This window comes from Poecilia mexicana, unplaced genomic scaffold (genome assembly GCF_051168715.1).
Source record: "Poecilia mexicana isolate PSO_F unplaced genomic scaffold, ASM5116871v1 scaffold_16, whole genome shotgun sequence".
Lineage (NCBI taxonomy): Eukaryota > Metazoa > Chordata > Actinopteri > Cyprinodontiformes > Poeciliidae > Poecilia > Poecilia mexicana.
Window position 1 is genome coordinate 1,211,092 of NW_028263385.1, and position 139,288 is coordinate 1,350,379.

General features: G+C 39.6%; 15 protein-coding genes and 1 pseudogene across 15 annotated transcripts in view; 7 read left to right on the top strand and 9 right to left on the bottom strand.

Moving 5' to 3' along the window:
* Positions 1-15,860: 15,860 nt before the first annotated feature.
* LOC106904681 (uncharacterized) lies at positions 15,861-20,409 on the bottom strand. Its single transcript, XM_088014171.1, has 8 exons — positions 20,289-20,409; positions 19,707-19,766; positions 19,237-19,302; positions 18,282-18,362; positions 17,624-17,872; positions 17,235-17,380; positions 17,044-17,141; positions 15,861-16,900 (listed from the first exon to the last, which is right to left on the bottom strand). The coding sequence occupies exons 1-8, from the start codon at positions 20,341-20,343 to the stop codon at positions 16,750-16,752; spliced, it is 906 nt and encodes a 301-aa protein (XP_087870297.1). The 5' UTR covers positions 20,344-20,409; the 3' UTR covers positions 15,861-16,749.
* A 5,947-nt stretch (positions 20,410-26,356) lies between these two features.
* Positions 26,357-32,788, bottom strand: LOC148154897 (asialoglycoprotein receptor 1-like). Its single transcript, XM_088013942.1, has 6 exons — positions 32,734-32,788; positions 30,382-30,477; positions 27,902-28,075; positions 26,846-26,991; positions 26,657-26,754; positions 26,357-26,519 (listed from the first exon to the last, which is right to left on the bottom strand). The coding sequence occupies exons 1-6, from the start codon at positions 32,786-32,788 to the stop codon at positions 26,357-26,359; spliced, it is 732 nt and encodes a 243-aa protein (XP_087870068.1).
* A 2,489-nt stretch (positions 32,789-35,277) lies between these two features.
* Positions 35,278-39,843, bottom strand: LOC106912195 (uncharacterized). Its single transcript, XM_088014187.1, has 8 exons — positions 39,703-39,843; positions 39,300-39,359; positions 38,295-38,345; positions 37,782-37,874; positions 37,222-37,458; positions 36,594-36,742; positions 35,931-36,013; positions 35,278-35,671 (listed from the first exon to the last, which is right to left on the bottom strand). Exons 1-8 carry the CDS (start codon positions 39,758-39,760, stop codon positions 35,548-35,550), a joined length of 855 nt encoding a protein of 284 aa, XP_087870313.1. The 5' UTR covers positions 39,761-39,843; the 3' UTR covers positions 35,278-35,547.
* A 77-nt stretch (positions 39,844-39,920) lies between these two features.
* On the bottom strand, positions 39,921-44,052 carry LOC106912196 (uncharacterized). Its single transcript, XM_088014188.1, has 6 exons — positions 43,885-44,052; positions 43,408-43,500; positions 42,695-42,889; positions 41,407-41,561; positions 41,243-41,334; positions 39,921-40,572 (listed from the first exon to the last, which is right to left on the bottom strand). Exons 1-6 carry the CDS (start codon positions 43,940-43,942, stop codon positions 40,452-40,454), a joined length of 714 nt encoding a protein of 237 aa, XP_087870314.1. The 5' UTR covers positions 43,943-44,052; the 3' UTR covers positions 39,921-40,451.
* Positions 44,053-45,272: 1,220 nt separating this feature from the next.
* On the top strand, positions 45,273-46,695 carry LOC148154898 (uncharacterized). Its single transcript, XM_088013943.1, has 4 exons — positions 45,273-45,285; positions 46,048-46,143; positions 46,432-46,527; positions 46,688-46,695. The coding sequence occupies exons 1-4, from the start codon at positions 45,273-45,275 to the stop codon at positions 46,693-46,695; spliced, it is 213 nt and encodes a 70-aa protein (XP_087870069.1).
* Positions 46,696-53,121: 6,426 nt separating this feature from the next.
* On the bottom strand, positions 53,122-59,838 carry LOC148154899 (uncharacterized). The gene is made up of 6 exons (XM_088014173.1): positions 58,969-59,838; positions 58,011-58,094; positions 55,886-56,575; positions 55,034-55,179; positions 54,843-54,940; positions 53,122-54,696 (listed from the first exon to the last, which is right to left on the bottom strand). The coding sequence occupies exons 1-6, from the start codon at positions 58,985-58,987 to the stop codon at positions 54,525-54,527; spliced, it is 1,209 nt and encodes a 402-aa protein (XP_087870299.1). The 5' UTR covers positions 58,988-59,838; the 3' UTR covers positions 53,122-54,524.
* A 607-nt stretch (positions 59,839-60,445) lies between these two features.
* LOC106908975 (C-type lectin domain family 17, member A-like) lies at positions 60,446-62,850 on the bottom strand. The gene is made up of 4 exons (XM_014975262.2): positions 62,823-62,850; positions 62,316-62,464; positions 62,137-62,234; positions 60,446-62,071 (listed from the first exon to the last, which is right to left on the bottom strand). Exons 1-4 carry the CDS (start codon positions 62,848-62,850, stop codon positions 61,927-61,929), a joined length of 420 nt encoding a protein of 139 aa, XP_014830748.2. The 3' UTR covers positions 60,446-61,926.
* A 6,735-nt stretch (positions 62,851-69,585) lies between these two features.
* LOC106908974 (uncharacterized) lies at positions 69,586-74,504 on the bottom strand. Its single transcript, XM_014975261.2, has 6 exons — positions 73,566-74,504; positions 73,099-73,197; positions 71,726-72,025; positions 71,476-71,627; positions 71,272-71,387; positions 69,586-70,258 (listed from the first exon to the last, which is right to left on the bottom strand). The coding sequence occupies exons 1-6, from the start codon at positions 73,618-73,620 to the stop codon at positions 70,099-70,101; spliced, it is 882 nt and encodes a 293-aa protein (XP_014830747.2). The 5' UTR covers positions 73,621-74,504; the 3' UTR covers positions 69,586-70,098.
* A 753-nt stretch (positions 74,505-75,257) lies between these two features.
* On the bottom strand, positions 75,258-78,471 carry LOC106908976 (natural killer cells antigen CD94-like). Its single transcript, XM_088013824.1, has 6 exons — positions 78,346-78,471; positions 78,048-78,137; positions 76,884-77,057; positions 76,490-76,641; positions 76,290-76,405; positions 75,258-75,955 (listed from the first exon to the last, which is right to left on the bottom strand). Exons 1-6 carry the CDS (start codon positions 78,392-78,394, stop codon positions 75,811-75,813), a joined length of 726 nt encoding a protein of 241 aa, XP_087869950.1. The 5' UTR covers positions 78,395-78,471; the 3' UTR covers positions 75,258-75,810.
* A 1,985-nt stretch (positions 78,472-80,456) lies between these two features.
* Positions 80,457-88,319, top strand: LOC106908972 (C-type lectin domain family 4 member A-like). Its single transcript, XM_014975260.2, has 7 exons — positions 80,457-80,655; positions 83,086-83,166; positions 84,319-84,411; positions 84,486-84,671; positions 84,767-84,927; positions 86,149-86,267; positions 87,852-88,319. Exons 1-7 carry the CDS (start codon positions 80,586-80,588, stop codon positions 87,997-87,999), a joined length of 858 nt encoding a protein of 285 aa, XP_014830746.2. The 5' UTR covers positions 80,457-80,585; the 3' UTR covers positions 88,000-88,319.
* Positions 88,320-89,035: 716 nt separating this feature from the next.
* Positions 89,036-95,526, top strand: LOC106908977 (uncharacterized). Its single transcript, XM_014975264.2, has 7 exons — positions 89,036-89,306; positions 89,541-89,606; positions 90,386-90,493; positions 92,698-92,892; positions 93,306-93,460; positions 93,582-93,697; positions 94,469-95,526. The coding sequence occupies exons 1-7, from the start codon at positions 89,237-89,239 to the stop codon at positions 94,614-94,616; spliced, it is 858 nt and encodes a 285-aa protein (XP_014830750.2). The 5' UTR covers positions 89,036-89,236; the 3' UTR covers positions 94,617-95,526.
* A 2,098-nt stretch (positions 95,527-97,624) lies between these two features.
* LOC148154900 (uncharacterized) lies at positions 97,625-100,038 on the bottom strand (annotated as a pseudogene).
* Positions 100,039-105,304: 5,266 nt separating this feature from the next.
* Positions 105,305-110,760, top strand: LOC148154901 (natural killer cells antigen CD94-like). The gene is made up of 6 exons (XM_014975265.2): positions 105,305-105,671; positions 107,165-107,272; positions 107,656-107,829; positions 108,295-108,446; positions 108,576-108,691; positions 109,643-110,760. The coding sequence occupies exons 1-6, from the start codon at positions 105,602-105,604 to the stop codon at positions 109,788-109,790; spliced, it is 768 nt and encodes a 255-aa protein (XP_014830751.2). The 5' UTR covers positions 105,305-105,601; the 3' UTR covers positions 109,791-110,760.
* A 7,251-nt stretch (positions 110,761-118,011) lies between these two features.
* On the top strand, positions 118,012-131,674 carry LOC106913136 (uncharacterized). The gene is made up of 7 exons (XM_088013808.1): positions 118,012-118,060; positions 119,593-119,691; positions 125,093-125,463; positions 126,766-126,898; positions 127,311-127,465; positions 127,579-127,694; positions 130,611-131,674. The coding sequence occupies exons 1-7, from the start codon at positions 118,012-118,014 to the stop codon at positions 130,756-130,758; spliced, it is 1,071 nt and encodes a 356-aa protein (XP_087869934.1). The 3' UTR covers positions 130,759-131,674.
* LOC148154902 (uncharacterized) lies at positions 119,887-124,457 on the top strand. The gene is given in 8 exon segments (XM_088013569.1): positions 119,887-119,976; positions 120,357-121,384; positions 121,433-122,086; positions 122,282-123,220; positions 123,323-123,429; positions 123,516-123,652; positions 123,894-124,162; positions 124,265-124,457. Coding segments are annotated over 8 exon segments (3,417 nt in total).
* A 3,344-nt stretch (positions 131,675-135,018) lies between the features above and the next one.
* Positions 135,019-139,288, top strand: part of LOC148154903 (uncharacterized) — a 6,913-nt gene continuing 2,643 nt past the window's right edge. The window contains exons 1-5 of the mRNA XM_088013944.1: positions 135,019-135,080; positions 135,151-135,203; positions 137,034-137,132; positions 138,137-138,583; positions 139,049-139,203. Coding sequence (XP_087870070.1) covers positions 135,019-135,080; positions 135,151-135,203; positions 137,034-137,132; positions 138,137-138,583; positions 139,049-139,203 — 816 coding nt within the window. The remainder of the gene's footprint in view (positions 135,081-135,150; positions 135,204-137,033; positions 137,133-138,136; positions 138,584-139,048; positions 139,204-139,288) is intronic.

Below are 139,288 nucleotides of genomic sequence, written 5' to 3' on the forward strand. Positions count from 1 at the left end.
GAAATGGTGTAAAATGTGTAACTGTAACTAAAGGTCACTGATGTTGTGTTGGAGGTAGATGGTAGGTGAAAAGTCAGGGGAAAAGAGGAACCGAAAGGGGAGCAGAGGTAACCAAGACATTAGGTCATCAGAACAGACATCATGTCTCCAAGATGGTGATGGATATGAGATCATCTGTCCAAGCAGTCAGTACGGAGGAAACAGGTGCAGAATTCAGACAGGGAACTGAAAGTGCAGCTCAGGAGAAATAAAGTTCATCTGTAGTCTGAGGCTAACTAAAGAACAGTTGACGTCAAGTAAAAACGTCCATGAGGAAAGAAAGTGTGTGGCTGCTGATAAGAATAAAAAGACACCAGACAGGAGGATCGGGGTTCTTTGTTCCGCAACGTTCTAGTCGAGCACACATGGAGATGCAGAATCAACGGAGGGCTGCGTGATGACACCCCGGGACGACTGCTCGCTGCACCAGAAAGGGACAAGATCCGTTTACCCACAACCCGGGACTCTGATTCGACTGCGGCCCTGCACTCAACCCAAAGGATTACAACGATGCTGCAGTGGACATGGGGAATATACCAAGATCTTTTGTGGATAAAGAACTGAGGTTGTTGAGGATTCTCACCAGTTCAACTTTGGATTTATTCTAAAAGGATTCTGCTAAGACAAAGACAGGACTCCATCCATGGACGTTAAAGTTTCTGCTGCCAAGATCGTCTCTGCATCTGGGTTTGAGTAATACTGCCTCCCCCAAAGCCTCTATTTAGATCAGGGGTCTCAAACTCCAGTCCTCAAGGGCCGCTGTCCTGCAGCTTTTAGATGTGCCACAGGTACAAAACACTTGAATGAAATAGCTTAATTACCTCCTCCTTGTGTAGATCTGTTCTCCAGATCCTTGCTAATGACCTAATTATTTTATTCAGGTGTGGTGCAGCAGAGGCACATCTAAAAGTTGCAGGACAGTGGCCCTTGAGGACTGGAGTTTGAGACCCCTGATTTAGATTAAGACACAATGTAGGGTTAGAGGTAGGATTAATTTCTAGAAAATCTTTCAAGTTTTATTTTCTTAAATTTCAATTGAGATGCTGTATGTCTTTTCCCTTGCTTAAGCTTGCTAATAAAATTACTAAAGTCTAATTTGATGTTGTGGACAATTAAATTAATTGAGTCATCTAGATTTAATTTCTCTGATCATTGTAAAATCAATGCTTATGGTCCTAGTAACTTAGGGTGGCTTCCTACGTTCTTTAGTTCAGATAAATAATGTCCCTGGGACTTATTCCTAGTCGCTAAAATTATCTAAGCCGGTTACCAAGTGCACGTTAATTATAGGGGAAGAGCTACCGTTAACAGATGTGGTTCATGAGTTCGGACATCGGCGGAGCTACTCCTATGTCTGGGTCATGAACTGAAGCGGGGCATAACGTCTGGATGAAGGTAGTCAGAGCTTGGACGAATCTTTCCCGCGCCCAGCTTAAACAAAAGTTCTCTAAATTCTTATCTGCGGTAATACCCGGGAATTAGAGTCTTTTCGGACCCGTGAGACGGAGAGCTGGTCAGTAGTCAGTCTGCTAGAGTTGGGAGGAGTTAAGGGCGTGGATGAGTACTGAGAATTAACATGGTAAATGTTGAAAGCTGCCAGAAACTCGCCGATGGACAGATCTTTAGAAAGGCGAGGATCGTTGGATTTAAAAATAGCTGTGAAGCCGGCTGATGATGCAACACGCTGGTCGGCTTCAGGGGATGGGAGAATGAGGGAGACCATATTGACATATTGCCCCTGCAGAATCTTATAGCGAACCCGGGAACAGACGTGCGCGTGCATGGTGTCGAGAAAAGTCGAGCTCGAGCTCATCCCACTTCCCCATGCTGGAGATTTTAGTTTAATAATAATAAATAAAGTTATCTTTAAAAATAATTACACAGGTGACATCAAGACCCAACAGTAGACTCAGACGGTAATACAATTAATCTGGTTGTGTTTCTTGTTATTGTGTCCTGCAAACTTTTCTTTAATTCTACTTTTTGCTATTTAATCATAAGAAATCATAGTCAGGCAGAAAGAGAGTCATGGAACAGGAAGAGCAGGTTTCCTGAAGAAAGGGGAAGTTTCCAGCCTGCATGTGTATGAAAATAGTTCAGATTGCTCATTTCAAGGCATTAAAGGTTTATGGAATAAAATCTAAACATTTTGAGTAATTGGATAAAACCCAGAGTAAAATACTTAAATTAATAATAATGACTTATAATTAAGCTAATAATTAATATTGGTAACCAGTGGTTGATATTGGTTTGATTATAAGAATATTTAAAAATTACTCTTACACTTGTGGAAATACTTACATTTGAAACAAGTAACTGTAACTTTGATATCAAATAATTAGAATAATGGATTATTCTTGGTTTCTTTTCAGAAATGTCTGTAATAACTCACATTATGATTATAATAGGAGTAACTAATAAGTTATGGTTATTATAATATTATAAATGAATGCTAAATCAGAGAAACTAAAAGGTTATAAATGTGATTTTGACATTGATCTTGAAATGGAGTAAAATGTGTAACTGTAATTAAAGGTCACTGATGATGTGTTGTAGGTAGATGGTAGGTGAAAGGTCAGGGGAAAGAGGAACTGATGGGAGAGCGGAGGTGACCAAGGCCTTATTGCTAAACTTTAACTTTCCTAAGGTTGGGAAAGCAACAGACGTAGGTGGACTGTTGAGCAACCCTGGGACATGAGCACAGACATCAGGACATAATGTCTCCAAGATGGTGATGGATATGAGATCATCAGTCCAAGTAGTCAGCCAATGAGACAGGCACAGCAACAAAGCTAGCCAATGCAAACACACCAAAAGGGTGGATAAATCTTTCATAAGGTGGGTGCAAAAGAGGAATCTTTGGTTGGATCCTTCAGGCAGCTTCGAGCCAAGATCGAGATGGACAAAGAACTCTGCAGCTGAAGAAGAGCCGGGGCCACAGAGCTGAAGACTGTTCTGCACATGGGGACCAACCCGTTAGCCCCGCAACATGTGGCTTCAAACTGCACTTCTCTCATCAGCTGGGTTCGGACCCCAAAGGCAAAGATGAAGATAAAGAACAAAGGCAAAGAGGAAGAACTGGTGTGTTCCTTCCGTGAGACCAGCTCGTCTACATCTCCATGGACCAGAAAGATCATGGGACGAGGAGAAAGGAGCTACAGAGCTGCAAGACAAGAAACTGAGGGCCGCTACACGCATGAGGAAGTCACCCTGAGGTCTGAGACCTGCCGCTCTGACTCAGTACTCTTCCTGTACTGGGAGCCTGCTGCTGCTGCAACACCTTCTTCATCATCAGGCCAGTTCTGGGGTTCAAGATGCCAGACTCCGTCCATCTCTCTCAAAGTTTCCCTTTTTTCATTCACAGTGTCAGCATTAGGGAAAGATAGACCAGATTATTGATTTTACTTACTTGATTATTTCTGCTACTGATTTAAGCTGTACTGACCCTTGCAAAAATGCCTTGCTAATAAAATATTAAAGTCTAATTTGATGCTGTGGACAGTTAAATTAATTGAGTCACTTAAAAACTAATTCTTCAGATTAACATAAAACCAATGTTCATGATCCTAGTAAACAAGGGGCTTCAGACGTTTCTTTAGTTATGATAAATGACCCTGGGACTCATGCCGAGTCTCTAAAATTATCTAAGCTGTAACGAGTGCATGTTATTAATAGAGAAAGAGCTACCATTAACAGATGTGGTTCATGAGGTCGGGCACCGGCGGGCTACTCCGATGTCTGATTCATGAACTGTAGCGGGTCATAACGTCTGGATCTGAAGGTAGTTAAAGCTTTGACGCATTTTTCTCGCTCCCAGCTTAAACAAAAGTTCCTCTACATTTGTATCTGTGGTAATACTCAGGAATTAGAGGCTTTTCGGACCCGTTAGTTGGAGAGCTGGTCAGTAGTCAGTCCGCTGGAGTTTGGGAGGTGTTAGGGGCGTGGCTGATTACTGCGTAATAACAATGGGCACGTAGGACCCGCCTGAACAGAGAGGGGAAAACACAGCAAGTTTTCCAGCAAGCTGCCCCGAAAACAAAATGAAGCAGAGCGGAGAGAAAACGTCTTACCCGAAGCGCGCCCAGGGTGGGCATTTGAGAGCGAGAACACGGCTGGAGAAGGCTGGGCGTACGGATGCGCAGTGGGTAGAGCCAGTTGCGACATGGCGTACTCCTGCAGGCGAGCTGATAGCGATGACATAGAGCGCTGGAGGTAATCCATGGAAGAGGTGAGGCTTGAAGCTAAGTGTAGGACATCAGTGGAGGACAGAGTCAGAGCTATGTGATGGGACGTGGAGTCATCATTGACGGTGGAGGGTGCGGCTGCGGTGGTTGGGGGCCGTGATAGAGCGCAGATCGTGGAGAGAGAAGGGTCTGAATTGGTCATCTCAGGAGCGCGGGCGGAAGGTGGTCGGCCCCTGCGGCGTTTGGACTTTCGGCGAGGGAGAAGGTGAAGGGCATAGGGGGACGAGTCACCGTACGGTAGGAGGGCAGCAAGGGAAGCCAGTTGAGGGGTTCAAGGCCAAGGCCCGGAGAAATGCCTGGAGACTTCAGGATGGAGGAGGGGGCGGCAGGGCTACGACGAGAAGCCAAACGAACACTCCTGCGTGTTGGGCCGAGGGAGGAGGATCGGGATCAGCAGGGCGGCAGGTAGGAGAGGTAAGGAGCTCATCTGAATCAAAATCCGACATGATCACACGAGCAACAGAGGTCTTGCTTGAAGCATAACTGAAGCGGGTGGATCTGTGGTTCCTTAGTCTTTTGAAGGAGCTCTTACCAGGTGATTGGATCGAGGTAGAGAGGTGGTGCGTCCTGATTGGCTGGGGTGAAGGCGTGGTGATAGATGATGCGGAAAAGTCTTACAGGTTGAATTTCCACCTAGGGCTTAATTTCAGCCATATTGAAATGGATGCATTTAATAAAACTGCAATGGAAACACTTTGTCTGCATCACACACATCATGTGATCAACAGCCAAATGTTACTACTGATGGAAACAACAAAGAAGACGAATAAGATGCTGGTGTCTCCTCTGACAGAGCTGATGGATGATGAGAACTAGTGCCACCATGGTTGGATTAATGAAGCTAATAGCGAAAATTCAACCTGGAAGACTCCATCCCCTCCGTTCGTCTATCGGCGTCATGCTCATCTCCGACCTCAGCGCTGGACCTCACCTGGCGTGTCCAATCATCAATCAAGCTCAGCATAAAAGGATCCACACCCAAGTCGTCGGCCGCTTCCCAGCTGCGTTCAATCCGCTCATCTGCTCGCCACAGCTTCTCAGCCAGCACGTCTCAGCTTCTCCACAGCTTCGCAATTCTCCGTCCTTCTGCCTCTCATCCTGCGTTGGCCTTTTCTTTTCCCCTCAGACGCTCCTCTGTTGCAAGAGATGTTTCTCCCGACCTCAGCCTCGATTATTTCAAGCCGGCTCACCCACCTATCTCTCACCTGTCTGGGGTTTCCCGTACTCCTCAACCCACCTTCGAAAAACATCATAATAAGCCCTCCTGTCACCTCGTTACCTTTGACCTTTTGCCATGACGCACGACGCAATTGCCTCCCGCACAGTCAGTGAGGCCAGCTAAGTAACTGCGGAGCTCTACGTGGAGGAGACAGCCTGTTAAAATATGCCACGAAAAGAAAGACGACAGAAACAAGAGGATCCGATGGAAGCAGCAAAGGCCGTCTTCCTTCGCCCGCCAAGGTCTCGCTGCACCGATCCACGTCACCTTTTTCTCCCAGCTCACCATCCATTATCCCTCCATTTCTCCACCGCCGCTCTCGCATCGTCTTCACACCGTTGCCACGCGATGAGTCAGCCACGTCAACGGCTTCTCTCTTCCGCATGCCGCCATGGTCAGCACCTCTCCGGATTTCCCTCTCTACGCCCGTCTCGGGCTGTCGGGGTAAGACGTAGCATTCACATGTCTCATTCGCATTATTACGAACCGCATTTCAATTAGCCTATTCTTTCCCAAACTCGTAGGCCACTCAGGCTGCGCCCAATATGCTCGAGGGCTTTTAACAGCATGATGAAGAATCGATTTGTCGTGTTTGGGGAGGCGCTTTTAAACGCCATACGAGCTCTAAGATTCTCTCACCGGGTTTTACTCCCGTGCGACAGCTAGAGACCTGCTGCTGCTGTCTCAGCTCCGTGTGTGTTCGAATTATGGCAGCAACCAGCAATTTGCAGAGCTTCGCACAGTTTCCTCAATTAACCGACTGAGTTGAGCAAAGCGTTGGAGGCAGGCAATGTTAAATAATGAAGGTTTATACAATTATAGCACCTTCAGCTCGTCGACTAGTGGCCTGTAGCCCGCTGACATGTTCTAAAGAGTGTAGGACCCTCGTTATTGAACGTTTTTGGAAATGTCCTCATATGAGTAGTTTTACTGCAGTGTACCTTCTGCCCCCATAAGCTGATGCCCTCATGTTAAACTCGTCTGGAGTCGGGGCAGCCTAGAGGGATTACTCATTCATATAACAGCAGTCGTATGCGCACTCAGCTACTGAGAGCCGTGCAGCCCATTGTCTCGGGTGTCTCGGTTACCGCATTTTTATTTCAGCTCCATTATCAGCTAACTTGTCGTCAACCAGAAGACTATGTTGTCTTTGACTGTGTAGTAATACAAGTCATTTTACCAATTGACTCTGCGCACGAGAACGTATTAATCATCCAGTAATTAGGAGTTTTGCCTCAGTTGCGAGGCATCGAGGCAAAACTCCTCGATGCCTCGAGGCATCGAGGAGTTTTGCCTCACGGATCGTGAAGTTGACTTAAAATCGTGAAGTTGACTTAAAAATTCCTCCATGTCAAATCTCGGTACAATCGTTCCAGACCTTTATCAATTAAACAAGCCATGAATTCTCGCTTACATCATCCATTTCAGCAGTTCAAGTCCTCAGCAGTTTCTAACTCGTTTCACTGCCATAACCCGTTTCCCGAGAGTAATGTCTGCAAGTAATCCCAGATCATCGCTCAAGTTGTTGTGTTTCAACTATAAGCCAAACCTCCACCATCTGTCTCATGTCTTCTATCGCCATTATTTAATTTAGCATATCTGCTTGTTGTGACCTGGTCATTTTAACACTATTGCAGATCAGCTGTCTCCCTGCCTGTGCTGTGTCCAGTCCTGCTATTAGACAAGTTACCCATTTCAAGCTGAATCTCATCCTGCCTGTATAGTTCCTCAGTTTTTCATCCGCATTCTGAGTCTCGGCTTTCTTCATGCTCTAAGTAGTTCCAAGCCCTGCATGCACGCAACCTTGAGGGAAGGGGAAAAAAAAAAAAAAAAAAAAAAAAAAATCTGTTTTGACTATGTTTACCAGTCTCGAGGTGTTCTCTTGGCCTTACGCTAACATCCAGTGCCAGACGAGCACTGCGCAATTCTCTGGTGGTGGTTGGTCAACCTCATGCAAGTGAATGTTATCTTGTCAATGTTTCGCATATCTTTCCCCTTTGTCCTTTACACCCTTAATTTCAGGTTTCATTCCAGACTGTAACTCCTCAGCTGGCCTTCATCCTCCAGCCTAGCTCTGTGCCTTCACAGTAACCCTTCAGCCTTTCTCCAGGCTATTCTGCTGTCCCGTACCCCAAGGCTGGCTCCGCGCCGCCTCAGCTGGCCCATGTCCCAGCTGTTCCCTCTGTCTATCCAGCGAGGCGCCTCTCCAGCCCGCACCTATCGTTCAGCCTTTCTTCAGGCTATTCTGCATCCCCACAAGCTGACCCGTACCCTCCAGCCCAGCTCCGCGCCGCCCCGTATCCCCATGGCTGGCCCCCATTCACCTGCCCGGCTCCGCGCCATCCCAGTAGCCCCAAGCTGTTCATGCTCACCTGCCTGGCCCCGCCATCACATTAACCACCAAGCTGTCCTGCTTCCTCCTGCCTGGTCTCACTATCGCAGAGTATTCCTCCGCTGACTCTGTCTCCAGCCTGGCATCATGTTATGGTTTATCACTGCTGGCCTTCTTCCACCAAGTTTCCTTGTGTCATCTGTCACCTCAGATCGGTTCCTTCCATCAGTGCCTCACCTTTTCTCGTGATCAACATCCCTATTGGCTGACCACTTGTATGCTATGCCTTTTCTTCCTCTCAGCATTCTCCTCCTCCTGTCCCTCAAGTCAACTCACAGGTTCAGAGTCCCACTGTGGACTCTTTGCACCTCAGCTTCCGCGTTCACGGTGGAGCGGCTCGATTGTTTCCGATCCAATACAAATATCATTTACACTAGGTGCTTGCAGTGCTTGGCCAAGGTTTGTACATCGATCCGAAGCCCCAATAAGTCAGGTGGAGAAATGTTTAAGATGTACGCCTAGTTATACATTCTCTGACACGAAGGTAAGTTTTACTTAAACTTTGTGGTTAACATTAACCTTAGCTTATGCTAGTAGGCAATATTCTCGGTCATTGTTCTTGTAAAATGTGTTAAGTATCTAAACATTCTAACGGACATGTATTTATCCTATTTTCAAGTCGTTAGTGTCAGAGATTAACGGGGGGAGTTTACGGTTCAGGCTTTAGCTTCTGAAGCCTGACGAAGCTCAACAAGCCTCATAGCTTAACAGTAGCGCAGCTCTGGTGTCAGATCTGCTTCAGCTGACCGTTCAGGTTCAAAGTTGCTGCTTTAGAGAAATATAACAGTGTTGCTTCATGTCTCTGTGTTATTTCGTTTTATTACCTTTGCATGTTTCTTGTGAAGAGCTCAGATAGGACGGTGTTTACAGCAGTATGTTCAGGTGGATCAGTTGCCCTTTCCCCTCCTCTCACCTTAGGGCCTCGGCCCTGACCTCAGCCCCTTTTGGGGGGGAGAGCATCCCTAATCAGAGTGGGGGTGTTCCCCGAGATCACAGTTCAAATCTTCCGCTGGGGCTCGAGCGCCAAAGAACTGTCATTCATTTCCTAAGAACCGTTATTAATTTTGTCTTTAAATCTTCAATCATTCATTTCTACGTCTGAGTTTCTGGCATGTCCCAGCATGGCCTGCCCCTACGGCTGGCCCATGTCCTTGCCTTCCTCTCATTGTTGGCCCATGACTCAGTTGTTCTTCGCTCATATTTTCAGCAGGGTTCCCTTACAGCAGGCACCTATCCTCCAGCCTGTCTCCAGGCGATTGTGTCCCCCGAAACTGATCCCATCTCCTGCCTGGCTCCGCACCTTACTCTCTTGCCTGGTATTTTTCAGCCTTTTTCTTAGCATGCCTTCATTCTTCAAATGGGGTTCATGGTATTATGAAAACTCCTCTAGCAATCAAATTTGATTCCTCCTTCCAGCTTCTCACCTTCTAGACTTCTGCACTTGTTTGGCGACTACCAGTACTGTGATGTTTCTCTCCGCACCCTCAAGCCAGCTCACAAGTTTTAGGTCCCCCTTTTCTTTGGGCCTCGGCCCCGGCCTCAGCCCCTTTTTTGGGGGAGAGCATCCCTAATCGGTTATCGGGATGTTCATCGAGTTCACATCAAATCTCAGCTCAGATCAGCTGCCGGGGCCCGAGCGCCAAAGAACTGTTATTCATTGCTGTCATTAAACCTTTTAATTGTTCCTTTTTCTTTGTCTGAGTCTTTCCAGATTGAAATGAAGCTAATAGCGAAAATTCAACCTGGAAGACTACATCCCCTCCGTTCGTCTATCGGCGTCATGCTCATCTCCGACCTCAGCGCTGGACCTCACCTGGCGTGTCCAATCATCAATCAAGCTCAGCATAAAAGGATCCACACCCAAGTCGTCGGCCGCTTCCCAGCTGCGTTCAACCCACCACCTCCCCTTCTCCACCCACATCCTTCTGCTCTCCAGGATGGCACCCTTTCCAGACCTCCATCACCAGTGTCGGGCCCCCGGGGAGAGCATCCCTAATCGGTTATCGGGATGTTCATCGAGTTCACATCAAATCTCAGCTCAGATCAGCTGCTGGGGCCCGAGCGCCAAAGAACTGTTATTCATTGCTGTCATTAAACCTTTTAATTGTTCCTTTTTCTTCGTCTGAGTCTTTCCAGATTGAATTAACATATCTCACTGTTTACATCCGTCACTGAAAAAATTTTAATAACTTATCATGTGAACAAGCTTATTCATGCGTGATTTTAATTTAATTTCTTATTCGGTGATAACACCAAAATTGTGGAAAATTCTGTTCTTTCAACTTCAGTAGAGTACAGACAAAGATTTGAGCACATTTGTAATGAAATGCAGCTGGTGAAAGGCTGTGGGACCTCATGAAGATGGTGTGTGTCCAAATCCAGTCCAGTTCACGAGACCATCTACGGCTGGTTGACACCAATGAAGCAGGAGATGTGATCAGTGGAAACAGGATGAACCTGAGGTCAGACATAAACTCCATGCAAAAGGCTGGGAATTCATATTCTGATTATAATTTTTTTTTAGCTTAATACAGTTAAAAAAAATCTGAAAAAATAAATTAGAGGGCCCTGGAGTTTAAGGAACACATCTTAACTGAATATTTAATTAGGCTGTAATATCCACACAGCAAATTCAAAAGTGTTAAATGTTTTGGTGTTAGTAGACTTTGTGCAAAAGCAGAGTTAATTTTAATCTTACAGTCACATTCTGTTCATGCAACTCTGGGGTGTATATTTTTAGTAGTTAAAATCCAGTGATAAAACAAAGTGTTTCCGTATCAAATCTATGTTAGGTTCCGTGTTTCTGTGTGTTTATTTTTGAGTTTTTCTGTGTTCAGCCCTGTTTCCTGTGAGTCTCTGTCCTGTCCTCCCCGTTGATTGCTCCCCAGGTGTGTCTCATTCCCTTAATTACCCCGTGTGTATTTATACCCACCTGTTGTCTGTGTTCTTCGTCGGGTCCTTGTCGTTTGTTCTCACGTCTAGTGTTCTCGCCAGTAGAACTGTTAAGTCCTGGTTTGTGTTTGTTTCGTCTAGTCTGTTTTTGACAGTTGCTACCGGTATCTAGCTGCGTGCTTGTTCCTGCCGTGCTGCCTGCCTCGGACTGTTTGTGTGCTTTATCATCATTAAATCATCATCATCATCACCATAACCTGGGTCTCAGCGTCTCTCCTCACCACCGACAACCACACCTCACGACAGAAGGACCCGACCAGTACCGGTGAGGACCGCATCATCATGGACCCAGCAACCACTGCCACAGCTCCACCCGTTTACCCGTTCCTCAAATCTCCGGACATCTATAACATTGAGTTTGAGGAGGATTTCAGTCATCTCCGCAACATGTTTCATGCCGATCCGTTCGTTCTGGACCTAATTCAAGAACTCTACAAGGAATTTCTGCAAAGGAAAGTATTCACCACACCGTTCAAGCCTCCTCCGCCAGTTCCAGCCCCCGAGCCCGCTGCATGTGCGCAGTCCCCCGCTCCAGAGCTCCCCGAGCCCGCTGCTGGAGCGCAGCTTTCCCCCGCTCCAGAGCTCCCCGAGTCTGCTGCCGGAGCGCAGCCGCCCGAGCTCCCCGAGTCTGCTGCCGGAGCGCAGCCGCCCGAGCTCCCCGAGTCTGCTGCCGGAGCGCAGCCGCCCGAGCTCCCCGAGTCTGCTGCCGGAGCGCAGCCGCCCGAGCTCCCCGAGTCTGCTCCCCGAGCGCAGCCGCCCGAGCTCCCCGAGTCTGCAGAGTCTGCTGCCGGAGCGCAGCCGCCCGAGCTCCCCGAGTCTCCAGAGTCTGCTGCCGGAGCGCAGCCGCCCGAGTCTCCAGAGTCTGCTCCCCCCGAGTCTCCAGAGTCTGCTCCCCCCGAGTCTCCAGAGCCTGCTCCCCCCGAGTCTCCAGAGCCTGCTCCCCCCGAGTCTCCAGAGCCTGCTCCCCCCGAGTCTCCAGAGCCTGCTCCCCCCGAGTCTCCAGAGCCTGCTCCCCCCGAGTCTCCAGAGCCTGCTCCGCCCGAGTTTCCAGAGCCTGCTCCGCCCGAGTTTCCTGCCGGCTGGCCCCTCTGCCGGCCTTCTAGGGCCTCCAGCCGGCCCCACGGGCCCGAGGGCCTCCTGCTGCGGTGGCGGGAACGACCGCCGGACCCGCCTCCGGGACTCCGCTTCCTGCGCCGGCGACGCCCGCCGGACCCGCCTCCGGGACTCCGCTTCCTGCGCCGGCGACGCCCGCCGGATCCGCCCCTCCACCCACCAGTTGGGTTGTTTTTCTTTGTTGTTTTCTGGACACTTGCCCTCCGGCCATCGCCCCTCCGCCCACCCAGTTGGGTTGTTTTTTGTTGAACTGTTTTTTGTGGGCGTCTGGTATCCGCCCTTGAGGGGGGGGTACTGTTAGGTTCCGTGTTTCTGTGTGTTTATTTTTGAGTTTTTCTGTGTTCACCCTGTTTCCTGTGAGTCTCTGTCCTGTCCTCCCCGTTGATTGCTCCCCAGGTGTGTCTCATTCCCTTAATTACCCCGTGTGTATTTATACCCACCTGTTGTCTGTGTTCTTCGTCGGGTCCTTGTCGTTTGTTCTCACGTCTAGTGTTCTCGCCAGTAGAACTGTTAAGTCCTGGTTTGTGTATGCTTCCGTCTCACTCGCCAGTAGAACTGTAAAGTCCTGGTTTGTGTTTGTTTCGTCTAGTCTGTTTTTGACAGTTGCTACCGGTATCTAGCTGCGTGCTTGTTCCTGCCGTGCTGCCTGCCTCGGACTGTTTGTGTGCTTTATCATCATTAAATCATCATCACCATAACCTGGGTCTCAGCGTCTCTCCTCACCACCGACAACCACACCTCACGACAATCTAGAGGTGTTAAAATAGAATCAATAACTCTTGACTTAACTCTGAACTCCACCAGCGGCTGTAGAGCTTTGGAGCTGACGTCATACAGTGGACGCCATTTTTGGTGTCCACAGACCAAATCAAACTAGTCAGAACACCTGTGTTTTCATTGTGTTACCGACCGCAGTGAAGTTGTTTTCAAGTTGGTTACTGGATATTCGCGCTCCGCGGAGTAAGGGACGTTCAGCTCAAGGTTGATCCGATTTATTTAGCCTTCAGAACCAGAACCTTCAGAACCAGTTTAATGGTTTTTATCTCTGCTGGTAGAAAGTGAAGCTGCTTTTCTCTGCAGGTTTTCTTGTTTCCTGGATTTTTAACGAACCATCAGAATGAAATCTGGAGTTAAAATGAATGAAAACAGAATTTCACTGATGGAAACATCTAGAAAATGTTTAGATTTATGAAATAAATGTGAAACTTTCTGATGAAATTAATTTTATCCTCACTAAGCATCAATAATTTGCATGGACCTCATTTGTTTTAGCAGTGTTGTGTTCAAGACCACCTAACCCGAGACCAAGACAAGACCAAGACCAGAGTGTATCGAGACCGAGACAAGACCAAGACTTTTAGGGTCCGAGACCAAGTCAAGACCAAGACCGAGGAAAGTCGAGACCGAGTCAAGACCAAGACCAGCGGCCGTGCTACATGACACAATAAAATGTAAAATATGATCGAAATTGCTTCTCAGAATAATCTGAAAGATCCATATTCCCATAAAAACACCTAGATATTAAATACTTAATACATTTTACCAATATTAAATATTCCATTTCTGTGTTACAATGTGTGATGGTCTCGTGCCATCCCTAAAAACATAACACCCTGGGAATTTGCCCATATTGCTCATATAAGAAACCACCACTGTTGCACCATTAAACATAGCAATTGAGGCAATGCCCTGACGGTAAATAACGCTCAACCATGAACACTGACCAAGGAGCAACAAGCAAGAAGTAACCAAACAGAAGGCGCTCATCGTGACTGTTTTCACTCTCTATCCCAGTACATGAAGCCAGGTAGTCTGACACCATGGCAGACATTACAGCTGCCACTTTGAACAAAAACAAAGAGCAATGTGCATGCTCTGCGTGCTCTTTCGTTCTTGTGTTTTAGTTATTTGTTCATTTAAATATCAACGTACATAATTAAATAATGATGCAGTGTACACAGAGCATTACTAGAACAAAGAACGGGTGTTCTGTCAGGTCAGATCGTCATGCTTAGCACGAACTCACGGTGTTCTGTCAGATCAGCATACGTTGTCAGATAGTCATACGCTTAGCTCAGACATGCATACGCTGTCATTACCATATGATTTTATTTAATCAGCAACACAGAATTATGACGTAGATCATCATACACTTGGTTATTAACAGTTGTATGGCATCCAGCTGCAGCCAGACCTACTTTAAATACACTTTGAAACCACGACAAGGCATGTATATCTATCTAGTTATCATATTATGTCATATTATAAACAATTTAATGACTTATTTTCGTCATAACTTGTTGCATATGCTGAACTGACAACTCCACTGACGGTCGGACTTCTTAAGGCGCATGCGCTAGCACGGTACTCACTGCATGTATGCTAGGAACATAGAATCATGACGTAGATCTGTTATTAACAGTTGTATGGCATCCTGACTTAGCGGTTAAGTGAGTTTTACACGGGCGTGTGTTGTAGCTGACTCCAGCTGCAGCCAGACCTGCTTTAAATACACTTTGCAACCATGACAACACATGTATATCTATATAGTTATCATTGAAAACAATTTAATGACTTATTTTCGTCATAACTTGCTGCATATGGTGAACTGACAACTCCTCTGACGGTCGGACTTCTTAATGCGCATGCGCAGGCATGGTACTCTGCACGTATGCTATTCTGACAGCGTATGGTAATCTGATAGAACAACGGCTCTCAGTGAGTGACACTCCAGTCCTATCTAATAAATAAAGAGCCGTGGAGAAGAATCGACTGTTTCTGAATGTCACATCACTATATTGCAGACTTTTGGACATAGCTGTCCTATATATGCGACAAGTCAGTCAACATCTCCGCACAATAATTCAGGCAGTGAGTGACTTTTTTCATCACAAATTCTTATGTGTCTCTGTACAGCTAGCTTTGCTAACATCACGTTAACGGAGCTTACCTTCTTTGAGCTACTTTTCTAAGTGACGAAAATAGTTAGACGTTGTCCCCATCGTCTCTGAAAGCGAAGCGCTGCTGAGTTAGCTCTGGCCATCGGATTTCTTACTATTTATGCAGAGCTATTATATTACTGACGATTAGACAAACATTTTCTGCCGCTGAGAGAAAACCACTGCATGTCCTGGAGCGCCGCGTGCGAGTGAAAGGTGGGGAGGGAAGGGGGAGGGAGAGAAACACGTAGTTGCTTGGATTTTAATTGGTGCGTTTTGCATCCACTGAAAACAAAGATGTTAACAAATAAACTGGACAGTATGCTGCACGTTTAGTGATATTTTCACAGCTGCGGTCTCGACTGGTCTTGAAATAAAATGCCGAGTCCTCAGAGCCCGAGACCGAGACAAGACCGAGACCAAATGCGGTCGAGTCCGAGACGAGACCGAGACTATCAGAAAACGGTCTTAAGACCGGACTCGAGACCAAGACCGATCTCGAGTACCACAACACTGTGTTTTAGCAACATTTCCACCAAAAATTAATAAGATTGATTATAAAATATGATCAACTGGATTCATAAAAACTAGTTTTTTTTTGCTTATTCAGGTTTAGATGCAGTTTTTTTTATAACTGGAATGAGGGACTGGAATAAAACCCATTAATCAATAATCCACAATCGGCATCAGTGCTGGTTTAGTTTAAATGCCTTTTTGTGTCATGATTAAATATTGTATATAAATATTATAACACCTGTGCCAGGTGTTGATAACTTTCAGCATACTGATTCCTGTGGGCCGGCCTAGTCAAAGTCCAGGGCTGTTTGTAGTCTCAGTCTGTCTCTGCTGGAGCCTGTTGGTGTGTGAGGGGAACCGACCTGAACCGATCCAACCTCAGTCAGAGTCAAACATGCTTCAGTTTTCTGAGGCAGATCTGGACCCAGACAGGCTGAAACACGACATCAATAAATGAGTTTTATTATTTTATCTGCAGATAAAAATTATGAAGCTAAAACAAGCAAACAAATCATAAACTAGCTGATTACAATCATGTAGTGACAGAAATCAATCAGAGGCAAAAACATTTCAAACTAAAATAATAATGACAAACTTTATTAAATTCTGTTATTTCAGAAAATATAAAGATAAAAGACTTCATTATAGAAAAGCTTGGTTTAATTATCAAAAGCATTTTTCAGTTACAATCAAATTATTTATCTTAAGTCAAAGTTTGGTTACAATCCTGTCCATTTTTGTCGTGGAGATCAATAATAACTATTTATAATAAGGCAAATATTGAAACTTACAGCCTTACATGAAAACAATAAATGTTTCTGTCATCAGGATTATTACAAAACAAACTATAAAAATCTATTATAATTTGCATCACTTTAACTAAATGGGACAATAAAACAAATCAAACTGAATCAAAGTAAAGAACAATCATTGTTTAAGGATTTATGGAAACAGACTTTAATAGCTCTAAATAAACTTGATGTATTATTACTAAGAATGTCATTAATGAACAGTTTAAATATCAAGTATCAGCAAAGCAAATCCAGCAAAAATATCACACTGTAATTAACATTTACTCTATGAAAAAAAGTAGATCCAAATATACTGAGTTAAATTATTTTAGGTTTTGGATTTTTTTTTTTGTTGTTGTTTTTATTAAAGTCAGAAAAACAGAGTAGATGTGACAGAACACAATTATACTGAATGAATAGTGAAATGCCACAGAAATTAAAAATTAAATATATTAATGTTAAAGTTAATGGAAAATTCTGATTATTTATATAAAATTTGTTGATCTGGAAAAGCTGCAGCAGAAAAAGGAGGAAATAGAAACATTTAATTAAGAGACACTTTGAAGGCTTTCTGCTCACAGAGGGGTTGAGATGTGCCTGTATATGATACCGAGAACCAGCTCATTGTGGGATTCCCTGATCGATACATGACTGCATAGTAATGATCAGAGCGTGGGTAAGATGAGAGCCACAACCTTAAAATGAGAAACACAAACATCAGGAAGTATAAAATCAAATATAATCTATTTTGACAGAGATAATTTAACACAATGAAATGTAACAGATGTTTTTAATTTATTTTTCTTATTACTTTTTTTCTGTGTGTGAAATCTCTTACTTTAGTGTGTCGATACGACCATCAATCCAATACCAGTCGTTCCCACTTCTATAGAGCCCCAACCAGTGGTCTGACTTCATGTTGTCATAAATGAATTTCTGTTAATTACAACATTGAAAATTATCAAGTCCATAGAGTTTTATCCCATATTTAAAATCTGAATTTGTAACATAATTGGTGTCAGAGCTCACCAGTTCCTGCAGATTATTAATAATAATCAGATCAGCAGATTTATCCCAACAGTACCGACGACTTTCAGCCCAGGTCCACCGAACTTTACCGAAATAGTAGCATGAATCATTGAAGAAGGTCCAACTTGTCTGACACAGCAGACACTCTGGAGACAGAAAATAATTATAATGCTGTATTAATTTAAAGATAAGTTTCCCTTTGTATCATGGTTCTACTGTTACACTGAGATTTTATCAGTATTTATTGGTTTTAGTGACATTATTATGCTATAATTAGAAGTTAACTACATTTATTTTATGTTGTTTTTTTTGGTGAAATGTTCACTTTGCCCTTGATTTGTCCTTAAACTTGTAGGATGTTTAGAGAAATGACTCAGTTAGACACTCACCACTGCCGTTGCAGTGTTCATTTATCAGAAAGGTGTTGAATTTCTGGATCAACTGGATTTTCTGATTCATGTTCTCAGTTTCGTTCTGTGATTTTTCATTTAGGTTTTCCACGTGTCTGCTGAGTTTCTCAGTTTCGTTCTGTGATTTTTCATTCTCAGTCTTCAGATTTTCAGTCTGTTTCCCCAGATCAGCCGTCTCTTCTGAGTGTTTTTTTATGGCTTCATCATGTTGGTTCATTTTCCAACCGGCTGTAAATGAGAGGAAACGGATTATAAAGGAAAATGCAATACAATACGAGTTTTATTGTTGTAAAATATTTAAATTAAAGAACAGTAACAGATTTCATAGGAAATTATTAGTTCATACAGATTACAAGACGGACATGTTGGTGGCATCAACTCTTTGGTTGCTTAGCAACAACCTGCTGGATAACGACCAGTTTGAAGTCCAAAAGTAAAATTTCACCCAAAGCTTTAATGTAATTCTGCTTTTAAAAAGTTTATTTTTATTAAAATCTCCCTTCAATCAGACTACATTTATTTTTTAATCTGAAAGCGCTTATGCTTGTGCAGATTTGTTGAATTTTGTTAACATGGAAATAGTTTCAGCTGTTTTGTTGGAGAAAAATAACCTGATTGTGAGAACAGAGAGACTTACCCCAGGAGAAGAACCCGATGCTGACCAGCAGCAGGACGGAGACGATCCCCAACAAAACCAGAACCAGATGTACTTTAACGTCTGTGAAGAATCAACCAATAGAAGTACAGCAGTAATGAACAGTTAGAGACATTACACACGCAGAACGCTATTGGTCCAACCAGCCGTCTGAATGGTTCCCATGGAGACCGAATGATTTCTCCAACATGTATGAAAGAATCAAGGCAGCACTCCAAGAATGATTTATAACGACTGATTGTTGTTGGAAACAGGGACGGCCTGGAGCCTCAGTCTCTCATATAATTTGGTTATGTTGATTATTGGTGAGAAAATATTGAACAAATATTTTTCTATTGTTTCTTTTAGAGCAACAAGAGAAACGTAGCTGACTCTGTACTTCTTACATTTCACAAAACATTTTAGTTTTACATTTAGATGTAATTCTGTTACATTCAGTATTAAACTAAATCAGAATTTCAGAAAATAAAGAGTCACACAACCAGTAACTGTGTTAAAAACACAATTACTTTTTCACTTTAATCCAGGTTGAGTTGTTGACCACAAAGAGTAAAAAACAATTTGAATGTATTTTGTATTTCTTTGGATTAAGTTTGTCTGACATAAAAATTTGTGTGAAATATTTAAATGTGACAAAGAAGCAAAATAAATATTTAAAATTTACAACAACATAAAATCTAATAAAAATAACTGATAAAATTAAACAGTGGTTTAAATAGTTTAAATTTTATTTCCTAGAAAATCAGAAGATAGTAAAACCTAAACCAAGAAACTCCTCCAGATGTTTGGTTAATCTGTCCTAGAACCAGATTACAGGCCTAATCCTGATGGATTATACCAGTTTACTCATTAACAGGGTTAGTTAATCCGTCCTCTGAATGAAATGTTCTGGTATTTATACTAATTAGCAGATTATAATGAATTTATTAAAACTTACTCGGCATCATAGCAGCAGCTTCTTTAGGCGTCACGTCAGAGTTTGGTTTTGGTTTCTGCTGTCCATCTGAAGAAAATTAAAAGACAGACACTAAATAATTAAAAATAAATGTTGAGATTATTTCTCTCTTGACTTTAGCACAATAATCATATAATTATATCCTAAAAACTAAAAGACGATGAATATTTTTGAACTCCAGAGGATTTTCAGACAGATCAATACAGAATCAATTGGCTAAACCGACCGGTTTTTATTTTATCAATAAAAAAGAGAAATTATTATTTTCCTCTCTTTGTACATTCTTTGTGTTTTCCTGTTTTTAACCCAGATTATTTAACATTTTAGATTAATTATTTAGAAAGCAGCTATAAACTATTTATCAATCAATACCAAAGAATTAATTCCTTACATTAATTTCACAAAGTTTTTCAGTTTTATATGTCAGAATAAATTAGCAAAGAGTTTCTTACATTGTTCAGGTCTCTGAAAGTTTTCATAAATGTTGCCTGAAGAAACGTCCATATCTGTCCCTGAAATTAAAAAACAACAAAGACACAGCAATAAATGTTTTTCACAAAATGAACAAGGCAGGTAATACAGTCACTTCCTCTGTTCTAATATCATTAATTTAATTACTTTTTTCTGGTTGTATGAAGAAACTTTCGGTTTAAAAGTCAGTAACAACTTAGAATAAAAGGAAAAATGTAAAATAATAATCAGAGTTTAGGTCTATAGAGTCTACTTATCCTTTAATTTCAAACTCAGTTTAAAACAAGCTAATGACTTCTAAATGAAACGTTTATGCTCAACTACACCTGAATTTCCCCATGGGGAACAAAAACAGATATTTCTACAAGTAGGTAACTAATAATTAAACAGTAATAAATAGAATATTATCTGGTGCCTTATTTAAATTATTTCATTTATAGTTCTGTAATGTCATAACAGAATTAAAGTGGAATTAATGGTAAACTTTCAGGTTTATCAGAGATAAATTACATGTTTTCCTTCTCATAATAAACCTGCAGAAATATTCTGTAGCTGTTTCTCACCTTTTCGGGTTTTGAAGGTGGGATTATCATAACCAGAACCGAGCTCCACTGCCATGGCTGAAACCTGCAGAACCGGAGAAGCTGCAGATGCTTTTATAGCAACAATTCACCACAACGTTCCTCTTCCTCATGCAAACATGATGCTAAAACAGGAACCACAGAAAATGTCAATGTATTTTTAACTTTTTTAAATGTATAGATTTTGAGATAAATATATTTAATTAAATTGTCTTGTCTTGTTTTCCATTTGTCTTTTCTGTTCTGATGCAAAAAGCCAGCAGAGATGTTCCAGATTTATGATTCTCACTTTTTAACATTTCTTGACTAAGATATTATCATCACTTTTATTTGTTTATTTGCTTGTTTAGATAAACAAATAAATATACACAAACATACTTTTTACAAATATTGTATAAAAAACAGACATAATGAAATAATATACAAAATCAAAACATAGTGACAGATTAGAAACAAACAATCTCAATCTTCACTTTTTGGTGTATAAATTCCCCCATTCCATCAATTCAATATTATTCGTTATTGATTATAGATTTTTTAAGGTTCTTTTTCAAGTTACATGATCAGTAATTAATGTAATTATAGGAATCATCGTTCCAGTAACAAACCTCTACACACAGCTGTTTGTTTGGTGCATTAGTGATATAAAAGTAACAATAGAGATAAAAGTCTGTCTATTGTGTGAAAAAGCTAAACAGTTCATATGAAATACAAACTGAAAAGTTTTCAGTTTTCATTAAGTTAACTGATTGCGTAACATTAACTTATGCAATTTTAGTGAGAATAACTTCACTAAAATAACTTCACTTACCTTAACAAATCGTTTGTTGAACTTTCTTAAACACCCAAAACAATGTTTAGACCAGAAGCCACTTATATAAAATAAAACAAACAGTTCCTGCTTTCTGTTTGTTTCTCTGCTCAAACAGGAAACAAAGAGAGCAGTGATAGTTTGCTCAGATTTTTCCATTAAAACAAACACAATCATGTGCCAGACTCACCATTTAAAGGTTTGATAAACCAAAGTGAAGAGAAATGAAAGAAAAGAATCAGGAAGATTAAATGTTTCAAATGTACCTGATAGTTTATTATCAATTGGTTCAAAATAGCAAAAAGAGCCAAATAAGCCCTTCATTTCCTGTTTTGTTCCAGCTGAACATACAACAAAAACTTTGAGTGTATTTTTTAATAGTCAAATTTCAGTAAACTGAATCTCACTAACCTTGATGTGTATTTCCAATTCCTGAATAATTTAATGTTTTCTCTAAAGCCAGATTGATGTTCATGTAACTAAATGTGTGTGTATTGGTAAAAAACAGCAGAAACAGAAACAGCCATATCTATTGTTTTACTTGGAAAAATCATTCAGCCGTTGACATTTCTAGACAGAGAAGTCATACTTCAATACAGAACCAAAAACAGAAGAAATGGAAATTTGACAAAAAAAATCTGGGACAACAACATGAAGAAGAGGATCCTCATTTAAAGAGGAAGAACAATTATTATTTTTGAATAACATTAAAAACCAGGTTTGTAATTATTTTACTCTCTGTATCTTTCTTAGATCAAAGCTGTAAAATGATCCAAAGATGCCCAGATACATTATTATTTTCTTTTCACATCATTCGAGGCGCCATGCAGTCGGAAATGAGGGAAAGGAGGATTGAACAGAGACACTGAAGTTCCGCCGGTAGCAGAACTCTGTTAGCATTTAAAATATCTTCCAAAGCTATTCTGATGTTTCTTCTAGAGTTTTTTGCTGAAGCAGAAAGATTTAGGCACTTTGTGGATAAAAACTGTCTGTCTTATTAAGGTAACAATCACCTGTTAGAGCTTTTATCAGTTTTGCTCCTACAAATGTCTCAAAGTCTCCTGGAGAGAAATGTTGAGGGCATAAATGTAGGTCCTTCGGAAGTTGTTTGACTCCATCTCCCTCCCACTGTAGTCTTCTTTTTTTGTGTGGGAAACATCCAGACTCACCTCAGTGTTGTTTAATTACAGTCAGCAGTGACACCATGTGGTATTATCTAAATTTACACCAGTCAAACACAATATGATAAAACACAACTCAGGTAAAGTTAGGCTTCCCGTGTTACTCCGTAGATTCCAGTACAGAATGGGCCAAAATGCGTCATCAGCCCAACAGGCAAAAACATGGCGACCTCCATGGGTTAATAATATAACAAAATATGTATTTGAAGTAATTATGAGTTTTGGTGCATCAGAAACAGCAATTATTTAGTTAATAGGTAATTACAACATATTTAGGTCAACATATTTAACTCCACAGTTTGGACTGCAGGGTGAACAGAGTTGCTCTGTCCTGGGAAGAGCGTCCTGAGCCACTGGTGTGTCTGCAATATTAAAATAGTAAAGAAGTCGGTCCTCAGCTAGGTTTCTTCTGCCCCAGGCCGAGTCCGTCCCTTTCACCTCCAGATCCCAACTAATTAGTTCATTAGAGGATTTACTGAAGAGGCCAGGTTGAGAAAGGTTGAGATTTTAAATGGTCTGTCCAAATTCTTTTGAACAGCTGGAAACTAAGTTAATATCTGCTCCTGTTTTAGCCCATCCAGACCTTCATCCTGATGCCAGTGATGCAGGAATAGGTGCAGTAATGTCCCAGGAGAACAACTGGGTTGAGTGGGTCAGTGCTTCTGCCAGTAGAGCTTCAACAAACAGGAATGAAACCATGCTGAGTATGGAAACTTCAACCAAATATTTTAAGCATTATGTTTTAGGAAAAGAGTTTATACTGCAAACTGACTGATGGGTATTTTCCGAAAATTCTCTAACACTGACCACCATTCTCTTAGGTGGATACACAACTTTCAGGCTGGGTGGGTGGAGCAGCTGACCAGCTGTCAGCCCATAGACCAGGATGCAGGTGCCTTGTCAGGCCACCTGCTTTCCAGAGCCGTTTAACTGAGACCAGCTGGAAACAAGTTGTTTAATCTTCAGTCCACTGAGGGAAGTTTGTGGCTCCAGCAGCCCAAGAAAAGATTGGTGTCCTTTTTGTTGGTCTTGTTAACTGTATTGGTTGTATGTTTTATGGCAGACATATTTGTAAAAAACACAATAATAATAATAAAAAATGTATTGATGGAAAAAAAAAATTGTAAATATTGTAACACCTGTGCCAGGTGTCGATCATTTTCAGCGTACTGATTCCTGTGGGCCGGTCTAGTCAAAGTCCAGGGCTGTTTGTAGGATCAGTCTGTCTCTGTTTTTAGTCTGTTAGGAACCGACCCGACCCGATCCAACCTCAGTCAGAGTCAAACAGGCTTCAGTTTTCTGAGGCAGATCTGGACCCAGACAGGCTGAAACACGACATCAATAAATGAGTTTTATTATTTTATCTGCAGATAAAAATCATTATGAAGCTAAAACAAGCAAACAAATCATAAACTAGCTGATTACAATCATGTAGTGACGGAAATCAATCAGAGGCAAAAACATTTCAAACTAAAACACAATAAATAATGAAAAACTTCATCAGAAGTTAGTTCAGAAAACAATAAAGATAAAAGAGTTCAATATAGAAAAGTTTGGCTAAAGTGTTAAAAATATTTTTCAATTACAATCAAATTATTTGTCTTAAATCAAAGTTTGCTTTTGCAATCCTGTCCAGACTTTATAAGGTCAATAACTATTTTAAAATAAAGCAAATATTAAAACTTGTTAGAAAACCCACAACCAGCCTTACATGAAAACAATAAATGTTTCTGTCATAATGATTATTTAAAAAAAAAACTATAAAAGTCTATTTTAATTGGCATCACTTTAATTAAATGGGGCAGTAAAACAGAAATAAAATGTGTTTTAATTCGTAGATTATGGTTTGTTTGTTGACTCTTGTTAACCTGCTGGTTTGATGCGTTCAGTTTTATTTGGTTTCATGAATCCTGTGATTCTCAGAGTTTCAGTCAGGAAATAAAGTTGAATCAGTTCTACGAAGAAGCTTTTAAAACTCATAGAGGGAGCTGTGTGCCTACAATTTCATACATTTTTCACTAATAATAAAAACACAACAAAAACACATCATACATTCCACCTACAAGTTATCTCAGGTATACAAACAAAGCAATTTACTCTAAATATTTTTTAAAGCTGCAGATTAGTTTTAACCGTTTAAAGCTCTCGTTGAGCTCGTTCCATTAATCAATAATTTAAATATTCAGTATCAGTAAATCAAATCAAGCAAAAATATATCCATGTAATTAACACATTTACTATATATATTTAATATATTGAGAAAAATTATTTAATGCTTGGATGTTTTTTGTGAAAGATCCACTATTATGCTAAATTCACTTATTGCATGTTTTCATTCTGCCATTTGGTTATCATCTACTGATTCCTGATGAACAGTCCAAGACCAAAATCAAAAAAACACCCAGCTCTTTTTTGGGAATAAATGTTTTTGCTTGTATATCTTACGATCTGTTTCAAAAACCTCTAAATTGATGCATCACAATTTTATACCTAGCAACCCCAAGCCAAACCCAGTCCCTCACCTGGCAACCCTAGTGGAGCTCCCTCCACTTCATTCTAAGCAACCGCAGCACAATGGCTGCTGGAAAAGGAAAATGTTTTGCTGTCGGCTGCAGTACAGAGTGTGTCCAGGCATTTTCTCCCAGTCACAGGACAAAGCTGCAAAGCTTCATTTTATTTTTGCCATCAATGTCATTGTGATGTTGCCAAAGAAAGTTGTAGTTTGCACAAATCAGCTTAGGAAGGATTCCTCTAAACTACCAACAGGACAGGCAGGATTTACCACAATCCTATAACCTGACAAATAAATATTTTCAAAAAAGGTTCAGCAGAAAAATTGATTTAAACTCATAAATAGCCACAATTTAAACCTAAGTGGGCAGACTCTGCTTTTTGTAATCAGCATCGATCAGAAAAACATTATAATTGACTCTCATTTTATGGTAATTAACAGTTATTCTACATTCACTGTAAAGAAATCCCACAAATTCTTACCGCAATAATCAGAGGTAGATCAGCTACCACTAGATCTCAAACATAAATCAATGTTATTCGGGGTGCTGTGGTGGTGCAGGGGCAAAGCACGACCCACGTATTGAGGCCTTAGCCCTCGTTGTGGTGGTCGAAGGCTCGATTCCTGGCCTGGCGACATCTGTTGCATGTCCTCCCTCTCTCATTACCCTCTTTCCTGTCAAACTACTATCAAATAAAGGCCACTAGTACCAATAAAAAAAATGTTGTTCCTGTAGTGTGAACTACTTGTTAAGAACAGTGTATGTTTTTGTCTTAGATCTTGTTTCTGAATGTATTTTAGCAACGTTGTACTCTATTTGTATATTTTATTGAGGTCGGTGTCATCATATTTAATAAAATTTAAATCACATGCCTGATGGTGTTACTTGTGGTGGTTATGTGTCCAAAAAGAGAGGAATAATAAGTAATCTCAATAAGCTGTTCTGCAATACAATCTCATCTAAGTGACATGAAGTCAGCAGCCAGTGTTGTAATTGGTGGTGATATTCAAATGGACAAACAAGAATTATAATAATAAACATTCCTACATTACTGTCAGATACATCCAACAGGCAATGAGTCATATCTACAGTATTTCTCTGTGTTGTCTATAGGAAACAGTTTTCAGGCTGTTGATGAGGAGAAATAAATTAGAAAAACAGTTGAGTTGCATTAGAGCTAGATTATATAGTGACAGCCAAACGGGTTCCTCAACGCTAATACTTGTAAAAAAAATTAGGTGGTTGTGTCATTTCCTGATCGAAACACGACAAACTAAATAAACAGATTTGAAAATGTCTCTATTTTCTCTAAGATCTCTTCAAAACATATGAATTCTTTGAAAGAGAAGGAATATTCAAGAATATATTGACCGTGATTTAAAGGTCATCAAAATGCTTTGCCTCAAGTGGAGACTGTGCTAAACAGCAGAGTCCAGCCAGATTAACACATGATCCATCATTATCTGGTGTTAACTGTAACAGACTGGCAAACCTGTTAAACAATATAAACAGCAAATCCATAAAAAGGAGAAAATAGACATAGTGTCAATTAGAAGACACTCTGAAGGCTTTCCTCTCACAGATAGGTTTGCTTATGTGTACATTTGGGGATGGATCTGTTATTGTGATCCAGCTCGCTGTGGGATTCCCCGATCGATACGCCTTTGCATATGAATGAGAAGAGTTTGGGTAAGACCCAAACCAGAACCTTCAAATGAGAAACAAAAACATCAGTGAGTGTAAAATCAAATATAATATTTTTTGGCAGAGATAATTTAATACAATGAGAACAAACAGTTGTTTTTATTTTTTCTTTACTGTTTTTTTTCCTCTGAAATCTCTTACCTCAGCGTGTTAATACGACCATCAATCCAAACCCAGTCGCTCCCAACTTTGCGTAGCCCCAACCAGTAATTTGTGTTTATGTTGTCATAAATGAATCTCTGTTAATTACAACATGGCAAATGTTCAAGATTAGAGTTTTATCCCATATTGAAAGTTTGTGTTTGTTTCATGATTGGTGTCAGAGCTCACCTGTTCCTGCTCACTATCAATAACAACCAGATCTGCAGAGCTGTACTGGCAGAACACACGACTGTCATTCCAGGTCAACAAAATATTACTAAGAAAGTAGCATGATTCATTGAAGAAGAGCCAACCCTTTTGACACAGCAGACACTCTGAAAACAGAAAATAATAATAATTTAAATTAAAAAAAGTTTCACTGTGTAACATAGTTCTACAGTTGCATTAAGAATTTATCAGTATTTATTGGTTCTTCTTCTGAGATTATTTTATAATTATAATTATTGTTAAGCTACATTTATTATTATAAAACTCAACTTCACGTTTATTGTGATATCTATAAAGAAAGACTACGTAATTATCACTTAACACTTAAACATGCAAGAGAAGCTTTCTTTGCCGATGTCATAAACAAAAACAGTAACAATGCTCAAGCTTTATTTGCAACAGTTGACAGGCTCACCCAGGGACGCTGCCAGAAATCTTGGGCCCATAGCAAAAAATTAGATTGGACGCTCTTAGCGCTGTCAATTAGCCTCATTCACTCACTGCTAAATGTGCTAATGGGGGAGAAACAACTTATCATTACAAGAAACCGTTTATCTGCCGTTATTGGTAGCTATGCTAACTAAACCGAGCATTCACAACAGGCTATGCTAGCTGCGGCATAGGGATGAGCAGCCATATGAGATTGCGATTGACAGCATTAAAACTCTCATGCCATTGACTCATTGTCAATGGCATGAGTTGGAGTCAATGGTTGGAGAATAGCACTTCAATAAAAGTCCAACAAGGATATTCATTTAGAATTAAAAATAACTCACCCTGAATTACCATGATAGATATAATGTATGTAATAAAAGTCATTAATGAAGGGGAAAAAACTCAATCCAGACTTTAAGTAAGTTTAGGTTCTGGTTCACAGAGTATGAAGTAGGTTGATATTGTATTCTATATTTTCTGAAATATTGACTATGTCCTTTTTTTGTCCCTACACATCTGAAATGTTTAAAGACATGTCTCAACGTGTCAAAGAGACAAAAGGTCTAACAATTAGATACTCACTACCGCTGTCACAGTGTTCATCTATTGGAAAGGTGTTGAATTTCCGGATTAACTGGATTGTCTGGTTCAGGTTCTCAGTTTCGTTCTGTAATTTTTCGTTTTCACTCTTCAGACGTTCAGTCTGTTTCCCCAAGTCAGCCGCAGCTTCTTCCTGTTGGTTCATTTTCCAACCAGCTGTAAATGAAAAGAATCAGATTATTCAGAAAAAAATCGGTTGAAGGAGCTTTACTGTTTATAACTTGGGATTTTTCTGATTTTCTAACATTCATTACCCAACATGTTAGAACGTATTGATCTCTGACACAGTGTCAAATCTTTGGTGTGACGAAAAAGTGTGGACTAGAGTCGTTACTTGAATTGAGTCACAAACTAATGACTCATCTTTATAAATTCACAAATGACTTTAGTGGTAAGAATATTTTCAAATATTTCTAATAACTAATATGTGACGCTGTCAGTCGGGAACTGATTGCTGTAAAAATGCATTTTGGAGGGAAACCTGTAGACCTTTGACAGATCCATTTCCACAAAGCATGAAATGTAACTATAAAATGTAGTTTTGCAAATATACATTTCTTCTTGCTGTAAAACCTGTGTTTGAGCAAAAACAATCTATCTTAAAGCTGTGAGCAGCCTCATACAGCTCAGGGCCACGGCAACCGCTGGAGCTCCAGGACCACCATCCCATTGGCGTCATGATGCTCTCAACCCATTCACACGTTTGTCCACTAGGTGGCACATTTGGTGAATCTTTCAAATGGTCTTTAGTCAAGTTCAGTGAAAGTCCAGCAGCAAGTCTGTAAAGTTTGTCCAAAAACCGATCTTCCACAAAGAAGTTATGTTCACTACCTGTTTTATGGTGAGTAATTGGTGAGGACTTCCTTTATGCTTTTAAACATTACATGTGGTTATAAAGAGATAGTGGACATGGTTTCAATCTTGTATCACACGCAGGGAGAAGTTGGAGGAGTCACCCAATTATCTTCATTTTCTTCTCTGAGTGGGCGTGGCTTAAATGATGTCATCTAACTTCCACACCAGTGTGTGTAGCAGTGCACAAAATACACAAAAAAATCTGGTTGAGATCACATGACGTATCAAGGAGATATAACTGTTACAATAACCTAGGGGGCGCACTGGAGTCACATCCCAAGATAATCCTATTGGCACCTTTAGAGGTTAACAAAGGTCATTCATATCCAGTTTGGTGCAAATCAGATTATCTATGTGTGATTTAGATCCAGCCGTATTCTAAAGGCGAGGGATTGAAATTCGCTATTCGGCCACGCCCACATGGTTCAGCCACCAGCCGATGTTCAGAGAACAATTTAGTCTCAATTTAATGTTTAAACATTAAACACCTAATGTTTAATGTTGTCATTAAACACATGTTCGAATCTTCATGAACTGTAGAGTAAAAGGAAGAGAAACAGCAGGAAAACAGGTGACTTCTTGTTTGAAAGAGAAAGTCACATTATCACATGATCACATTAACATTGATCATGTCTGTGTGATCAGTGCTGGCCAGTTGTGACTGACATAAGGTTTCAGGCAGCTGGGAGTTTATCTGTGGAAGTTATTGAAACTTGATGTTTCATGGTCAGAGTTGAGGCCTGGCCACGCCCACATGCTTTGATGCAGCCAAAAGCTTTTGATAACTTTTGACCCTGAGTGCCTCAAGACTGTGCTGAGTGATTCTGAAGTCTGTACGTCAAAAGCTGTAGGAGAATTTTGTTCAGGTACAACATGTGTAAGAAACAAAATGGCACCTTTGATCCAAAATGGCCGACATCCTGTTGGGTTTGGACCATGGCTCCATGACGTGTTTTTGTAGGTCCTATGAAGATACACGTGTACCAAACTACATAATTCTCAGCCAAAGTATGGCGCTGATTTTTTTTAAGGATTTCTAGGGGGCGCTGTGGAGAAATTAAGCCACGACCACCAAATATTGGACTGGATTCCTGTTGGGGGTTGGACAAGGATCAATCACAGGGAGGTTGGTGCAGCTCAGCGGTGCAAATATGTGGAATTTAGAGCTAAACATATGAAACTGGCGTGACCTTTGACTTTGCCACTGCCACGCCGCCATGCTGCCACGCCGCCATGCTGCCACGCCGCCACGTTGCCACGCCGCCACGTTGCCACGCCGCCACGCTGCCACGCCGCCACGCTGCCACGCCGCCACGCTGCCACGCTGCCACGCCGCCACGCCGCCACGCTGCCATGGCCTCCAATGAAAACTGTTTGTGTTTAATACCAAATGAGGCCAACTTCCAAAAAGTTATTTAAAGTGGTTTTCACTGCAAAGGCCTAATTACATTAGGAGTCGCTGCTGTACTTCTGCACATGAGATCATTGGGTGCTGGAGGCCAAAATTGTGCATCAGAGAGAGCAGATGCTCTGAATCTAAATCTTTTGATTGGATGGACTAAAGTCACCTGATGAAAGTTCAGTGAAAGGAAAAAAGACAGACTAACCCCAGCAGATGATCCCGATGCTGGTCAGCAGCAGGACAGAAAGTATCCCCACGGAAACCAGCAGAAGGCAGAAAGAAGAACATCGTCTATTACGGCCTGTTACAGAATAAACACAGATGTCTTCAATAGAATATCAATGGGTGTTTATAACATTTAACATAAAAAACTAAAAATCTTAAATGGTTGACTGTGCATTCTCATAGTTTCTAACAATGATAAATATCCATCCATTTTCTGTATGTCCCTGGTGGGGTCAGCAGGGTTGCTGGTGCCTCTCTAGCTTACATTCTGGGTGAGAGGTGGGATCATTTGGACAGGTCGCCAGTCTGTCGCAGAGCAACACAGAGACAGACAAGACACACAATCATTCACACCTAGGGAGAATTTGGAGAGGCTAATTAAACTGACAGTCATGTTTTGTGGACTGTTGGAGGAAGCCAGAGTATCCAGAGAGAACCCTCCATGCACAGGGAGAACATGAAAACTCCATGCAGAAAGACCCTGGGCCGGGAATCGAACCCAGAACCTTCTTGCTGCAAGGCAACAGCTCTACCAACTGTGCAGCCCACCAAACAACATAGTAAAAAATAAACTGTCTGTGTTTTTGTGTGTTGCAGGATTTCCTTTAGAGTGGTTTAAAAAGGCCACAGATATTTTCCTGTAATTTTATGGAAAGCCAATTGTAAAAAACTTTGATGCAGGTTTTTTCTTGTAACACAGGAAAAGCTTAGAATAAAACTCTGCACTTTTATATTAAACTCTGCACTTTTATATTAAAATGATCTTTTAAAATGTACTAAATGTAACTATTTCAGCATTTTAATGAAAAAAAAAAGTTTCTATTGGGATAAAAACAGGAAATAAACTCACTTTGGATGATTTTAGTTGTTTCTTCAGAGCTTAATTTTCCGATCTGCTTTTCTCCTGAATAAACAGTGGAAATAAATTTGCTTAATTTATATATTTGTTTACAATAAAGGAATGAAAGTGACAATCAGGATAAAATCCTTAAGACTTTTATTTTTATTTAAAGTTTTTAATATATTCTAAAATAACCATCAGTGATCATCTCTTTTCAGTCCACTTTTGTTTTAGAAACAGAAACTGTTTCAAGTTTATTGCTGCAAAACTTTAAAATTGTTTTTCCCCAAAAGTAACATGAGAACTTTTAGCATGTTTGGTTCTGGTTCTGCTCTGCATCCCCAGAACTAGAACCAAGCATGGAGAAGCAGCATTCAGCTTCTATGCACCACAGATCTGGAACAAACTGCAAAACAGCTGAAACACTGAGATCCTTTGAATCCAGACTTAAAACTGACCGTTTTATTTTTACTTTGGAACATCATGAGTTAAACATTGACAAACATTCTGATGTGTAACGACGGCACCAGACAAAATGTCATGTTTCAATTGTTTGATTGTGCATTTTTATGATGTAAAGCACTTTGAACTGCCTTGTTGCTGAAATGTGTTATACAAATAAACTTGATTGATTGATAACTCAGAGCATCACTCTCACTAAACCTTTTTTTCTATATTTGAAAAAAAAATCCCCATGAAATCAGATGTGAAACCTGTTGGATTATTTTCATATTTATTGATTCTTCAGATATTCACATATTTAACCTGTTAGTGGCTTTATTGCAATAAGCAGTTAGACTTTGTAACCTTGAACTTGTTGTCAAACATAAAACTGGTTTTACTGGAATCAATATTCATAATGTTCTTTCTATTATTCCACAATTTGAATTTGCACTTTCTGTAAATTTGATTTTTTTTAAAGGAATTTTTAAGAAACTATCTTGATGTTTGTTTCATTTTTTAACATTTGTTTAATCTAAATGGAGATATTTTATTTTAATTCATCCACTCACTGCTTTCCTTAATATTTTCGTCAAACTTTTCTTTTGCACTGCTGTCAGTATTTAAAAAGCAGTTAGAAATTAATAATTACCTAAAAGTCAAAAAGATTTTATTTCTTACTCATCCTTTACAAACTTTTTTCTGTTTTCATGTGTAGTTTCTCTCACCTCTTTTAATTATGCTGGAGTTTTGATAAATATCGTCCATGTTTTCCCCTGAAAGTGGAGGCAAAAAATAAACAGAAAAATTAATTACTGGTTTCCAAATTTAATAATGAAAATCTTTAAAACACATTGTTCATATATCTAACTTTAATAACAGTTTCATGTTTATCCTCAATTATGACTCAATAAAATACATGTTAATGTTATAATACTATAATTTAATAAGTTTCTGTTTGTATTAGATTACCGAGCTGCATTATAATAATTACATTTTCCCTTTTTGCAACAAATAAACCTGGATAAATGTTTTTCAACAGTTTCTTACCTTTTGCAGAGTTGAAGACGGGATTATCATAACTTGATAGTTCCACTGCCGTCATTAACATCTGGGAAACAAAAGCTGCTGCAGACGCTTTTAAAGCAGAAAATTATCAATTCATCACTTTTCTGTTTCCAGGCGAACAAACAGAAAGTTCCTCTTCCTCATAGCACACGATGCTACTGGGAACAATAGAAAATCACAGCTGTATTCTTACTTTCTTTCTGTTTTTTTATGTAAAAACTGAATGATTAATGTGTTCAAATAAATTTGGTGTGTTGGTCACCAGTATTTTTTATTAGTATTTTCTGTTCTAAAAATACTATACTTTCTGACTAAAAATATATTATTATCACCACTTTTTCCTCTTTATTACACCAAAAACTCCAGTGGTGAAAATTTATCATAACTCTAACAATCACAATACCAATATATTAAAAATAAAAGTATGTAAAGCACATTAAAGAGGCAGTATGTAACTTTTACAAATATATGTTTTTTTTACGTATTTGTTAAAACCAAAACCAAATCGTGATCTTCTAGAAAAACCAGAAGTTTTTTCTTCCTCTTCACGTCTCCAAAGCCTCCCGGAGGAGGTAGTTCACAGATTTAATGCCATTGTCACAAATGCAAAGAGCAAACTAAAGTTCTCTGTAAAAAGGTTGATTTGTTTATAAAATATGACTTTTATTGTCTTATATTTGAGGAAAATAAAACAAAATTCCCCTCAAAATGTAGGAGGATGGAAAATATAAAAGTTTAAAGAGATAATTTGGGACAGTAAGCAATCATGTTAAATAAAAATCTATTACACTTCACAGTATCTTGTGATATTATAGAAAGCATGATAAATCACTGAAGCTTTGTTGTAAAACCAGTTAAAGTTCAGTCAGGAACCAAAACTCCAGCAAACTATTGGAAAAACTCAATGAAGAAAACACAAAAAGTTCAACCAAGTCATGGTGTTGATCTAACTTTATATCTGACTTTATACTTTTGGTCAGTGTGTTTATTTAGTATACTGACCAAATGAGTGTAAACTATTAAAAGTAAAAATAATAACAATTCTCTTTATGTTTTCTAGCAAATAGAAATTATTTTTGTAATTCTAACTTAACTGAAACAATAAAAGTTTGTTCTGATTTTTGTTCAGACAGTGAAAAAAAACATTTATTTGTGCTTTTTTTTTCTGTGTATGTAAATATCTGGTTTTGAGTGGTAACTTGTCATCATTTTTCCAATTATTGTTATTTTAGTTCAGGGGTCACCAACTCCAGTCCTCCAGGGCCATCCTGTAACTTTTAGATTCACCTCTGCTCCAAAATGTCTGAATCCCTCACCAGCATTCATTCCTCTCTGCAACAGGCTGGAAACGAGCAGTTTATTTGATCCAGGTGTGTTTGAGCAGAGACGCATCTAAAACTTACAGGATGGTATACCATCCTCTCCACCCGCCTCGAGGACTGGAGTTGGTGACCCTTGTTTTAGTTAATAATCTTCCACTTTCACACTATTATAATAACATCACATGAGGAAACTGGACAGGTTTATTTTCAGAACTTCTTAATGTTTTTCTCTTTTTATTCACATGAAAAACACAGAAAAGGTTCATTTAATGTTTGGAGGGAGAATAAAATGATTTGATTATCAAACATTTTTGACCAGAACCTGCTGGAGACCCGTAGAGAGGATCCTGACCCGCTGTTTGATGCTCTAGTTGTTTATTAATCCCCTGAAAATGATCACCAGACAGAATAAATCACACCCTCATTGGGTCCAGCACCAAATTATTCACTAATATCAGTTGATTAAAGGTTCAATGTCAGTAGCATTTTTTCAGCTTTCCATCGTGTTATAATTTTATTTGAGTTTTGCTTTGATTCTTTCATTCATGTTTGATAAACCATTTAGTCTCCATGGCAACCATTCAGCTGTGAAAACGCCTGGGTGGACCTAGCCCCGCCTTTGTGACGCAGCTCCTCCCCCACTCAGCTCCTTCAGACTAGCCAGCAGCAATTAGTAAACACCTGGTGGAGCTGCTGACCTCATTATAGGAGCTACTTATCAGAGCAACGCTGGTAAAAACATGGATAAAAGGCTAACAGAGGGGCCATGTTGGGATGACTTCCTGTAGGCGGAGCTTCAGAAAGAGTAGGAGGTTTTAAAGAGACAGAGGCCCAATTTCAAGGAAGTAAAAAAAAAATTTAACACATATTTCATGTATATGACATTTTTAAAATTACACCATGTGCCTGGAAAACACACAACACTACTCCTTTAACCATCAGTACCTCTTATGATGTCATCGATCATAATGCAAATGATAGACTTTTCCATGCTGCAAAACTTTTGAGATCTAGTTTTTCGTACTCTGCTGAGTGATTCAGGTTATATTTATCTTTAATGAATAAAAACATCCAAATGTTCTTGGTATTTATTGAACTCTGCAAAAGAAATCCTCCAGGTTCCACAAACACAGTAATCTGAGACTTAAAGTAAATGAATTAAAGGGTATATTGCCAAGCAGTAAAAGTATTCTCAACACTTCAGTCCTAATATATTCTTCATTTATTGATCAGTTCAAGATAACATTACACTGTTTTCTGCTTTCTGGCCTGGAAACTGCACATCCAATAATGAAATAAAGACAATTTGAGCAAGAATTTTTGTCTTAGAATCAGATATTTTCACTGGATTTAAAGTTTTCCTTCATTTTGTTTCTGTCTGGTAAAATAACCAGATTTACTTCCATCTACATCTCCAAGCAAACATTTCTGAATTACAAGCTGTTTGAACGTAAAGAGGAAGAATCAGTGGTGATTATTTCGGCCACACCATGACTTCCCCCTCACATATAAATTTGTTTCTGTCAGAATATCCTGCTGTGCTCCAGCTGTGGATCAGATTCCCCTGAAACGTCATCAGTCCCCGATCTGTCCAGTAGCTGCAAACACAAACACACAATTTTCAACAGAAACACACACATGAAACTCACAGACAAAATAAAACACCATCAGAGTCTCACATGAAACATAATTTATGTATACTTTGTATAGGGTAATGTTACCCACAAAAATGAGGAACTGGTGAAAAACAATGTGTGATTTGTGGTCATTTTGTAAAAACACTAAGTATTAACCTGTTCTCAGCTGTTTCTAACAATTAAAAAGCAAATAAAACACCAAAGTAAAAAGATTTCTTACCCGAAAGGTTTTGAACCTGCGCTGTAGAACTGGCAGGACGACCAGCAGCTGCTGTAAGACGTCAGGTGATTTTTGAGGAACTCCTGAAAGTTCATAAAGAATCAGATAATAAAAAGTTATTTCACTCATTTTTTTCCTCATGCTAAAGTGCTAAAGCTGCAGCATGAAACTTTTATAAAAATATTTTTACATATTTGTTGAAACTGCCATGTTGTGACAGTTTGCTATGAGACAGATTGAGCTCCTCTCTCTTCTCCCAGCGCTAACCAACCAATCAGAGCCAGGAGGCGGGTCTTAACACTGCCAATCACTCTTGCGTACTCTTCTTCCTGGTAGCAGAGAATGCCCTGCATGCTAAGGCTAGCTGGCATAGCCACCAATGACAGCAGATAAACTGTTTTCCTGTAAAGGTAAGTTGTTTCTCCAAAATTAGCACATTTAGCAGCACATTCATGAAGTGATTGACAGCACTAAGACCCGCCAGCTGGTTCTGATTGGTTGTTTTTGGTCGGGAGACGTTCTTTTCTTAAAATGGCAATAGCAACTCAGGTAAGAGATGGTGGAGATCATCTTTTCACAGATTAAACTGTTTTAATAAACTTATAAAAAATCTTTTTTTTTTAATAAAAGCTATATGCTGCAGCTTTAAGGTGTGGAGCTCACCTGTTCCTGGAGATTATCAACAAGAACCAGATCAGCAGCTTTACTGCGGCAGAACTCCTGGGCTTTGCTCCACGTCTCACAATAAGCCTCATAAAACAGGTAGCACTTCCCCTGGAACTGGACCCAGTTGGTCTGGCACGGCTGGCACTCTGGAGTCATGGAGAAAAACACACAACTCTGCTTTAAAAAGGAGAAAATTTCTACCAAGAAAAACTCTGACATTTTGAGTTTAATCTCAGGAATTTTCTAGAAAAATGGTGACAATTTCTGAGATTCAAAAATAGACAATTTGCTGGAAAGAAACTCCAAAATTTTAAGATGAATTTCAGGAATTTTCTACAAAGAACTTGGAAATTCCTGAGTTTGAAGATCGAAAATGTCCTAGAAAAAAATCTGAAATTTTGTGTTTAATCCCAGGAATTTGCCAGAGAAAATATTTAAATTTTTCAGTTTCAAAAGTTTTTTTTTTTTTTTTTAACGAAATGTGTCTTTTTTTCTATTTTAGACCCTGAAGCACCGTTTAGGAACAAAACATCAGAGGTTCTAAATGTTTAACTTAGAGGAACCATTGATGTTATTTGTGATAATGAAGTAATATTAGATATAAAGATCTATAATAGATACTGACGTTTATCAGGGCAGAAATCTTTTACTGGGAAGTTTTCTGAAGCCAAGATGGCTTCCTTCAGTCTGCTGAGCTGCTGCACTTTGTCCTGCAGCAGGATTTTCTCCAGGCTCAGCTGCTTCGTCTGGTTCTCAAAGTTTCCTCTTTCCTCCTTTAGTTCTTCTGTTTGGTTTTCCAGGCGTCTCACCTTCTCCACCTGTTCTCTGAGCTCTTCCTGCCGTTTCACTAGCTCTACACCGACTACAAAAGAAAGACAGTCAGTCTGGTACAGGTTGCATCTACTTTAACTAAAAAAAGATTTATTTTTCATGCAATCAATGTTCTGTGAAAAGAAGCTGTTAAAATTAGCAAAATAGGAGAAAAACATTAAAAAAACTCAAAATGTGAATTTTTGCATAATATGTCCTTTTCAAGAAGACAGGATAGGTAGATTGAAATTAATGATTGGATGTTAAAGGCGGGATGGATTTACTTTAACTAGACCCGATCCACGGCTGAGGTCTCTGAATCATCAGAATCAACAAATAATCTGAAATAATCTGAATTAAGTGAGCAAAATTTACTCCAGATGATGATACCGATGCTGGCCACCAGGAGGAGGCAGAGAGTCAGCGACCACAGCAGAAAACAACCAGAGGATTTAGCAGCTTTTCCGTCTGCAGAGAGAGAGACGGTCAGTTACTGGAAATATTTTGGCTGTAAAAAGAAAAATAAATGAAACTATTAGCATTATTTATACACATTTCATGATGTATTTGATTTATCCATTCTTGCTCTCTTTTATCAAAAAAAATTAATATTTAGAGCGAAAAAAAACCCCATGAACAATAGAAATATTTGCAAAAATAGCAGCTATTAGTCTATAAACTTTCAATCAATGTCCTAAAAACAACTAAAATGAGACGTTTTTGTTGGAGGTTGATGCTTAATAATAACAGTAAATGTGGTAAAGTTGTACAAAATACTTAAAATAATAAAATGCAGCAGGTATTTATAAGTATTAATTATTCTTTCTCTAAAATATTTGAATGATTTACTGATCAGGATGTAAAGTTTGTCAGGATTTTATGACTTACATGAAACATTAGTGGCAGGTTCTGGAGGTCCAACAGCGTTTAGTTTCTCCTCTTAATGAATAAAAGAATTACATCATGAAAAACATATAATCACATTTTTGAGCAATTGAAACAGTAAACATGTTTAAATGAAATAAATACCTCTGACTGTCCCGTATGGCATAAAATAAATTTAATAAACATGGAAGCATCTGGTAGCGTTAGCATATAAATATAGTTTTAAAAAAATCAGTGAAAATTAAACTGAAGCTTTATTTTCTGTTTATTTGAAAAACAGAATTCATTTTAAGTAATCTAAGACTTTATACTGGAATTCCTGGTCTTTGTTTACTGTTCTTTCCAGACGTCTTTCCATTGACAATAAAATTGTACAAATTGGAATCACGAAAATAATTCAACTTATTGGAAACACATCAATTTCAAACGCACAACTATGTTGTTCTATAAAAAGTTTTTGTGTTAGGATGATGTGGATTTTCAGCTTTATCTAAATTTGTGTTTTTGCAAAACTACAATGGAGTCTCGAGTCGTGACTAACAGCAGGAAGTTACTACTGATGGAAATGATGAAGAAGACAACAGGAAATGGTTGGAGGATAATGGTGCTGCATGTTTTTTTTAATGATTTTTCATGTGAACAAACTTATTTATGAGTGATTTTAATCACATTTCCTTTTTAATGAATATCAATAAATTTCATCTATCTGTCATGAAATAATGAAACAGTGAAACAGAAACAGTAAAATTAAACTACTGCTCTTGAACAGAATACTTAAATACAATAGTTTTATACATTATTTATATATTATTTCATTATCTTTTACAACAATCCCTGATTTAACAGAATTAATTAACTGAAGGTGTTTTTATCCTTTAACTAAATGCTAACATATTCCAGGTCATTTGGAAACTATAGCAAGTAAAGAAACCATCAAGTAAACAAATTTAAGTTCATTTCTTAAAAAAATATAATAAAATATTCTTTATTTTTCAAATAACTTCTTACCTTTTTGGGGTTTCTGGTAATTTTCATAAATCAGATCAGAAGAATTGTCCACAACTTTCACTGGAAGTTGAGGGCAGAAAAACTTTCAGAAATGAAAGAAATTAAGGAACAAAATTCCTTTAAGATTTTATACACAATGTAATACTTAAAAGCTATGTGTTAATGCAAATGCAAAAATGAAAAAAGCTGAATATTCTAGGAGCTGAGATAGTTTAATCTTTTTCCAGAACATCTTGAATTTAGATTGATTTAAAAATAATTCATATTTACAAATAAAACATCTTCAAACTGAACTAAACAAAAAATAAAGAATTATCTGAATAATAATGTAACATTCCTCGTCCTTAACTAAAGCAGGTCATGAACTTTAGTTTCACGTCTTTTTGAACCAGGAGTTTCTTACCTTTTCTGAGTTTCGTCACATTTGCATAAATATCAGCTGAAGACATTTCTACAGACATGATTAAAACAAACAGACTCTGGACGGGATGATTTGAAGCTGCAGCAAAAGTTTGTGTTTATTGTTTGTGAAGAGCAGCTCAGAGCTTCCTGTTCCTCTTGTTTCTGAAATGTCATCATGATAAACAGGAAGCAGAACAGAAGAAACTTTATTGTTTGGCGTTCAAGGGAAAACGGACTTTATTATTATCAAAAGAAATTAACCATGAAAAATCACCATGGCAACACATAAAACACAAATCATCAATGTTTATTACAGAATATGCAGATAGAGAGATTAGTTTTATTTCTTATTAACTAATGTCTTAAGCAGGATCAAAACATTTGTCTGAAACTCTATTTATAATCAATTACCTGGTTGATGGAAAATAAAAGCAATAAATAATGAGTTAGAGACAGAAGTCACACTAAATAAAGAGTGAAAAGAAAAACTAATGGCAGAACTTTCAAAATGAAAATAATGTCAAACATCATATATGTTAATGTGTACAGAAAAGAAGATGTGATTTATCTCTGATTATTTTAGATTATTATTAACATCAGAATATATGATTCTAGAGATACTTTTTTAAAATATTGAAACATGAATCAAGATGAAAACTAACTCAGACATGAGGTAAAGTACTTCTGTAATTAAAATAAAGTTATATTTCTGCATGCAGGCATCATGTGAAGCTTCTGCTGAGTTTCAGTCTAACAGCTGAAGCCGTTTCCAAACAGAGACGTTGGAGTGAATAACGTCGCTGAGGATGTCCACCATGTTATCACCGTGGCGTACGGACCAGAAAACCAAACCACTCCGGTCATCCAGAACCTTACAGACAGAAACCAAAGGCCGTTATCACAAAGAAGCTCATTTATTTTTAACTGGTTCTGTGATCATTCATATTTAAATCTGAACTCAGACATTGAATAAACAGAGACAGAAACTTTTTGTTTTCATTAAATCAGATTAAACATTTCCTGTTTCAGATCAACATTATTCCACCATTTCTTTCATTAGACCGACATCAGAACCTTAAAGCTGCAGGATGTAACGTTTATTTAAAAAAACAGTTTTTTTACAGACTTGTTAAAACTGTCCCAGTGTAATATGAGACAGATAATCAATGAAAAGTTTGATCTCCTCAACCTTCCCTCTGTGCTGCTCTTTCTGTTGGATGAAATGCATTGCTCCTGATCAAAAACAACCAATCAGAGCAAGAAGGACGGTCTTAGCGCTGTCAATCAATCTTATGCACCTGCTGCTAAATGTGCTAATGGTAAATAAACAACTTACCTTCACAGGAAAACTGTTTATCTACCATCATTGGAGGCCATGCTGACTAGCTTTAGCATTCACAACAGGCTATGCTAGCTGCAGTGTCTTTTTTTTCTTTCTGTCAGCAGTGGCCATGTACAAAATCCAGACTATAATCTGGCTAAAGAACAAAACCTCTAATATTTGTCTATATATTTGTTTATGTTTTAGAAACATTTCTCACCCAATACTCTCATTTCGCCCATCGATCCAGAGCCAGTTGTTGTCCGTTTGGCCCATCGAGCAGAAATTCATCTCATGATTACTGGCAGGACTCTGGAAAATAAAAACATCCCATAAGTTTTCATTTTCAATGCCAGCCTGAAAAGCTGAGTCCTGGAAGCTCACCTGTTCTTTGACGTCATCAACGACCACCAGGTCTGCGGACGTGTTTTGACAGTACAGTCGGGCTCCTTTCCCAGGATTCTGGCCTGAATTTTGGTCATAAAACTGGTCAAACTTTTCCAGTAAACTCTCCCAACTCTTCTGGCACGGCAGACACTCTGCAGCCACAAGACAAAACATTCACTGTTAAAACAATATGTTGTTTTTTGACACATTTTCTTTTCCATCAACACATCTTGTGTCATTTTCTATATGTTTTAAAACAACATTTAATTTCCCTTTGGGATCAATGAAGTATTTCTGAATTTTAATTTTAACAAGAACGTGGTAAACGATTGACCAATCCTGTCACTTCTCTGGAGTTCTGTAACTTCCCACAGGGTAGGTTGCCAGATTGGACAGTTTTCCGCCCAGTTGCTGTTGAGCAGGTGTGACTGGAAACAAGTAGCTTTTTGGGCAGGTTGTTAAAATTTGGGCTGCTTTTTTCACACAACAAACTCCAGCAGCTGCCATTTCAGGACGTCGAGCGAGAAGGAAAAAAAAGGTAAAATAATGTTTTATTTGATAAACTGATAATAAAACATAAACAGAAATCCTTAATCAGGATATTGATATGTGGTGTTTAGTTACTAAGACTCATACAAACTGCCTGTGACAGTTAGCTTAGCATACACCAAGATTTTTTTGGCTAGAAATTTAGTGAAATACTTGATTGTCACCTACAAACGCCTTAATTAGTTGTGATTTTATTAAATAAAACCACCTGAAACTATTTTATGGTAAAACATCTTTAGAACAATTATTTTCAAAAACTAAATTTTAGCATTCGCCACAACTGCATCTTATCTGGTCAGCAGCTATAACGCTGTTAATGTCTTATTTAGAAAAATATTACTGATTATAAATCTAGACACATTCATCCAGATAGTCAAATAAATCAATAATCAGCCAATAAATTCTGATCAGAAAATGTTAAAAGCTGTTAGGTTATGAGACATCTAAGTCCTTAAAAGTTCATGAATGTTTTGTTTTGTCTCTCTTACAGAACATGAACAATTATTTTATGTTTCAATATTTAATATTGATGCTAAACTTTTTATCTGAATTTTACATGAGCATCTCAGTAAATTACAATATTTTAATGTATTAAACGAATTCAAGTCAAAAAGTGAAACTTGCATTTAAATGATTCCTCTGCTTATTTTCATTGTTTCCAATCCCACATGCAGATCCTAAATGATTGAATTTGTCATTTATTTTAGCTAAATTTCCATTCTGGTGGAAAACTCACTTTTGTCTGGGCAGAACTGGTTCACTGGGAAGTTGTCGTGCATCAGGATGACCTGCAGCGCCCTCTTCAGGTCGTCCCGCTCCCCGATCAGCTGCTCCGTCACGTTTTCCAGAAGACTCTTTTTAATATTCAGACGCTTGTTCTCTCTCTTCAGGTCGTCCAGCTTTTCCTTACGGCTCATCATGTCGATGCTGACTTTAACGAAAGGAAACAACATGAGACACCAGGGCCAGTCTCAAGATGTCAGGGGCCCCAGGCAGAATTTGACTCAGGGCCCCCTTTTCCTGTTGAGGATGTCACCACCGCCAGAGGCAGGTAGAGCAGCCAAAAAAAAAAAAAAAAAAGAGCAACACTGCTGCAACATTACTTAACTCAAATAAAAGTAAAAAGTAGTCATCCAAGAAATTACTCAAAAAAAAAAAAATTACGAGAATAAAATCATAATATTACAACTTTATTCTGGCAATATTACAGTTTTATGGTAATACTTTATTCTGGTATTTTTTTTCTTTCCAATGTAATTATCCTACATTTAAAAACAAGTCAGTTTGATAAAAAATGATTTGTAATAATATTCGTTCTAACTATTGTTAATGAAAATGAGAAGAGGGAAGCAAAGTTAAAAATCACAGATATTTAATGGATTCTCACAAAATGCTTAATTGGTTTGAAAGTGTTTAATTAAAATTCATAATGAAGAGAAACCGACTCACTCCAGGCGATGACGGCGATGCTCGCCAGCAGCAGGACGGAAAGAATCCCCAACGACAGCAGCTGGAAGGAGCAGCTCGCTTTTTCTTTCTTCCCTGATTAAAAGGAGAAAATTATTATTAATGTGTTTTTGGTTCCACTTAAACTTTAAACTCTTTGTCCTACTAAAATCTCACGTTATGTCTTCACTGAGCTCAGACAGTTCACTGAGTTGGAGTTTTATTTTTATTTTTCTTCAGGTCCTGATCACAGGACACCAGATTTTTATGGAGATACATTTGGTACAAAAATATTTGTTTTCTTTTGCATCAAATTATTTATTAAACTCCACAGGATGAGCAGGATTTACCCAAGACGATCATGTTTGGCCACAAACTCTAAAGAAAGTCCAGAGTATGGATGATGAAGAGTTTTGTGCTAAATAATTTATTCATCTTTCTTCAGTGAAGTTCAGATGAAGTGCTGTCCTGGAGTCTTACCTTCTTCCAGCTCCTGTGCGTTTTCATAAATGGCTTCGGTGCTCTTGTTTGCATCCATGGCTGGAAAAACGCAGAGAAAATGAGAAACTACTAATTTAAAGAAGATTAAAAGATCCTGCAGAAACTCGGTGCAGATCGTCTCCTCTCTTCTGCAGCCTGAACTCACAGCTGGTCTGTTTGCTGCCTGACTAGTTTAAATTTGAATTTGTTTATTAAAATACATCTGATGATTTGCATTAACCCCAAATAAATCAGTTAAATGGAAAAACATTAATATCATCTTCAGTTCTTATTTGTTTAGATGGAAGACTAGATTATATTTATTTTGTATTTATACATTTTTCACCTTCATGTCCTGATATTCTTCAGCTTTATCTGCATTATCTGTGCTCAGTAGGTGAATAAGGCAGAACAGGAAGGTAATAATCTTTGTAATCCAGAGCAACACTTTACAGCTTCATGATCTCTAATTTATCAGTTTTTCTCCACTCAGAGAGACCAAACACACTGATACACACGAGTTATCCATGCAGATTCTGCCTGCAGGCTGTAAAAAAACAAGATTTGTTTTGTTTTAAGTTGGATTTGTTTGTTAAATAGAGTATTTTGCATGAGTCCAAATATAAATAGGTTTGATATTAGATGTTTGTGAGCCAGTCAAATTAGTAGTGATGTTGCTGTAAGCCCTGGCGACCTGTCCAGGGTGACCCCGCCTCTCGCCCAGAACGTTAGAGGCACCAGCAGCCCTCCTGACCCCACAGAGGGACAATGGTGTAGAAAATAGATGGATGTTACTCTAAGACTTCCCTTTCTCCATACCATTAAAAACTTTAAGTGTTTTTAGCTTCATCAGTGGATCATCATTAGTTTTATAAGGATTTTTGTCCTCTGGTTCTGCTTTAATGCTCCTAAATAACAGTAGAGACACACATTGGCTGCGTTTCCAGTACAAATGTGTGCAAACGTTTGTCAATAATGTCAGAAAAACACAATTGCATTGTTTCCATTCAATAAGAAACAGTTAAAATCACATGTGAATAAGTTTGTTCACATGATGAATTATTAAAAACCATTCAGTGTCATCATCCTCCAACCACTTCCTGTTGTTTTCTTTGTGGTTTGCTTCAGCAGCATCTGGTGCAAAAATGTGTTTCCATAAATTAATTTCAATATGGCCAAAAAATAATCACCAAATTTGTAGTCAAACAACTTTTTTTTTAATTGGTGTGTTTTCTTTAAGTTAATTTATTTTAGAAATTGTGCAAATGTGGCCAATGGAAAGGCAGCTAATGCTCCTTTTGCAAATGTACTTATCATAAAATAAATTCTAATGTTCGGCTTTTAATAATAATACAAATTCTTACATGTTTATCCAGTTTAATTGCATAATGACGGACGCTTGTATTTGTTCAAGCTGATGAGGACATGAGCAGAGAAGCAGGAGCTGCTGCTTTAATAACGTGACATATGTAAACACCTGGTTGGTGCTTCATAGGAAAAAAGTTTCCTCTTCCACTTAAATCCAAACAGACGACTTTCTGTTTGGAAACCAGGAACAAGAAAAACAGAAACTGAATCAGAAGTTGTTCACAGAGGATTTACATGGACTGGAAAACAAATTAAATACTAAAGTATCTGAGTTTATCAAATGGATCATTTCCATCTATAAACATTATAATTTAGTTTAATACACAAACAACAAGTTCTTGTTTTTCTCCAGTATTTCAGTGAGAAATAAAAGTTTCACTGCAGCTTTACTGTGAAAAGCCCTCATTGTGTCTTAAATCTTCATTTATTCATTAAATACTGCATACAAACACAGCAGGAACAAAATATTTACTGACACTGTTGGTGTGAATAAGCCATAATTTAACCCACTACAATCACAGAATATAAATAGAAAAAGTTTGACTAAGAAAAAACAGAATCTGACTAAATAGACCAAATATATGAAAACTGAAACAAACATCTGAATGACGATATGTTGTGGAGAAGCTGTTCCAGCATGAAGGGATGGAAAACAGGAACGTTCTGGATTAAAAGGCAGTTTAAGTTGTGGATTAAAAGACAATTTAAGTTGTGGATTAAAAGACAGTTTAAATTGTGGATTAAAAGGCAGTTTAAATTGTGGATTAAAAGGCAGTTTAAGTTGTGGATTAAAAGACAGTTTAAATTGTGGATTAAAAGACAGTTTAAGTTGTGGATTAAAAGGCAGTTTAAGTTGTGGATTAAAAGGCAGTTTAAGTTGTGGATTAAAAGGCAGTTTAAGTTGTGGATTAAAAGGCAGTTTAAGTTGTGGATTAAAAGGCAATTTAAGTTGTGGATTAAAAGGCAGTTTAAGTTGTGGATTAAAAGGCAGTTTAAGTTGTGGATTAAAAGACAATTTAAGTTGTGGATTAAAAGACAGTTTAAGTTGTGGATTAAAAGACAATTTAAGTTGTGGATTAAAAGGCAGTTTAAGTTGTGGATTAAAAGGCAATTTAAGTTGTGGATTAAAAGGCAGTTTAAGTTGTGGATTAAAAGGCAGTTTAAGTTGTGGATTAAAAGACAATTTAAGTTGTGGATTAAAAGGCAGTTTAAGTTGTGGATTAAAAGGCAGTTTAAGTTGTGGATTAAAAGGCAGTTTAAGTTGTGGATTAAAAGGCAGTTTAAGTTGTGGATTAAAAGGCAGTTTAAGTTGTGGATTAAAAGGCAGTTTAAGTTGTGGATTAAAAGACAATTTAAGTTGTGGATTAAAAGGCAGTTTAAGTTGTGGATTAAAAGGCTGTTTGGATGAAAACTTACAGGAGTTTCTTTTTTCCAGCTCTGTGATGCAAAAACACGATTCTGTCTCTGCATATAAACCAACTAAATTAAATATTGAGTTTATCTGTCCTCCAAATGAGAAACACAAACATCATTAAGAAATAAAATAAAACTTCATGACATGTTTCATAAACCAAGTAACCAAACAAACAAGGCAACAAGCATTACTTTTATTAACACTAAAATTAATATCTTCTTTCCAGTTTTACTGATTTGATAACTTGATCTATTATTCCTAGACCTGCAAAAATGTGGTTTTATATTATTCTCATCTTATTTATTTTAATTACAATATTTAAAAATAAAACAGCATTCCTCGCCCTAACACTGAAAATGCAGTTTGGTGGACATAAAGCTCCATCAGACTCCATCCAGGCTGAGCTTCTCCCAAAAGTAAACATTTCATTCAGCCAGGAGCGTTTTGGTAAAAACTTTAAACCTAAATATGCCTGGACTTTTAGGTGGTTTTCCCACCTGATAGTCGGGTTCACTCGGTTTGACTGAAGAACTTTATTGCAACATTTGACAAATTTTCAGCTGCTGCTGTTTCCCTCCTCTTTGCCACAGAACCACTGAAGAAAACATGAAAACCTCTGAAGAAATACTTAACGCACCTTCCTTCTTCAGAAATGAAAACAAAAACGGGAGTAGCGTCAGATTTAGAGGATTTCTCTTAATCTTTTGTAAAAGACATCAATCATTTCTCCAGGTGGCGCTAGACTCACACAATTGCTTTGGTTGTATTTGACCAGAAGGAAAAAAGTTTCCTCTTCCACATTTAAGTCTACTTCCTGCTTTTGGAGCGGATCGCCAGTCCGCTTGGCGTTCACATATTGATTCAAACACGTGACAGTTCGCTGTGACTGGAGTTGGATATAAAACAGACGAGTTGGGTTAAAACAGACTGAACAGGCTCGTGTGAAAGCCTCCATATTTATGTTGTGTAAATGTGGAAACTGATGAGGCTCAGAAACCTCATCAGTTTCCACAGGAGCTAAAATTTAACTGATACGTCATACAGCTGATTGTCACCTGGGTTCTAATAATGCTACATTTTTAAAATAAAAGTTTTGTTGAATAGAAACTAATCAAGTAAATGAAGCATTTTTTTCTGTTGTGACTTATATCACCAATAGATGGCGCCTTTGCCCAACACATCCATCCTTGGACCCACTTACCTTTTTGCTTGGTCAGGATCCAAAGGCTGTGCACCACACCGACAAACATTTAATGTTACAACAATAATTTATTTCTCAAATAAACCACATGGAAAACGACATTTATAAAATGTTGCATTGTTACCTACAGAACTATGGAGATTTAATTTTGGCTGAAATGGCTCTCCATACAGAACAACAGCTTGTCCATGAAACTATGAAGAAACAAAAACAAATAAACAGAACAGGCTTACCACCTGAAATGTGATTAAATTATCTGCACCTGATGCCAGAGAAGCCGTAGAGCCTTTAAGTTAAAATAAATCTCCTCTAACCTGTTGATGCCACGTCACTCATGATTCACTCCCTTCATACGAGAACCACTTACATTGTAGTACCTGCTTCAGCCACCAGAGGGAGACAACACCACTTTCTATCCAATGTGCTTTAATAATCATTTTAACACTAGGATGTATTTCATTTCCTTTAAATTAAAGAATTGAGCTCCAACTTACAAAATGAGTTAATTTATCACATGTAATCGAGTTAAGTTTGTCCATCTTAATTTATTTACATTTGTTCAACGTGACAACTTAATAAACTTCATATATTTACTTGGATAAACTTAACTTGAACACTTGTAACGTATAATGTGTTTTTAAAAGTTGGATTACATTTTTCAGTGTTACAATATATGAGAATCTTTACAAAAAACTACATTAAAAGGGTAAATTATTTTGAGAGTCTAGAGCAGAGGTTCCCAAACTGTGGGGCGCGCCCCCTAGGGGGGGCGCCGTGTCATTGCAGGGGGGGCGCGGGAAGCCTTCTGGATGAAAAAAAAAAAACAAAAAAAACATGAACACTGTATGCGCTGGGTTTTTACCTTAGAATGGCCAACTCTCTGTTATTCCTATGTCAATTTGATACAGTAGAGGCTTCCACACTTCCCATATTTGTGTCCTCTGTCACTTTTATCAGCAGTTAAAACTGTTTAATCCGTCGTTAACATGTTGTAACCTGTTTTTCAGAGCCGCCTTTAAACGCAACATGAGCGCTACGACGCTTGCGCTGGGTTTCCACCTGTGAAGGAGACCTGCTGCTGCTGTGCGGAGCTACGTAGGTTTGTGTTAGAATCACGGCAGCAAACCAGCAAAACGCAAAGAACTTTTCACAGTTTTTCCCTCCAAACTAACCGACTGAGTTGAGTAAAGCTGTTGGATGCAGGTAATGTTAGCTAAAAGATGACTAGCTAATGTTAGCTAAAAGATGACTAGCTAATATCAATACAGAACCTTAAGCTTAACAAGTACCTTGTAGGCTACCGATGTTGGTGTCTGTTTTCAGCTACGTATATTCATTTTGCCCCCCAAAAAGTCGATGCTCCCCCCACCTCACACGCGTCGTTTCAACCAGACAGCCATTCGTAATCCATAGGGGGGGGTGCAGAAAATGTTTGGAAACCACTGGGAGGGGCGCAGAAGAAAAAGTTTGGGAACCACTGGTCTAGAGTAAGAGAGAGCCAATAATATTCTTCCTGTTGTCAATTTGTGAGCAGGAAATAGTTTTACTCTGCAGTTGATTAAACAGTCAGGTCAATGGGATTATTAGCATAAACACAGAAATGATATAATGCATAATAAAGCCACTCAGGTCTGTAGAGACTCTTCTCACTTGGATGAATAATATTATTTATTTACTGATGTTTTTTTTATTATTTATTTTTGGCCAATGAAACTGAGGAAAACCAGACCTGTGACTAAAATAACTGGACATAGTTTTGTAACAGACGACAGTAATTCAGGAACCCGAACACCAACAGAATGCAGAGTGATTTCTGTTTACATCATAGCTTAATTATTCCTTAGCAGATATCCAGACTTGCTTGGTACATTAGGATCCAATACTTCAAGTTATAAATCAGAGCCGGTTCTATTCTGTCTCATTTTCATGTTTAGTTCATTTATTTTTGTTCCTGACTAAAAATAATAAATTATTTGAGCGGGTTAGTTAGATTAAAACCTAAAAAATAAATATATGGTGAAACATCTGTTGAAATATTAATATTTATCTTTAATTCTTACAGTTATTAAAGTAAAAAATTACCATAATAATTCTGGCTGCATCAGGATATAATTACCCACATATACAATGTTTTCCTCGGGACTTTAATAAAAACAATTTGGAAATAATCTATCAATGTCTCATCATGAACTAATCCAGTTAATACTAATCCTTTGTTTATCTAATACCTTTTTGTTAAATTGTGTTTGTGACATTTTTACTAAATTTCTCCCTCATTTTAAAACTTTTTCCTTGTTGGTTCTTCATCATTAAAATATCTCCCAGTTTGTTTCTGTTTTCAGGTCCAGAAACTTTTCTGTAAATCCTTCAACTTCAGATCAGAAGCAACAGAACAAAAAGACAAAAAGGTTTAAAGATGTTACAGAATCTGGTTGATGCTTTCTTTGGAAAAATGTTCCTAATAATATTTCTAAGGACAGCAGCAAACAGGCCTGTTTCTGTTTCCGGTTGTCATAGAAACCACCAACAGGGAAATGACAGACTGACCCAAAACTTATTCACAAACAGTTTTTATGGACTGGTAAACAAGGTAAATACTGCAGTTTGTCCACTGGTTATTTTTCATCCAGTCTCTTGACAAAATTCAGTTTAATAAAAGTAACCAGCAGATATTTCATTATCCTGGAATCTGTGAGTGAAAATGAGGAAATAAAGTAACAGCTGGCAGCCATGTCTGTTATCAAACCTGCATCTCTGAACCTGGGACGTTTTGTCACGACATCCTTTGTACTGCTCTGGGGAAAGTTTCATGAAAGGACGACCACAGGATAATATCTCTTATCCAGGATTCATTAATGGCTGCAGCTGGAGCTGATGTGCTTATCAGGAGAGGACGGCAACATTTACTGCCTATCAGGATCAAAAGCAGATCAGATATGAGAACAGAAACTGTCTCTCCAAACAAACCTTGTGGAACATCTGATCATCAGGGTTTTCCCCAGAAAACCGGCTGAGCCCAGAGGTTTGGGGCACGGAGGCGGGGCACTGGGGTTTTGTTTTAAAGATTTTTTTTTATTTTAAAGATGTTAAGCTGACAGGAAACATGGAATATTACTGGGTAATTATGTAAGTGGAAGATACTGATGACACTTAAACCAACAACTATAAAGTCTTAAAAACAACAAATAAAAAGAATACAACTAAAATAAATATCAATTATTTGCACAATCCAAATTAATTCATCAGTTTGTTAGTGGATCTAAAAACACAATAAAATCCTGATCACATTTAGAACCAGTCCAAGGCAAAAATGAACTATCAATGAAGTTACATTTGATTTGATGGTTCAGTCATGGATAAATTAAAATATTTTAAATCAACATTTAAATTTAATATTTTAAGGAGCTGGAAAGTTCAGGAAACAATCCTTATAGTTAGATTTTTATCATAGATTTTTGCTATAGCAACAATCTGATGCTGTGAGTTTAATCTTTGAGTTTTAGCTGTTTGTTCATAAATTCATCTTATTAAAGTACAGTTACATTTAACTGCTCAGCCAACTAAACCAGGCCCCAGATCTGTCCCAGATTTAACTACATCCATGTTGAAATGCTGTTAGTGCTGCTGATGTTCTTAGCAGCAAGAGGGGCCCCTAAATCAAATTCTCCTCAAGGCCTCATTGAACCTTGGACCGGCCCTGCATGATGAGCTAAATCTGCTGCACTGAGCATTTCTGCTGCTAGATGAGCAAACTCTGCTCAGTCCACCCTGTCAGTGAAATGATGACTGCAGCAGAGACACTCACTGTCAGGATAATAATAAAAAATAATGAAAATATTAAAAAGTATATTTTTTAAAATTATTTAAAAAACAAAAACAAACAATGCTTAGCCTGGCAGGGATAGGAAGGGGGGCAAGTAAAGCCTTGCAGCCCGCCAGGTTCATGATGCACTTGGGGATAAAACTCTCATAATCCATGTTTCCATCAATCATTTTTATGCACATGTTGTTGTATTGCATTAGAAAAGGTTGATGGAGACGACAAAATAATATTTTTTTACTAAATTTCACAAACAAGTTTTCAGGAAGAAAGATCTCATTTGCTGAATAAGTTCTGATGTAACTTTCCCATAATTTATATAATAATTTTTAAAAATCTCATCTGAGTCATTTCTGACGTTAAATCTGAACTAAATGCATGTCGCTCTCTGGGAACTGACAGCATGTTAAAGAGTTACGAAGGCTGTGGAGAGTTTCTGATGCAGAATGAGCGGATCCTCCATCGTTCAGAGTTTTGTTGATTTCTGATCATTTCTATTCGAGAGATGTTCCCTGATTTCAAAACTTTAGTTGCCATCAGCAGTTGCAGAGTTTGGATTAAATATCAAAGCCCTGAGGCATTTGATTGATGCACAAATGGGTAATCTATTAACACCAAGACTTAGTTTTGGTTTAGTAATTTACCCCTTTTCTATTTATGTTTGCATTTTGGTGTCCTGAAATATTTGTTGAAGTTCGAAATATTTGGTCTTGGTCCCGTTTGCATCTCTGCTGCTGATTATGTCCCCGATCCATCTTGTAGTTAGTGAAACCTGGGAGAGAGTGGAGTTAATATGTGTTAGTTATGTACCTCATCCTGTCAGGGAGGTTAATTATGATGAACTGAGGTTCAGACATGAAAATGATAAACTTATGTTGAGGGCAAAGGAATCAATGAAATGAAACTGAGGAACCAAAGAAAAAACATCAAAGCAACTTTAACTCCAGAGTTGTGATTAATCAGGACAATGGTTCACAGATCTGTGAGGATGTGGATTATTGTGTTTTTCTGTGAGTTTACTTCCTGTGTTGTTGTGTCCAACCCCTTGATTGTCCCCAGCTGTCTCTTGTTTCCCCTGATTACCTCCCTGTGTATCTAATCCCACCTGTGTCTCCTGCTGCTTGTCGGATCCTTGTCTGTTGTCTCGTCTTCTCATACCTGCCTGAATCTTTGTTCCTCTCCTTGCTGCTCACCTGTACTTCCTGGCTTTTGTGAATCCAAGACCATGAAAAAAATTCACTTTGAGTTTAATCCTGAAGCTACATCAGTTTGAGAGAAGAAAACTGGAGTCTGTGACAGGAACTGACCCGACTTCAGTCAGGAAACGTGTTTGAGTTTTCTGATCTGGACCCAGACTGGAGGAGAGAACCACCACTGATCCAACTACAGACATGTGAAGCTGAAACCCATGAATGAAGAGGCAGAGACACGACATCAGCATTTCACTTTATTTGGAGCGAAACTATATTATCATGAAGCTCAAACAACAGCAAAATATAAACTATCAACTAATTACAGTCATGTAGTGACAGGAAAGAAGCAAAAACAAACATTTTAGTAAATAATCAAAGACCCCATTAAATCCGATTTTTCAGATTTCAAATATAAAGGTAAAAGTTTAACACAGAAAAGTCTGATTAAAGTATTAAATAAAATAAATATTACATAAAGAAGAAAAAATATCCTTTATTGTCCCACAGATGAAATGCTGGTGCAACATTAGAAAAGGGACAACTAGAATAAAGGATTAATCAAAAATACTTTTCCATTACAAATTGGCCTGAAGCAATAAATCAATAAATTGTATGGTAAATAAAAATTTAGCTCAATAAGTTTCAACTGCAGGATTTATTATTTTTTTCTCTTTTCTTTCTACCAAAAACAGGATGACAGACGTTTCATTTTGCTGCTTTGGTCTCAACCAGCCTTTATTTCAGGGACAATTTTTGGACGTCACTGTTCATTTTATTTATTGTTTCAGTTGTTTGTTTTTTTGTATATTTGAAATGTTTTCCAGTTGGAGTGTTAAATATTCATTAGAATCTGAAGTTTATTGCTCTGAGCAGATGTACATCCATAATTTTGCCAACATCATGTTTGGTTTTGGTTTTGCAATCCAGGCCAAAGATTATATTGTTTAAGAATAAAACAAAGATTACACTTGTTACAAAACCCACAAACATGAAAACAATGTTTCTAACTGTAACTAAGATAATAACAACAAATCAAGTCAACACTATAAAAATAAAACTTTCATTGAAGAAATTCACTTGTAGGATAAACTGAAAGTTTTTAAATCATTTTCATTTAATGTGTCAATGAAACAAATATGTTTTAATTTTCAGATAATCTTATATTAAATCCTTTATTTGTTGAGTTTCTTCACCTTTAATGACTTTTTGATTAGTCGTTTTAGTAAATGGACAAAATATGTTGATATTTACTAAATCAAACAGAATTATGGTAAAGAACAGCCGATCTTTGAGGTGGAGGATTTTTAACCACAAACTTCAATAACTTAAATGATTATTAATTTCTAATATCAGTAAATAAAATCAACCAAAAATAATTAAACCGTAATGAAGCATATTTACAATATGGAAAAAGTATAAAAACTTAGATGAGATTATAATGAGTGAAATGAACAATCTTGAGTTCTTGGGATATTTTGTTAAAGTAAATGTATAGAGATGAAAATATCAGCTATACTGGATAAATAGTAAAACAGCAGCAGAAGTAAAGACTAAAGATTCATGTTAAAACAGAAAAATCTGATTTGTCTCTAATCTGTTGATCTGGAAAAACTGCAGCAGAAAAAGGAGGAAACAGCAACAGAGTTAATTAAGAGACACTTTGAAGGCTTCCTGCTCACAGAGGGGGGGGTATGTGTATGGGTACTGGTTATTTATTGAGTACCAGCTCGCTGTGTAATTCCCCGATCGACGCATGACTGCATATGAATCAGTAGGGTACGGGTACTCGTAGTATGGGTAGTTCGAGATCCAGTACCTTTAAATGAGAAGCACAAACATCAGAAAATGTAAAATCAAATATAGTCTATTTTGACTGAACTATTTAAAGACAATGATATGTAACAGATGCGACAACTAAAAGATCATTTTAATTTATTGTTTTTTCTGTATGAAATCTCTTACCCAAGTGTGTCGTTACGACCATCAACCCAAACCCAGTCGCTCCCAACTTTCCGTAGCCCCAACCAGGTCCATATGTATATGTTGTCATAAATGAATTTCTGTTAATTACAACATTGAAAATCATCAAGAAGATAAAGTTTTGTCCCATATTGAAACTTTAAATTTGTAACATGATTGGTGTCAGAGCTCACCTGTTCCTGCAGATCATCAATAACAACCAGATCAGCAGATTTATTCTGACAGAACTGACGACTTTCATTCCAGGTCAAATCCATATTACTGAAAAAGTAACACGATCCACTGAAGAAGACCCAACCCTTTTTACACAGCAGACACTCTGGAGACAGAAAATAACAAAATGTATTAATTTAATTAAAATGGCCAGTTTGTCTTTTTATTGTGTCTCTTCTGTTAGCCTGGGATTTTATTTGTATATTTATCAGGTCTTCTTGTCTGATTGCTGATATAATTAGAATGTTTAAACTATATATTATTTTATATTCAGTTTGACCTTTCTTTGTCCATGAACATCTAGAGCAGGGGTCCCCAAGCTACGGCCCGCGGGCCGGATCCGGCCCGCCACGTCATTTGGTCCGGCCCCCTGAACAATGCCGGATCCGGCCCGCCTGCTCATACCAGAGAGCATTCAGTGTTTTTTTTCATATATTGTATTTTCTGGTTTATATGTGGATTTTTCTTCAACCACCAGGGGGGCTCTTGAGCAGATGTGAAACTAACTTTCCCTCAATGGAATATATACTCGTCAGTCCCAGTCACCGTTTCACTCACGGTTTTTTCCATTTGCATTCTGGGTAAAAATCTCTCTAAAAGCGCGAATGTGTCGTCGTCGTCGTCGTCGTCCCCCCGCCCCGCTCGACAAGAATTTTCTACGTTTTTTTTCTGCAAAAACTAAGACCGGCCCCCGACCACAGAAAGGAACAGCTATGTGGCCCTCACAGGAAAAAGTTTGGGGACCCCTGATCTAGAATATTTAAAGACATGTCTCAATGACTCAAAGAGACAAAACATCTTTTGATGCTCACCTTTGCTGGTGCACTTCTCATCTATTGAATAGTAGGTGAATTTGAGGATGAACAGGATTATTTGTCTGAGTTTTTCAGTTTCGTTCTGTGATTTTTCATTTAGATTCTCTACTTGGCTGCTGAGTTTCTCAGTTTCATTCTGTGATTCCTGTAATTTGTCATTGAGTTTCTCCACTTGGCTGCTGAGTTTCTCAGTTTCGTTCTGTGATTTTTCATTTAGATTCTCCAGGTTTTGAAGTTTCTCAGTTTCTTCCTGCAATTTGTCATTGAGTTTCTCCATTTGGCTGCTGAGTTTCTCAGTTTCATTCTGTGATTTTTCATTTAGATTCTCCAGGTTTTTAAGTTTCTCAGTTTCTTCCTGCAATTTGTCATTGAGTTTCTCCACTTCGCTGCTGAGTTTCTCAGTTTCATTCTGTGATTTTTCATTTAGATTCTCCAGGTTTTTAAGTTTCTCAGTTTCTTCCTGCAATTTGTCATTGAGTTTCTCCACTTCGCTGCTGAGTTTCTCAGTTTCGTTCTGTGATTTTTCATTTAGATTCTCCACTTTTTTAAGTTTCTCAGTTTCTTCCTGTACTTTGTCATTGAGTTTCTCCACTTGGCTGCTGAGGTTCTCAGTTTCGTTCTGTGATTTTTCATTATCATTCTTCAGATCAGCCACAGCTTCATCATGTTGGTTCATTTTCCAACCGCCTGTAAATGAGAGGAAACAGATTATTCAGAAAAAGTCAATACAAGGAGCTTCACTGTTCATAACTTGGATTATTTGTATAATCTCCTGACAGTCATTATCTAACATGTTTGAATGTATTGATGTTCTACAGGGTGTGTCATTATCAGAAAGTTGGAATGACAAAAAAAGCAAAGTGTGGACTAGAGTCATGGAGTCTTGACTGAAGTTCAGTCTGGAAGACTCTAGTCGCACCTGCCTCATCCATCAGCGCCCGCCTCTCTGCAACCTGGACCTATCGGTGCGGACCAAGCCTCGGTCCAGCCAATCATCGTTTGGGCTTCAGTTCAAAAGGACCTTCACCCATGGCCTCCTCTGCTCACCAGCTGCGATCAACCCACCTCCACCCCATCTCCACCTTCTGCTCCCGGCTCTCAGGCCTCATCCTCCTCCGACCGGCGCCACCAGTACGGCCCCGGGGGTCTACATTCCTACGCTGCATCAGGAATGTTCATCAAGCTCATCGAAGTCCAGCTCGACGTCCCCGGCCGGGGCCTGAACGCCAAAGGACTTTGTATTTTCATGTTCATTTTGTCATTAAACACTTTTAATCGCCTTCTTTCTCCGTTTGAGTCTCTCCAGATTGAAATGATAGTTGAATCAAGTCATTAATGATTCATCTTTATAAATTCACAAATGATTCAGGAACTGACTTGGACTTTTGTTACAAATCATGTTTGTATAAAAACTGTGATTTTAAAACCAAACAGGAAGTGTGATCCAGCGATAAAACGATGCCAGGAGTTCAACGCGATACGAAGGCGCCTCCTTTGTCAATATTCCTCCTTTTGTTTCTAAATGAAAGCTGCATCCATCATGTTGTTTAACTTTAATCTGCATCCCAGAAGGACAGGAAACATTTTACAGTGGTAGAGACGTCCTGCCATCCAGTGTATCACTGAGGTGAGGCAAAGTTTGAAACAGAAACAAAAATCTCAGTGCAGCATCACCCAAATAGCACAAACACCACCATGCAGCATCTCCACATTGATCCTGATGATCAGTCGGGTCGGCAGTCTGACCCATGATTGCGGTTTTGAATAATGAACCAGGCTGGGAGTTTTTAAAAGCCTCAGGAATCTTTTGCAGGTATTTAGTTACTTTGTTGATTCAGATGATGAGGTTTATTGCTCGTTCAGAGAACCTTTTCATGATATGCTAATTTTTTGAGACAGGGATTTTGGGTTTTCATGAGCTGGATGCCAAAATCATCAGTATTAAAACAATAAAAGACCAGAAATATTTCAGTTGGTGTCCAATTAATCTAAAATATGACAGTTTAATTTTTATCATTGCATTATGGAAAATAATTAACTTTATCACAATATGCAAATTATTTTAGAAGGACCTGTAAACTAAGTGAAGAAAGTTTTTGTTCAGAGGACAAACAGGACTCACCCCAAGAGATGAGCCCAATGCAGCCAAACAGCAGCAGGACACCCAGCGCCCCCAAAAACACCAGAACCACATGGACTTTGGTACCTGAGAAGAATAAAACAAGACATCTGTCATTCAACTGCTGCTGCTACGACAGGTTAGACACATAATAATGATTTATATTCAATCTAAGAAAATATATAAGACGTATAAATAAAATATATTAAAAGTAAATTCAATTAAATAGTAATACAAGAAATCAAGAAATAAAAAATAGAAGAAACATTTAAGCATCAAATGAAATAAATACAAAAAACATAAACGTGTCACATTTTTAAAATAAATTGATTCATTGGGGTTTAATCAAAACAACTGAATTTTCTGAATTAAATTGTTTTCCTCTGAAATCAAGTAATTTATTATAAATTTTAAATTTTTATATAGAATCCAGTCCAAACATCACATTTTGGTCTTTTTAGACTTGAAAACATATTTAGATATAAAATTGAAATAACCAAATATAAATTATAAAAAGGAAGAAAAAGCTGGAAATAAAGAAATGTCAAGTGTGAATCTGAAAAGTATCTTCAAGGAAAAATTACAACATGCAGAACTGAGCAGATATTACAGACGTTACACTGCAAAAACATAAAATATAAAATACATCTTAATTCCTTGATTTTAATTAGAAATACTTTAAGTGTTTCCCACTAATTTTTTGGTTTAAATTGATTTTGTCATTCTGTTAATAATTTGAGGTGAGTAAAGTTACCAGAATTTCTACTTTGGACCAGAGTTTTTTCTTCTCTTTACTTTTCTTTTCACACTTTTCTTTAATTCAGACTTTAGACTTTCTGTCTAATTAAGCTACTATGTAGTAATATAACATATTATGTATAATAATCTGATTTCTGAAATAAATCTTTAATTATTTTCTAACAGAAAATCCAGACTGAAATGTTTTTCAGGACTTTCTTACCCAGGATGTTGATATGCATCACTGATGGCTGAAATCGTTCAGAGAAAATCAGAAACTGCAGCCGATGATTCAAGATGAAGAACGTCTCCTCTTCCTCTGCAGGAACCAAGACTGAACTCACAGGAAACAGTTTCTGTGTTTTATCACTGAAAAACAGGAACTTCAGAAGAACTATTCTGACTTTAATTTGGTTATTCAAGAACAAGTGATTTGCATCAGACCATAAGAAAATAAGGCTGAAGGAACAACATTAGTATCAAATGTTTGATCTTCAGTCTTTATCTGATTAAATGGGAAGAATAATTAGCATGTTTGTTATTTTCCAGTCCTATTGTTTTTGGATTTTGCATGTAAACAAATAAACATGTTGTGTTGAGGGAAGAATCCCCTGGCAAACATTACATAATAAACAACAGACTACATGCAGACAATATGTGTTGGGAATGTCAGACAGAGGTGGGAACATTTGTTTTTGGGACAGTTTTCTGGTTTCACCTTTTGGATTAAAATCTTGGCTCGGTCAGAGATCCGTCAGACTCCAGAACTATCTGGATCTCAAATGCTAAACACCCCAGAAGGTGCCTGTGCACCAGGCTTTTCTGTTTCTGTTTCTGCTTTATATGGGATAATATTCAGAATATCAATAAAAATTTTAATTACAAAAAATGATTAATAAACAACTGTTATGATTCATGTCCTGATCATAACAGTTGTTGATAGGTGGATGGAGCCTGGTGCTGCAAGGATGGAGACCTTGTCCTTTCAGGCGACGGGGCCTGGATAATACCTGGATAATACCTGGATAATACCTAGATAATACCTGGATAATACCTGGATAATACCTGGATAATACCTGGATAATACCTGGATAATACCTAGCTAATACCTGGATAATACCTGGATAATACCTAGATAATACCTGGATAATACCTGGATAATACCTAGATAATACCTGGATAATACCTGGATAATACCTAGATAATACCTGGATAATACCTAGATAATACCTGGATAATACCTGGATAATACCTGGATAATACCTAGATAATACCTGGATAATACCTGGATAATACCTGGATAATACCTAGATAATACCTGGATAATACCTAGATAATACCTGGATAATACCTGGATAATACCTAGATAATACCTGGATAATACCTGGATAATACCTGGATAATACCTAGATAATACCTGGATAATACCTGGATAATACCTGGATAATACCTAGATAATACCTGGATAATACCTGGATAATACCTGGATAATACCTAGATAATACCTGGATAATACCTGGATAATACCTGGATAATACCTGGATAGTACCTGGATAATACCTGGATAATACCTGGATAATACCTGGATAATACCTAGATAATACCTGGATAATACCTGGATAATACCTGGATAATACCCGTGTTAAACGGACGGTGGAGTCCGGCGACGACAGGCGCTTAAATTCTGTAACAAAAGTATGTTTTCATCTTTTTTTTCCAGAATCTTTTTCTTACTGTTTATTCAATGTCACATGCTGTTTTTATTTTGTTTCATGTAAAGCACCTTGAAATGCCTTGCTGCTGAAATGTGCTATACAAATAAAATTTGACTGATGTCCTGTCCATGCTGTGTTAAGCACTCATTCACTCATTCAGCTCACCTGCCATGCCTGATTGCTTACCTGTTCCACCTGGGCCTTGCCCTACTGAAACACCCCTCAGGCTCTGCTTCCTGGCCAGATTATCGACAGCCATGAGCCAGTAGAGATCCAGCGTTTCCTTCCAAGCCTTCAGTGTTTCTACGACCCAAGCTCTGCCTCACGGCCACCGATCATCGCCTGCCCCTCAAAGCTAAGTTTGCCCTCTCTGTCCTCCTGTGAATGACCTCTGCCTCATCATTGACAAAGTCCCTGGGTGTTGCGTTTTGGATCTCCTGGTGGAGATCTTCATTGCTTCCACAGAAGCCTGTTCCACTGGTTTCCTGCATCCCCCTGTCGTCAGACCCTCTGTTCCTCTGCTCCACCCGTCCACCGCTCTGCAGTGCTGTTTGATGACCTCTCCCTGAGCAGAAACCAGTATCTGAAAATAAACTGTTTTCCTTTCGTATACTCCTGTGTGTGGTTGAATTTCCGGGTCCTTACAACAACTTTATAATTTTCTAGACTTTAGTAGAAAAGACTAAAAACTAAAAGACTAAAACATTGAGATACCAGTATAATAACACCTACAGAACATTAACATGCTTCACTCCATCAGATGTTTCTGTTTTCAGAGAGTTTTGTGTTAAATTATCATAAAAGCCACAAATATGAAGAAGAATCTTAAAAAGGACAAATAATGTTCACATATTTTTGTGTACTCTAAAAGTAGTAAGATTAAATTATTTACTGAAAACTATGAGCACATCAATCCATACACTGTAAAAACAGTAAATTGTCCAGTAAAATGCCGGCTGAAACAAATCCACCGTAAAATTAAAGGTAAAACATTTTTCTTTCACGGTTAGACGACATTGTCATTGTTTACTTTGGAGTTTAAAAATGGTGCTGGTGTAAATGTTTTACTGGAAAAGAAAATGTTTTCCCTAAAATCAACATGAATACAACTCATAAAATTAATGTTCAATTTACTTTTAACAGATTAATTTATTTCACATCAAAATCAACAGTTTTAGATGTTTAACTGATTTTTTCTGTCATAATTTTACTGTTTATTACTATTGAATATATATTTTAGTCGTAGTGACAAACAGTAAAAACATATTTTTCAAAGAACAACAATGCAGATATAATTTATATATGATCATGAGCTGATCGATAGCCAATTTATTTCCTTTAATTAGTAGATGAGGTAATTTAAACCACCAAAAAAAGGCAAGATACTTTATATAAAATAATTAAACTTTAAACTATGATGTTTCAGTTTAGATGGTGTAAATATCCTGGTGGAGAACAGAAACCGTTTAAGTGGAAACTCTGAAGGCTTCCTGCTCACAGACGACCTTGCTGAAGGTCGTAGATGTTGTCGGCAGCCAGCTGTCAGTGAGATTCCTCCAGGCCAACACCTCCGCAAACGAACCCAACGGGTTGACATCATTCATCCAAAACCTTTAGACACAAACACCGTCAAAGAAAACATCATTTTATTTATTTGTTTCTGTAGAAACTCTTACCCTAAAGTGTCTCTACATCCGTCGATCCAGACCCAGCTGCTGTCGATGTTCTGCAGGTCCAGCCAGTAGAAGCTGCTGCTGAGGTTACTGATGAAAGCCTGGGGAGAAACATTGTCATTAAATGCTCAGATTATATAGTTTTTAAATTATTACCTATTAATATTGGTGCTGGAGCTCACCTGTTGCTCTGGATTATTAATAACAACCAGATCTGCAGATCTGTTCTGACAGAACCGACGACTTTCTTCCCAGTTCAGCTCGGTGTCGTTCCTGAACCAGTAGCACTTTTCCTGGAACCAGAACCATCCATCTGGACACAGCCGGCACTCTGCAGCCGTCACAGTAAGACAGGATTAATACAGAGCAAGACCAGCAGAGTTTATCATGCTGTGCTTTTTAAAGGTGACCTGTTATGCTTCCTTGAACAGGTTAGGAGAAATTTATGGGCTACAGAACATGTTTTGCTCAGAATCAGAGATTTCATTCTGCTCAGTTCTGCCTATGTTGATCTCTTTCGGGCCTCTGTCTCTTTAAATCCAAATAAACTGCTGCTAGGCACACTTACATGTGAAAATGACTGCAATTATACAACTGTACTTCTTTGAAAAGCAGAAGTGGGGGTTCCTGCACAACCAACAAGGATACAACAAGTGGCAAGTCAATAGCAGCCATTGTACAGCCCATACTCAGGACCCTGCCAACAGCCATCAGCATCTACAATCTCTTTTTGAAGGATCTGAATTAATGAGCTACATTATTTTATTTTCCTTTGGTATGAATAAGCTATTTCTGAATTTGAAAACCAGCTGACCAAACATGCTGAAGCTCAGTTTGGGTTGCTAGGTAAATAAATCTGTGAAAGCTAATTTTCTTCAAATAATTTAGAGTTATGTTCCAGAGAAAACAATCGGAGGCTGTGGTCCGCTGCACTTCATTATTAAGGTAACTGTCTTGCCGTATCCACTGTAAATATGGCAAAACATTTTACACTTAAAACTACAGCAACTATTTACATTACATCTAATTTCAGTATTCTCCTAGAGAAAACTTTGAATAATCATCTAATCACATATAATCGAGTTTCTCGCCTCCAACGGGACAGAAGTTTGTGGATGTGAGGATGAATCTGAGCTTCTGGTTGAGCTTTTCCTTCTCTCTGCATGTCCGCTCAGACGCCAGCTCCAGCCTGCTGACTCTCGCTTTCTGTTTCTTTATTTCTAAACAGCCTTCAAACGACAGAAAACACCACAACACTCTGTCATTATGTGACCTTTGACCTCTCATTACTGCGCTGCAGAGGGCTCTGAAGCTAAAAATGTTAAATGATAAATACGAGGATAAAGAGACTCACTCCAGGTGATGATGCTGATGCTCACCGCCTGCAGGACGAAGGTTACCCCCAACACCAGCAGCAGCAGACGGAAATGAGAACAAACGTCTTTTTTCCCCGTCTGTTGGTGGAATTAAACCAGATATAATAAATATTTCTGCTTTTACAGCCACTGGTTACGAATTACAGCAGAAAAGTTTCCAAAGCATCAATTTAATAAATCTGTTTATTCACAAAGCAAAAGAGTTTAAATGCTCTCATCATGTGAACATAACAGATCAGGATTTCTGTACAAAATACTGATTAATGATGCTAAAAAACTGTAAATATTTATTTTTCAATCCATAAATCGTATTTTTTTCTGATTTTTCTCTCTGAAGTTTTAATCAGGAAAAAATATATTTGAAGACTGAAACATGAGCCTGTTTGGTTTCTGAATGTTTCTTAAAAAATAGTTATGTTAATATCATGTTGTTGGTTAAATTGATCCATTTTACAGTTAAACTAATCTAACAAATATTGAAAACTTTTCCTGTTTGAAACTTCTGCTTGGTTTAATAAACACAATCAGCATTTATAATGAAAGTGGTTCGATTTGAACAGTTCCTTTATTTATGCACCTTCTAAAAAAGACAAAGAAAATAAATGTAAAACAAATTTTAAATAAACGATTTAATGTGTCTGTTTTTTTCTGTATAGTTTTTTTCTACACAGAAAAAAAATTAAATGCATTTTAAATAAGTTGGTCTGTTATTTGTAAGAGGTAAAAAAAACATTATTGCACTAAATATTTGCTGTAATGATTAGAAATAGAGTTAATAATTAGATACAAACATGTTTTTGGTAAAAGTTTGGGATTCTGACTATTGATCATTTGACCATAAATGCACATGACGGTTAAACCCAACAATATTTTAGACAGAAATGAAAAAATTAGACATCAGTGTTCATTAAGTTTATTAGTTTTAATGATCCGATTGACTCTGGTTTGAACTAGAAGTCCAGTCTTGGTTTCAGGTATTTCTCTTTGGTTTTTAATAATTTGCTGCCTCCTTCTGCGTTTTTCTGTTTGTTGTCATAAGATGTTTTACTGCATCAGGTTTTATCTGTTCATCTGTCATCAGTTTACTTCCTGTTTCCTGTTTTTCAGGTTTTATCTTGTGTTTTCTAGTCTTTGGTTTTCCCTTGGTTTTCTGTTCTCGTCTCTGTAATTAACTAGATTATTAAACCTTTCTCTGAGTCGTCGCCTTTAGTCAAGGCTTGTTGGTTTCCTGTTGATCTTCAGGTGTAAAAACTTTCAGTTCGTCTAAATCTTGGATCTTTGTCTTAACCACAAATCAAGACACTAGTTTCTGATTCATTATGTTTTTTCCTTTTCTTGGTTCTATGTACTACTTTACTACTTTAATTTTATTTAAACCTCTTAAACATGCAGATCTAAAAGCTGGTTTCCCAGATTCCTATATCAAAGCAGCTAATTATTGTAGCTAGCTTTAAAAAGCGCTATCAATGATTATTATTTGAAACAGGCAGAGTTTCAATCCGATTTAATCCAGAAGTCATAAAAATGCAGGAAACATTTTCAAACAGCTTCACTAAATAAAAAAATATTTCACCTGCTGGTTACATTTAAGGAATATGTCAGATATTAGAAGTTTTTCTCCAGGAATAAAATGTCAGTCACTAACAGAATCTTTTTTTATCATTCCTCCTAATTTAAAACTGAGTTATTCTTGAGAAACTTCAGGTTTTCAGACGTTGAAATGTTTGCAGGGAGTCTCTTACCTGATCCAGGCGTCTTTACATTTTCCTGAACCTTCTTAGTGTTGATTTCTGCCGACATAATTTAAAGTTTTAACTCTGACAGCAGAAAGAAAAGTAAGAGCCGATCTCGTCACGATACTGGAAAATAATCCCACTGATACTTTATGCAAAGCAAAGTTTTCTCTTCCTGTTTTGAAGACCTTCCAAACAGGTTGTCCACTGTGTGGAAAGCACCTAAACATCCGATTTTACTGCAGTTTGCATGAAGCTCAACTATGAATACAATTTAGTAAGTTAAGCTAACTGTTACTTTAGCTTCACACAAATCCATGTTGCAGAGCTACAATGTTATGATCGGACAAAAAACCTCAGCAGTTCAGCAGACGAAGAAGGAACCATGTTTTAGTATCCATCCCCTGGCTGATACGTTTCGTTAACCTTTTCTCTGATTGGTTGGAGTGTTCTTTACTCTTTGTTCCCTGTAGCCAGGGATACTGATGGACCAATGAATGGACCTTCCAGAACCAGAACCAGTCTTTATATCATAATCACTGGAAACACTCAGACGACCAGCGCCAATTGGTTGGACCTCTGTTGAATTCGGTCACTTTAAAGGGGGTAAATAGTTTAACTTTTATTATGTTGAATAATTTTGTCATTGTTTGGTAGAAATCCGTTTTCACTTTGAAATTAAAGCTGCAGAATTTAACTTTTAAATTAAAAAAATATGTTTTTATGTATTTGTTAAAATGGTCACAGTAGGAGACACATAATCAGTGAAAAGATCGATCTCCTCCGCCTCCCAGAGCTTTTATTGCCATCTGAAGAAATGCACCAAAAACAGCCAATCAGAGCCAGGAGCGTTTTAACGCTGCCAATTGTTGTTGCACAACACCTCCCCCCCCCCCCTTCTCTCTCTCTACTTCCTCTTCTGAGAGGAGGGAGATGTTGCTCCCAGCTCTCCGTCTAACGGGTGAATTGAGTTTCCTAAATCTGCCGAGATTTACCCTACCCAGAACTGAAGTAAACTCTGTTTAAGCTGGGTGCGAGAAAGACTAGCCTGGTTTCTAACGACCTTCATCCAGATGTCCCACCCTTTTTCACCCTGTGAATTAGCCAGATAAAGCAGCCCGGAATCAGCTAGTTTCACAGAGCACACCTGTTAACGGTCGCTCTTTCTCTTATTACAACTTGCACTTGTTACTGAACCAGGTTGGTTTTAGTGACTCGGGCGAGTCCCAAGGGTGTTGTTTTAGTTTTGGCTAAAAGCAACCTATAAAACATTTTCCACTTTCTCCTCCCAGAATCAAACTTCATAGCTATTTTACAACCATCAAAGAACTTTAAGGTGACTCATTAACTGAATGTCCACAACATCTTTTAGATTTTCTTAATGCTAATTATTTTATTAGTAAGGCAGTTTTGCAAGGGTCAGTACAGCTTAAATCAGTAGCAGAAATAATCAAATAAGTAAAATCAATAATTTAGCCTATCTTTCCCTAATGCTGACACTGTGAACTAAAAAAGAAAAACTTTGAGAGAGACGAACGGAGTTTGGCATTTTGAACCCCAGAACTGGCCTGATGATGAAAAAGGTGTTGCAGCAGCAGGAGGCTCCCAGTACAGGAAGAGTACTGAGTCAGAGCGGCAGGTCTCGGGCCTCAGGGTGACTTCCTCATGCTCGTAGCGGCCCTCTCCTTCTTGTCTTGCAGCTCTGTAGCTCCTTTCTCCTCGTCTCACGATCTTTCTGGTCCTTCGAGATGTAGATGAGCTGGTCTCATGGAAGGAACACACCAGTTCTTCCTCTTTGCCTTTGTTCTTTATCTTTGTCTTTATCTTCATCTTTGCCTTGGTCTTTGTCTTTGGGGTCTCGAACCCAGCTGAGAAAAGTGCGATTTGAAGCCACATGTTGCGGGGCTAACGGGTTGGTCCCCATGTGCAGAACAGTCTTCGGTTCTGTGACCCCGGCTCTTCTTCAGCTGCAGAGTTCTTTGTCCATCTCGATCTTGGCTCGAAGCTGCCTGAAGGATCCAACCAAAGACTCCTCTCTTGCACTCACCTTATATAGGGTTTATCCACCCTTTTAGTGCATTTGCATTGGCTAGCTTTGTTGCTGTGCCTGTTTCATTGGCTGACTGCTTGGACCGATAATCTCATATCCATCACCATCTTTGGACATGACCTGATGTCTGTTCTAATGTCCCCGAGTTGCTCAACAGCCCTCTTGTGTCTAACCTTCTCTTAGGTAAGTTGAAGTTTAGCAATAAGGCGTTGGACACCTCCGCTCTCCCATCAGTTCCTCTTTCCCCCTGACCTTTCACCTACCATCTACCTCTAACACAACATCAGTGACCTTTAGTTACAGTTACACACTTTACACCATTTCAAGTTCAATGTCAAAATCACATTTATAACCTTTTAGTTTATCTGGTTTAGCATTCATTTATAATATTATAATAATCATTACTTATTAGTTACTCTTATAATCATAATGTGTTATTACAGACATTTCTGAAAAGAAACCAAGAATAATTCATTATTCTAATCATTTGACACCATGTTACAGTTACTTGTTTCACCTTTAAGTACTTCCATAAGTGTAAGAGTAAGTGTTAAATATTCTTATAATCAAACCAACATCAACCAATATTAATTATTAGCTTAATTATAAGTTATCATTATTAATTCAAGTATTTTACTCTGGGTTTTATCCAATTACTCAAAATGTTTAGATTTTATTCTTTAAACCTTTAATGCCCAAAATGAGCAGTCTGAACTATTTTAATCACTGCAGGCTGGAAACTTCCTCTTTTTCCAGGAAACCTGCTTTTCCTGTTTCATAACTTTCCTTCTGGCAGACTATGATTTTTTTATGATTATATAGAAAAAAGTAGAATTAAAGCAGCACACAATAACACACACACAACCAGATTAATTTTATTATTGTCTGACTCTACTGTTGGGTCTTGATGTCACCTGTGTAATCAGTTTTAAAGATAACTTTATTTATTGTTATTATTAAACTAAAATCTCCAGCATGGGGAAGTGGGATGAGCTCGACTTTTCTCGACACAATCACCCTCCTGTACTCGCTGCTAAATGTGTTGATGGGAGAAAAACAACTCACTGTTACAGGAAAACTGTTTACTTCCCGTCATCAGCAGCTATGCTAACTAGCTTTAGCATTTGTGGCAGACTCTGCTAGCTGCACTGTCGTCAGGGTGATTGACAAGACTAAGATCCGCCTCCTGGATCTGATTGGTTGTTTGCAGTTGGTACTGGGAGAAAGAAGAAGTAGTTTATTTTTCTCAGATTATCTGTCTCATAACAAACGTCATGGTGAGTTTCAACAAATAAGTAGGAAAATATACATTTTATAAAAGATACATCCTGCAGTTTTAAAGTTTTTTCTTTTTTGTAAATTTTTTGTCAAAAAAGTCCAATTTTTTTGATTATGATTGATTTATAAAAGTATCGTAATTATTTCTGTTTTTCACTTTAAACCAAGTTTTATCATAAGATGTTGACCAATGTCTAAAAATAACTAAACCACAGATATGATAAAATATTGAGCAGGTACATATTTTTACAATCTGCACATCAACAGATGATTAGAAAACTTCTATTCAAAAGTTTGTTTGTAGTAAAATCAGTTTTGTAGACACACATTATGCTGTAAAATCCAATGTTTTTGCAGTTCTGCTCTTTAATGTTTACATAAACTGTACAAAGATATTTTTAAGTGACACTGTGAAAGAAGCAGAAAGAGGTTTTGAGGCTGAGAGAAGATGCAACTTCAGAACCTTAATATAAATAAATTACTTCCTCATAATCTCTTAGAAACCGATGTCACAACTTAACACCAACATATGATGACAGTGTGATTTCTTTAAGTAGAATGGAAACTATTCTCAGAAATAGTTCAGTTTCCAAACCGACCAAATGGTTTATGTATGTGATGTTAGAAATGTTTTCTTTTAAATGAATCTGGCTGAAAACGGAGAAATAAAATCTAAATCAGTTACACAGTTCAGTTATAAAGAACCAGGCTAATAAGAACAAAACCAAAGTTTTGACCCAAGTCAGTCGGAAAAGTAATTCTGGCTAAAAACAAAGAAAAAAAAGTTTTCTCTCCTAAATTTGTGATATTTAGCAAAAAATAAAATAAAATTCTTCTGTATAACTGACCCAAAGCAGAAATCATTTTGCGAAATCTGGAATATTTATGAAAATATTGTAAGTTCATTAATATGCAGCCTACCATTTAAACTAATTAAATTAAATTGATGCATTCAATTCAATAAAACAAAAGCATATTTGGGTGCAGTAAAGTCTGAGTAAAAAAACACTGAATGTAATAAAATACAACAGAAATTCCTTTATTGTTTCTCAAATTTTGTTGCATCAGCAAAGTGACAAGCAATCAAAGCAAAAAGATTCAAACATAAGAATAAAAAACATTAAAAAATTAATAAAGAATACAATATTAATCTGTGCAGATAAAATATTAAAAATGAGTAGAAGCTGTGAAACCAGCTTGCTTCTGAACACTTATTGGGTTAAATATGATGCAACACTTTTTACAAAGACAAATTAAATGTTTGTCTTTGTAAGAAGACAAACATTTAATTTGTTTAAATGTTTGTCTTTGCTTCTTTCTTTTTGCTCTGTCTGTGGTTGTAATTTCAAAGCAACACATTTCTCTGAAGTTTGATTTTATCGTGAACTCGAGTCGCGCGGCTCTGTCACCACAAACAGACTAACGAGCTGCAAACTCTGTTCGCTGGAGCAGGAGGTCAAGAAAAGCTCATTTAGGTAGCAGGCATTTGTTTCTGTAAACCCGCAGTGTTGGGTCAAAGGTCAGAGAATCACCTGGCTCTGGCTTCAAGCTTCACCAGGGCTTCTTGCTCACAGATGAATTTGTTCAGAAAGCCGTTATCTGATGAGTCCCAGCTATTTGTTGGAGTTTTTCCTGGGATCAGCAGAGCAAACGGACCAGGGGGATCATAAACTGATTCCATCCAGAACCTTCAAAACATTATGACTGTTAAATTCTGCTGGTTCAAAACCGAGTGAATATAAACAGAAATGATACAGAAAAACTACAAGGTCATGGATAGAAGTGATATTCAGACGCTGAAGAGTAGAAACTCACATTTTATGATTTTTCTGGAATGTAACTGCAAAATACTTAAGAAAAATGACTTAATGTGGATTTCTACCTACTGCATATCAATCAATCAAGTTTATTTGTATATCATATTTTAGCAAGAGGCTTTTACATCATAAAAACACAAAAATAAAAATTTATGACAAAAAGTTACCAATTTGAGAAGAAACAATGATACATTTTATTGAGTGCATTTATCAAAATCACTGATAAAAATCAAATATGTTGGTCAATATTACATTTACTCACATTTACTTGAGTAAAAGGGAAAAAATTACTTTTCGGAGAATTTGTACCGCGCTGTATTTTTTATGTTCACTTATTTTAATGTGAAGTATTGTTACTCTTACTTGAGTAAAGTTTCTAGATCCTGTGAGTAACTTCACTGAATGAAGAACCAAAACGTCACCAGACAGTTTGTATTAAAATGTCTGTATAGTGAAAGGAACTGATTTGGGAAAATGTTCCTTTGCTCTAATTTTGTAAGTTTGGTTTTATATATGAACCATTTGGACCTTAAAATACCAAAACTTCCAGGTAATATTTCAGTCTGTCTGATGATGTCATCTTGAAAGACTAAACGATTGATAATTTGATCAGTTACTTTTTACCAAATACTTTTTTACTTTTACCAGAGTAAAGCTTTTGTCCACTCTGCCCACCTCTGGTCAATGCTCTAATTATTTTGTATCAAAATAAACTCTAAGCAGGTGGATTTAATCTTGATTTGAACATTCATTTTGTCGCCTTCCTGAAATAATAATCCCAAGTTTTTGCCCAAAAAATGGATTTTGGTGATTATTTTAGGAAGGTGACAACAAACACTGGTTTTTCTATGTTGTTTATTTTACGTTTAATTAAAGTTTCTTACCCCAGAGTGTCATTACGTCCGTCAGTCCACACCCATCTGTTGTTAATTTCACGCAAACCCAACCAGAATCCATGATATTCATCATAGTAAGACTTAATCTGTTTACTGAGAAACTCCTGAAAGTCATTTGGTTTAAAATCATTACTTTTATATTTTAAAAGTTAAAAATGTAATTTTCAAAGATGAATCTGTGCTGGAGCTCACCTGTTCTTGCAGGTGATCAATAGTGACCAGATCTGCGGATTTGCTTTTGCAGTGCTCATCGCTTTGCTTCCAGGTTTTCCAAGGTTGTTCATCAATAAACAGATAGCACTTTTTCTGAAACTCAACCCATCCTTCCTGACATGGCCGACACTCTGTCAACGTGAAGCAAACGGAGAGACGAGCCGCTTTCAGCATCAATTAGTTGTAATCATTGCTTTGTTTTCAGGAAGGTCACATGACACCAACTCACGTTTGCCACTGCAGTAATTTGAGACTTGAACATTTTTGAATTTCAGAAAAAAGTTCAGCCATAAGTTCAGGTCATTATTCTCATGAGTCAACACTTCACTGTGATTCTGTAGTTTTCCCATCTTCATCTCCAGCTCCTCGCTGTGATTCTGTAGTTTTCCCATCTTCATCTCCAGCTCCTCGCTGTAGTTTTGTAGTTTTCCCATCTTCATCTCCAGCTCCTCGCTGTAGTTTTGTAGTTTTCCCATCTTCATCTCCAGCTCCTGGGAAGTTGCTTTCTGTTGGTACATCTGAAGACACACTACAAATGACAGAGGGGAATTAAGTGAATTACAGGCAGGTTGTTTGTTTTAATCCAAATGTACATTAGAAAACTCTTAAGAAACTTTTAAGTAAATTGCCAGAAATGTGCAGTTAGGATATCAGAGGATGCATCAACTAGCTGCAGATGCTAAATGCTAACAGAAGCCCTGAACCGTTTGTGTCCATGTTGAAAGCCTGACTATTTTTCCATTATTATTATTATTATTATGTCTCTCCACTGAATATTGTCACAAGTTTAACAACTTTTGACTTGCTTTCATTGTCAGTATATTTAGGCTTGTCTGACTTTATCTACATGGAAATCAAAGTTGAAATTAACTAATTAAGCATCGTATAAAGTAATGTTTATTTAGCCTTGGTATGATTTGGATACATGCAGAGCTGCCTGTAACATATTGACTTATTATTATGGTTCTTTTCAGCACATTTGAGTGCAGTGGGTTTTTTATTTGAAGTTTCTTGTTTGTTTGGTTTTCTTTTCATAAAGTACCTTAAAATTATATTCTTGATCAGGTGACACACATTTCCTACCATGGTGTAGTAAATACACATTTATTTTGGCCATAGTATGATTTGTATGCTAAGTATTTTTCTGTGTTGTCTCTCATTTCAGTTTTACACCTTTTTGCATTAAATCCTCTTCAGAAACGACAGCCTGAAGCAACACACAGTTTAGCAGCGAAGGACTCCGATTCACATTAACGCTACACTTCTTTTAACGCCGTCCTGCATTTGAAATCTTTAGTGACGAAAAGCATCATAAAAAATGCCGACTCGGTTGACCAACCAGCGAGGAGCCCACTGCTTCCAGCTCCGTTTCAGTTTTGTGTATAAATCAGTTTGAAAACCATAAATCATTTTCCTTTAACTTATGAACAACTTTTCTGCTGGTGTGTCACCAGAAATCTAAATAAAATTAGTAAAAATAAGGGAATAAACACAAGTAAATACACAGGTTTGTGCTTGCAAAGTGAAAGCTGTAGCTTCATAATAATCTGAGTTAACTACAGGCTAGTGGATTAAAATGTGATAAAAGAAAAGGAGACTTACTCCAGATGTTGGCCACAATGCTTCCCACCAGGAGGAAACTAATTATCCACAAACACGACAGACGACTGGAACAAGTTATTGATGTTTTCTCTTTTCTCTCTGCAGGACACGGAAAATTCAATAATCACAATTTTGCACCAACAGAACGGTTTCTTGCTTTTTAAAAGAAAAAAAGCTCAAGAAAACATTACATCTAGGTCTGTTAGGTTTAGGTTTCATTATTTTTACAGTAAAACAGATTTTTAAAAAAAGAGGAAAAACTTTATTAACATAAAACATGGAAGTTCAGTTGAGAATATTTTTGACCAAGTTTACCACTAACTTTTAATTAACCAAAATAAGTTCAATAAGAAACCTAAATATGAAACAAAACAGTTTTAATAATCTGTTTTTCATCCAGTCTTTCACCAAAAACCTGACTAAGCAAAATGTACATTTATATTTTACACCAAACACGAGTAACTCACCGTGTGAAATCCTTTGAACATTTTCATAAATCTCTTCATGCGAGTCTTTGGCCATCGTTAAAGTCTCAAAGGTCTGCAGATGAATATGTTTGAATAATTTTGTCTATGACCTCTAAGTCTCTGTTGTTACGCTGGATCCTGATTCTCTGAGGAGACACTGAAAGCTAAAGACAACACACGTTTGAGCAGTTTCTCACTTCAACCTCATCAGTTTTCCCACCTTTTATTTCTGATAGGTGTGATCTCGCTTTGAGCAATGAGGCTGCAGTTTAATCACAAGTTCTCAAAAACAAAAGTTACAGTCTAAGCTGAACAACAACCTAAATATGCTAAGCTTTCTTTGGCCAGACCACACAGCAAAAAGTGAAGTAGAGCAGAAACAGAAACCCAGAACATCTGTGGTCTGGTAGACTCATCCGGTCTGCCAGCCCAACACACACAGAGACAACCATTCACCCTCACTGTAAAGTTCTGCTTTATCCACGGGGGATTGGACTTCTAGAGTTCATTTAGTCCACTTGGCTAAAACTCCAGTCCACTTGCATAGCAGGTCAGGTTCGTTTGGGAAGGCGTGAATGCAAACCAAACAACTGAACTCAGATCTACCAACAAACCGGGTTTGTGGGCTTTGTTCGGTTGAAGTGAGCTGAGCTGTGGTTCAAATGAGTCTCTGAACGCCAAGTGAACCGGAAACCGCGCCTAGAGCAGGAAATGGGTTTGTTGTGGTATTCTGGGTAAATACAACCACAACAAACTTGAGAGCCAAGCCTGGCGAGAGAAATGACTCACCGCCTTTTACCAAAAACAAAACGCTGCTCCATTTCTGTTTACATTTCATGAAAAATAAAACATTAAAAGGTTTGAACTGAAGAGGAGCCCAAAGCGCTTCACAATGCAGTCATACACACACACACACACACACACACACACACACACACACACACAGATGGTGGCATGCTACTGGATAGTAGCCACAACTGCCCTGGTTCAGTCAGACAGAGCAGGTCGCCAGGCGGCCTGACCAGAGGTAGTCCCTGAAAATTAAACTCAAGACAAAAAAAGTATTTGGTAAAAACTGATCAAATTATTAATCCTTTAACATTTCAGCATTACATCATCCCACAGACCAAAATATAAAGCTAAATAGAAACTTTGGTATTTTAAGGATGAAAATGACAATAATTCATACAAGTAAGAAAAAGTAATAAAATCAGGCAAAATAAAATATTATAACTTATGAAACTTTAACAAAAACTGCAGGTGTGTCTGTGTAAAATTGTCACAAGTAGTGGTGGTAGGAGGTGAGGAGAGACGCAGGATCCAGGTATAGATGAAAAATTATGAGTTTAATGAAAATGCTCAACAGTCAAAAACTGGCAGGCAGCACGGCGGAAAACACGGAGGCTCAGCACTGGTAGCAACTGACTCAAAACAAAGACTGACACGATGAGCGAAAGCCGGCCCAGGACTTGGCAGTTCAACTGCGCCTGCAGACTAAGACACGTAGACCTACGTTTGACAAACTTAAACACAGACAACAGGTGAGACTAAATACACTGGGAGGGTAATCACAGGAACGAGACACAGGTGGGATCAATCAACGGGGAGGACAGGACAGAAACAGGACTAAACACAGGAAATGTCAAAAATAAACACACAGAAACACAGATCATGACAAAAATGGGCCAATCTGTAGGTTAAAACATGATTTAATTGTGAAATAATGTTTTTTAACCCATTATGTGGAGATTTAAAACAGGCCGGTCCAGTGAATTCATGTGTTCATCAGGCATCATGTCCCAACATGTTTCATCAAGAAGTCGAGTTTTACCAGAAGTCAAACCTCTACAGGTCATGACAGAGGAAACACAGAAACGATTACAAAACTGTTTTCAACATTTACAGAACATAAACTGATTTACACACATTTGTAAAGGAAAAGCTGCCACAGATTAAGTTTCCTCTGTGTTACAAAAAGATTAATTTCTGTTTAAAATAAGCAAAAGAACCTAAATTTAAACTTAGTTTCTTTTTTAAGTGACACCAAATCCAAATAAAACAGAAACAGCATCACAAACCTTTTGACCTCCAGTACAGGCTGAACAAAACTCTGAGGAAATAATTTTCTTTAGTTTATTTATCTAAAATTCAAAAAACAAGCAGAACAAGTAAACTGAGGCCAAACAGGAAGTTTCTGCTTGGTTTTTAAATCAAAAGTGGTGAAAATCCTGTTTTGTTGAAGCTGCTATGACCTTGTTAGAGCTTTTCCCTCGCAGATGAATCTGTTTTTAAATTCGGAGTCGGCTTTGGCCCAGCTGGTTGTGGGATTCCTGTTGGGAACCAGCAGCGCATTTTTCCCAGGAAAGGAAAATGGTTTCTGCATCCAGAACCTTAGAGAGCGAAACATCAGGATGTCAACACATTCACAAGTTCATCTAAAATAAGAGAAACTTTCATTTCTCACAGCATTTCTGCTTCATTTTAAGGAAACTCTCAATTTGAGGCTAAAATACAGATTTTTATGCATCTCAGTGGCAGCAGGTTTTATCTTCCCTTTGTATGAAAAGTGTTTTAACATTTCAAACTCTTGGTTTTAATTCTAATTCTTTTTCAATATTTACTCTTTTTAGCTGTTTAAGTTGGACTTTTGTAAACATGGATTAACGTTTTACTGTGCAAACCTGATAAAATGTGATGAAGGTGAAATAAAAACCACTTCCTTACCCCAGAGTATCGACCCGTCCATCAACCCAGACCCAGCTGCTGCCCGTCTGGTTCAGTCCCAGCCAGTATCCGTGATATTTATCAAAGTAGAAGTCTGTTCGATTACTGATAAACTCCTACAAGTTTAAAAAAACAGAAATAATCAGATGAGACGTTTTTCCGTTTTGGTCGTTTGTTGACGCGTTGGTGGCAAAGCGAACCTGTTCTTCCAGATTATCGATAACCACCAGGTCTGCATGGCGGTCCTGGCACAGCTGCCGAGCTTCCTGCCAGGTAAACCAGCCGTCTTCATGAAACAAATAGCACCTGTGCTGGAACAGAGTCCAGCCTCGCCTGCACGGCTGGCACCCTGCTGCGGAAAACACCAAACCACGTTCACACACAAACACAACCGTCCGCATGTTTTCACACAATCACAGTTACAGTTTAACACACTAACCAGATTTTTTTATTTCAGCTACAGAAAACGAAAATGTTTTAAATTTAAAACTTTGTTATTTTGTTAGTTGTTTTTTATTCTGTTTGTTATTTTATTAGTGTTTGTTTCAGTTAACTTTACTAACCTCGATCTGAGGGCCGTATAAACGTACTCACTGTTTTCACGACAGAAATCTCTGACTGGGAACAGGTCAAAGGTCAGGATGACTCCCAGCATCCAGTTGAGGTCGTTTCTGTCTCTGAGGAGAATCTCGGCCCGATTCTCCAGGATTTCCATCTTCATCTTCATCTCACTGAGGTTCACTTCCTGTCTGTACAGAACGCCGCTCACTATGAAGAAACCAACAGAAAACATGTCAGAGATTTAGTTTAGTCTGCTGGAGCTTCAGCGAGTTCAGGACACAGTTAACTAATACTAAAACTAACTAAAACTAACAAAATAACTAAAACTGAAATGGAGAAACATTTTTGTTATCTGAAACAGTAATTAATGAGGAGAAACTAAAACCAGCTGGAACTATGTTGTGAGTTTATGAAACTAAAACATACTAAAATTAGATATATTTTTCATTTTCATGTTTATGAATTTATTAGCAGTTCACCTCAGCTGTCTGCAAATTACGGCTCTACAATTTAGTTAGTCTGCAAAACGGCAAAGTCAAAAGTTGGATGAAAACACCAGAGTCTGTTATTTTAAATTTCATATTATTTATCATTTACTTCTAAAGGCAAATGCTTCTAATTCCCTGTTAGCATCATGACTTATTTTGTTCTGATCTATAAAATAAAACCTAAATAAAACACATGACTGGGAGAGTTTGGCTAAGATGCTAATGATAACACGCTAGCCACTCTACATGCTACTGATAGCCCCCATGCTAATGTTAGCCTTACAGCTAAAATAAGCATTTTAGCTCATTTTTTATATGCTAGCAACAGTTAGCATGCTAAGTAAATGTAGCTAACGTTAGCATTTAGCTAATCTTTAGCATCAGAATGAAGGATTCTAACCAAGAGACACAATTTGGCAGGAACATTTTAAATTTCTTTAGAAATGTTCTAGTTTTTCATGCAACTTTATTAAAACTTTGAAAGCTGATTTAAAAAGTTAAATATTTTAACTTTGGCACAATATAATTAAAAAAACACTGAATGCTTATTTTATAATTATCTTTTCATGTCTTGTGGCTTCAGATGAAACATTTTGAATTTCCTTTTACAACAAATACACATTTACAAACCTTTGAAGTATTTTACTTTGCAAAAGAAAAGCTGAAGTATCTGATCATCTGATGTTTAATTTGGAAATGAAGATCTTACTGCGGATGATGATGATGATGCTGGCCGTCAGAAGGGCAGAAACGATCCCCAAACACAACGACCCCAAACGAGAGTCTGACTCTTCTTCACCTGTTTGATTAAGAAAATAAAATAAAATAAGCAAGACAGTGACGAGTTCAGATGCAAAATCTCACAAGAAGCACTTTGTCAGCAGCAGCCGCCGGTTGTTTTAATCTTAAAAAGTTTACTTTTTAGGTTTCTGTAAGTTTTAAGTAAAAATTTCGAGTTTATTTGTTATTCTACTCAGTTATGTTGTAAAACGCTGAGATTCACGCACCTTTTGGAGGTTTATGGATGTTGTGGAAATCCACGGCTCCATTCATCATCACCGCCGAGTCAGAAAAAACTTAAACATCAAAAACCAGAACGTTTCCATCGGACCGGATAATCCGCTCACCCGGCCCAGTCTGAGGAAATGAAGCAAGGAATCAGATTTAGTAAATTCTGATGTAGATCTGCGATCTTTAGAAACATCCACCCTGTTGCTCTACAAACTGTTGGCTCAGAAGTTTTCCTGTTAGTTTGTTTCCTGTTTTATGTTTCAGATCATCAGTAGAGCTGAGGCGCATTTAAATGATTATAAAAAACATGAAAAATCTGAATCTTTCTCTGTACTCATTGTTCTTTTAAACCAATAAATTTTCTAAATCCTTTCCTGTTGATTGTTCAACCCTGATGTTCTTCTTCTGCAACTAATAATATGATGGCAGTTTTTTATGTTCCCTTTAGAAAACTACTTAACTCTCTCCCCTCTCATGTTAGTCCTAGAATTTGTAGATTTTGATGCTCATTTCTCTCAGAATATGTAAAATAATATGTTATAAAGACATTATTATTGTTAACTTATAACAATAACTTATTTTATATTTACTATGATATTGTTTTATTTATAATAATGTAATGATATTATTATATACTATAATATGAGTAATAATAATAATTAGTATTTTATATTATTAGTGGTATTATTATAGAAATAATAATAATCACAAGAATGAGAATAATGTGTTTAGTGAAGAGTTAAAACACCAAAATGGAAGCTGCAGGATTTAAAATATACAATTATTTATACATTTTGCATATTTACCAGACTCCTGCGGCATTGTGCTGTTAAACTGCCACAAAATCATTTCTGAACAACCCTCATTTATTTTGTGTGACATGAGAAATAAAGGCAAACGAAAACGCTAAAGTGAATTGCGATAATCATGCATCATAACATCGGATTACAATTAAATCAAACAAAGTAAAAGTGAAGTTCTGCATCTTAAAGTGAGAAACATAAATGCTCTATATACTACAGTGTGGTTATCTGAGCAGAAATCCTCTTCTACAAAACACCTGCACTGATTTTTACATGTGAATCTGGTATCAAGAGAAAACAAGAATCTCACGGTAGACTGTAATAATGGAAACCGCCACCAGGAGGAGACAAAGTGTCACCAAAAACACGAGCAGCCGCAGGAGAGACTGCAGCAGCTTCTGGTGAGAAAACAGGAAAATGACTCAACAATTCAACTAAAGACTGATTATATTAACTTTAAAATCTGTTTTTAACTTTAAAAGGTCATTCATGTTTAAACCCTGTGGTTATTTAAGTACATCAAATGGTATAAGTTCTGGAAAAAAAGGTGAGGATACTTTCTTTTCTTTTTCTTTGTTCTTTTTTCATTTTTGGCCATCAGTGTATAAAGTTGATCATTGAATATTTACTATGATAAAATCCACAGTAAACTCAAACAGCACCAAGATATTATATGAGAAAAAAAATCACTAAAGTTGTTTTGTTGCTTTGTAATTATAAAACTACAAGGTTTTATAAAGAACAAATTTATAAAACTATATAAAGTTGGTTTATAAAAGAAAGCCCATGTAGTTACTTTTATAAAGAAACCATAAAAGCCACTAACTATCAAACTAAACTTAGAAAAGTCTGACCAAAGATTCCCATATGCTGACTTTCAATCACAGTTTTTACATTTATTACGAGGAATTCAACCAAACTTAGATTTCATAGTAACTCAGTTAGTAAGTTCTTTCAAAGAGTCATAATAGATTAACATATTGTTACTCCTGTAGGTGGGAAGGATCTAGAGGTCTGTGCTGCAGCACATCTAAAGAAGCCTCTGACCACCAACCAATTAGCACTTAAAGAAAAGATAAAATGGAGGAAAGTAGTTTAATGGAACAAAGGCAGAGAGAATCATCATAAGGTCTGTAAAATGGTCACATCTCTGCAGACCCCACACATCTTGGACACAAACCGTTTAGACTTTTCCCTTCAGGCCAGTGTCACCAGAAACAGCCTCTTCCCTCCCAGTTTTTCTCTGATGAACACTTGGTCTAAATGTCCCTCTTTGGTTTCATAACTTTGTCTGAAAAGAAGAAGTGAACATCCTGTGTCGACTCAGAGCCTGAAAACACTCAGAATGACGTTGAAGCGTCTCTGTGGAAGTTTAACTTTGTTCGTCTCTCTGGGAGATTAAACAGTTTTCTGCCTCTTGTAGGTTCTTAATCATGGAGGAAGAACTGAATTATGCAAATGTGACTTTTAAGACTATTGGTGTCTTCACACACATCGACTCAGGTGAGGTTTTTATTTTACCAGTTTGATTATTTCTTTCAGTTTTATTTTCATTCAACACAACAGTTCAAAACTTCAACTGAATCATTTCCTTCTCGTTTCTGCGCATGTTTGCAGAAACATCTCTGCAGAAATACACATTGTTCAAACACAGAACAAGAAACCAAAAAAATATTTTTCTCCTTATATAATCTTCACAACTACAGAGCAAAATGTTTGCATTTTTCTTCATAGTAATAGTTAATATAACGACCATTTACATCAGTGAATGAACTTCAGGTGCAACATCTGCTGCAGGTAATTAGTCCAGGTGATCTCTGATCACCAGCTGCAGGTTTTACTGTTTTCACTGTCATACGGCGGCGTATCAGGGCCATAGTAGATTTAAAAAATGAAAAAAATTTCTGCCAAAAACTCAGAAAGGTGGAGATTAATCTAAAAAAAATTATACAAAAAAAAAGAAAATGTCTGAGGTTAAAAAGTTGAAAATTTTAATGAAAATAAAAACAAACATTTTGAGAATAATTTCAAATTTTCCAGAAGAAACTTGGACATTTCTGAGTTTGAGAAGTCCACAATTTTGAGATTAATCTCAGAAATTTTTAATTTCTGAAACTCAGAAATTTCCAAATTTTTCAAGAACATTTCTGAATTAATGTCAACATTGAATTTTTAAATTGAATTTAGGAATGTTAGACTTCTGGAGATGACAAATGTCCATGTATTTTTTTTTAGAAAACTTCTGAGCATAATATCATCATTTCTGTTTTTTGGCAAAAATTTACTCCTTTTATCTACATCAGTAATATTTTGTTGTACAGTAAACCATTTGGTTTGGTTCTCTTCTGCTCTGGCCTTCTTTCTCTAAAGTATTTTAGAAATTTGCCTTTTTACACATTTCGCAGCTTTGACCAAGACTTTTGCAGAAGTGTCATGCCTCGTAAAACGTCATGTTTCCATGGCAACGTAGAAACAAATGGCTCACCATTCCTGTGAAGCAGGCTGAACGAGAAATGGCAGTTCCTCTTTCTGTTCCAACAATAACTGGAGTTATTTCTAATCACATCTGGGTTCTGTTGAGAAAATTAATTTAAAATAAGCTAGTTTTAAAACTTAACATCTCTTGATTCAAATGGCCTAATTATAGTTATGAAATCAGTAACTTATTCTGGCCTATTGACCTTTATGTTACCTGTAGTTACAGCAGATGGTTTGCTAGGATCGTTTGAACTGCCTTTTGTCTGTGGGAAAACAATACAGTAGAAGTTGTAGCTTTTCACACTCATCTGTGAAAAGCCGTAAAACAGCAGGGGTTTCTGGCTTCAGATAGAGGGTCAGAGATAGCTCCTGGTTGGAGGAGCAAAGATATGCCTTATTTGAATAAATTAAAGAAAAGAAGATAAAACTTTCCACACAGAGTAACAAATTAGATTTTGCTCTTGCAACTTCTCCAAAGATGTCTTTGCTTTTTGTTTGTCATTTCCATCTTTTGTCTTTTTCTCTCTCAGGTAAATTTATGTGTTCTTTGTGCTCTGATGTTTTGTGATGTGTTTGTCTGGTGATAGCATGCATTCTGTCTTGAATAAATGCTGATTATTGTGACGCTGTTATCTCTGCGTGATCTCAGTCTTTGCGCACAGCATTTTCTGAATCTGGGCATAGAGAGGATTTAACGAGTCAAAAGGTTTTTAAAGTTCAAGAATTGTTCCTCTCTTAACAGTTCTGAACACTCACTGCCTCCTTACCTGACATTTTAAATTACATTGCTTTATTAGTTTGATTTTTTTTTTCATACTTTATAATTCAGAAAGAAAAATAAATTTATGTTTTCCTTTAGAATGTATTTATTTGTAACTTTGCTTTTCAAAACAAGTTTATTTTCATGTTTAAAATTAGCGGCTTCAGCAGTAAATGGGGACAGACATTGGATGGAAGTGACTCAAATTACTTTGGGAAGCGATTCTCAATGAAAGGCTGAGTTTTCATATCACTACATCAAAGCTTTATCTAGTCCAGTGTTTCTCCACCCTGGTCCTCAGGCCCCCCGGCTCTGCATGTTTTAGATGTGCCTCTGTTCCAGAACAGTTGATGCAAATGACTGCATGACCATCAAGTACTGCAGAAGCCTGTTAATCACCCAGAGATCCAATTCAGGTGTGTGGCAGAAGGGAAATACCTAAAATATGCAGGACAGGGGGGGTGAGGACCAGGGTTGAAAAACACTGATCTAGAATGTTCTTCCTTTAAAGTTTTAAATGTTATTATCGCCACCTACTGTCCACATCTGTTATTAATCCCTAAATCAAACATAATGTTTAGCTATTTTAAGTTTTAGAGAACAAAAAATATGTAAATGGCAGAAAAATGCAAAAATAAAAAAAATCACACATTTATATGCTATTGTTTTGTTTTCTGATTTTTTCTTTTCCTCAGAAAAATTGAGCCTTAAAGAAATAATTTACGACGAGGTGAAGACAGAGGAGAAGACGCAGGACACACATCCGATCATAACAGGTAACCTTGTTCCCGTGTGTCACATTTCCATGAACTTCGTAACTGACAGCCATTTCGGTTGCTATGACAACAATAAACAAGACAAGTTTAGAGCTAGCTCTCGCTTCTCCTTTCTAAACAATAAGTACATTACAACTGTTGAGTACTCTACCCACCTCTGTATAATACCATAAATATCAGCGATATTTACTGTAGTACTTACTGCTTAACTGGCTAAATTAGCTTAGCTAATGTAGCTTTTATCTGCTAGCTAAGATGGACATGTAGCCTATACTCATACAGAGTTCGTACATCCAGAGTTGGGTAGTAACTAGTTACATTTACGCAATTACGTTTACTTGAGCAACTTTTTTTTAAATGTACTTTTAGGAGTATTTCTACTACTCTGTACTTTTGACTTTTACTTGAGTAATTTTATTAAGAAGTAACTCTACTCTTACTTGAGAAACATTTCTGCATTTTCTACCCATTGAATAAAAACCAAAAATTCACCAGACACAGAAACATGCCACAGTTTTTGAAGTTTCAAAAGTTTAACTGATTTGGAAAAAAATTATTTTGCCTGATTTTGTTTTTGTTACTTAAATGAATTATTGTCGTTTTTGTCCTTAAAATGCCAAAATTTCCATTTAACTTTAGAATTTGGTCCATCTGACGATGTAAGTTTTAAATATTAAATGATTGATAATTTGATCAGTCTTTCAGTACTGGTGTAGAGTTTTTACCAAATACTCTTATGTAATTTCTTGGACAGATACTTTTTACTTTTACTTGAATAAAAATATGTTGAAGTAGTGCTACTTGTACTTGAGTATAATTTTTGTGTACTCCACCCACCTGTGTGTCCGTCCTTTATAAATGTGAAACATTGATAAACATTGATTGTCTTCATGTTCACTGTTAACCACATCGTCAAAACGTTTCCTTTCTCCATTTCATGCGGGTCGATCCCGACAGCAGCCATTTTGTTACTATATATTTCTCTTGCACATTTGGTCAAGAGTGTTAAAATACTTTCTTTTTGTTGTCTCAAACATTCAGCTATGTTTGCCTTGCCTACCAAGATGGCGGAGATCACTTCCAGTTCAGACTTGTGGGAACTATGTATTAAAACTGAAAATGTTTTACTTTTTATTGATCTGGTTTTCATAGAAAATGAAAAGAGAGCTCAGTTTCACCCTCTGCCATTTTTGGGGATGATCTGCTTCATCCTGCTGCTGGCCATCATCATCCTCAGCGTCTACTGTAAGTCTGTCTGTTTCTCTGGCCGTCTGAGCGTCTACCTGAGCAGGTAAAACATTTTAAACACCTGACTGCAGTCACGTCTGAGCAGAGAAGACAGTCAGGCATTTTAACGAAGCAGAATCGGAAGCTGGCGGCAGTGAGTGCAGCTTTACGGAGACGAACAGCAGAACTGCACCGAGAGAGAAACCGACTCAACTGGACTCTAGACGTCATCCTGGAATACAACAACTTTCCTGCGGCTGAACGCTGCCCACAGAAACGTTAGAAAAACAGATTTTAATAGACCATTTCTGCAATGTTTTAAATCCTTTAAGCATCTTAATCTTTTTAATCCGTGGTTTTTATTGTTTTACAGAGTGTACGCCTTGCCCGAACGGCTGGGCGATGTTTCAGTCAAACTGTTACCTGTTTACAAAAGACGAGTACAGCAACAAGTGGAAAACCTGGCAGCAAAGTCAAGAGTTTTGTGTGAAAGAGAATGCAAAGCTGGCGGTGATCGACAGCCAGGAGGAGCAGGTAAAGATTTTAACCATAAAAATCACATCCAACGTTTTTTAATTAGAGTGAAAACAAATAGATTTTTATATGGGATGATGTTAGGAAAGTTACATAGTAAAAAATTAATAATGTTTTGGTTTATTTAGCCTGTCAGAGAAAAACAGTTTTTCCTAACTCATATTTTCATCCTGTTATTGCATCTGTAAATGTAAGATTTCCAAATTAAATATTAAATTTACAAGCTAAACTGAATATTTAAATTTCAAATTAGTATTTAGTTAGGAAGCTAAACATTTGGTTCCCATCAAAATGTTTAAGTTTGAGCAAAATATTTAGTTTCCAAATTAAATAGCTAGCTCTGTCATGTTGGTGTCGAGTTTTCTAACCCACATGCAGAAACACTCCAGAGACAGGAAATACAATAGTGTGATTTATTTACAGTGAATTCAAACAATGAGAATTAGGATCCTTGGTTCGTCTGGCAGATCTCAGGGCAACTAGGGGAGGACAGAGATGATTAGTCAGGACCCAGGAAATTTGCTGTTTGGCGGAGGTTGGAGATATACCTGTTCAGGGGGAGTGTTGGACCGGGAGAGGACCTTGAGGGGAGGCTGGTCAGCGGGTTGAGGGTTGAGATCAGAGGCGGCGGCAGAGGACGGACAGGTAAGACTCAAGGCAGTGAGGGTTCCGTCTCGAGGGTTGACTGATGACCTGATAACTCCGGACCAGGGTAGCTGGGAACACAGAGACAAGAAGGGTCAGAATCTGGGAACAAATCCAGGTAGAAGTAGCTCAAGGTAAGCCGGTACCATTACTGGCTAACACTCTGGCAGAGAAGTGTCAGCATCCTCCTCCATTTATATGCCTCCAAATGAGTAGATGGAGGACAGGTGTGCAGACGCCGACTCGCCCTCAGGAGGAAGGTCTCAGGCTCCCTCTAGTGGAGAAAAGATGACAAACCTCAGGATCCCAACAAGCTCTGAATTAAATATTTATTTTGCTAACTAAATATTAACTTTCAAATCATTTTTTTTTTTTTTGTGAATTAAATATTTAGTTTGGAACTCTTAAATTTATAAATGTAGTAATGATATGGTGAAAATATGATTTTGCTGATAATTTGTTTACTGTGTAACTTTATAAATGGCATCCTGTTTTTTTGTTTGTTTGTTTGTTTTGTTTTGTTGTTGTTGTTGTGGTTGTTATGAGATTTTTAATCTTCTTTCTTTTAAAATGCAGGAATTTATAAACAACAAAACAAAAATATACCACGATAAAAAGCACGGCTACTGGATCGGGTTGAAGAAAGACACGGAGGACATGTGGACGTGGTCAGGCGGCCGGAACCTCTCTGTGACGTAAGCACCACGCAAACAGAAGAAAAACTTCAGCATTTCCTAATTTCCTCCCAACCTTTTCACCTGCAGGAGTCACTGAAAACCCAGAAATACCCTCAGTAGTTTTCACAAGCAGGAGGTGAAAGGTTGCAGTGAAGAAATCACTTCCATCGTTCAGCTCCTTCACTGGACCGCAAACGTCAAAATAAAACACAAACTGTAAAACGGAGCAGTGCTGCCGCCAAGTGGTCTCACCACGCACTGCAAGGCCTCATTTTCACACATACACACATAAATTAAACGGGTCAAACACCTCCCAGTGTTTCTGTAAATCAAGCTGAACTATTTTTTATGACCATGATATATTTTTTAGACTTTTTGATTTACATTTATACAAGTAAACTTCTTCTTTTGCAGAAACCTTTAAGAAAATTTTTGCTTAAATCTATTTTTTGAAAATGACTGCACAAGTTTAGGATAATTTGGCTCCTCAGTGTTGTTGTTTGTTATTAAGGTAAGAACATTTTCACCAAACAGATCAGAAGAGGGAAAATTAATCAACTTCAATCGATTTCAGTTCATTTACACCAATTTACAACATGCATCATGTTTACACCCAAAACATAAACTGGAACAATTACTACATCCGTGTCTCAATTATTTTAATTACATTATTAATACTGTTCAGGGCTGAAACAATCAGATTAATACATAATTACTGAGTCATTGTCAACTAATTTAGTAATTGATTAATGTTTAACAAACTCAAAAAAACAAACTGTTTCTGGAACAACACAGTCAGAGCAGAACTTAAGCCAAAACTGTACAATACATCTGAAAGGTGCAAATAAAAAATCCTAGATTGGTTATAAGTGATAATGTTCCCGATCATAAAGGCAGATCTAGGCAGTCTAATTCTATGCTTCATGCTCTGAGAGACATGCTTTATTATTTATTTTACAATATATTTATTCTTCCTACTTGCACTTTATGAATCATTTGAAAGAAGATTTGTTGCAGTTTATTTTTACGTTTGACCAACCCAGTCAACCCGTTGTTTTGTTTATTTATTTCCACTATCTGTTTGAGTCCTAATTTTCTACATGTTTGACCAATTTTATGAAGCTATTTGTGCGCTGCACTGGTGCAGAGTTATCAAATGAATTTTAAATTTTATAAATTTATGTTTGTGTTTTCAAAGTTTTAAGTTAATTGATCAGTTTTAGTGTATTGGATCGATATCGGCCGATACTAAACCTTAGATATCAGCATCGGAAGTGAGAAAAGTGGATCGTTGCATCCGTACAACAAAATGTTCATTTTCTTCTTTACAAAATGAATTTGATAGTTTGATTATTTCCATTTTAATTTATTTCTAGTTATGGATTAAAAGGCTTTAGTGGTTAAATGAAAAATCTGCAGAATGTGCCAATTTATCATCAGTAGAATAATTATTGGTTTCAGCCCTAACACTGTTCATTGTGCTGAAGAGATGCAGCGTTACAGAAGGAATCTCTTCCGATTGGCTTCCTAAAACAAGCAGCCGGTTGAAGTTTCTTAGGTTTGAGCAGAACCGAAGTGACTCCATGTGTTTTCTTCCTTCAGCTTCTGGTCGACAGAAGAAGCTGGAAATCGACTCTCCTGTGGTTTAATTAACCCGCATCTCAACAATTCATCCAACTGGGCCAAAACCAGCTGCGACATGAAGAACCGCTGGATCTGTGAGACCAGAGTCCTGATCCAACCCGATTAGGATCCACAAACTGAACCAGTATTTATAACTATTTAAAACTTAAACTGTTAAAACCTTTCTGTGTTTCCTGTTTATTTAAAAGGATCTGATGAAACGCCTCAGACAGGATCTCTGGATTTATTTCTGTGCTTAAATATTAAACCAGGCACATAATTTATACTGAGAAGATGAAGCTCCGTTGTTTCCTGCAGACACTGATGATGTATTTTAGCTCTGCATGTTTTCCCATCCTAACAGGATTTCTGATGCTAAACGTTTCTGGAAAATCTGTCATTTTATTTGTTTTTAAAATAAACAATTAAAATTTCTAAAAAAAAAAATGTTTCTGAAATTTTCTCATCATTTTTTCACACAGTGATGTCCAAATTGTGGCTCAGGGGCCATTTGCGGCCCTCTGGATGATTTTGTTTGGCCCTTGGTCCACAATTCAAAAATATAGCAAATAATTTCTGATTTTGCAAATAACTTTTTCTTAAAACATTCATGTATTTAGATGCAAGACAAAGTGTTATTCTTTAATTAAAAATGTTTTTTTTTAAAGTCCTAAAACTAAAGTTTCAAAAATAATCACCTGTCATTTAAAACAGCAACTGTGTAAGACCCTGTTTATGTTTTGGATCGATGATGATTTAGACTACTTTTCTACAAAAATTTGATTACTTTGCTTTATGAAAATATCGTCTATTTAGTATGTCATCTAAGACATAAACACAACAAACATCTTAAGAAATAAATGTGGCCTAAGAGGGAATCAACTCTAATGCGGACCAAAAAGTGAACTCTGCTTCATCTAAAATCTTTTCTTCAGAGGTTTTGTGTCGATTTCTTCAGTAGCTTTTGGGGCAGCGCCCCCACAGGCGAGGAGGGGAACAGGTTTTTAAACTAGTTTGGATCGTTTGACACAGTGTAGTGTTAAAGTGAACCACAGCAGCTGAAGATGTAACAGATGTTGAAATTTTGGTCCCCAGTCAAAGCGAATCTACCGCAGTATCAGGTGTGAAAACAGCCTTTGGGTTTGACTCCAGCAGCTTTGCACATGTTGAAATGTGTCAGCTTGTTGTATCACAGCGGTGAGGAAAGGTTTCCCAGAACAGTTTGAGCAATAAAACATCCACAGACTCTGAGGTTATTGTAAAATATGTGAAGAGGAAGAGGAACCTGTCTGAGCTGCAGCTGATATGATTCAACGGCTGTTGGGCATTTTCTGATCAGTTTTCAGTTATTTTCTGTGTGAAGGATGGAGAACAACGGGGACGAAGTCTGCTATTCTACAGTCAATATCAAAAATAGCAAACCTTCTCCGACAGGTAAGAGACTCCACAAGTTTCATGAGGTTTAGGAGGCAACAAAACGCAAAGCGCTTTGTTAACTCTTTAGAAAGTTAAAACTGGATTCTTATTACATTACATGTAATAAGCCTTAATCTTATTTTATCAGTGAAATCTCTTATTATCATACAAAAATTCATTCAGTATTTTGTGCCTTATAATTTTCCTGTATTGTGAGGATGAAGTGAATCATCTGCTGTTTCTGTGCTTCAGACACTGAGGAGGATTCAACCGTTTACTCTGAAGTGAAACAGAAGAAAGCTGCTCCTGCTCAAACCAGTAGGTGTAACTATAATCCATCCGTCTGAGTTTTTCTCCATCCACTTTTCTCTGCACACACAAATCCTGAAGGACAATCAGAGAGACGAGTTTATTGAGCAAAAGAGGGAACCCACGCATGAACAGGGGGAACATTAAAACTCCCTGCACAACGACACCAGCCAAAGACTGAATGCAGGTCTTGTTTCTAAATCTGCAACTAGTAACATTAATATTAATATAAATATTTAATAAATGTAAAAGAAGAATAAAAGGAAGATGAAGAGGAAGTAAAAAAAGATGCAAAGCAACGGTGGCTCTGAAATGCAAAACATTTCAACAAACCAAAAGTATGTTGTATTTTCATTTGTAATTGTGTTTAATGTTTTCTAATTTTTTTTTATTTTGTAGTTGTTAATGTCGTGTTTTTGAATATGTTTTTGTGTTCTTAAATTTGCAGTTGTGTGATTTGCTGATGGAGTTTTGCACTTCAGGGCCTCCATACAAACACACACTGTGTCACGTTTGGTTTTAAGGTGGATAAAATTAAATTAAAATAGCAGAGTAAAACATGTACTTCAGAGGAAGAGGAAACAAACGGTTAAAACTATCGCAACATTTAATTGTGATCTAACTTTGAGTCAAAAGGTTCAATCAAAGAAGTTAAATTTTATTAGCGAGTTTTAAGGCAGAAGCTTAAATTTGACACTTTTGCTACTGTAGACAAAAATAAACGCTATTGAAAACCACAATAATAACCATGTTAATGTTATTAATGTGGTTGTCGTTGTTTCTGTCAGGTCAAGAGAAAGAGGAAACAGCAGCTCTCTGTGACTCTCGCCTGATGCTGGTGTGTTTGGGGATTCTCTGTGTCCTGCTGGTTGTGAGCATCGCCGTCATCGTCTACAGTGAGTTTCACCTCAGCAGAATAAACCTCATTTAGCAGAAGTAAACTGTTATTGTGACAGCCTCAGGGTAAATAACAGGTCAAATTGAAATCAAGTCAAAGAACATTTGCAAACAACATTTCAAGTAGTAAGGTGAAAAATAAGTTTAAAACATATAAATTAAAAACGTAACAAAATTGCAATGTGTAACATAATATTATGAAAAATATGTAATTCAAGTAGATAAAAATGTGGCAAAATCGTCACAGGGCAACACTAACTGTGTTTACATTAAATCAATAAAAATGTGTTTAATGGAAACAGAAACTTAGATTAAAACATTTTGGGGCTTGAATGAAGTGGCTTTTCAGTCGCATGTTAATAGATGTACTTCACAAAACTGCAGTGGAAACCGGATGTTACCACTGGCAGAAACAACAAAGAAGAAATCAGGAAGTGGTAGGATGGTTTGTTTTTATTTGTTTGCTTGTTTGGACAATGTGCAGCTGGCTCCACCAGGGCTTTGATGGCATTGCAATTCATAAAAAGTTGTGTGTCACTCAAACGTGTTGAATCCAAAGTTCTTTCCCCAAACCGTAGCCGCTGCCAAGCATAAGGAGTTTGTTTCTTTAACGCCTGAATAAGACGCCAACATCTCCTCTGATGACTGACAAATGAATAAATCTCATTTATTTGTTTACATTTGTCGTTGCCATGATTTTTAATGACTTATCGGGTGAACAAGCTTATTAACGTGTATTAACGTATTTAATGGAAGCAGTGCAACTTCGAATTTTGGGGTGGGGGTCGATATTAGCAGAATATCAACAAAGATTCGCACACATCTATATTGGAAACGCAGCTACAGAGGTAAAGAGGAGAAACCGGTGTTCTATCAGATAGCCATACGCTGTCAGGATGGCCTACATGCAGTTAGTACGCATGCCCGCGCATGCGCATTAAGAAGTCCGACCGTCATTGGAGTTGTCAGTTCAGCATACGCAACAAGTTATGACGAAAATAAGTCATTAAATTGTCTATAATATCACATAATATGATAACTAGATGAATATACATGCGTTGTCGTGGTTTCAAAGTGTATTTAAAGCAGGTCTGGCTGCAGCTGCATTCATCTACAACACACACCCGTGTAAAACTCATTAATCTACTTAACCGCTAAGTCAGGATGCCATATAACTGTTAACAGTGTATGATGATCTACGTCATGATTCTATGTTGCTGATTAAATAAAATCGTATGGTAATGACTGCTTATACATGTCAGAGCTAAGCGTAGGATTATCTGATAATGTAGGCTGATCTGACAGAACACCGCCATGCACACAGTTCTGCCTATTTAGAGCATTAAATTAACCCAACATTTATGTTTTGCACCATGAAAGAAGGTTTGATTACCTGGAGAATATCCACACAAACATCAGGAAAACATGCTACCTCCATCCTGTATGGCTGCTTAGCTTGGTTTTTACCTCTTCGCTTCTGATCCAAATACTAAATAATCCACACAAAGTCCGATGAACGGTGAACTTTACCTTCTCTTTGAGAAGATATCAGAAAAATTCTTCAGTCTTGCTCGGTATTCCACATATAACAATTTAAAAAACATGTATGGAGCCAAACTAACTTCTTCACATCCATTTTCTTTCTGATCTCCTGTCACGCAACACATTTCATATGATGTTTCAAGTAATTCCACTAGATGGCGATGTCGCACAAAAATACACTAAATACACTTACTGTGAAGGAAATATCTTAATATACAAAAAGTGTACGATAATCCTACACAATAATAAACAATATTACAAAGCGACATTTTTGGCTCTTACAGACTTTATGTTGAGATTCAATCTCTGGACCGTCTTCTTGCAAATCAACAGCAAAAGTTAACAATTAAATCAAATATTAACTTTCTTTTTTTTACTTCCTTTTTCTTATAAAGCAAGGCATTTTCTTGAAATACATAAATATATTTTTGTTTTGTTTCTCTAAAGTTCATGTATTTATGGTTTATGACTGAACTTTGTTCAGGCTTGAAAACTGAAGTCAAATTCTTTGTTTGTTCCTCAATTTGGTCAATAAAGCTGATTTTTCTTCCAATACTAAAAATACTTTCTGATGTCCTGTAAGAGTCTGAGAGAAATGTAATGTGTTGATGCTTCTCTGATACAGATTTAATGACTTTCTGACTAATTTATGTTTTTACAGTGAGCATGAAGACGACCATGCAGCAGACAGAAATCAATAACCTAATCAAAGAAAATGAGCGAGTGACTGAGGAAAATAAAATTATGCAGAACAAAAACAAGGAGCTGAGCCGAGAGAGAGATGACCTGAATAAGACTCTGGGATTCATCCTGAAGTTTGACAACTTTCCTGTAAAAGACTACTGTTCTGATGAAGGTATTAATATTCTAGATTAACTTTGAGACTCTGGATCATTGTTACTTTAAAGAAAAATCTTAACAGTGGTTTAAAACAAACCTGACCATTAGGTAAAATGCTGGCATCAAAGATTCATCAGCAACAGGTTTACAGTGAAGCCTTGATTTCAAACAATATTGTTTTTATTTGGAGTGAACCGAGGATAGAGCCCTGTGGTACGCCACTTCTAACTCAACAGGTAGCTCAATCTAATCACCTTCTAATATTGAATTGCAATGTAGCCCTGAAGTCTTTGCTTGAACTACTTTGACTTTTAAAACATTAAGTAATCAGACAGGAATTTCTTTTTATATTCTATTTTTTTTCTATTTCATATTATTTTACCAAAGTCTCACTTTTTTCTGCTCTTTCCTCTTGTCTAATGGATCCAGGGTGTGAACCGTGCCGGACAGATTGGATCCTCTTTCAGGAAAAATGCTACCTGTTTTACGACAAACCGAGTCCTTGGAAATCCTGGACACAAAGTCGGACGTTCTGTCAGGACAAACATGCAGATTTGGTTGTTATTGATGATCTGGAGGAGCAGGTAAAATCTGACACCACCTCTACACTAACATGAGAATTTAAAACAAATCTGGAAGTTTCCATGTAAAATTGATGGCTTGAAGTAAGAAGGTTCATAAAAATCTGAAATAATCTGCTCACAGAAATTTGTCAGCAATCACACCAAATGCTACTATGACATTCACCACGGATACTGGATGGGGTTACAACATGTTAACAACAACTGGACCTGGGTGGATGGACATGCAGACACTCTTGGGTAAGAACTACGATCTAAAAATATACATATTTAGGTAAAAATGTAAATATATTTTGTCAAGATTGTAGAAGAGTTAAATGTACTGAGTGACAACGACTCCAGGATCTCCAGGACTTCTTCTAAAACCAAACCTTGGTGGACATGATTGGGTTCATTGCTCTGTTTGGACGTCCAATGATGTCAAAGCTTACTGGGCTTCCTCAAGCTTCAGGCGTCCTCACAGACAGCAGGACAGTTTCTCCTAGGATAACCTGATTCGTGATTGAATCCATCTTGACCTCCACACTCTGCAAGTTTCCAGAGGAAGGGAAGCAGCCCCAGAGCATCATTGGGTCCCTGCCGTGCTTCACAGTGGGCAGGGTGTTCTTTTCAGCACGCGCTTCAGATGTCTGATCAGGCTCAAGAAGTTCTTTATCTCCCTATTATAGCTATGAGCAAACTGCAGCTGGGTTTTCTTGTGCCTTTGGGTCAGTGGTGCTGCAGGTGGTTGAGTTCAGGCATGGAGACCTTCAGTCCTCAGTCTGTCCTCACTGTGGGACCTGAAGATATTTTGCCAAAACCTAACTTGTTTTTGGTGTAGAATATTTTTTGATGCAGCTGTAAAAACAAGAACATTTAAATGTGTAAAATCTGATCTTTAATACATTTGGTACATGTGTGGCTTCTGTTGAATTCTCTTTTTATTCATATTTTGACAAAACATTTAGTTGCTGACAGTTGTCAGTTTGATGTCAGTACGCTGCTGAATGAGGTCATGATTCTGTTTTTAAGGTTCTGGGTGAAGGAGGCGTTCGGAAAATCAGGTCCAGTTGCACTTCTGATCCCAAAGAGAAATCTCACAGAGAACTGGAACACAGCAGAAGAGAAGTTTGAGAACAAATTCATCTGTGAGCATGAAGCTGTTATTTGGTCCTTCTAACTCTTCTCTTATAAATTCCAGACGTTTACATACACTATATAAAAACACACATGCATTATTTGTCACGCTGTCTGATGTGAAATCAGAATAAACTTTTCCTCTTTTGGTCTATAACGATTACCAAAATATTTTCTACAACTTGAATAACGAGTGAGATTTTTTTTCAGGCAATCTTCCCTGTAAAGAATCAAAAAATATACTTTATAGTGTATGTAAACTTCCGGTTTCAACTGTAATTAATTTTGTCATCAATTTTTGGTAAATGTCATAAATAAAAACACAAAGACCTCTCTTAAATGCTGTTAAAGGATAGCTGAAGATTTTTAAACTGTCTCCATTTCCTATATGCTCATATGGACAGACTGTTAAATGTAACATCTCATCGTTTAGTTTTAGATTAGTTTGAAGTATTATTAATTTAAAGGCCTTATGGATCATTTGTTCTGTTTATTCATAGTTTTAGTTACTTATTGCTGTTTTTATTTCATCATGCAGCAGCAGTAGCTGGAAATGTTCAGTAAAAGTCCAGACAAATATAGAAATTAAATTATTTATTTCAAAGAGCTCATTCATTTATTTATTTTTGTTTGTTTTTTACAACGCACAAAAACAACCTGGTTATCATTAGTTTTCATGTAAATATTCTGCTGTCAAACATATTTAACATAAACTCAAACCATCAGTTGATTCAAAGCATAATTTATAAAATAAATATTAAATCAGAGGCTTATTTAACTCAATGTAATTAAAGGAGAGTCTGTTTTCAGAGAATGTGTTTTTCATTTAATATGAATTGAATGCTTTCAATAAGCAAAGTTAATTGATTTTATTCAAACTGTTGCAGTCTTAAATGCATCATTTGTGATTAAACTCATTGTTGAAAAAGTTCAATAAAATCCCTTTGTTTGCAGGTCTGGTGTATTAACTTCGTGTGGTTTGGTTTTCCAGCCCTTGCTCTCTTCAGATATTTCTGTTATTTCAGCCATTGATCATGACTTTCTATATACACTCCCTCTGGTCTTTGTTGCTTTTTATATTTATAACTTTTCAGGTTTGCTGTTGCTTCAGTAATAAATTACTGTCTGTAAAATTATGCTTTGAATTTGTTTTGTCTACAAAAGTAAAATAATTCCAGAGGTTCATCCTGTTTCTCTTCCTCTCAGCTGCTCTTTAACCCCAGGGATTATTTTACTGTTTTAGATCAAAACATAAAACTACTCCTGGCTCTGATTGGTTGTTTTGGTGCATTTCTTCAGACATCAAGAGAAGTCCAGGCAGGAGGCGGAGGGGGCCGATATTTTCACTGATTATCTGTCTCAAACTGTCACGACATGGTGGCAGTTTGAAAAATATCTAAAAAACATTTTGATATATAAAAGTTACATACTGAAGCTTTAAATAAATCATATAATTTTCATTATTAGGACTAATTTTGGAAACATGCAAGCAAGAGCCAATTCGATGATTATTCACATGTGGTTGAAGCTTTCTAGATATTTAGCTACCTTGAGATTAAGCTGCTTCAAATGAAAGTGCAACTGCTCCCAATTCACTACAAGTCCTGATTTGTCACGACACCAAATGTGGTGACATGTTACACCAACAGGTTGACTTTAAAAAAGAGGAAGTGAACCCACCCAGTTCACATGCTGAGATCGCTCCAGCAGCTGCTGGACATTTTTCTGATGTTTAAGTCTTTATTATTTTCTTTGTGAAGAATGAAGAGCAAAAAGGACGACGATTGTTATTCTACAGTGAAAATCAAAAATGAAAAACCTTCTCCAGAAAGTAAGTGATTCCATAGAAATTACATATTTTATGAATATTTAAAGGCAACATTGCAGCTCAAATCCACTTAATATGTTTTTATTGCCTCTATAGAAAGTTGTAATGATGTAATAGGAATTGATTTAACGTCGCATACAAACCTTCAGCCTTAATCTCAGGAAGCCAAGTTTAGTTGTACAGAACATTTCAGGTAGTTGCAGTGCAGTGGCATAATAAAGGAAAGTAAATACGATTTGGAGTATGGACTAAAATTTATGATGTTTCAGTTATAAATAGAAGATTCAACAGCAACACCACACAAATATGGTTTTACCTGGGTTGAAATGAACTCAGCGTTTAGTAATTTTTCTCTTTTTCTGGGAGTTTGTTCCAGATTAGTGAAGTATAGAAATTCAATAACGCCTCCACATGTGTGGTTCTGATTCTGGAGATGCAGAGTAGACCAGAACCTACAGACCCAAATGGTCTCATAGATGAATCCCACCAGGCAGACCCATGAAGACACTCCTCCACCGATCATTTCGACTGAAGATTAACACATGGATGAGTTCCTGTATAAATCTAGTTGGGACATTTGTATAATAAAGTTAGACTTATTCTTAAGACAAAAGGCCGACTTTGTAATCGTCTTTATGTGTCTCTGAAGGCTCAGGTCAGACTATCACTGAAGCCAGATTAACGCTCTGATCCCTAGTTTCTGACTGTAATAACTGAAGCTTTGTGCTGACTATTGATCGATCCTCCTTTGGTACAAAATATTACTTCATTTATTTATTGACATGTTGAAATGTGTCAGCTTGTTGTATCACAGCGGTGAGGAAAGGTTTCCTAGAACAGTTTGAGCAATAAAACATCCACAGGGTGGCTGTAATTATAAATCAGACTCTGAGGTTACTTTAAAATATGTGAAGAGGAAAAGGAACCAGTCTGAGCTGCAACTAATATGATTAAACGGCTGTTGGGCATTTTCTGATCAGTTTTCAGTTATTTTCTGTGTGAAGGATGGAGAACAACGGGGACGAAGTCTGCTATTCTACAGTCAATATCAAAAATAGCAAACCTTCTCCGACAGGTAAGAGACTCCACAAGTTTCATGAGGTTTCTGAAGTGAAACAGAAGAAAGCTGCTCCTGCTCAAACCAGTAGGTGTAACTATAATTCATCCGTCTGAGTTTTTCTCCATGATGATTGATTGATTGATTGATTGTGATAAGTATTTTCTCAAACCTACATAAAAAAGAAAGAACCACAGACAACGTATATGAGTTTTCAACCAAACTTCTGCAGAAGGAGAAGACACAGTGAACTGCTTCTCCAAGCCGCTCACCATGTGTTCTGAAAACCTTCAGTTTGTTTGTCTCTTTTATTAGCAAGAAGGGTGTGAAAAGGAATGGAGGGGTTGAAACCCCACATCCTATCTTCACAGTAGGATGTGGATTCAGAAACAAAGAAGGGAGACACAGAAATTTAATTAACACTCAGAAAGGTTTACAGCTCAGGAGTATCGCAGGAAGATCTAAGTCACTATCTGTAAAAACATGCTTGAGATTAAGGAAAATTTAATTGTGTCTCTCCACAGTTTCAACAAATTTGAACACTAAACTTCTAAATAGAAAAACAACTAATAACATAAAATTACAAATGTAAGAATGATAACAAACATAATTCTAACATTTCCCTCCTTTTTAACATTCTTACACAAAATAATACAAACACATGCTATAAAAATGAATTCTAAAAGAAACAGTAGAAAACCAAATGCACTTTGTCTTTCATCACAAACACCACTTGTTTTCACATTTTCGGTGTAGGAATCATTCAGCAAATGAATTCATCTGTTTATTGATTACAGAACTTCATCATCAGAAAACAAGTCGTCTTTATTTGTGTCACTGGTTATTTTCACCAGCTGATAGCTGATCATAGCAGTGTTAATTGTCTTTAGCATCATGCTTCAAAGGCATGGAATAATGCAACTTGTGAACAGGCAAAAAAAGAATCAAAACACCCAGAATAGGTGTTCCAAGCTTCAACAGTAAATTCCACCATGGTCCGGAAGTGAGCCAAGAAAGAAAGTCAAAACAGTTTTCGTCAGGAACAAAAGTGCAGCATGCTGGGCCAATGATTTTGCAAACGCCTCCCTGAGAGGCTGTGAGGAAATCCAGTACAACATGGTTTTGCAGAACCATGTTTCTCAGTTCAGTCAGCTCTCTCATGGTGCCGTTGCCCAGCTGGTGTGTGCTGTTGATGAGTCGCAGTAATCCATATCTGTTGATCTCAACGTGACTTCGAACTTCACCTACTCCGACCCATGGAAACATGCCTTGCATAAATTTTTCTCCGCAGCCCCAAATCTTAAATTCCCAAGGAACTCCAGTGTCTGTAGTGAGGCCTCCTCAGCGTTTGACCTCCGGCATAACTGCACGCTTGGAGCGGGCAGCCAGAATGTGTTGTCTTTTCCTGATGAATGCAATCAGGCTAATTAGGGGGACCGAAGCACACAGTCCTCCCCAATATCGTTGCATGACCATGTAAGCTCCATTTCCACACAGGAAGTACCAGTCTGCCATCACCCGTGACCCATAGTCTCCTGGCACTATGGCGCTGCACACTGTTGTCTCCTATCGTCCTGGCGTCTGATGTGTGATGTTGAAACTCCTCTCCTGAAGCAAGTTACCACAGTCTGGATTGTCCTTCCAGACTTTGCAGCCGGGGGTCGCCCTCTGACCCCTGCAGGCGATGCAGTTGATGTAATCCGGTGTCTTTTCGCAGTAGGTGTACACTTAGTTACACAGGTTCCAAGGTAACATCCCAAGAGAAATGTGTCCGTTGTTGTACACACAGCTCCTCAGAGACCCGGGTTTAGCTCCTGCTAAAGAAATGGTCTCTGGTATTTTCCATGTGGCTTGTGGAAACGGTGGAAACGGAAGTACGTCAGCCTTAAATGAATGCCAAAGGGATGCAAATGCATCCCTTTGGCATGGGGACGCTGAGTCGTGGTTGTGTGCTCAGGCCATAGAGACACATCTGTTTGTCATCAGTGATGCTCTCTGGGTGCAGACCTGAGTTGTGTGTGGCGATTGGCAGCTGCGCACACACATAGCAGTTCACCTCGTTCTCCTCGTGAGCAGTCCTGTTCATCAGCTTCCACCACAGGTTGGTGCTGTAGTCATGTGGGTGGAAAGTGAGGTCACTTCCTCCTCCAAACATCAGACATGCTGCAGTCACAGTGCAGTAGAAGATCCATCTGGCATATGGAGTCTCCATTGCTGCTCGGCGCACAGAGATGTCAAAACCCCCAAACTAAAGAGTGAGGATCTGTCGAGTTTCTTCACTGGCATTGAGACGAACCGCCCTATTGGTCAGGAACCCCTTTGAAGCCAGCCTTCCCCCCACTCGGGATTAGGGATCCAACACTCTCTGCAGCTTGCAGTGACAGATGTATCCAGCTGGGTCTTTCAGCAATCTTTACAGCTGTTGGTGTGGTCATCAGCACCTGGAACGGTCCTTCCCACTGTGGGCTGGCCCAATTCTTTCTTTTGATGACTTTTATGTAGACCCAGTCACCTGGCTTGATGGGGGTGGTTTCCTGTAGAGGAGGACAATCAGACGGCAGTAAATTTGCATTTAACACCTCTTTCTGTTTCAGGATCCTGATCATATAATCTGCTAATGTCTGTTCTTCATCTGCTTTCTGTAAGTCTGGAGCAAACAGAGGCAATCTGTAAGCTCTCCCATGAATAATTTCAAAAGGTGTTAGACCATCAGCTGTCGGAGTAATTCTCATATAGAGCTTCACCAAGTCTAAACATTCTGGCCAGGGCCGGCCAGTGTCTGCCATGCACTTTCTTAATCTGCTTTTCACAGTACCATTTGTTCTTTCCACCAAGCCTGCACTCTGTGGGTGATAGGCACAGTGATTCTTTAATGTCATTCCTAAGTGAGTAGCCATGTTTTGTACTTCCTGATTTACAAAATGTGGCCCATTGTCACTGTAAATAGTTTGTGGGATGCCATGTGTTGGAATAATAGTTTTGCAAATAGCCTTAGCTACCGTCAAAGCATCTGCATGCTTTGCTGGAACTATTTCAACCCATTTAGAAAAAGCATCAATCATCACCAAACAATATTTATATGGTCCACTTTGTGTGAGTTCAATAAAGTCCATATGCATTGTTTAAAATGGATAAGAGGGTTTTGGGAACCTGCCTCGTTTTGGCCTTATGTTTCCCTGAGGATTGTATTTCACACAGACTGGACATGCAGTACAAAAATTTTTTAGATAAGAATTTAATCCATACGTGGAGAAATGCTGTTGTATTATGGTTTCCATCCCCCCTGTTGACACATGGCAGTGCCCATGTGTCACAATCGCTGCTGCTTTAAATAAAGACTTAGGGAGAACTGGTTTATCATTTACCACATTTTCTCATCGTTCATTGTCGCACCCTTAGTTACCCACATCCGTTTCTCTGCCTGTGGTGCATTGTCCTGCATGTCTTTTAGCACTGTTTTGTCTATCATTTGTTGTTCTTCAGTCTGCGCTGAGAAAGTTCCTTTCCCATGCTTCCCTGCTGCAGCTTCTTTAGCTATTTTATCAGCTAGTCTGTTTCCATTTGAAACTTCATCTTTCCCTTTTGTGTGAGCTGAGCATTTACATACAGCTAGTTTGGCTGGGTGTTGTATTTGTCATGTGGTGGGGTTGCGGTGGTGAGGAGAGACGCTGAGAACCCAGGTATGGTGAAGATAATGAATTTAATGATAATGATGCTCGAAACAGTCCAAGGCAGGCAGCACGGCAGGAACAAGCACGCAGCTAGATACCGGTAGCAACTGTCAGAATGGACTAGACGGAAACAAACACAAACCAGGACTTAACAGTTCTACTGGCGAGTGAACGGAAACAAACACAAGCCAGGACTTAACAGTTCTACTGGCGAGTGAGAACCACAATGAGACGTAGACAAACAACGACACATACGACGAGGATCCGACAAGGAACACAGACAACAGGTGGGTTTAAATACACACGGGGTAATTAAGGGAATGAGACACACCTGGGGAGCAATCAACGGGGAGGACAGGACAGAGACTCACAGGGAAACAGGACTGAACACAGAAAACTCAAAAATAAACACACAAAAACACGGATCCTGACAGTACCCCTCCCTCAAGGGCGGATACCAGACGCCCAACAAAAAACAGAAAAGTCCAAGAACACCACAACCCAACAGGGTGGGCGGAGGGGCGACGGAAGGAGGGCAAGAGTCCAACAAAAAACAACCCAACGGTGTGGGCGGAGGGGCGGGTCCGGCGGGCGTCGCCGGCGCAGGAGACGGAGTCCCGGAGGCGGGTCCGGCGGGCGTCGCCGGCGCAGGAAGCGGAGTCCCGGAGGCGGGTCCGGCGGGCGTCGCCGGCGCAGGAACCAGAGACGTGGAGGCGGATCCGGCGGGCGGCGTCTCCGGCGCAGAAAGCCGAGACGTGGAGGCGGATCCGGCGGGCGGCGTCTCCGGCGCAGAAAGCCGAGACGTGGAGGCGGATCCGCCGGGCCGGCAGGAAGGCCGGCTGGAAGCTCGGGGGGAGCAGACTCTGGAAGCTCGGGGGGAGCAGACTCTGGAAGCTCGGGGGGAGCAGACTCTGGAAGCTCGGGGGGAGCAGACTCTGGAAGCTCGGGGGGAGCAGACTCTGGAAGCTCGGGGGGAGCAGACTCTGGAAGCTCGGGGGGAGCAGACTCTGGAAGCTCGGGGGGAGCAGACTCTGGAAGCTCGGGGGGAGCAGACTCTGGAAGCTCGGGGGGAGCAGACTCGGGGAGCTCGGGCGGCTGCGCTCCGGCAGCAGACTCGGGGAGCTCGGGCGGCTGCGCTCCGGCAGCAGACTCGGGGAGCTCGGGCGGCTGCGCTCCGGCAGCAGACTCGGGGAGCTCGGGCGGCTGCGCTCCGGCAGCAGACTCGGGGAGCTCGGGCGGCTGCGCTCCGGCAGCAGACTCGGGGAGCTCGGGCGGCTGCGCTCCGGCAGCAGACTCGGGGAGCTCGGGCGGCTGCGCTCCGGCAGCAGACTCGGGGAGCTCGGGCGGCTGCGCTCCGGCAGCAGACTCGGGGAGCTCGGGAACAGGCTGCGCGCCGGCAGCAGACTCGGGGAGCTCGGGAACAGGCTGCGCGCCGGCAGCAGACTCGGGGAGCTCGGGAACAGGCTGCGCGCCGGCAGCAGACTCGGGGAGCTCGGGAACAGGCTGCGCGCCGGCAGCAGACTCGGGGAGCTCGGGAACAGGCTGCGCGCCGGCAGCAGACTCGGGGAGCTCGGGAACAGGCTGCGCGCCGGCAGCAGACTCGGGGAGCTCGGGAACAGGCTGCGCGCCGGCAGCAGACTCGGGGAGCTCGGGAACAGGCTGCGCGCCGGCAGCAGACTCGGGGAGCTCGGGAACAGGCTGCGCGCCGGCAGCGGACTCGGGGAGCTCGGGAACAGGCTGCGCGCCGGCAGCGGACTCTGGGGGTGGTGCTGGTACAGGAGGTGCCGGAGATGGGGTGGTGGAGTAGAAGACCGGCTTAGGAGGCAGAGGATCGCCAGCCATGATCGCCAACGCTGTTTGTTGTTCCCGCTCTGCCTCCTGCTTTAACTCCACCAAACCCAGCGAACGTAGGTGCGGAGACCAGCCCTCCAGCACCCAAAGGAGTCTTACGGCTACCCCGAGGCGTCGGAAGAGGAAAGAGGAGTTTGCTGTAACCTCTTTAAAGTCCTCTATCGTTTCCTGTAACTCTCTCCACCGAGTAGGGTCCATGATGATGTAAACAGCGATCCTCACTGGTCTGGTCGGATCCTTCTGTCATGTGGTGGGGTTGCGGTGGTGAGGAGAGACGCTGAGAACCCAGGTATGGTGAAGATAATGAATTTAATGATAATGATGCTCGAAACAGTCCAAGGCAGGCAGCACGGCAGGAACAAGCACGCAGCTAGATACCGGTAGCAACTGTCAGAATGGACTAGACGGAAACAAACACAAACCAGGACTTAACAGTTCTACTGGCGAGTGAACGGAAACAAACACAAGCCAGGACTTAACAGTTCTACTGGCGAGTGAGAACCACAATGAGACGTAGACAAACAACGACACATACGACGAGGATCCGACAAGGAACACAGACAACAGGTGGGTTTAAATACACACGGGGTAATTAAGGGAATGAGACACACCTGGGGAGCAATCAACGGGGAGGACAGGACAGAGACTCACAGGGAAACAGGACTGAACACAGAAAACTCAAAAATAAACACACAAAAACACGGATCCTGACAGTATTGCTTGTAAAAGATTTTTAAGCAAGGATGCATGGGTGACTGGTTTCCCTGTAGAGGTTATCAAATTCATCAAAGTGTATTCTTTCTAAATAAAAAGGACCATCCTGAAATTAAACCAAAATCTCAAATCCTATAATTCACTATTTCTTTATAAATGTATTTAACCTAGAAAATATTGCTCTAATTCACAAGCATCATAAACATGAAACATGTTAGAGCCTGTAGTCTCTTTTATCCTGTACGATATTAAACTTTATAGTGCAGAATGTAAGTTTATGTTAACTTTGACTGAGTTAACATCTCTCCAGAGAACAATGGATTTCTCTAAATCTGTTTATCTCAGTGCTGAAATCTGTGAAGCCAGCGGGCAGCCCTCCTCTCAAGGCCTAAGAGAGACATGAGGCTGGATAATGTCCAGGTCGGTACCTTACTCTGACCGCTGACCCTCCAGAAATTCAGCCCAAAGGATTGAATTGAAGGATTGAAAGGCCCAATACTTGAATTGTTGCATAAAAATCCCCAAAATATGAATACAATTCACCTCATTTGCACCTATGGGTTTTCTATAAAGCACAATGTTTACAACACCTGCAATCATTTAAAAAAAGAAGAAAAAGAAATTGTCTACTGCCCCTGTGAGCCTTTTCTAAAGTCTGGCCCTGTGAAAAACTACTGGTGTAAATTTGAAAAACTGCTTAAACATATGTGAATATTGAAGTTCACATTTATGCATTGTGTTGTACATTGTTACCAGCTATAACACCTATCACATCCTGAAATATCCAGGCGATAAGATAATTGTGGGCCTCATTCAGTACAACAATGAAGTGGATTACAGAGGAGAAGTAGAGCATCTTTAATTGTGTCTCTCCACAGTTTCAACAAATTTGAACACTAAACTTCTAGATAGAAAAACAACTAATAACATAAAATTACAAATGTAAGAATGATAACAAACATAATTCTAACTGATTGATTGATTGATTGATTGATTGATTGATTGATTGATTGATTGATTGATTGATTGATTGATTGATTGATTGATTGATTGATTGATTGATTGAAACATGAGTTAGGACGTAGATAACTTGTGCGCCTTTTTTGAGTAATTTTATTATAAAGTATTGTTACTGTTACTTGAGTAAAATTTCTGGACTCTCTACCCACTGAGTAACTTCACTGAATGAAAAAACATGTTTTAACCATAAAATTCGCCAAACACAGACGAACCTGCAGTTTTTTCTAGTTTCATAAATTTTGTCTTGAGGGAAAAAAGATTTAGAAAAATGTTTATTTTTCCTAATTTTGTTATTTCATAATTGTGGTATTTATATAAATTATTTTCAACTATTTCTTTAAAATACCAACATTTCCATATAATTTTGATTATGATGGTGTAATGTTTAAATATTAAATAATTTCGGTTTTGATCAGTTACTCCGACTTTTTACAAAATACTTGAGTAACTTCTTGGATGGTTACTTTTTACTGTAACTTGAGTATAATTTCTGGGTTCTCTGGTTGGTTTTATCCATCTGAGTTTATGATGACAGTATGACGGCTGTGGCTCTTCACCTGTCGGAGGGTCCGATGCATTTCAGCCTCACTTCTGTCAGACTTGCAGCCTTCAGAATGTGAATTTAGTGTGATGTGCTCTGGGTTATGAAGGCCAAATAAAGCGCCACTTCCTGTTTTACATGTTGTGTCAGCATGGTGTGAAGGGCTGCTGCAGAAGCAGATACGTTTCCCAGAGCAGAAAAAAGCCACTATAGTGATGCGGCATCACACTGAGGTCGTCTTTAAAAAAGAGGAAGAGGAACCCGCCCAGTTCACATGCTGAGATCGCTCCAGCAGCTGCTGGACATTTTTCTGATGTTTAAGTCTTTATTATTTTCTTTGTGAAGAATGAAGAGCAAAAAGGACGACGATTGTTATTCTACAGTGAAAATCAAAAATGAAAAACCTTCTCCAGAAAGTAAGTGATTCCATAGAAATTACAGATTTTATGAATATTTAAAGGCAACATTGCAGCTCAAATCCACTTAATATGTTTTTATTGCCTCTATAGAAAGTTGTAATGATGTAATAGGAATTGATTTAATGTCGCATACAAACCTTCAGCCTTAATCTCAGGAAGCCAAGTTTAGTTGTACAGAACATTTCAGGTAGTTGCAGTGCAGTGGCATAATAAAGGAAAGTAAATACGATTTGGAGTATGGACTAAAATTTATGATGTTTCAGTTATAAATAGAAGATTCAACAGCAACACCACACAAATATGGTTTTACCTGGGTTGAAATGAACTCAGCGTTTAGTAATTTTTCTCATTTTCTGGGAGTTTGTTCCAGATTAGTGAAGTATAGAAATTCAATAACGCCTCCACATGTGTGGTTCTGATTCTGGAGACGCAGAGTAGACCAGAACCTACAGACCCAAATGGTCTCATAGATGAATCCCACCAGGCAGACCCATGAAGACACTCCTCCACCGATCAGTTTGACTGAAGATTAACACATGGATGAGTTCCTGTATAAATCTAGTGGGGACATTTGTATAATAAAGTTAGACTTATTCTTAAGACAAAAGGTCGACTTTGTAATCATCTTTATGTGTTTCTGAAGGCTCAGGTCAGACTATCACTAAAGCCAGATTCTCGCTCTGATCCCTAGTTTCTCATTGTAATAACTGAAGCTTTGTGCTGACTATTGATCGATCCTCCTTTGGTACAAAATATTACTTCATTTATTCAGCTGAAGAAGGTTATGGCACATCCACTCATTGATTTGTTCTGTGCATCTGCTCAGCGCTTCAATGGTTCACAGCCACCTGGTGACATTGTGATGTAGAGCTGCATCACCTGCACAGTAATGGAAACTCATCTTGTTGTTTCTTATAATTTGAGCTCATGGGAGCATGTACATAGTAAATAGGAGGTTTACAACATGGAGCACTGCATGTGAGTTTTGGAAACTCTGGTCTAAATTTACCTGTTGACACAAACAAGCCCCAAAGAAGAGGAAGTGAAAATCTTCCTAAGATTAAGTGATTGTTATAAGGATAAGAAGAAGCTGAACAAGAAGAGGAAGAACAAATGAAAAAATAGCTAGATCCCAAGAAAGTTTGCAGGTTTTGATGTTGCAAAGTCAGAACTAATAACACTGAGAGCTGAAAGAAAATTCAAAGCCAGTAAAGGATCATGTGACTGGACTGCAGAGATCATAACATCGACACCAATCCGGGCCTGAGTGACACCAGCACTCAGGCCCGGATCCAAGCAGGATGTAGAGTGAAGGTCAATGAATAACTCTGTATTTCCTCTTTCTGTGAAGGGCTTGGAGACATCTTTTACTTTGAACTGAATTTAACTGAAGTCATATTAAAACTACAGCCCTATGTTAGAATGCAAATCAAAAGAAATCTGATTTAAATCACATCAGCAACCATTCTGATCATCGTCGTTTCTTTCAGGTCGAGCAGAAGAGGAAGCATCAGCACTCTGTCACTGCTCTCTGATGCTGCTGTGTTTTCTGATTTTTTCTGCGCTGATAGCTGCAAGAATTGTCATCACCATGCAGAGTGAGTTTCACTTCAACCAAATAAGCTCTATACTGTATAGCTTCCTTTATGAAGAGTTTTCAAAGGTTAAAAGCATAGAAAGGCACATGTAAATCAGTAGGAGTTATGGTGGTTAATAAGGGACACAGGAATGATGCCATGAGTAAGTTTGACTTATTGCTGCCCAGTTTAAACCTACTGAGATGCTAAAGTTTCATGAGAAGAAGCTGGGAGCTGAGCTGGCCTGCAGATCAGCAACAACAAGCTGAGTAGGACAGCAATCAGCTAACCATCATTTGGGTCTAAGAAAACTGTGATATCCTGAAAGACAAACTGAAAATGTTGATGCTTCTCTGACATGGATAGATTCACTGACTTTCTGACTATTTTTCTTGTTTTTATAGTTAATGTGATGATGATCAAGCAGCAGGAAACTATCAGTAATGTTACCACAGAAAATGAGCGACTGATTGAGGAAAGAAAAATGATGGAGAACCAGAACAAAGAGCTGAACAGAACACTGGGACTCATCCTGAAATTTGAAAACATTCCAGCAAAAGACCTCTGCCCTAACAAAGGTCATTAGTTTCATACATTAACTTTTAATTTCCGGATTAATTATTTAGTTATTTTTTTAGTATGTGCTTATAAAGTGGTTTTCAAGACAGACCTGATCATTATTATCACAGGTTTACTTTTAAAGGCCACACCAAACTGAGCCAGGGCCTGGGTTGGAGCAGAGTGAAAGTGGTTTATTAGCAACAGGTTTATTGGCTTTTTTATGTCAAACGTTATTGTTTTTATTTTGAGTGTACCAAGCATAGAGTCCTGTGGTACGCCACTTCTAATTTAAATAGTAACTTAACTTAATCACCTTCCAATACTGTTGAATTTTACTCCATTTCTGAAGACTTTTGAGTAATTTTGACAACTGAAACATTAAATATATTCACAGGGATTTCTTTTATATATTTTTTCTAGTTTATTTTATTTTGCCAAAGTTTCACTTCTTTCTGCTCTTTCCTCTCGTCTAATGGATCCAGAGTGTAAACCGTGCCAGAAAGATTGGATTCTCTTCCAGGAAAAATGCTACCTGTTTTACGATTCACATCCTTGGCTGACCTGGACAGAAAGTCGGACGTTCTGTCGGGACAAATATGCAGATTTGGTTGTTATTGATGATCTGAAGGAGCAGGTAAAATCTGACACCACCTCTACACTAACGTGAAAATTTAAAACAACCGTGGAAACCTGGAAGTTTCTGTGTAAAATTGATGGCTTGACGTAAGAAGGTTTATAAAAATCTAAGATAATCTGCTCACAGGAATTTGTCAGCAATCACACCAAATACTACTATGACATTCACCACGGATACTGGATGGGGTTACAACATGTTAGCAACACCTGGACCTGGGTGGATGGACATGCAGACACTCTTGGGTAAGAACCAGACAAAACAAAAATGTAAATGAAACATTTTAGTTTTTCCCCTACAAACCAGCACATTTCCAAATGGCCTTTTCTTTGTCCAGCATCAGCACAACTGTGCAGTAATCATGATGGATTCTCTGGGCAAAGGAGACGAACAGATTTAACTGATTTATGAACAACATCTGAGAAAAATAGTAAATAGGAAAAGTCTTTAATCTGTTTTCAGCTCATAAAAAAACAAAAGTGTGTTTTATGTAAAAATAAATAAATAAATAAATAAATAAATAATAAAAATTTTAAATATATTCCACCAAGGTTGCAGAAGAGTTAAAGCTACATTCTTTTACAATGGTTGCCAAACAGGCTGTTGCTGTGACAACATAATCCCCTGATGGATGCAGATTTATCCATCACTGAACTTTGTTCCCAGTATGGATATAACTCTGACATTAAGAACAAAAGGCTAATAAATAGGTTCATAAACACAAAAATATTTTAAAGTATATTATATCTATAATTTCAATATGTTTTAGTTAGTTTTACAAACATATCACATTTCCAGTTAGTTATAGTTTTTTCCAAATTAATTACCATTTTTATTTATTTGTTTGTTCAGTTATTGTTATTTTGTTTGTTTTATTTAACTGTAATAACCTTGCTCCCTGTCTGGTACAGTTTCTAACATGTCTAATCAGATTAAATACATGAAACATTATATAAATGATTAACTGTCTGCTGTGTCTGAATCAACAATCTAATATCTGATTTTCTGAAAGACTGCTAATTCTCTGTTGGTTTTGAATGGTTTTAGATGTAACTGTAAAAACAACAATATTTAGATATCTTTAATCCAATCTTGCAAGTACATTCCACTCATTTAATTTAATACTGATGTTATCAGTTTGATATCAATGAGCTGAGATTTTATTTTGTTCTGAGGTTCATGTTTCCGTCTTAAAGGTTCTGGGTGAAGGAGCATCTCCGTACTTCAGGTCCAAAAGCGCTGCTGGTCCCGGAGAGAAAACTCACAGAAAGCTGGGGCAAAGCAGATGATGGTTTTGCAAACAAATTCATCTGTGAGGGTGAAGCTCTTTTCGGGTTCAAGTAGCAGGATTCCTGCAGGAATGATAAAGCGTGTCATAATTTTTTGGTAAATTTCAGAACTGAACATGGAAACATCTTTATGTTCAAGTTGTTCCACTTTAGGACTGAAAATATATTTAAAATAAACCCAAAGCATAAGTTGATTCAAAGCTTATTTTGACATAATGTGGATTCCTGTCCACATTGGGTTCATATTAGGAGGATCTGGTTTCAGATCATTTGTTTTTTGGAGTGGACCAAGTATAGAGCCCTGATGTTTGCCTCTACTAGCTAGAAATCTACCGTACAATATCTTTTGTTACACTCTCTACAAACTTTATTACACTTCAGCAACTTTTGGTATTAAGACATATCACATGTCCATATAGTTTATAAATATATGTATTAGAGATTATTAAACCATTGTGTTTGTGTTTCATTAGGAGGAGCTTACTAAAACCACAACTTCTTCACATTAATTAACATATTATTTTGCATTAACAGCCTTTAACTTTGCTCATCAGAGTAAATGATTATTTTAATGCACTTACAAAAGGCAACACATGCAGTCATTTCTCTTGTTGCTTTTGTATTTATTATATTCTGTTTTTCATTTACTTTAGTAGTGAACAACTGCATGCTTATTTTTTGTCTAATAAAATATGTAAAATAATTTTGTTGGTTGATTATTTTTGTCTCCTTCGGTGCCATAAAGAAAAATTATTTTACTAATACAAATTACAGAACATGAATAGGTCAAACTCAGCAGGTGAACTGATGCATTTTAGGCTTAATGCGTCCTCTTGCCGCTAACTCCATGAAGTTTCCAAAGAAACTGACTGAAACTGATTCATTTTCAAATACTTGAATACTTGAATTGTTGCATAAAAATCCCCAAAATATGAATACAATTCACCTCATTTGGACCTATGGGTTTTCTATAAAGAACAATGTTTACAACACCTGCAATCATTTAAAAAAAGAAGAAAAAGAAATTGTCTACTGCCCCTGTGAGCCTTTTCTAAAGTCTAGCCCTGTGAAAAACTACTGGTGTAAATTTGAGAAACTGCTTAAACATATGTGAATATTGAAGTTCACATTTATGAATTGCGTTGTACATTGTTACCAGCTATAACACCTATCACATCCTGAAATATCCAGGCGATAAGATAATTGTGGGCCTCATTCAGTACAACAATGAAGTGGATTACAGAGGAGAAGTAGAGCATCTTGTGGACTGGTGTAGAGAGAGCAAGCAGTCCAAGGCTGGAGGGAGGCCTTGTTCTAACATTCAGATCTTTATATTATACTTTAGAATGACAAGGTCAACTTCAAGAAGAGAATGTATCCTCAGAGGCCCGACCGTCTACTTCAGGGATCCTCAAATCCAGTCCTGCAACTTAAAAAACAAAGCATAAACTGAGATTTTAGAAAAACAGGAACAGGTAACAGACATCTAATTTATTTGAAGATAGTCTCAAGCCTTGTTACCTGATAACAAGCTGAATGGAGTTTCTAGCTGAAAAGTAGTTAGCTGTGAAATAACACAAAGTTACTTACTGTGAAATTTCCATCATTTAAATAAAAGCAAAGAAATTTACAAAAATTAAAATATGTTAAAGAATAGAATACACTTTATTGATCCCTAAGGTAACATATATGTACTTTATATATATATATATATATATATATATATATATATATATATATATATATATATATATATATATATATATAAATTCCCTTCTCACCCTCCGTGGGTGGTCTCTTTCATCCTCTGAGCTCGGGTCCTCTACCAGAGGCCTGGGAGCTTCAGGTTCTCCTCCAGTATCTTGGCTGTGCCTAGAACTGCACATTTCTGGACTGAGATGTCTGATGTTGTTCCTGGGATCTGTTTGAGCCACTGCTCCAGTTTGGGGGTGACTGCCCCGAGGGCCCCGATGACCACAGGCACCACTGTGGTCTTCACCTTCCAGGCCTTCTCCAGTTCCTCTCTGAGGCCCTGGTATTTCTCCAGTTTCTCCTTTTTCCTGATGTTGTGGTCACTTGGTATTGCTACATCCACCACAACGGCTTTCCTCTGTTCTTTATCCACCACCACAATGTCCGGTTGGTTCGCCATTACCATCTTGTCTGTCTGGATCTGGAAGTCCCACAGGATCTTAGCTCAGTCATTCTCCACCACCTTTGGGGGTGTCCCCCACTTTGACCTCGGGGCTTCCAGTCCATATTCGGCACAGATGTTCCTGTACACTATGCCCGCCACTTGGTTATGTCGTTCCATGTACGCTTTCCCTGCCAGCATCTTGCACCCTGCTGTTATGTGCTGGACTGTCTCAGAGGCCTCCTTGCACAACCTACACCTTGGGTCTTGTCTGGTGTGGTAGATCTGAGCCTCTATTGCTCTGGTGTTTAGGGCCTGTTCCTGGGCGGCCAGGATGAGGGCCTCTGTGCTGTCCTTGAGTCCAGCTTTCTCCAGCCATTGGTAGGATTTCCTGATATCAGCCACTTCAGTTATTTGTCGGTGGTACATCCCATGTAGGGGCTTGTCTTCCCATGATGGTTCCTCCAGCACCTCGTCCTCTGTTCCCCATTGTCTGAGACATTCGCTGAGCACATCGTCCATTGAGGCTTTGTCCTTGATGTATTTATGGATCTTGGATGTTTCATCCTGGACAGTGGCTCTCACACTCACTAGTCCTCTGCCTCCTTCCTTACGACTTGTGTACAGTCTCAGGGTGCTGGATTTGGGGTGGAACCCTCCATGCATGGTTAGTAGCTTCCGAGTCTTAACATCCGTGGCCTTTATCTCTTCCATTGGCCAGCTGATTATTCCGGCAGGGTATCTGATTACTGGCAAGGCATAGCTGTTTATTGCACGGATCTTGTTCTTGCCATTGAGCTGGCTTCTCAGGACTTGCCTTATTCGTTGGAGGTATTCGTTGGAGGGTGAATGCAGCATTGAGAACAATCCCTACCAACACCATAACAGAAACCAATATATATATATATATATATATATATATATATATATATATATATATATAAATTCCCTTCTCACCCTCCGCGGGTGGTCTCTTTCATCCTCTGAGCTCGGGTCCTCTACCAGAGGCCTGGGAGCTTGAGGGTTCTGCGCAGTATCTTGGCTGTGCCTAGAACTGCACATTTCTGGACTGAGATGTCTGATGTTGTTCCTGGGATCTGTTTGAGCCACTGCTGCAGTTTGGGGGTGACTGCCCCGAGGGCCCCTATGACCACAGGCACCACTGTGGTCTTGACCTTCCAGGCCTTCTCCAGTTCCTCTCTGAGGCCCTGGTATTTCTCCAGTTTCTCATGCTCCTTTTTCCTGATGTTGTGGTCACTTGGTATTGCTACATCCACCACAACGGCTTTCCTCTGTTCTTTATCCACCACCACAATGTCCGGTTGGTTCGCCATTACCATCTTGTCTGTTTGGATCTGGAAGTCCCACAGGATCTTAGCTCGGTCATTCTCCACCACCTTTGGGGGTGTTCCCCACTTTGACCTCGGGGCTTCCAGTCCATATTCGGCACAGATGTTCCTGTACACTATGCCCGCCACTTGGTTATGTCGTTCCATGTATGCTTTCCCTGCCAGCATCTTGCATCCTGCTGTTATGTGCTGGACTGTCTCAGAGGCCTCCTTGCACAACCTATACCTTGGGTCTTGTCTGGTGTGGTAGATCTGAGCCTCTATTGCTCTGGTGTTTAGTGCCTGTTCCTGGGCGGCCAGGATGAGGGCCTCTGTGCTGTCCTTGAGTCCAGCTTTCTCCAGCCATTGGTAGGATTTCCTGATATCAGCCACTTCAGTTATTTGTCGGTGGTACATCCCATGTAGGGGCTTGTCTTCCCATGATGGTTCCTCCAGCACCTCGTCCTCTGTTCCCCATTGTCTGAGACATTCGCTGAGCACACCGTCCATTGAGGCTTTGTCCTTGATGTATTTATGGATCTTGGATGTTTCATCCTGGACAGTGGCTCTCACACTCACTAGTCCTCTGCCTCCTTCCTTACGGCTCGTGTACAGTCTCAGGGTGCTGGATTTGGGGTGGAACCCTCCATGCATGGTTAGTAGCTTCCGAGTCTTAACGTCCGTGGCCTTTATCTCTTCCATTGGCCAGCTAATTATTCCGGCAGGGTATCTGATTACTTACTGGTAAGGCATAGCTGTTTATTGCACGGATCTTGTTCTTGCCATTGAGCTGGCTTCTCAGGACTTGCCTTATTCGTTGGAGGTATTTGGCTGTGGCTCCTTTCCTTGTGACCTCATCGAGGTTGCCATTTGCTTGTGGTATTCCCAGGTACTTGTAGCTGTGCTCTATGTCTGCTATTGTTCCCTCTGGGAGTGAGACCCCTTCTGTGTGGGTGACCTTCCCTCTCTTTGTAATCATCCGGCCACACTTCTCTAGTCCGAATGACATCCCAATGTCAGTGCTGTAGATCCTGGTGGTGTGGATCAGTGAGTCGATGTCTCGCTCGTTCTTGGCGTACAGCTTGATGTCATCCATGTAGAGGAGGTGACTGATTGTGGCCCCATTCTTGAGTCGGTATCCGTAGCCAGTCTTGTTGATGATTTGGCTAAGGGGGTTCAGGCCTATGCAGAACAGCAGTGGGGACAGAGCATCTCCTTGGTATATGCCACATTTGATGGACACTTGTGCAAGTGGTTTGCAGTTGGCTTCAAGGGTGGTTTTCCACAGCCCCATCGAGTTTGCAATGAAGGCTCTTAGAGTAGTATTGATGTTGTACATCTCTAAGCATTCAATGATCCAAGTGTGTGGCATTGAGTCATAGGCTTTCTTGTAATCAATCCAAGCGGTGCACAGGTTGGTGTGTCGGGTTTTGCAGTCTCGGGCGACTGTGTGGTCTACAAGGAGTTGGTGTTTGGCTCCTCTGCTATTTATGCCGATGCCCTTCTGTGCCGTGTTCATGTATTTATCCATGTGCCCGCTTATCTTAGCTGCTATGATGCCTGACATGAGCTTCCATGTTGTAGAGAGACAGGTTATCGGCCGATAGTTGGATGGGACTGAACCCTTTGAGGGATCCTTCTGGATCAGGATTGTGCGCCCTTCAGTTAGCCATTCAGGGTGAGTCCCATTCTGTAGCAGCTGGTTCAGTTGAACTGCCAGTCGCTCATGGAGGGCAGTGAGTTTCTTTAGCCAGTAGGCATGGATCATGTCAGGCCCTGGTGCTGTCCAGTTTTTCATACCCGAGACTCTTTCTTGGACATCTGCCACAGTGATGGTTACCGGGGCTTGTTCAGGGAGGTTGCTGTGGTCCTCTCGTAGAGAGGTTAGCCACTGTGCATTGCTGTTGTGGGACGCCTCCCTTTCCCATATGCCTTTCCAGTATTGTTCAGTCTCCAGCCTTGGTGGGTCTGCTCTGTTGTTATTACCCTGCCATTGAGAGTACACTTTAGCTGGTTGGGTGGAGAAGAGCCGGTTAATCCTCCTGGCTTCATTCTCTCTTGTGTATCTCTTTAGGCGGCTGGCCAAGGCTTGGAGCCTTTGTTTGGCAGTTTCGAGTGCTTCAGGTATGGGCATCTGGCTGTACTTCTTAGGTACTGGTCTTTTCATTGCACCTCTTTGGAGCTCTGACAGTTGGCTCACTTCCCTCCTTGTTATCTTGATCTTAGCCTCTAACCGTCTTTTCCATGATGGATATTGGGTCTCATAGTTGCTCTTATAGCCGAGCATTTCAAGGATCACTGATGCTGAGTTGTATATCAGCTCATTGGTTTCTGTTATGGTGTTGGTAGGGATTGTTCTCAATGCTGCATTCACATCTTGAATGAGACTTTCTGATGGTACTTCACTCAGCCGTTGTAATTGGCGTCGGGGTTGCCTGGTGTTCATTCGGGCCACGATTCTCTCTCTCAGGTCAGTTGCTGTCTCGTTCAGCTTTGATAGTTCGTTCATTACTGGGGCTGCATACCCAGTCTCGGGGTGGGGAGTAGTTAACTCCCCCCTGACCTTACCTTTGGGCTCCTCCCTTTTGCCGTAGCATTTGTGGTGTACCTCGTCAATCTCAAGTTGTGATAGCAGTTGCCGTTTGCGGATGTTGGAACACTGAGCTACTAGTTGTTTGGCAGTCATTGTAGACTGTGGGTGTCGAAGTAACCATTCCACCCTCAGTCTTTGCATGTAACCCCTCTGACTAGGGTTACTTGAGTAGTAGCATTCCAACAGATCCATGTTTTCGTCTCTCGCCCATTTCCGTCCCCATATATATATATATATATATATATATATATATATATATATATATATATATATATATATATATATATAGTGTGATGTAGTTCATTTATATATGACTAAAATAAATAAACAAGCATACACAATATATGAAATATGTTCATCTATAAATAAAATAATAGTTAAAAAATAACTGGAAAGGAGCCGAATTAGATGAACGTCTAATACTTGAGTGGTTAAAATAGCCCAAAGCATATGCAGACGTAAAAACACGCGGCAAAAAGTGTAGCAATTATAAGGAAGTAAAAAAGGAAGAAAATAGTAGTAAAGAATAAAGAGAAACGGGAAATTAAACAGCAAAACAGACAGGTGAACGTAAGCGCTTCTCATCTGCACAGACAAGCACAAATTAATTGTTTTTAAAAAGAAGTAACGGTCGGCCGCTGGAGACGCTCCGAATGCAGCCGTAACCGAAGAACGATTCGAATAGAGCGCGTACGTTGTGCACATCCGCCGAGTGCGCAGCGAGTCCGCCATTAAATAGAACACTATCTATACGCCGAGCGATCCGTTGACCTTGCCTGAGGGCATATAAGAGGCTGATTACTATTTTCGAAGGTGGGTTGTGTTTAGAACTAAGAGATAGGCACCATTGTTTGAAGTGTTTTTAAGTTCAGGACAGTATTTTATTAACATTAATTATATTCTGAGATATTTATAAGTGACTGTTTACTGCCGTTAGCTTAAATGCTAACGGCAGTGCTTGACAACTCAGCACTTACAAAATACAGGACAACTCAATTGTGACATCATTGTACAATATTTCTTATTTCCCCAGCAAGATTTGAGTCATTTCTAGGGTTACCACTGTCCAGTAAAATGTGAAATCGTCCTTTATTTGGTACTTAATTAGGCTGAGTTTCATATTGAACCGATACAGGGCGCGATTTTTCCGTATTTTCACAAATATCCGATAGATATTTAACACTAAATGCAACATTAAAATGAAACGTAGGAAAGGTCAGTAGAAATGTCGCGGCGGGACCAACCAAAACCTCCCGGTCCGCTGCATAACGGCGCTGCCAGCAGGAACTGCTGTCCTGGTAGCCTAGAGACAGACACTACACACCTTGACGCTTTCTACATCCGCGCGTTTTTTAAATGTCCGTTCAATAGTCCGCCACCTCATCAGAAGAAAATAGGACAGTTAATGTTTGACATTAACTGGCCTGCTCACCATAGTAGTATCTGGCAGATTTTTTATTAAAGTATCTTGTACAAGAGCAAAGATTATTAGGTATATTAAATGCACTCTGTACGCAATGGCAGGAGAATTGCAGAAATGTTAATGAGACAGAATGCGAGTCAGCTATTGACAATGTAAGAACCAAAAATGTCAGTTTGTAACATTGTTTATTATTATGTATGCTGTTTGCATATTTAGATATTTTGCTAATAAGATTCCATTTCATTATGTTTTTTGTAGAAAAGCGCCACCTAATGGACGTAATTGAAATTATGTGATAAATGCTGTGCCACTTTAGTTTATGAAAGGAAGTTGAATGTGGCGCATTCAACTGAACTCTACACAGTTTTTTGACCGTTACGTTACTTTTCATGTGGAATGCTGTGCAAGATTAAATAATCATCTGTAACATCTGCTCAAAGAAAAGTAAAGTTCGTCAGACTTTGTATGGATGTTGTAAGTACTTCTTTAATTCACTGAAAGATGCACAAAGACATATCGTGGGACAGAAACGCGTCAACTGAGAGCTAAGCTAATGAAGGTCAACGAAAGAAAACGGAAGCTTGTTAAACAATATAGTGGCTTACACTGAACCGAATAAGCCGCCACTACAGACAAGAAAGGTTTGTTACAGAAGCAGATGTGTTTGTCTGAGGACCATGACGTCTTTTCAAAAGGGGAAGAGGAAACCGCCTGCTTTCCAGTTAGCTACAGCTGGGCTCCTTCAAGCAAAAGATATTTTCTAATATCTTTTTCTAATACTTATTTTCTTTGTAAAGGATGAAGAACAGCGGGGACGATGACTCCAATTCTACTGACAATGACAATCGTAAGTGACTCCATACATGTTTTATGAAGACTAAAAAGTAACATTCACACCCACACTGTAAAACAGTTGAGCTGCATTTAGTTATGTCTATCAAAAAAATCAGTGATCGGCCAGAGAACTGCAATCAGTGCACCCTACTTTCTTTTTGTAACAGTAATCAGTATGTAGAGCAATTGAGTAACGACTATTAATACAAACAAAATCTATTTAACAGCTATTGAAGAAGTACCGGATATATTTTGAATGCGTCTACATATTTGACAGAATATTCCCAAGGAAAACAAATCCGTACACTAAGGTGCTTATCCGAGATGTTGACAATCGTTTGTCATCCTGACACAGACAGAGTATTGCTTTGTCACACAGTATCGATTGTCCAAGGGTGAGGGGCTGTTAGGCATCATGAACACAGCTGCACAGCTTTTTATTCTACTGGTGTTTATTCTACCACGTGTTTGGTCCACTTCTGGTTAAAGTAGCAAGAAGAGAAGAAATGGGATATTATATTCAAAGGCCTCACTACTAGAGCTTTCTATATCAATTTACTGACATCCCTTGATGCAGACTTGTTGTTAATGGCTCTTATAAGGTTCAGTGCACAATGTGGGAAACCAGCTGAAATCTACTCTGACCAAGGAACAAATTTCAAGGAAAGTGCAGTCCGCCCAAGTGACCGGCACAGCCACCTCTGACCCAGGTTGCCATACCCGGGGGGTAAGAGGAGGGAGCCCAGCAGGGGGGTTGTGTTTATAGCTATGAGCGTGTGTGTTTTTGTAAGGAAGTCTGCGAACACTGTCCCAGATTGCCCTCCCAGCCTTTGTGTTTAATAAGTGAAGGAGCGTCTATCAGTAAAGTTCTGATTCAGGTCCACAGATGTCAAAAGAAGGGAGCGAGTAATGAGACCAGAGCATCTTGTTTACATAACATCCAGGAGAAATTAAGATAGCCAGCCTTCCCCTGCCAACACAGGGGGAGCTAATTCAGAAAACAATGATTGTAAAGTTTCACTGGTACAACTCAGTAGCAGCTCCAAACAGCCATATTTGCTGTCAGTTGGACTCAGCTGAGTTTGCTGTTTACCCAAGGTCTGTTTCCTCCCAGCTGCAAGTCCAGGAAGCGTAGCTAGCCAGTGATCCTGCAGGACCGCATACAACTTGTGATTCTGCCCACACAGTAGCTTATTCTGAGTGTTGGTGGCATGGCATATTCCAGATCAGCTGCTGACATTTTCTAGATTTGTTGATATGCCAGGTAACCACAAACTCCAAAAAGTAGAAATGCTGTTAACCAACATCCAATTATTTGTTATCTTCAACATCTTTGATGGACAACATGGACAGACACAATCCTCCACCTGTCCCAGGAGTCCATCGTGTATCCAGCTTCTGGTTGTGTTTACCTAAAGCACTGAGTCACAGATTATTTTCCATGTTTTTCTGTTCTATTAAACTGGCACAAAGAAAATAACTCATACTCCTCTACAGGCATCCAGGCCCTCTGATGAATTATAACAAGTTCATTGTTTCTTTTAGGTGAAGCAGAAGAAGAAAGATCAGAACTCTCAAACTCTCGTCTGTTTTTGGGGTGTTTGTGGATTTCTTCTATCCTGGTAGCTGGATCAATCGTCTACAGTGAGTTTCATTTCAACACAATACAGTTTAAGTAGCTTTTAGAGTTTTTAGAGGTCTAATGCATTGGATACAAGTGTCCAGCAGGAGGAGGAGTTATGAAGTTTGACAAAAGGTCAAGGTCACTGAAGTGTCACCAAGAATCACTTTAACTTAATGCTGCTCAGCTTGAAACCTGTCAAAGTGTTAAAATTTAATATGGAAGCTCTCAAGGCGAAGTCGTGGAGAGGAGGTTGTCTGGCTTGTGAACCCCAGGATCTCACCCAGGAAGAAGCTTTGAGGCTGGCCGTGAGATTGACGAGCTCTGTGGAGTTCGGCACACTGGGTAGACACGAGTTCAGGGGCCGCTAGCTCCGGAACCATGGAGCCAGCAGTGCGGCCTGGAACCAAGGAGCCACCGCTGCAGAAATGAACCAAGGAGCCAGCGGTTCAGCCAGGAACCAAGGAGCCACCGCTGCAGAAATGAACCAAGGAGCCAGCGGTTCAGCCAGGAACCAAGGAGCCACCGCTGCAGAAATGAACCAAGGAGCCACCGCTGCAGACATGAACCAAGGAGCCAGTGGTTCAGCCAGGAACCAAGGAGCCAGGACTGCAGCCAGGAACCAAGGAGCCAGCGGTGCAGCCAGAAACCATGGAGCCAGCGGTTCAGCCCAATACCATGGAGCCAGCGGTTCAGCCCAATACCATGGAGCCAGCGGTTCAGCCCAATACCATGGAGCCAGCGGTTCAGCCAGGAACCAAGGAGCCAGCCGTTCAGCCAGAAACCAAGGAGCCAGCGGTTCAGCCAGGAACCAAGGAGCCAGCGGTACAGCCAGGAACCAAGGAGCCAGCGGTTCAGCCAGGAACCAAGAAGCCAGCGGTGCAGCCTGGAACCATGGAGCCAGCGGTTCAGCCAGGAACCAAGGAGCCAGCGGTTCAGCCAGGAACCAAGGAGCCAGCGGTGCAGCCAGGAACCAAGGAGCCAGCGGTTCAGCCAGGAACCAAGAAGCCAGCGGTGCAGCCCGGAACCATGGAGCAAGCGGTTCAGCCAGGAACCAAGGAGCCAGCGGTTCAGCCAGGAACCAAGGAGCCAGCGGTGCAGCCAGGAACCAAGGAGCCAGCGGTGCAGCCAGGAACCAAGGAGCCAGCGGTGCAGCCAGGAACCAAGGAGCCAGCGGTTCAGTCAGGAACCAAGGAGCCAGTTGTGCGTCCCGGAACCAAGGAGCCAGCGGTGCAGCCAGGAACCAAGGAGCCAGCGGTGCGGCCAGGAACCAAGGAGCTAGCTGTGCAGCCCGGAACCAAGGAGCCAGCGGTGCAGCCAGGAACCAAGGAGCCAGCGGTGCGTCCAGGAACCAAGGAGCCAGCGGTTCAGCCAGGAACCAAGGAGCCAGTTGTGCGTCCCGGAACCAAGGAGCCAGCGGTGCAGCCAGGAACCAAGGAGCCAGCGGTGCGGCCAGGAACCAAGGAGCTAGCTGTGCAGCCCGGAACCAAGGAGCCAGCGGTGCAGCCAGGAACCAAGGAGCCAGCGGTTCAGTCAGGAACCAAGGAGCCAGCGGTTCAGCCAGGAACCAAGGAGCCAGTTGTGCGTCCCGGAACCAAGGAGCCAGCGGTGCAGCCAGGAACCAAGGAGCCAGCGGTGCAGCCAGGAACCAAGGAGCCAGCGGTTCAGCCCAATACCATGGAGCCAGCGGTTCAGCCCAATACCATGGAGCCAGTGGTGCAGCCCGGAACCATGGAGCCAGTGGTGCAGCCCGGAACCATGGAGCCAGTGGTTCAGCCCGATACCAAGGAGCCAGCTGTGCGTCTCGGAACCAAGGAGCCAGCGGTGCAGCCAGGAACCAAGGAGCCAGCGGTGCAGCCAGGAACCAAGGAGTCAGCGGTTCAGCCAGAAACCAAGGAGCCAGCGGTTCAGCCCAATACCATGGAGCCAGCGGTTCAGCCAGGAACCAAGGAGCCAGCGGTTCAGCCAGAAACCAAGGAGCCAGCGGTTCAGCCCAATACCATGGAGCCAGCGGTGCGGCCAGGAACCAAGGAGCCAGCTGTGCGGCCCGGAACCAAGGAGCCAGCGGTTCAGCCAGAAACCAAGGAGCCAGCGGTTCAGCCAGGAACCAAGGAGCCAGCGGTTCAGCCAGGAACCAAGGAGCCAGCGGTTCAGCCAGAAACCAAGGAGCCAGCGGTTCAGCCCAATACCATGGAGCCAGCGGTTCAGCCAGGAACCAAGGAGCCAGCGGTGCAGCCAGGAACCAAGGAGCCAGCGGTTCAGCCCAATACCATGGAGCCAGCGGTTCAGCCCAATACCATGGAGCCAGTGGTGCAGCCCGGAATCATGGAGCCAGTGGTGCAGCCCGGAACCATGGAGCCAGTGGTTCAGCCCGATACCAAGGAGCCAGCTGTGCGTCTCGGAACCAAGGAGCCAGCGGTGCAGCCAGGAACCAAGGAGCCAGCGGTGCAGCCAGGAACCAAGGAGCCAGCGGTTCAGCCAGAAACCAAGGAGCCAGCGGTTCAGCCCAATACCATGGAGCCAGCGGTTCAGCCAGGAACCAAGGAGCCAGCGGTTCAGCCAGAAACCAAGGAGCCAGCGGTTCAGCCCAATACCATGGAGCCAGCGGTGCAGCCAGGAACCAAGGAGCCAGCGGTGCAGCCAGGAACCAAGGAGCCAGCGGTTCAGCCAGAAACCAAGGAGCCAGCGGTTCAGCCCAATACCATGGAGCCAGCGGTTCAGCCAGGAACCAAGGAGCCAGCGGTTCAGCCAGAAACCAAGGAGCCAGCGGTTCAGCCCAATACCATGGAGCCAGCGGTGCGGCCAGGAACCAAGGAGCCAGCTGTGCGGCCCGGAACCAAGGAGCCAGCGGTTCAGCCAGGAACCAAGGAGCCAGCGGTTCAGCCAGGAACCAAGGAGCCAGCGGTGCAGCCAGGAACCAAGGAGCCAGCGGTTCAGCCAGAAACCAAGGAGCCAGCGGTTCAGCCCAATACCATGGAGCCAGCGGTTCAGCCAGAAACCAAGGAGCCAGCGGTGCAGCCAGGAACCAAGGAGCCAGCGGTGCAGCCAGGAACCAAGGAGCCAGCGGTTCAGCCAGGAACCAAGAAGCCAGCGGTGCAGCCCGGAACCATGGAGCCAGCGGTTCAGCCAGGAACCAAGGAGCCAGCGGTTCAGCCAGGAACCAAGGAGCCAGCGGTGCAGCCAGGAACCAAGGAGCCAGCAGTTCAACCAGGAACAAAGGAGCCAGCGGTTCAGCCCAATACCATGGAGCCAGCGGTTCAGCCAGGAACCAAGGAGCCAGCGGTGCGTCCAGGAACCAAGGAGCCAGCGGTTCAGTCAGGAACCAAGGAGCCAGCGGTTCAGCCAGGAACCAAGGAGCCAGCGGTTCAGTCAGGAACCAAGGAGCCAGCGGTTCAGCCAGGAACCAAGGAGCCAGTTGTGCGTCCCGGAACCAAGGAGCCAGCGGTGCGGCCAGGAACCAAGGAGCTAGCTGTGCAGCCCGGAACCAAGGAGCCAGCGGTGCAGCCAGGAACCAAGGAGCCAGCGGTTCAGTCAGGAACCAAGGAGCCAGCGGTGCAGCCAGGAACCAAGGAGCCAGCGGTGCAGCCAGGAACCAAGGAGCCAGCGGTGCAGCCAGGAACCAAGGAGCCAGCGGTTCAGCCCAATACCATGGAGCCAGCGGTTCAGCCAGGAACCATGGAGCCAGCGGTTCAGCCAGGAACCAAGGAGCCAGTTGTGCGTCCCGGAACCAAGGAGCCAGCGGTGCAGCCAGGAACCATGGAGCCAGCGGTGCAGCCAGGAACCAAGGAGCCAGCGGTGCAGCCAGGAACCAAGGAGCCAGCGGTTCAGCCCAATACCATGGAGCCAGCGGTTCAGCCCAATACCATGGAGCCAGCGGTGCAGCCCGGAACCATGGAGCCAGTGGTGCAGCCCGGAACCATGGAGCCAGTGGTTCAGCCCGATACCAAGGAGCCAGCTGTGCGTCTCGGAACCAAGGAGCCAGCGGTGCAGCCAGGAACCAAGGAGCCAGCGGTGCAGCCAGGAACCAAGGAGCCAGCGGTTCAGCCAGAAACCAAGGAGCCAGCGGTTCAGCCCAATACCATGGAGCCAGCAGTTCAGCCCAATACCATGGAGCCAGCGGTTCAGCCAGGAACCAAGGAGCCAGCTGTGCGCCCCGGAACCAAGAAGCCAGCGGTTCAGCCAGGAACCAAGGAGCCAGCGGTTCAGCCAGGAACCAAGGAGCCAGCGGTTCAGCCAGGAACCAAGGAGCCAGCGGTTCAGCCAGGAACCAAGGAGCCAGCGGTTCAGCCCAATACCATGGAGCCAGCGGTTCAGCCCAAAACCATGGAGCCAGCGGTTCAGCCCAATACCATGGAGCCAGCGGTTCAGCCCAATACCATGGAGCCAGCGGTTCAGCCCAATACCATGGAGCCAGCGGTTCACTCAGGAACCAAGGAGCCAGCGGTTCAGCCAGGAACCAAGGAGCCAGCGGTTCAGTCAGGAACCAAGGAGCCAGTTGTGCATCCCGGAACCAAGGAGCCAGCGGTGCAGCCAGGAACCAAGGAGCCAGCGGTGCGTCCAGGAACCAAGGAGCTAGCTGTGCAGCCCGGAACCAAGGAGCCAGCGGTGCAGCCAGGAACCAAGGAGCCAGCGGTTCAGTCAGGAACCAAGGAGCCAGCGGTTCAGCCAGGAACCAAGGAGCCAGCGGTGCAGCCAGGAACCAAGGAGCCAGCGGTGCATTCCGGAACCATGTAGCCAGCGGTTCAGCCAGGAACCAAGGAGCCAGCGGTGGAAACAGATGACTGATTAGAAACTGGTTGCAGATGTGAGGAGAGAAAGTGGGACAGTTGAGGGGGAGTACACAGGGGACTATGAAATAAATGTAGCACTAAAGAATAACTAGACTTAAGAAACATAATAAAATAAGAGTAATGGTGCGTTCACATCAAACGCGTCTGGTTTACATTCAAAGTCTATGTGAAGGAGCATCAAGGGCCTGTTGCGGCGCATCTGAAGCGTTTGACGCGTCAAGCACATCCAGTGCATCCGACAAATACAAGCTTTTGCATTAAAAGTGAACGTGTCAAAGCTGAAACGTGGAACTCGTTTTGTGTGAACGCACCATGACTAAGAAAAGGACTAGACACACTAACTAGAATCACTAAAATCGAACTGAAATAAAAGTGGAAACAATGTTGAACTAATAGAAAGAACGAAGGAACACAAATAACAAAACCCAGAACAAACTAAAACAACCCAAGATCCTGACACCCAGGGATTCAGGACCTCATTGCTGCAAAGCATCAGTGGTACAGCGATGCAGCTCCCAAAAATAAACGTAATGAAATATTAAAATCAGTTAAATGTCATTCGGTTCTATCCTAAGAATATTGTCTGATATACAGACAGATTCACTGACTTTCTGACTGATTTGTGTTTTTATAGTGAATGTAAAGATGAGCGAACAGCAGGGAAGCATTAAAGACCTTACAACAGAAAAAAAGCAACTGACTGACGAAAGACAGATGGTGAAGCTGAGCCAAGCAATTCGAGACAGAGAGGACATGATCCAAAAGAGAGAGGAGGCGACCCGAGAGACAGAGGAGGCGACCCGAGAGACAGAGGAGGCGACCCTAAAGACAGAGGAGGCGACCCGAGAGACAGAGGAGGCGACCCTAAAGACAGAGGAGGCGACCCGAGTGACAGAGAAGGCGACCCGAGAGACAGAGGAGGCGACCCTAAAGACAGAGGAGGCGACCCTAAAGACAGAGGAGGCGACCCGAGAGACAGAGGAGGCGACCCTAAAGACAGAGGAGGCGACCCTAAAGACAGAGGAGGCGACCCGAGAGACAGAGGAGGCGACCCTAAAGACAGAGGAGGCGACCCGAGAGACAGAGGAGGCGACCCTAAAGACAGAGGAGGCGACCCTAAAGACAGAGGAGGCGACCCGAGAGACAGAGGAGGCGACCCGAGAGACAGAGGAGGCGACCCGAGAGACAGAGGAGGCGATCCAAAAAAGAGAGGAGCAGAACCAAAAGACAGAGGAGGCGACCCGAGAGACAGAGGAGGCGACCCTAAAGACAGAGGAGGCGACCCGAGAGACAGAGGAGGCGACCCGAGAGACAGAGGAGGCGACCCTAAAGACAGAGGAGGCGACCCGAGAGACAGAGGAGGCGACCCTAAAGACAGAGGAGGCGACCCTAAAGACAGAGGAGGCGACCCTAAAGACTGAGGAGGCGACCCTAAAGACAGAGGAGGCGACCCGAGAGACAGAGGAGGCGACCCTAAAGACAGAGGAGGCGACCCTAAAGACTGAGGAGGCGACCCGAGAGACAGAGGAGGCGATCCGAGAGACAGAGGAGGCGATCCAAAAAAGAGAGGAGCAGAACCAAAAGACAGAGGAGGCGACCCGAGAGACAGAGGAGGCGACCCTAAAGACAGAGGAGGCGACCCGAGAGACAGAGGAGGCGACCCTAAAGACAGAGGAGGCGACCCTAAAGACAGAGGAGGCGACCCGAGAGACAGAGGAGGCGACCCTTAAGACAGAGGAGGCGACCCGAGAGACAGACGAGGCGACCCTAAAGACAGAGGAGGCGACCCAAGAGACGGAGGAGGCGACCCTAAAGACAGAGGAGGCGACCCGAGTGACAGAGAAGGCGACCCGAGAGACAGAGGAGGCGACCCGAGAGACGGAGGAGGCGACCCTAAAGACAGAGGAGGCGACCCGAGTGACAGAGAAGGCGACCCGAGAGACAGAGGAGGCGACCCTAAAGACAGAGGAGGCGACCCTAAAGACAGAGGAGGCGACACTAAAGACAGAGGAGGCGACCCGAGAGACAGAGGAGGCGACCCGAGAGACAGAGGAGGCGACCCTAAAGACAGAGGAGGCGACCCTAAAGACAGAGGAGGCGACCCTAAAGACAGAGGAGGCGACCCTAAAGACAGAGGAGGCGACCCGAGAGACAGAGGAGGCGACCCTAAAGACAGAGGAGGCGACCCGAGAGACAGAGGAGGCGACCCGAGAGACAGAGGAGGCGACCCTAAAGACAGAGGAGGCGACCCGAGAGACAGAGGAGGCGACCCTAAAGACAGAGGAGGCGACCCGAGTGACAGAGAAGGCGACCCGAGAGACAGAGGAGGCGACCCTAAAGACAGAGGAGGCGACCCGAGAGGCAGAGGAGCTGAAATTGACCCTGGGATTCATCCAGAAGTTTGACATCTTTCCAATTAATGACTTCTGTCCTGCCAAAAGTGATTACATTTATAGATTACCTTTGAAAATTTGGATTATTTATCTCATTTTTATTTATTTTTTTTATGTAACCTTCAATTATAAATAGTTTTTCAAAACATACTTGGCCGTTATTAGTGACCCGGGGTCTGGCTAGCTCACTTCACAGCAGTTTATAGGTTTACACAAAGTTTTTATTTCAAAAAATAGTATATTTTTTGAGTGAACCGAGCATAGAGCCCTGTGGTACGGCACTCCTACATAGAACAGTAGCTTAATTTAATCGTCTTCCAATACTGGTCTGCGCTCTACCTTTGACATCTTTGCTAGAGCATTAAATATTATTAACACATTAAATGTTATTTTTTATACTTCAGATTATTTTTACCAAAGTTTCACTTTCTGTTCTTTTCCATCGTCTAATGGATCCAGGATGTAAGCCGTGCCTGCATGACTGGATCCTCTTTCAGAAGAAATGCTACCTGTTTTACGACGAACCGGCTCCTTGGAAGACCTGGGAACAAAGTCGAAGGTTCTGTCAGGACAGACGAGCAGATTTGGTTGTAATTAATGATCTGGAGGAGCAGGTAAAATCTGATGCCACCTATGCTAGAAGCCTAGAGCTAATCTGGAAGTTTCTGGAAAATCGGTCACTCAAAGTAAGGAAATTAATGCTGATGTAAAAAAAATCTGTTGACAGGAATTTGTCAGCAAACATGTCAAATCTTACTTTGATATTCAGTGGGGATACTGGCTGGGGTTACAACAAACTAACAACACCTGGACCTGGGTTGATGGACGCGTGGACACGCTTGGGTAAGATCTCCTGTATTATCTAAAAGTGTACATTTTGTTATGCAAAAACAACTTTTCTTCATGTAATAATATTATTCCCTCATCAAAAACATACCTGGAGCTCATCCTTATTCTGCCCCTGCTTGTATGTGTAGGCAAGGTCTGCAGATAAATTATCGTCCAGAAAAGCTGCACGATTCCCTTCAAAGCTTTACTTAAGACTCAATGTAAAACTGTAAAAAAAAAAAAACAACTAGTGCAAATATGTCTCGGTTACATTTGTTTCCTCTGCATGAAAAAATAACACTCATTAACTGAACAAAAACAGGAGCAACTTTACGTTAACGTCTGTGGAAAAACCCATATAAATGTTAACTTAGTGAATTCAAGCAAACAAAAGATATAAAAGTTATCTTTGTTCATATGAGATACGAGATAACCTCAGTATCAGTTATACTGTAAACCAGGGGCGTCACCAGGAATCTTGGGCCCCCTGAGAAAAGAATTATTTTGCCCCCCTCACCTCCCCTGCACAGCTGCTGTTACAATTTTTTGAGTCTATTTGACCCATAAAAAACATCACAATTTTAAAGGTCTGCATCTGCCTTGCTTTCTTTGGTTCTATGCTGATAATTAGCACAATATTTACTGCTCATGAATTTAACATCCAACAGTCCACATCCAGTATGCAAGTAGGTTGCTTAAATTTCTTCTATTAGTTTTAGATACTGAAATGTCTCTCCCCATGAGCAAAAGTCTAAAGCAACGTGCAACGACACATAAAGCAATCCAGACTTCTCAAAAATGCTAGTAGTTGCATTTTATTCAAGCAGCAGTACATAACTTTAATAAAAAAATATGTTTTCTCCATATTTGTTAAAACTGTCACCATGTCGTAGTAGTTTGTTATAGACAGATAATCTGTGAAAACAATCAATCTCCTCCACCTCCTTTCTGAATTATTATTACTGGTTAAAGTCATGCACCGTTCTGACCAAAACAACCAATCAGAACCAGGAGGAGGGTCTTAGCGCCGTCAATTAGCCTCATTCACTCACTGCTAAATGTGCTAATGGGGGAGAAACAACTAATCATTACAAAAAAACGTTTATCTGTCATCATTGGTAACTATGCTAACTAAACTGAGCATTGACGGTTTGAATCTACACAACTCTGTGCTATGCTAGCTGCAGCACGGCACAAATCGAGGAGGAGGAAGGATGAGCAGCACCACATGAGATTGTGATTGACAGCACTAAACCTCTCCTACCTCTGACTGGTTGTTTCTAGCACTAGGAGAAAACAGAGAAAATAGATTTTTCACAGATTACCTCTCTGTCACAACATAATGACAGTTTTAACAAATATGTGGAAAATATTTATATAAAAGTGACATACTGCAGCTTTAATTTCACTCAGGAGAGGACGGGTCAGGAGGGACGTGGGTTATAACTGTTGCTGACTGACTCACTTGTTGTTAAGTGATAAAAGGTACAAGGGACAAGTTAAATATATGAATATGTTGGTAATTGTTTTCCTGAATTCATCAAATGCTAGTGAAATGGAGGCAACCAGGAGTTTGTAGCTAAGCTAACTATGCTAAATGGTTGGTAATCTCACACAGTCTACTCACCTCTCTTGGAGAAAAACTGGGTTATAAATTAACACTCTTGCCTTTTTCTCTCTTAGCAGTATAGTGACTGCCACAGTCGTTCGTAGAAGCTGTATTCAGCTGCAGTTTCTACTGACTGCAGCTGAACAGCGTCACCGTCAAGCGCTCCAAGCAGGAACAAACCATTTAACGCAGATAGGGGGGTTCAGGGCAAAAACGGATGTGTGGTTTTTGGTCTGGGAGGGGTAACATTACATTATTACTGCTAAAAACAATCTTTGAAAATACAATATGATTAATGTTGTATTTGACAGGACCCCGATTTTTTTAAATTTCTATGAGCAAATAATCAAATTGTGGACGGCCCCCTGCTGATCACGGCCCCTAGAATTGTCATCACTTTTCCCCCTATACCGCGCCCCTGCTGTAAACACAAACACACTCACATGTGATGCAGAGTAGAAAAAGCTGTTCCTGTTTGGCTTCCTCACATAGCTTAACACTACACACACTAAAGATACAACATAACACTGCTGTGAAAATTGTGACCACTAGAGGTCCTACTCTGCTTAGTGATGTCTTTCTCCCAGGCTAACATAAACCAAACACTGCTCCCCTTTTATAAGTAAAACAACTTCAGAGACAAGTCCAGAATAAACCTTTTTAAAATCCTGACCCAATACTACTTTAGAAAGGGACTGGCATTCACCACCACTATGAGCATCTTTAAGAAGCACAACATTTCCTTCTGACAGGTTTGGCTTCTCCTCATGCCTCTTTTGCCTGTAGTGATGTCAGGTATTCTTGATGCCAGCGTTTCCAGAGCGCATTGGCCAGAGCCTGGACCTGGTTCCACTGCTTCCTGTAAAGCTCTTTGAGGTCAGATTGTCCAGCTGGTAGCAGCACCAGATCGATCGTCTGAGTCAGGAGCTTAGCAGGCGTCAGAACAGTTGGCATGTCTGGATCAGGAGAAATGGAAACCATGACCAAATCCAGTCACTGTTGTTATGGTACAATTTACCAATCTTTTATTTGATAAAATTTTTATTCAATTAATTGTCAGAATAATCGGTAGAGTACTCCATTACTAAAATAATTGTTTACCACAGCTCTAAAGATACTGTTAATATAGTTTTCATGTTCAGTTTTTTTTTAACTGAAACTGTCCAATGACAATAAATCCCTGCATTTGGTTCATCCAGCCCCAGTGTTCTTTTAAATGATATATAAGGTTTTTGAAGTGTTGGATCAGAACACTGTATCGGCAAAATTAAAGAAAGTGATCGGCACATTCCTATTCTGAGGTTCATGGTTCTGTTTTCCAGGTTCTGGATGAAGGAGGAGCTCAAAACTCCAGGACCGAAAGCCAGGCTGATGCCAGGAAGAAATCCCTCAGAGAGCTGGAACAAAGCCGACAGTTTCTTCCAGAACAAATTCATCTGTGAGCATGAAGCTTTCCCAAGGTGCATCTAACTTAAAGTTTCCTGCAGGAAAGCTCAACTGTGTCATGAATTTCTATATACAAGTCATCATCACCTCAATAATCTGCTGGTCGTTTTGTCTCTTCATTCTTAGTGTTTATGAACTCTCACCTAATGAACCTGTCTGGTTTGCACAGCCAGGAAGAGATGTTGTTTTTCTGCAGCTGCTCAGGAACCAGACTGTCTCTCCATTGTTCAGGTTTCCTTATCTTTGGTATAAAACCAACCTGTGGACTCTGACTGACAGAGCAAACTCTGAGTCTGACCTGTTCATGAGTTTCTCATCTTGTGGCTCTCATATCATGAGCACGGCATTAAATAAGCCTGACTGAGTGTTTTCACCTAGCGGTGAGTGGAAATGAATTATTTTTCACAACAATATGGCTGGTTCCCTCGGCTGGACGTCTGATGAGCACAAAGCTCCTGCCTCAAACCTCACTGAGGCTTTCAGAGAGAGGCTGGCTCGTCAGCTCCAGCGCTGCGATCAACAAACTCAAAGAAAATTCACTGTTAGCTGGTGAGACGCTAACTCAGTGAAATAAGTGATCAAATTAAAGGCCAATCAAAAAATAAACTGAAATCTAAATTGACAAAGGATCCAATGAACCTTTATTTTTACGAGATACCTGCAAGAGTTTCTCTGAAAGAAGTTTATAAAGCGTTTCTATTTAGCTCAGAAAAGCTAAAAGGATCTTTATATGGTTTTAGCTGGAACCACAGGTATGAAGGTTAATTTGCATGAGGCAGGTATTTCTCAGACATTATATCCATTTTACATAAAGGTGCAGAAATAAATGTAAAAAAACAAACAACAAAACTCAAAATTGTTCAAGGAAAAATTAAAGATTAAAATCTAGTCAATGGAAATTATGAGAGGGTCCTGGAAAAATAAATAAGTTTTGAAAACATTTGAGACTCTGTTTTTTTTCCTTTTTTGAAGCACTAATCAAGAGGAACCACCACATAACTAATATTACAATAGTCTGAATTTCTTACAAGCACACCAGATCAATCTCACTAATATGGATGCAGACAACAGAATGGGGATTAAATCCAGTCTGGATGATTTTAGAAAGCCAGTATTAGAGTCAGAACGAAACACTGGTAAAATGGCAAAGAGGTAAAGTTATTCTGAACAGCAGCACATCAATATTATTGTTTACTGAATTAACTTCTGGGACAATTTATCATCCAGCAAAATTTGTTACTGTGACAGACCTAGCTGAGTGTTAATTTTTATTTTAACTTGTGCCAATGGAGTTACAGAGGTGTGTGGTTTTGTAGCACAGAGCAAAAAAAAAAAAAGCAAAAATCAAAATATGTATCTTACAACTTTTTTTGCATGAATAATAACTCAATATGAATAATTGGTTATGTTTTTGTGTATTTATGGTAATGTCAGTCTTTGACCTCCATGTTGTGAGTCTGATGCTCCCTGCTTTGTTGTTCATTTCAGGTTTATAAATGCCGCATATGTAGCTCCGTCTTTGAAAAATTACTGCTCAACAGTAAATTTGCTAACTCAAGTTAATGTAAAAAGTAGCATCCAAGGAGTTACTCAAGTAAGAGTAAATATTGGTAAAAAGGTTACTTAACTGATGAAAACTTTAATTATTTAATATTTAAAAAAGACAACATCAGACAGACCAAAACTTAAAGTTATGTGGAATTATTTGTATTTTAAAGACCAAAATAAAAATAATTCATATGAATAACAAAACCAGACAAACAAAACATTTTTTCAAATCTTTTTTTAAATACAGAACTTGAGAAATTTTAACAAAAACTGCAGGTGTGTGTCTTTTTGTTGTTAAAACAAGTTTGTTCTTCATTCGGTGGAGTTACTCACAGTGAGCATACCCACTATAGAGAATCCAAACATTTTACTCCAGAATACATTTTACTCAAGTAAAAGTAAAAAGTACAACGCAGCTAAAATACTCCTAAAAGTATTTATTTATTTTTATTTTATTTTATTTTTTACAAAAAGTTACTCAAGTAAATGTAACTAGTTACCACCCAACTCTGTTAACTGTTTTAACAATTTATTTACGGTCTCCGGTGACGTAGGGCTACGAATACGGCCGTAACCGAAGAACGCTTTGAAAACATCGCGTACGATGTGTACATCCGCAGAGAGCGCAGCGAGTCCATCGTTAGATAGAGACGTTGGTCAGTTCAGAAGACCTGCCCGGCTTGAGGGCGAATCCGTCCCGACGTTATCTGTTTTCACAGGTAAGTTAAGTGTAGAAGTAACAGATAGGCGCCGTTGTTTATTAGTGTTTGTAAGTTCAGGGCAGTGTTTTATTGACATCGATTGTATTTTGAAATATTTAGAAGTTACTGTTTACTGTCGCTAGCCTAAATGCTAATTACTAATGTAGGGCTTGCCAAAATACAGGACAATTGTGACATCGTCGTACAATATTTCTTAATAACCTAACACTGGAGCTATATTTAGGGTAGCTCCAATGTCAGCGGACGTTTATCCGTCCGCTGCGTAACGGCGCTGCCAGCAGGAACTGCTGTCCTGGTTGCCTAGAGACAGATACGATACAGATGCTTTCTACATCCGCGCGTTTTTTAAATGTCCGCTCGATACTCCACCACCTAATCAGAAGTGAAAACTCTCACAAAGATAGCTGTGAGTTAGTTGGAAGAAGCTCATCCCAAGCTGAACAGCGACAGAGAAGTTAGGAAGTACCAGGTTCTGATCTTCCCTGGTTTTCGTAATCGTATTACTTTTCAGTACATTGAACATAATGGCTGAGTTCACACTGCAGGCTTTAATGCTCAATTCCGATTTATTGGGAAACCTCTTTTTTTTTTTTTTTTTTTTTTGCATGGTCGTTCACATTTCTAAATAAATGCGACTGTGATCTCCCGTGTGTAAACTGCAAACCAGTAGCGCGTCTCTGGCGCTTTTGCAAACGATCTTAAAATGTCCCGCATGCTCAGTAGAGTGCGCAGTAACGTCACACGTAAAGAGCGTGCTCAGTGTTTGCGGAAGTAAAAATGGATGCTAACGAGGAAGTCTATCTTACAATGTTTAAGTTGTTGTCGAAGGGGAGCCAGCACATTAACAACTTAATCGTCATTGTCGTCCGCCATGGTGGATGTTTTTCTTTCCGCTTGCGTTTATCACGGCGCAGAATAGTGACGTTTGAAAAGTTCAGATACAAATTGTCTTTAGAACCAAATATCCAAGATGCCTGGGTTGCATTTGTAAAAATCGGAACTGTATTGTTCAGACTGTCATAAAACGATCAGATACAAGTTGAATTAAGGCAACAACAACAACAAAAATGGATTTGGGTCAGTTCGGGCTGCAGTGTGAATGAAGCCAATGTCAGACTCCTGACCATATTATGAGCAGGTTTTTAATTGTTGAAGACCAGCACTACAAGGACTAAAAATAACCATGTCATCTGTATACATGAAGTGGTTAATTATAATCCCACCAACATTCAACTCACCCTATGGCACAATTTTGTAGCCAGTTTGATTAATCATCCCTGTATACTTTAAAAGCAGAGGACACAGAATGCTTCCCTGTGTAACTCTGTACCTTATTACCTTATTTTAAAAGGAGCTGTCGATCTGGGAACTCCTCTGATGTATAACTTATAAAATAACTTTTCATGATTAACATGGTCAAAAACCATCCAGTTCCAGTTTGAGACATCAGTAGAACATAAACATTGTGGAAATGGGTCAATTATAGAAATGTAAGATCTCTTTCAAAGCTAAAATATACATATCTGTGCCATGGTTTGATTTAAAGTGAAGCTGATTGTCAGAAGTAAGGAGAAAATGTTCTACCTTATCAGTATAATCTTTTCCTGGACAGCACACTGGCTAAAGCTATGGGCCGATCATTTATTTTGCCACTTTTGTCTTTCATAATAGTCTCTAATATAACAGCTAAAGGTGAGGTAGGCAAAATGCCATGGACTAAAAAACCAGAAAAACACAAGGTAGGCAAAGGAAAAAGTTTTCTGCTTAACAGTCTAACACCTCATTCCATATCACCACTCTCATTATTATTTAGGCTCATGACTGCATTATAAATTTCTTGAGCTGAAACTTTCATATCTTCATCATTATTAACACTGCCCATCTTAAATGAAGAACTTTTAACACAGTTAAATAGTTCATAATAAGAAAAATATTACTAGGACATTAGTGCTTTAATCCTGGAAATGTTCTTCAGGTGATAGAAGACCGACTTTATGACTGTCTTTATGTTCTGATGCTGCATCAAACCTTGATGTTGTCTTTTAAAAGCTGGAAGAGGAACCTGCCTGCTTTGCTGTGAGCTACAGCTGAGATTATTCAAGGAGATGTTGGACATTTTCTAATCTTTATTATTTTCTCTGTAAAGGATGGAGAGCAGCGAGGACGATAACGCCTATTCTACACTCCGTAGCAAAAACGGTAAGTGACTCAATATATATTATATATTTTATGAGGATTGAAAGGTAACAGTACTATCCAAGTGCTCTTAATGAGTTGAAAGTTATAGTGGGATTTTTTTTTTTTACGTCACATGCAAGCCTTAATCTCTTTGCATCATCGGAGAAATCTCAGATTTTATTTTACATTTTCTTCCAGTATTTAGAAATAGTTTTTTTTGGTTGTAGATTAAATTTCATTCAGTCTTACTGAAAAAATACTTTTAAACAACAAATTAACTGTTAAAATACAATTATAAGTGTTTTAATATATTCAATAAAGCTGAATTTAAGTTTACTTTAAACCTTTTATTTTTTTAATAACAGTTATATTTTCAAATAATGTCTATAAACATAAAATTTCAAAGAACATTTATCGCTTAAATGCAACTTCTTCCCTCCTGCGGTCTTAAGAGATGGGGTTATTTAATCAGTCAGTCAATCAAACCTTAATCTGATACATATATGGTTCATAATAAACAAAAACAGGCAGAACAAAAACAAAAGGGCACAATAACAATAAAATGATCATCCATAACCATATAAACTAAGGCGCCAGTAATTCCACAAACTAGAGAAGAGGCTTGCTGGGCTTTGAACAGAGTTGGTCAAAGTGTGACTGATTGTGTTTACAGTCTGTTGACCCAGTCAGCGGTGATGTAATGTCCCAAATCTTTCACCTCATCACTGACTTGACTTGACTGCTGCCAGACAGAGTGAAGTCAGGGAAAGATAATTTAGTGTCCTTTTTGCTCTTGACAGTCAAGAAGTCACTCTTTTTTGCTATTCACTCTTTTTTGCTATGTTGAAAATATGTTCAAATTGTGCTTTTCTTACTTGAGTGCATTTTTTGGATATTCTGCTCACGTCTGGGTCTAAATATGTTGCATGATGACGACGATGCTGTGATCTTTTGTCCAGACAGCAATGGTCTGCAGCAACTGTTCAGGGTTTGCTCACAGCATGGATTGGATTATGATATTAAATATAATTTATTTTTTCTCAAATACATGTAAAAAGTAGCCATTGAAGAAATTACTCAAGTAAGAGTGAAAAAGTGTTTGGTTAAAAAAGAGCTACTCAAGTACTGAGAAACTGATCAAATTATCAATCATTTAATATTTAAGAATTATATAATCAGACTGACCAAAATGTAAAGTTATGTAGAAATATTCTTATTTTAAAGATCAGAATGAAAATAATTAATATGGTTACCAAATAAAATAAGACAAAAAAAAAATCCTAAATCAATTTGTTTCAAAATAAAAGTTATGAAACTTTAAGAAAATCTGCAGGTTTGTGTCTGTGTCTGGTGAACTAATTAAACTATAATTATGCTTTATTCAGTGAATTTACTCACAGTGAGAATTCAAAAATTTTACTCAAGCAGCAATACTTCATAAAGTTGCTCAAGTAAAAGTAAAAAGCATAGTATAGTAAAACTACTCCTAAAAGTATTTTTTAGAAAAAAAATTACTAAAGTAACCCAACCCCGTTTAGATCCCTTAAGTTTTTAACTTTGTGCGCAGTCTGGCTGGCTCACACTGATCCCGTGTGCGTTTTTACAACAAGGTTTTTTTGTGTGTGTTTTTGGAAACGGACTGTCTGACAGAACAACCCCCTGCTTCCCCGCTGTACGACTGTGACATCAGCGCTCCTCCTGACCATCCTCCCGCATTGGGGTTAAAACACAAGGAAGCCACATATTAAGAGAATCCTCAGGGGAAAAAAGAAACGGCTGTAGCTTTTTTCTGTGTTGGCTGGAGCTCAGCTTAAAAGGGTTTGATTCAACCACAATTTCACTGTGTTTCAGATGAAAAAGAAGATGAACCATCATCACCCCTTCGGTCTCCTCTGTTCTTGGGGTGCTTGGGGGTTTTTGTTGTCCTGGCAGCTGGAACAATCATCTACAGTGAGTTTCATTTCAGCACAATATATTTTAATTATCTTCCTTTATGACGAGTTTTTAGAGGTTTAAAGCATCAAGATACAAGTGTATAACAGTAGGAGGAGTTATGAAGGTTGATTAAAAAGTCAGGGACACTGAAGTCTCGCCAAGAATCAATTTAACTTAATGCTGCCCAGTTTGAAACATGTCAAGGTGTTAAAGTTTAATATGGAAGATCTAAAGTTGTGGAGTGGACGATGTTGTCTGGGTTGTGAACCTCAGGATCTCCTCTTTTTCATAGACGATGTGTTTCTGCTGGTTTCTTCAGGCCATGGTTGCACTAAACTCCTCTGAGTCTGAGGCCATGACTCTGCACTTTGCCCTCTGAGTTGGTGGTAGTCTCTGCCTGGAGTGGAGGAGTTTAAGGATCTTGGTTTCTTGTTCATGATGGATGGAAAATCAGCCCAATTAAAGTGAAGACTTCCAACATAAAAGCACCACACAAGTATAAAATAGTATAATTAGCAATAAAATTGTATAGCACACAATATTAGCACATTAAACATCCATCCATCCACTGTTTGTCAATGCAGGCTTGCTGGGCAGGTTCTACTTCTAGTGGTCACTGGAAGTTACACCTTTCACAGGCCGCCAGTCCATCACAGGGCAACACGGATACTAGCAGAGCAAACTACCATGCACACACTCATACTGAGGGCAGCTTAGAGAGACCAATCAGCCTGATAGTCATGAGTTTGGTCTCTGAGAGGAAGCCGGAGTACCCAGAGAAAATCTGAGGACATGCAAACTTTATGCATACAGACTCCAAGGATTCCAACCCTGGACCTTATTGCTGCAGGGCAACAGTTCTACTGTGGAAATATTAAATCAGTTTACTGTTCTTCGGTTCTAACCTGAGAATACTGTCTGATATCCTGAAAAGATCTGAGAGAGAAACTGAAAATGTTGTTGCTTCTCTGATACAGATGGATTCACTGCCTCTCTAACCAATTTGTGTTTTTCTTTAGTGAGTGTAAGGATGACAGTGCAACAGAAAAGTATCAACGACCTTACAACAGAAAAAAAGAAACTGATTAAGGAAAGAACAATGACAAAGATCCACAGGCTGGATCAAATAAGCCAAGAGGGAGAGGAGATGTTCCGAAACAAAGAGGATCTGGACCGAGTGAGAGCTGAGATGAGCCAGGCGATGGAAGACATTGGACATCTGAGTGTAGAAAAGGACAATTTTTTGCTCAAGAGAGACAAGTTGAGTCAAGTGAGAGTGAATCTCACCAAAGTGAGCAAAGTGAAGGATGAGCTGAGCCAGGAGCGACATAAACTGAATCGAGAGAGAGATGAGCTGACCCGACAGATTAATAAGCTGAGCCAAGAGAGAGAAGAGCTGAAGGAGAGTCTGGAATTCATCCAGAAGTTTGACACCTTTTCGGTTAAAGACAACTGCCCCAACAAAAGTGATTAGATTTATACACTACCTTTGAAACTCTGGATTATTCATTTTATTCTTTAAATGTTGTGATAATCTTCAGTTATAAATAGCTGTTAAAAACATAGATAACCATTATTATAACAGGTACAGTGCTAATGTCTGACAAAGTGAGCCAGGGCCTTGGCTGGGGTGGAGAAAAATGTATTCATTAGTAACAGGTTTACAGTAAAGCTTTGATTTCAGAGAATACTGTTGTTTTTGAGAGAACCGAGCACCGAGCCCTGTGGTACGCCACTTCTAGCTAGAATGGTAGCTTAACTCTCCATTATTGGTCTGCACTTTACCTTTGAAATCTTTGATCAATTTTGACGAGTGACACATTACATATACACACAGGGATTTCTTTGATACATTTTTATTTGTTCTTTTTGATGTTATTTTTCTAATGTTCCAATTCTTTCTGATCGTTCCCTTTGTCTAATGGATACAGTATGTAAGCCCTGTACAGATGACTGGATTCTCTTCAGACAAAAATGCTACCTGTTTTACGACGAACCAGCTCCTTGGAAGACCTGGGAACAAAGTCGAAGGTTCTGTCAGAAGAATAGTTCAGATTTGGTTGTAATTGATGATCTGCAGGAGCAGGTAAAATCTAACACCACCCTAGAAATCTAGAGCTAATCTGGGAGTTTCTGGAAAATGACTTAAAGTAAGAAGATTTATGACAATC

What these genes read in the sequence shown, in the direction of transcription:
- LOC106904681 (XM_088014171.1), bottom strand. Translation starts at nt 20,343, where the DNA reads ATGGCAGTGGAGCTCGGTTCTGGTTATGATAATCCCACCTTCAAAACC. An exon ending in CATCGGGTTCTTCTCCTGGG is followed by an intron (nt 17,873 to 18,281) that starts GTAAGTCTCTCT and finishes TCTCATTTACAG; the next exon opens with CCGGTTGGAAAATGAACCAA. An exon ending in GGTCGTATCGACACACTAAA is followed by an intron (nt 16,901 to 17,043) that starts GTAAGAGATTTC and finishes TCTCATTTTAAG; the next exon opens with GTTGTGGCTCTCATCTTACC.
- LOC106908976 (XM_088013824.1), bottom strand. Translation starts at nt 78,394, where the DNA reads ATGATGAATGGAGCCGTGGATTTCCACAACATCCATAAACCTCCAAAA. An exon ending in CATCCATAAACCTCCAAAAG is followed by an intron (nt 78,138 to 78,345) that starts GTGCGTGAATCT and finishes TTAATCAAACAG; the next exon opens with GTGAAGAAGAGTCAGACTCT. An exon ending in CATCATCATCATCATCCGCA is followed by an intron (nt 77,058 to 78,047) that starts GTAAGATCTTCA and finishes GTTTCTTCATAG; the next exon opens with TGAGCGGCGTTCTGTACAGA.
- LOC148154897 (XM_088013942.1), bottom strand. Translation starts at nt 32,788, where the DNA reads ATGACGGCAGTGGAACTATCAAGTTATGATAATCCCGTCTTCAACTCT. An exon ending in CGTCTTCAACTCTGCAAAAG is followed by an intron (nt 30,478 to 32,733) that starts GTAAGAAACTGT and finishes ATTCTGTAACAG; the next exon opens with GCCGTAATAGACGATGTTCT. An exon ending in TGAACACTGTGACAGCGGTA is followed by an intron (nt 26,992 to 27,901) that starts GTGAGTATCTAA and finishes TTCTGTTTTCAG; the next exon opens with AGTGTCTGCTGTGTCAAAAG.
- LOC106908975 (XM_014975262.2), bottom strand. Translation starts at nt 62,850, where the DNA reads ATGCTGATGGCTGTTGGCAGGGTCCTGA. An exon ending in GGCTGTTGGCAGGGTCCTGA is followed by an intron (nt 62,465 to 62,822) that starts GTATGGGCTGTA and finishes TGACGGCTGCAG; the next exon opens with AGTGCCGGCTGTGTCCAGAT. An exon ending in TTAATAATCCAGAGCAACAG is followed by an intron (nt 62,235 to 62,315) that starts GTGAGCTCCAGC and finishes GTTTCTCCCCAG; the next exon opens with GCTTTCATCAGTAACCTCAG.
- LOC106913136 (XM_088013808.1), top strand. Translation starts at nt 118,012, where the DNA reads ATGAAGAACAGCGGGGACGATGACTCCAATTCTACTGACAATGACAAT. An exon ending in AGCTGGATCAATCGTCTACA is followed by an intron (nt 119,692 to 125,092) that starts GTGAGTTTCATT and finishes GTGTTTTTATAG; the next exon opens with TGAATGTAAAGATGAGCGAA. An exon ending in GGACGCGTGGACACGCTTGG is followed by an intron (nt 127,695 to 130,610) that starts GTAAGATCTCCT and finishes TCTGTTTTCCAG; the next exon opens with GTTCTGGATGAAGGAGGAGC.
- LOC148154901 (XM_014975265.2), top strand. Translation starts at nt 105,602, where the DNA reads ATGAAGAGCAAAAAGGACGACGATTGTTATTCTACAGTGAAAATCAAA. An exon ending in AATTGTCATCACCATGCAGA is followed by an intron (nt 107,273 to 107,655) that starts GTGAGTTTCACT and finishes TTGTTTTTATAG; the next exon opens with TTAATGTGATGATGATCAAG. An exon ending in AGACCTCTGCCCTAACAAAG is followed by an intron (nt 107,830 to 108,294) that starts GTCATTAGTTTC and finishes TAATGGATCCAG; the next exon opens with AGTGTAAACCGTGCCAGAAA.
- LOC106912195 (XM_088014187.1), bottom strand. Translation starts at nt 39,760, where the DNA reads ATGTCTGTAGAAATGTCTTCAGCTGATATTTATGCAAATGTGACGAAA. An exon ending in ACCTGCCACTAATGTTTCAT is followed by an intron (nt 37,875 to 38,294) that starts GTAAGTCATAAA and finishes CTCTCTCTGCAG; the next exon opens with ACGGAAAAGCTGCTAAATCC. An exon ending in TTGATAATCTCCAGGAACAG is followed by an intron (nt 36,014 to 36,593) that starts GTGAGCTCCACA and finishes ATGAACTTTCAG; the next exon opens with GAGTTCCTCAAAAATCACCT.
- LOC148154899 (XM_088014173.1), bottom strand. An exon ending in TGAGAAGTGCACCAGCAAAG is followed by an intron (nt 55,180 to 55,885) that starts GTGAGCATCAAA and finishes TTCTGTCTCCAG; the next exon opens with AGTGTCTGCTGTGTAAAAAG. An exon ending in GGTCGTAACGACACACTTGG is followed by an intron (nt 54,697 to 54,842) that starts GTAAGAGATTTC and finishes TCTCATTTAAAG; the next exon opens with GTACTGGATCTCGAACTACC.
- LOC106908972 (XM_014975260.2), top strand. Translation starts at nt 80,586, where the DNA reads ATGGAGGAAGAACTGAATTATGCAAATGTGACTTTTAAGACTATTGGT. An exon ending in CATCATCCTCAGCGTCTACT is followed by an intron (nt 84,412 to 84,485) that starts GTAAGTCTGTCT and finishes ACCTGACTGCAG; the next exon opens with TCACGTCTGAGCAGAGAAGA. An exon ending in GGCCGGAACCTCTCTGTGAC is followed by an intron (nt 86,268 to 87,851) that starts GTAAGCACCACG and finishes TTCTTCCTTCAG; the next exon opens with CTTCTGGTCGACAGAAGAAG.
- LOC106912196 (XM_088014188.1), bottom strand. Translation starts at nt 43,942, where the DNA reads ATGGATGCAAACAAGAGCACCGAAGCCATTTATGAAAACGCACAGGAG. An exon ending in CCAGTTCTGCCCAGACAAAA is followed by an intron (nt 41,562 to 42,694) that starts GTGAGTTTTCCA and finishes TTGTGGCTGCAG; the next exon opens with AGTGTCTGCCGTGCCAGAAG. An exon ending in GGGCGAAATGAGAGTATTGG is followed by an intron (nt 40,573 to 41,242) that starts GTGAGAAATGTT and finishes TCTGTCTGTAAG; the next exon opens with GTTCTGGATGACCGGAGTGG.
- LOC106908974 (XM_014975261.2), bottom strand. Translation starts at nt 73,620, where the DNA reads ATGGCCAAAGACTCGCATGAAGAGATTTATGAAAATGTTCAAAGGATT. An exon ending in CATTGTGGCCAACATCTGGA is followed by an intron (nt 72,026 to 73,098) that starts GTAAGTCTCCTT and finishes TGTCATTTGTAG; the next exon opens with TGTGTCTTCAGATGTACCAA. An exon ending in TTGATCACCTGCAAGAACAG is followed by an intron (nt 71,388 to 71,475) that starts GTGAGCTCCAGC and finishes AATGACTTTCAG; the next exon opens with GAGTTTCTCAGTAAACAGAT.
- LOC106908977 (XM_014975264.2), top strand. Translation starts at nt 89,237, where the DNA reads ATGGAGAACAACGGGGACGAAGTCTGCTATTCTACAGTCAATATCAAA. An exon ending in AGCTGCTCCTGCTCAAACCA is followed by an intron (nt 89,607 to 90,385) that starts GTAGGTGTAACT and finishes TGTTTCTGTCAG; the next exon opens with GTCAAGAGAAAGAGGAAACA. An exon ending in TTGATGATCTGGAGGAGCAG is followed by an intron (nt 93,461 to 93,581) that starts GTAAAATCTGAC and finishes ATCTGCTCACAG; the next exon opens with AAATTTGTCAGCAATCACAC.
- LOC148154898 (XM_088013943.1), top strand. An exon ending in TTTAAGTTGTGGATTAAAAG is followed by an intron (nt 46,144 to 46,431) that starts GCAGTTTAAGTT and finishes GTGGATTAAAAG; the next exon opens with ACAATTTAAGTTGTGGATTA.